The sequence below is a fragment of the Paralichthys olivaceus genome, chromosome 6 (assembly GCF_024713975.1).
Source record: "Paralichthys olivaceus isolate ysfri-2021 chromosome 6, ASM2471397v2, whole genome shotgun sequence".
In the NCBI taxonomy this organism is placed as follows: Eukaryota; Metazoa; Chordata; class Actinopteri; order Pleuronectiformes; family Paralichthyidae; genus Paralichthys; species Paralichthys olivaceus.
In genome coordinates this window covers 25,207,031-25,322,505 of record NC_091098.1, presented here as the reverse complement: position 1 = coordinate 25,322,505, position 115,475 = coordinate 25,207,031, and the positions used below count along the sequence as shown (strand labels likewise).

Sequence of the window (115,475 nt, the reverse complement as noted above, 5' to 3'; positions counted from 1 at the left end):
CGTTCACGTTGATGAAGCACAGACCAACTCTGAGGTGATCGCAAAGAGTCGCTCGTCGAACAACTTCATCGGAGTTTGCGGCGTCTGCATCAGGAGCCATTAGTGCAGAGGACCGACAGAGACCAATCAATGGTCAACTGTTCACAGGAGACTCTCATTCAGGTCCAGCCTTCACTCTCTGCAAATACTAAGTGCTGAGGTCTGAGTGTAGAAATAACCAGAATAATGGACAGCGCGAGCAAGACGGGCACTTTATTGAAAAATCTATCGGGAGAGCAACTTGGCTTTTAAGAAAATAAGACGCTGATGTACAATTGACGACCGCGTTGATTCAGAATGAGGAGCAGAAAATGATTATTTACAAAAATGACGACAAAAATAACTACATGAATTCAGCATTTGCAGAAGACTGCAACAATCCACAGTTTGAGTAAATAACCCATTTTACTCTTATCACTCTGCTGCCACCTAATGGACAAATGGGAGGAAGACAAACCACAACACAAGCAAATTCAAATTCAAGCTGTGAGCATTATTTTCAGACTTTTATTCTCTTACACTTTATATTTTCTCGTTAGTTTAGCAGCGATGCCTGCACGTTGTATAATTGAAAATAGAGTGTATGAAACGACAGATGTGAATGATTAACTCTCATATTCAAAAGCTTTTCAGTGTTTAAAATAGTCTGAAGCGATCTAATGTGCTACGACAACAATTCATTATTCTAGGATGTGGAAACTAGAGCAATTATAAAGTTAACGATGTTGTTAAATTTCAGTGGTTGATAATTAAATTCAATGCTAGAAAGTAAATACTGTTATTTGTCGATGGCCTGCACAAACGTATCTTTCAGAATAAAGAGTTCTTACTGGCAAAGAAATAGCTTATGATGCCGTTACAATCTTTTCATTTTAAGAAAAACCCGGTTCTGCTCAGTGTGGGATTCCCTCCAGTGAGTGTGAGTCTGTGTAGAGTGTGTGAGGAGAAAGCTGCTCTATCGTGCTCTGCTCTGGCTGAGTGGACACAATCAGCGGGACGCCATGGATGACCACATTCTGTCCGCTCAGGCCGATATTTGGCACCAGTAACGCACCTTCCTCAGGGGGTAAGGCGTTCTCCTCAACCTTAACTGTCATCCCTGGGTTAGACGTTTCCCCTGATATTGTCGTGGTCACCGTGGTGGCGGCTTTGCCCTCTGTCACCACCGTTACCTCCGTGCCGCCCTCCTGGATCAAGGCGTTGAGGCCGTCCAGTTCAGAGCAGGTGGTGATGAAAGTCTGCGTGCTGGTGCCGCTGCTGGAGTCCTGAGCGCTCATGGCCGTCTGCAGCAGAGCCTGGTGGAGCGGGTTGTCGGCGTGTCCGGTGCCGAGCTGCGTCAGCAGAACCGTTTGAGGTTCAAGGGAAGATTCTGCAGTCTGAGACGACCCCAGCGGTTGCATAGGCGCCAGTAAGTTAACCTGCTGGATCATGGAGTTCACCACCATGTCCTGGTTTTCTGGGCTCAGCAGGACCATGTTGGTCTTACTCAGTCTGTCCACACCTGCTGGGATCAAGGGGTTCTGTTGACCCAGTGGGTGAGATACGATGATTTTGAGCTGTGCATTGCCGTAAGGAGCCATCGAGTCAGACGGAATGGGGACTTCCAGCTGGGTGGTACTCTGTGACGTAACGGGAACCAGGCTGACTGTGTCGACCGGGGCGGAGAGCTGGAGCTGCAACACGTTCTGAGTGTCTCTGTGTTGCTTTTTGTGGCTCCGCAGGGAATCCTCCCTGACGAAGGAAGCATGGCATGAGTCGCAGCTGAAGGCCCGGGCTGCGTCCAGTTTGGCTCGGTACCGGGAGCTGACGGGCTTTGGAGACTCACCTCCTCCACTTTTCCCTGCTCCCCTGCCGCCTTTCCCGCCGCAGCCTTTCTCAGGCTTATCTGAGTGGAACTTCTTTTTGTGAATGACAAGGTTGCTGCGCTGCTTGGAGGCAAAGTTGCAGAAGTCACATCTGAAGGGTCGCTCCTCTGAGTGGATCCTCTCGTGGACTTTGAGCGCCCCCTTGCTGGAGCAGGAGTAAGTGCACTTGGCACACTGCATGGGTTGAAGGGGTTGGTGTTCTTGCGTGTGCTGTCGCAGAGCGGTCTTGTTGGCGCACTTGAAATCGCAGTGCTCGCAGCGGAAGGAGTTCTCGGTGCCATGTTTGATCTGAATGTGAGATTTGAGGTTACCTTTCATGGCGCAGCGGTAATCACAGAACTCACACTTGTAGGGTTTTTCACCAGAGTGAATCCGGACGTGTCTCTTTAGGTCTGAGTTGATTTTGAACTTGGCGTCACACTGTTGGCACTGGAATGGTGCGTCCCCTTTCAAAAATAAAAACAAAATATAGTGTAAAAACATGGCTCAGCGATCTTAGTCCAAGCAGCTCGTGAGCATTAAGATGGCACATGCTTTGTAGCCCCAGAGCAGGTGACTGCACCGTCAGGGAGACACGGGTTCCTCACACATTCTTACCTCTTGTAAAATCTAAACGGATTGGTGTATTGAACAAACATTAATTGTTATAGCTCCACCTTTATTAATTGTGATTTTTTGGTGTCTGGGAAGTGGCTGGAAATTAGGACAGAAGAATAAGAAGAAAGAATAACGGCAATAAAAACAACTTAGCCCCCTAATGACACATGTTTTTCAGTGGTCAAACACCTGCTGCAGAGGGTTCAGGATTTGCAACTGCCTACCGGTGTGTGAGCGGAGGTGCACGGTGAGCTGACTGGAGTTGCGGCTGGCATACGGACAAATCTGGCATTTGAACGGCCGCTCGTCGTAGTGGATGCGCAGGTGCTTCTTCAGGCTGCTGCTGTCGGCCGCCGCGTAGGGACAGTGTTTGCACTTGTGCGGCTTCTCGCCCGTGTGCAAGCGGCTGTGCATGTTGAGCTTGTCCCGCCGGCTGAAGCGCTTGTGGCACAGCTCACATTCAAACGGCTTCTCCCCTGGAGGGTAAGAACAACTAGTGTCAGTATCTAACTCCAGCAACGGAGCATCACATGTCAACCTGAATGCAGAGGAGCATCAATGTGCAGGGTGGTGACGTACCAGTGTGGGTCTTGAGATGCCGCTCCATGTCTTTTTGGCCATACTGCGTTTTAAAAGTGCAACCTGTGGATTGAGCGAAATTGAGCTTTTTACAAGGTGCGTTTGGAGCCTGTGCACTCGTGGAAAAGTTAATTTAACGTGGACTGGCAGGAAGTACAGTTCCCTCTGCTCGGCAGCTGAGGGGCAGGAATGTGTCAGAGTCGTAAACGAGGAGGGGAACCGACCTGAGAAACAGCAGCTGTGTCTCTTTGAAGTCAGGGTGGGTTTTAATTTTCTGGAAGGTGTTTTCTGAGCTTTGGTCAGGATCTTTTTGACGCCTCTCATCACACACGTCTGGTAAGTTTCCTCGAAAACAAACTCAGCACTGGGATCTGAGCGGGACGACAAAATGGCAGAGAGGAATTAATAATGAGCAAACACGCTACCGAAATGCAATCAGTGAAAAGTAAAGTAAACAATTTAAACAGGATATATACAATGTTAAAATATAAACATTATGATGGATTACACATGATTGTATAGTGTAAGGAAACGCACATGATTATATACAGTTTAACAGCTCACACATGATTGTATAGTGTAAGAGATGCACATGATTATATAGTGAAAGAGATGCACATGTTTATATAGTGTAAGAGATGCACATGATTATATAGTGAAAGAGATGCACATGATTATATAGTGTAAGAGATGCACATGATTATATAGTGTAAAGGATGCACATGATTATATAGTGAAAGAGATGCACATGATTATATAGTGTAAGGGATGCACATGATTGTATGCAGTCTGTTTATAATATATATTATATATTGCAGTGTTTATGATGTAAAGATGATGTTTTATGATTACATATCGAGTATTTAGTTGATTTGCACATTGAGCAGCTGCACAGTAGAGTGATGTGAACCTGAGCTCCGGGCGCAGTCTATAACCTGGTGCGTGCACATCGCTGACTCCTCCAGAGTCTGACCTGAGAGAGCGGACGCCGCAGTGGAGGCTGACGGGTCGGGGGAGGGGAGCGAACATCCATTTTGCTTGTGGGCCAGAAACACGTCGACGTTGTTGTACTGTTGTTTGCAGAAGCCGCAGATGTGGATGTCAGGACTCAGCTCCACCACCACGGAGTGTCCCGCTGCATCTGCACCACCACAACAACAACAACAACACACACGTGGTTTCACCTTGATTCACACACCTGGCAACAACACAGCAAACACACGGTCGTGAGGTTGTTTTCTTTTTTTTTTTTGTTACCTCCCGTGTTGTACGCGGACATCTTCCCAGCTCGCCTCCACATCAGCTCATCTCCCGGATCCTCCGGAGGCGACGGGCTCGGAAGGTGACGTGACGCGGATCCGCGCGGTTCTTCACGTTCGATCCTGCGCGGAAGTAAACAACTGTTTACTCCTCTGACAACACGGAGCGGCTTTGCGACACCCCTCCGGAGGTTTACGGCAGCGGGACAGGCATGCGTTTCTGTCGTCCCGGTGACGTCACGCGTTGCTTTTAAAGGCAGTGGGAAAAATTGAAATTAAAAAACATAACTTCGTAAAAATAAATGTTTGTTTTTGTTTTATTTGGTTCATATTTTGTCAGTTGTTTATGTTCAAAGTCAAATAAAACAGATCTGCTTGTTATATTAAAATAATAATTGAGTCCAAAGCTGAACATAACAAACAAGTCCCTCCTGTTTTGGGATTCTTTTTATTTACTTTTATTTAATTCTTTTTTAAGTTTTCATTTCTATTCAATTTTATTTTGTATAAAATAATAATAATAATAATTGTATTTGCCCTCCGGGTACAAAAAAAGTTGTTCTGAAAGTTTATATCATAAAATATTTTACTGTATATTCTGAGAGTCAAATAATAAAAAACATCAATTATAAGTCTGTTAAAATAAGAATATGTTATGTACAGAACAAGGACTTAATGAACTGTATAAACAGGAGGAATTCTTACAGTGAGAAAAACGTGTTTTTCTATATATTTATGGGATTTACAAGCTCTTGAACGCAGCATTGACACTCAGAAGAATTGTATTGAGCAGTTTTTAAAAAAAAGTATTTAATTAATTAAACAAATTAAAAACAACAGAGAAAACTTCAACTAGTAAATTATCACATTTCTTTCAGAAAGATAAATTTAGGTGTACAGAGACTCCTTTAAAACAGGTCTGATAACAGCCCTGCTGCCCCCTGGTGGTCTGGAGATGGTACAGACTGACCCACTAACACAAAATGTTTGTTCCCGACTCTTTGATGGAAGAAGCTGCAGCAGCGTTTGCACATTTCAGATTAAAACCACAACACCTGCTGTGATACTTCAAATGGAGGTGAGCTTTCTGTTGTAACACACTCAAACACACACACACACACACACACACACACACACACACACACTCCAGCAGCTGTGAAGCTAAGGACAATTTACCGGCTTGTTGGGGTGAGTGAGTGAGGAGGCCTCTCTCTTTATGCCGGAGCAGTTGTGCTGGTGTGAATAAGCCATGAAAGTGACTGACGTGCAGCTCCATTTTCTCTGGCAGCTCCTTAACTGCCTGATTGCCACTGTGAAGCTCAGGAATTTCCTTACGCTGACTTTCCTGCATGGCAAAGGCAACAGGACTGATTCCTTCCCTGCTGAAGCAGCAAATCCTTCAGAGTCAGACATGAGGCACGCACACACACACACACACACACACACACACACACACACACACTCACACACACTCACACACGACATTGACTTGCATTTATTTACAATACGTAATCGTGACCTTAAAAATGTCTTCACCTTAATTATTACATTATGCAGACTTGCGTTTTGTCCTCATAATGTGAGTGATACCTGGACCACATGTACTGACACACACACACACACACACACACACAGATTTGTGCAGCTATCCTTACAAAGACTTTGTATTGACTTTCATTCACTGTGGAGAGCTGAACCAAAACGTGACCTAATAACAATTCACATCTTACCTCAGAAATTAAGTTTTGCATCATTAAGACAAAGCTTCCGTTCCCTTGAGGTCAGTGCTCATATTTGAAAAGGCCCCAGAGAAGTAAAAAAAAAAACGAGAATATATTCACAACTTGACTACATGAATCTGATTAATCGATAATTCAGATCAGATTTTTTAATTTTTCCCGAATCCTCCACACGGATTCACAAAGTTCTCCACTTTTAACTGTTTAAACGTCACAGTGAATCAAAAAGAACGCACAGATTTCTCGGCCCGTATTTTTGAAAATTTGAAAGAAACAAGGATGTTTAAATAAATAATTAGATCTGACCGAAGAGCACGCAAATCCCATGCACACAAATCCCCCGCGAACTCGGCCGCAGCTAAACGTACATCAAAAGACCACATTTGCATGAGACTCACAAATGACTCGGATATGTGGTAATTAAAGAAAGACTTATGTCGTCCCCTCAGAGGACAGACCAGTTTGTGCTCGCCACTTTGATCTACACTTCTTTTCTTACAATCAAAAGAATTGTACATTTATTTTTATTTCACTTTTCACAGCTCAGGAGATCCTGATCGAGCCGGTTGGTCACTTCGTCATCGATGATCTCGACTGATTTCTGTCTCAACCAATCAATAAATCATTTAATCTCCAAAATACAGTATCGCCCACATGTATTCACTTTCAACAGTTCAAATATAATTAATTACAAAACCATAGAAAGCAATAAACCCTCACATTTAGAAACCTGAATGATTCATTGATTATCAGAAGTGTTGCCAATTAATTTCGACCGATCAATCAACTGACCGTTAAAGAACTTAGTCACAATAACACCAGTCTCTTCTGGTACTCTCCTCTTCCCCTCATCCCTTTAAACCAATAACCTCGATCTCAGTGTTCAGAACCAAAGTATTCTTCCAACATCCAGCTGTGCTCGGCCTCATTTGTAGATGTGTCCCCTCCCCATTCATGGAGACGCCCCAGTATTCAGTGAGTGATGTAATGTCCCTCTTTTCCCCAATGAGACAAGGGCAACAATAGGGGGGAGTGCCTCTGTCACATTATTTTCCCCCACCGAGGCACGCCAGCTGCTTACAGTTGCTTAATGGCTACGAGCTGTCACAAGGCATCACGGCCCGCTGCCACACAGGAGCGGCAGATGCTTTAATTGCACAATGACTTGTAGGTTGTCAACAGCAATTATACCAGGCTTCCACCTGAGGGCACCCAAAGAACGCCGCTGACTCTCCTCACTGGCGAGACACAGGCCTCACACAAGCTCAGCACACAAACCTGATCCTGGAGTTTTGCCTCTGTCCAGACGCAGAGACGCAGAGACACCCCAAAGTCTGCAACGCTTCGTCCAAGTGCTGCAGGATTCTCAGACAGCAGCCTCAGAACCCCCCCCCCCCAAAAAATCATATTTAGACGTAAAATATTTATCCATCTTTGTCACCTTAGGGCCCGCCGCTCACCGTGCTGCGGCAGGTCGTGGTGTGCAGAGTTTGAGTAATTTTTCTCATTATTAATTCATGTCATTTTTTTTTTTCCTCTTTGTGATTCAGGGGAGACTCGTTCAGCCGCTGCCAGGCCCAAGATTATTATCATTAAGAGGAAGCAAATAAAATGGTGAGTTCAAAGCCACGGAGCAACATGCTTCAGCCCCACATTTGTATCTTTGCAGCTCGTTGTATATATTCAGCTCCGAGAAAGTACCGGCCAACGTGCTTGGATTTGTGGTCCATTGTATTTATAGGCAGCCCTGAAATTTATAATCAAGCAACTCGGAAACCAAACACACGTAGTGACCTTCTGTTTGTGTCACGTCGAAGTGAATGAGTAAAAGATGTCCCGGGTCCCGTGTTTGTTTTGAGCCATAAGACAAATTATACACACATGTATGAATTCCTTTGGTCAACAGCTGCCATCGCAGCATCAGATAAAACGGAGCCAAAGTCTGGGAACCATCAGATGCCTCCGCCGCTCCCACTTCATCACAGAGAAAGACGGCGTGCACCAGCGCGCGCACGCAAAACGCAGAGACGTGCACGTGCAAGCAAGTGCAGCCGCGCTACACATAAAAGGTGCACATGCTCACACGCAAATCAGAGCCACGCTCTTTGTATCTGCCAACTGATGCAGATGATAGGGCTGCAGACGAGTGCAGGCTAACCAGAGACCAGAGGCTACATGTGGCTTCACGGACAATAGCAGGGCCTTCGGAGGAGAGTATTCAACCCCGGGAAACATGCTGGGATGTAAATAAAGACAGAATTTATACAGTTTTCTTCTCGTGTCAGATTCTACATATTAATGGTGAAGTTTTTTCTGATGGTAGTTTTGTAAGATGAGCTTCCTGTCTTTTCTTCTGTGGGGTCTTGCTCTGGCACGAACGCACCGCGGTTGCCCTGCACTTCGCTGTAGTGTCAGCAGGGGGTGTCCAAAATCGGGCTACGGGCAGAGCAAGCGACCCCGTGCCTGTTTAAAGCCGCTTACCAGGCAGTGCTCCAGTTTGTTGGAGCTGACATTTTGGAACCAGTGGGTCAGCAAAATGGAGAAGCAGCGGAGATGCATCAAAAAGCAGCGAGACTTTTGATCACAGGGTGGTTGTGGGTAATTTATTTTATGATTTTATTTTTCTCATTAGTAAATCCTAATGATCGTCGACCGGGAACTCACCTTCACCGTGTTTTCACTCCCTGGTAGAACGGAGCAGGGAAACGAGGCCACTGAGTATTTTTGGTGTAGACAGATGTACAGAGCTAAATCTAAACAAAAGGTCTTTGCGTGCATGTGTGTGTGTCTGTGTGTGTCTGTGTGTGTGTGTGTGTGTGTAAAGGTGTGACTGTGTTGTGCATTTTTTTTTCTGTTAAGTTGTCAATGATGTCATGATGGAGAGGGGAATCTTGATCGTTAGACAGATAACAACGAGGCTGGTTTATTCATGACCGACACACACACACACACCTACAGACACACACACACACAGACACACACACACACACAGCATCATCATCATCGTCACAGGGGGAGCAAGGCTCATAATTGGACAGAGGTGTCTGTAGATAATGAAGCCAGACCTCACACCTGCCAAACCTTGGGGATTTCACTTGACTGGCCACTTAAATCTTCCTCACTCTGCGGGTCTGGAGGGCAAGAGAGTGAGTAAGGAACTAATGGAAAAAAAAGCACGCGCTACAGGGAGGATCCCTGTCAGCACGGGCGTAGCGTGGACCCCCCCCCCCACCCCCCCCCACCCCCTTCCACAACCCACCCTCAGCTAACTCAGCCCCCACAGCTCGTTCCATGCAGCACCCACCTCACTTCACTTCACTGTAAATCCTCTGGTGTCAAGGATTTCAGACGGAAAAGGGGAAATGCTGCACCAGCTATTTTGTTTCAAACTCTCAAAACACTCGCTTCTCCCAAGTCGTCTTTGGTGACAGCGTTGTGTGCGGGAGGCGCATCGTGCCGGCTCTTAGTGGGGTGTCATTCCAGGGGCTGAAAGGGAAATCAGACAGACACTTCAACGGGGGAACACTTCTATACGGAAAGTTTACCTGACAGTCATCAAGTGAAGGCGTGACACTGTATCACTGGTAGCAAAAAACTACACCAATTAGGGACCAAGTTTACTCTGGCAAAAGCTCAACAATTTATGAGAAACAAAATGGGATTCACTGCATCGTTTTTTTTTTTTTAGGAGTTGATCCATAAACGAGGCTTAAGAGTCGCTGTCACTCCAGATGTGTAAATAAAAGTGATTATTCTATAGATCCACAGATAGCGGAGGGGGGGGGGGGGGGGGATGGTTCACTCTTCCTTCACTTGACATTAAATCAGCTTTGTCAGCATCTACATCCGAGGTTGTGTCTGCGTCCCGAAGGTTTCTGTGGTAAACGGTGGGAATCAATAACTTTGCAGCGCTAACTGATACAAACCGAGGTCGTGTCCGGACGGCCTGGGTTTACCTGTCGTCGTGTTTTTTATTCTTCACTCCGCAGATTATTGGAGAGACACGTGCTCGTCAAAGTCTGTTGTCTTCCGGTTTGATGTTGTTGTTGTGTTGCCGCTTCCCGAGGCCTTGATGTTTCTGACGTGTCTCAGAGGTGCTGAGACAACGTGATGCAGGAAGGAGATTCACATGCACATCTGTAGATTCTACAGCTGTAGGTGATCTTCGGGTTTTAATCTGATACTAGTGCTCAAATGATGCTTTTGAATTGGTTCTGGTGCCGTGGACGGATTCATATTTTTAAGAACGGCAATGGATTTCGGTACTTGACCCTGTGGATAACCACAGAACCCCACAATGTCCAGTTGGCTGCAAAAACCTTTATGAAATCTAAAATCATCCCCCGTTTCACTCAACATGAGAAGAGCCAGAGAAAACCCAGACCAGGGTCGTCATCTCGGACACTTTGGATTTAGTTTCCCTGCATCCAGACGAGGTGGGGGGAGGGGGGTGAATGAGCCCAGGTGTCTCGCCTGGCCTGTGATACCCACGAGGGAAACCTTGCAGTCTGCAGCAACAAAAACCAGCATCCATGGTGACGGATGGTGTCGCGTGTCCACCGAGTGTTTGTGCTCTAAGTGCTGTGCATGCGGAGGTGACAGCTCACCGTATCCTCCCGTCTGATAGATTGAAGATAGACGAAAAAGCTGCGTGAGCGGAGCCAGTTTTGGGAAATGCGATGTAACCGAAGACATCCGGATCCTCGCGGTTCCTCGTCTTTTACTCCGACTGCCACGCGAAGACACTTTCAGTAGTTGGGCAACATTCGCTAATGTGGATCCTCTTTCCGAATCGCAGCGATAAGGAACGCTGAAATGTGCCCTGAAATGAAATCACGCGGAAACCGAAAGCTTATCAAGATGAAACTGTGCAATAATACAAGAATTATCCATCACCATCCGTCATGTATTTGTTTGCAGGAACAGATTACATGGATCTTAATTGAAATATTATTTTACCTTCATTTGAATTATTTATGGGCTTGCTGACTAGATTCATACCTCAGAGAAAAACACGAACACATTATGTGATGCAAGAATGTGTGTGTGCGTGTGTGTGTGTTTGTGAGCGTTTCTCATATATTATTCAAAGTGTGGAGTCAGAATATGGTCTAACGTGGCCATATGAAGGAAATCAAAGGCGCTGTCTTTGATACAATTTACTTGAGATGCACTGGCCAGAGCCGAGCTGTCCGTTGGTCTGCCATTGCTAATGAGATCGGGGGGTAAAATTGAGAGTGGTGGGCTGGCTGTCATTCGCTAGGTGATGGTTTTAAGACCAAGCAGTGATACTTCATTAATTAACCTTCACATTCTATGTAGATCTGCTCATCAAGATGCAGTTAATTAAAGAAAGGTCATTCCAAGGGCTGCTGGGAAGCGGCGTTATTACAATGGAGGGATGGCACTGCTTTGAGCGAGATAACACAGGAGAGGGGGCGGGGAGGAGGTGATCGCCAGTCACTGCTAAAATGGCAGACGACTTGCGAGCTGTTGTTTGTTTTTTTACTTCTTATATTCACTCTTTCTTTCTTTCTTTTTTTTTTATTTGCAAAGAAAGATAGTGTTGAAAAGCTCTAATGGAGAAAGTCTCTGTAAAATATTCATTACGCTCAATCGACAGCATCTATCTTTTAGCATCTCAGTATAGGTTTTTCCAGCCGCTCTTCGCAGCCCCGCGTCTTCCCTGAAAATTTCAGTGGAGAATTCCTCTTGTCTCTGACCTTGCTCCGTGTGCAGAGGGAAAAAATGCCATCTTGAGTAAATAAAAGGCCTGGAACTCCGCAGGATATAAAATAGTCATGTGTCATCTGTAAGTGAAATCCATTTTCCGTGTGGTGACTTATTCATTTTGATTCCCGCCTATCTATCTATAAATCTATCTTTGTCGCCGGCCGCGAGAGCGCAGCTTCAAATGCGCCGTCTTGTTTTGGAAAGTGGATCAAGTATAGAAGCTGTGTTTTGTCTTTTGAAGAAAAAAACCAACAAAAAAAAAAAAACCATCAGCGATATAAAAATGTCCCTCTGAGGGTGTCGGCCGTCAGGAAGCCATTGTTTCTGTGCCGGCCTGCATGAGGACGGAGACAGTCAGAGACGCCTCAGTATGAAATAACACGTCTGCGAAATCGCCTCTCGGCCAATTGCACAACTGCGACCGGAGTTAGTGATACAAACTGTAATGTTTGTGCCAAGCTTTATTTTCTGATAATGGCGGCACCGTCTTGTTTGTGGCGGCGGCGGCGGCGGCGGTTTTTCAAAATGTTGCTCTACTGCAAAATTGTAGCGAGACATCAGCGCCTCCCCTGTGTCCACTCCGTCCTCCTGCAGCCATCCCCGAGTGTCTTTTGGCATTGCTTCCGATGGCAGGTGTGGAGACAAACGAGAAACGGTGTGCGAGCGTGCACGAGCATGCATCCAACCGTGTGTGTGTGCGTGTGTGTGTGTGTACATCCCTCCCACCCTGCTACGATACAGTAACTGCTGACCCTGGACACAGTGCCATTATGGCAGACGAGGCAGGGCTCCCCTGGCAGCGGCTGGGGCGGCTGGTTGCTAGGTGGAGAGACATTACCGCGGGCCTCTGTAATAATTTATCCTAAGAGCGCGGCGAGCCGTCATGTAGCCCCTGACAGAGAGCTGCAGTACTTTATCAGCCTGCCTGTAAATCAGCCATGTGTGGGTGCAGACGGCAACATTGTTTGATCTCTTTCAGACACTCTAATAATCTGCTCCCCTCTGATTGATACCTCCACACAACAAAGCACATTACACCAGCAAACCACACCAGCCATCAGCGTGTGTGTGTGTGTGTGCGTGCATGTGCTAATGTGTGTCTGCAAGAGGTGCATGTGTGTGTGTGTGTGTGTGTGTGTCTTTCTGGTGGTCATCAGTATTGCCAGTGGCCTGGGGAGGGAGAGGGAGGGGATGAATGAGTCTTCTGCAGAAACACAGGGTCATTTGGAGTCTCTAAACCAATGACAGGCTAACGGGTTCACAAAACGATCACTGGATGAAGGGAGGGGCAGGGGGGGGGTGCAGCGCCACCAACCTCAACACAAGAAATCCAGCAACCGATAAAGAGCAGCTGTTATTCTTCTCTTGAATGGCTGCGGTTGCATTTTTTTTTTAAAGAGGCCTGTGGAAATGCAGGGTCCATGCTTTCGATGTGGATGCATGTAAACATCCCAGTTTATGTGCACGGTAATAAATATTCATAATTGTTTCACTTGCAGATTGCAGAGAGAAAAGTTCTCCTCGCTTTTCTGTAAAATTGCGCAAAGGGGAGTTGAATTCATCCTCGTTTCTAATTCCAACACGGCCAATATTTCCTGAAACCGACGCACAGTCCCACCGTCTGACAGATACAACAAACGTAACAGCTGAATGCTTCTATCTTTTCTTCAAAATGCTGATATATATTTTTTTTTTTTATTCCATTCATGGCCTTCTATCAAATCAAAGTGAATTGCATCCTTTCCAAATTGCCTCCCCAGCCCGTGCTTGATATGGCTCATATACAAAGGAGAGCAATGTCCCATCCAACAATACCCATACCATTTGTGCCGCTCAGCTTCAGAATGTCATTGGTTTGAATGTGACAGTAAAACATAACTCTGCCTTTTCACTGGGTTGCATTTGGAACATGGCTTCCAATTATTCAGCTCCAAATTCAATAGCAATTTTCTGCTCAATGAAATAGTGGTTTCAATCTCTGGAGTAATGTCACTTTAGAGGGATTTTCAAAATGGCATGTCTGTGAGTGAATAGATGGACATGGGAGGATTCATTTTGCTTGAGGAAATGATACTTGTCCACTGAAGCTTGTCATTTATTGATGAAGAGGAGTATCTCTTCATATGCCGTAGAATCCCCAGTGCATTGTGGGTATGGATACATAGTGTTTGTGCGCCTGTCGAGGAATCCTTATTATTAAGTGTAATTTTTTAGCTTTTAGTCAGAATTTTTTTTTTTTTTTTTTTTTAAAAGAAGAAAAATGGCAGTCGGATGCGTAACCTTATCAATGTGTTTGGTCCGATGGAGCCTGTTTTGCTCCGGCGCAGCATTAAAAGTAGCACTGAACAATGAAGAAAAAATGCAATTATAAGTGTGTTTGTGTGTAATGTATCAGTAGCCCATCCAGGGCCCCATAATGAATGCAATGCAACGTGCGATCACTGAGCCGTGCGTACGCCCCGCTCAATGCATCTCTGAAAATAAACAGAGCAATGGAAATGGTTCTCATTAGTGTTGTTTTCATATTAAGTCCCTCAGACAAGGTTGACAAACCCAGCTCCCTGCGCCGGGCTCCTCAGGGACCATCGCTTCAATACGGCGAGGGCAAACAACACCAGCCGATACCAACACCATTACCACCTCCTATAGTTACTTATCCTCCCCGCCCTCCCTGCGGAGTGCTCCCCTCCACACAGACCAGGGGAAAAAGGCATTAAGATCCTCCAGCAGCACAGAGAAAGAGTCCTGCTTTCATTTATCACCATCGCTATTGGCCCTAAAAGGGACAAATGTCTGTTCTCCGTCCTCGTGCCGCTGGAATCGGAGAAACGTGTGAGGTGGAAGTTGTTTCCTGCTCCGGAGACGCTCCACTGCGAGGCTGTTCAGCAGGAAGGGAACAGGTGTGCGGAGCTTCTGGCTTCCACCATGTGTTCCAGTTGTTTCATCTGCAGCTGTTCTCCCCCCCCAACCCCACCCCCCCCCCCCCCCCCCCCCTACTCCCATATACCATGATCAAAACACTTTATTAACCATAAAGCCTTCTTGTTTGTGCGCCGCTCCGTCTCTGCCTCTTAAGTGTTTTCCTTCAACAGTCACATATCATCGTGCAGTAATTAAATCATGCAGCAGAGGTCATATTCACCAGGAAGATGCAGCGTGTCCTGCTCAAAAGATAAACTTCCATTTATCTGCGTTTGCAAATTGATGCTTGTAGTGATTCAAATTAGAGTAAAACCAGCTCAGGAAGCAGTGGTTATTAGTTTTTAGTGATGTTTTTAAATGTAAACGTGCTTTTGTTAATTATGTAAAAGTTATTTATGTGAATGTGACATTGACCTGGAGATTTAACTGGAGCTGAAATCTTTCCACGTGCTGTTAATCTGAAACTCCAGCAAATAAATCTTTTAGAAAACCTGTAGCTTTAGATTGTTTTCATTGATTAATCAGATTTTTTTTCTTCCATTGATCAATTAATTGTTCGGCGTCAGAACATCCTCACCTCAGTTTCTTCAGACGTCTTCAAAGTGCTTTTTCAGTTTACTGACAGAACCAGTGAATGTTTGTTGGCTTTTTATTTCTTAAAAAATGTCGAACACGTTAATGATTATAAAAGCATTTTACTTTCAAGCAACTAATCAAAAAATCAATTAATAATTGAGGCTCTAATTGAGTTTTTCCTCTGTTGCATCTTCTTTTTTACGTCTCACACCTGGATGTTGATATATTAATCAAAATAAATGACAAATTTAAGCTTCTTTATTAAAAATGAGGATATTATTCTTCATCGCATTATATTTGTTTCCACAGAACCTCATCAGCAATTCCATTAAATCTTTTGAGTCTGTATTTGTTGCTAAATCAGTTTCCTCGTAACAGCAGCTCAGTATTTCATCAGCGCCGGTCGCCATGGAGAAACTGACAAACAAAGAAAACGGCCTGTTCTGAAATGTAATAAGTCTTTTTTTTTTTTCACCGCAGACATTTTGACTTGTCATAGCAGGAAAAGCACAGGTTACTAATAACAGGAACAATGGTTCTGTTCTATTTAAGTTCCCCCGATACGCCATGACAGTGTGACAGCGACGTGCACACGTGCGACGCCGGGACCCTCGAAACTGAGGCGGCTAAATGTAATTCAGCTGTCACTAATTTTACGATTTACTCCGGTGCTTTTCCTGCCGTGACGTGTCAAAATGTCGAGCATGAGAACGGACCTGTCAACAGAAAAATCAAGGCAGAAAAATTATAGTAGGGAATTTCTAACATCGGGAGGAGTTCCACTCTCTGTGTAGGGGGGCGCTAGTGAGGCGGTCCAAAAATGAATGGGGGCTTATGGAGCTTTTTAGGGTTTAAGGGAAGAAGTTCAGTAACAGTAAATCTACTTTCATTAGATTTGTGAATCGTCACTCAATGTTAAATCGTTACTAACGCGATCTATTGATTAATGAATAATTGATTTGTGGTTTGCGAAAACAAAGAAAATAATAAAGTGTTATTTATTTGTTTATTCAAGACGTTTCCTCTTCCTGCTCCTTTTATTTAAATTCATGGATATTTAAATTGTTTTGTAAAATAGTTTGACACTAAAATGAATGATTAAACTGAACAGTAATATTATCAGTTCTGTAGCATCAACAGCTTTTTGTCTAGAAGCAGGTGTAAATTATTCTTTCAGTCATTTTGCATTACCGCCCCCTGGAGCTGCTCTCGGACATTGGCCCCCGGAGGACGGCCGCGCAATCGGGTCCGGCCTTCCTCCGCATGAACAACGCAGCGGGAGATTCTCTGCTTAGACTCGGTCACAACAATGCAGAAATCTCCTGAGCGCTCAGTTCTGAACCAATTCCAGCACAACAGCATTAATGGGAAGCGCTCTGAAAACACAACATGTCGACAGAACGACGTCGAGGAAGTGCAGAGACAACCGACACCTGGTTTTTAATGTTTGGGTAAAATCTGTAGCTGTGAGCATTCTCCTCCTGCGGCTCAGTCACGGAGCTGCTCCCACCTGAGCTGTGAGTTTTTTCTGCAGGCCACTGTAAATATCACCTTTCCTGGTGTCTTCAAGAACCTGCTTTTCCAGTAAATAGAGGATCGTGTAATTCAATATATTCCGTGTCGGGCCGTTTGCTTTCAGAGGACATCGAGGTGACATGAGTGGCCCCGCAATGAACATAAAGATTAATAAGTAATGGCCACATAAAGATGATATTTGCACTCAGATATCCCAGATATTTTTGTAGATTAATGCTTTTGATCAGAGGGAAACACGAAACGAGCAGCGGACGTGTCTCTCGCATTAGGATTCATCTGTTGACATCATCTTTTCTTTATTATAATCAGTATTTTCTCTCGTCTCGTGTGATATTTCTGACAGTGCACAATCATGCAGCTGCACTGGATCATGATTTCAAACGTGACGCTGGCTGGTGATGACTCTAACTAGCTTGCATGTTACGATTTATTGACAATAACGATGAACTGCGTGTCCCGCGCTCCAAAATGAAATGGTATTCGTCCGTCCTCTGTAATACTGTTGCCGGTCCCCCTGGCATTTTGTAATTTGTTGCAGTGTTTGTGTTCGCTTTCACACTTTAATATCACGGTATTGCTTCAATTTGAGCTGCAAGATAAAGTTCTATTTCATTTTGTGGGATTAACTTACTGGGTAGCACACGTCTCAAGGTATTTGTTGTGTTTTGTTTTATCTATGAATTATTTAGAGGCTTCAAAAATAGAGAACGGGTTAGACGACTGTACGTCCTGTCTCTCTCAGCAATCTCGGTGAGATGTTTAATTTGGTCTGCTAGCGTGGAATAGCACTCGCCACAACTGGGATTAGGTGGTTGGCTATGTAATTTCCCTGAAGAAGGAGCATGTTGAATTTGCAGAATAATGATAAAGGGAGAACTGAGCAGTTTCAAGCCAGGAAATATGAACTTGTGAACGCTACGTGCGCTTGAAGTTGTCATGGGTTTTAGCTCCCGTATGAGACACTTTGCAGAAAGAGGAGCAGAGTTAGAAAATAAAATTATAAACCTGCTGTTTTGCGATCGGGGGTCTTGCAGCCGTTGTGAGTTCACAACATCTTTTACCAGGAGAAGAAAAACCCCCAACTCCTCCCCAAACTACGTTTAATTACGAAAACATGTGAGAAGAGACAAACTTTGAATCACACTGATGCTCCTGCAGAATGACGCATCGAGCTGGAGGAGGTGAAAGAATATAGAGCGGCAACGGTCAAATCTCCTTGTCCATTGATTCAATGATGGTAATGTTAATAATAATAATAATAATAATAGCAGTTAATGAGTTTGTGTTCTGTCCCTGACATGCATGGTTATTTGTTTTTTAGTTGACGCCAGGTTACAAGTCTGATCCAAGTCTCTGACGTGGTGGCGACTCATCGGCCACCCTCTCTAATCACGTCCGAGTTCACACAACCGCTGATCAAGTGCCGATCCGGGGCTTTTGTCTGTAAAACTCATCAGCGACCGGTTTGAAAATCGCTGCGGCGTGATCTCGGCTTTGGTCCGAAGATATTAATTCTTTAACGCGAAGTCTGCGGCAGCTCTGTAATCATTCTTTATCCTAATTTGCCGAACATGCTAAAGTTCACCGGGTCTATTAACGAAAGATTCTCTGTTTTTCTTTACTCTCCGTAGCACTTTTTAAAAATGCTAATGGACTCCCAACAAGCACCTGAGCAAGGATGAAAGTGCCCTAATTCCTGCTCAAAAGGTCACTGAGATGAGTTATAGTGGTATAAGCACCTGAAAGCTATTCCCTTGTTAGATTTGACAAAGGGAGGCTGCCATTTCCCCCCTTAAAAATAGTGTTGGGTAATAAATGATCATTTGTGCAGTGCGGTTGCTACCAGCAGTGACTTTTCCTCTGACATAACTTTACTGCCGGCTGATTTACATCCCGAAAGTTGTCCCCAAAATATTTAAAATGAGCGTTTTATTCATGATGCGCAGCAGACGGCGGTGACACACACAAGAGCTCTTATTGTGCTTCTTGGGGGAAATGGCTAATTAGTTGGTCATGAAAAATGTACGCGTGCCTGTTTTACTATCATCCGCTGTTTGACTCAATGACACTTTGGGCTTTTGCGGCAGCTTTGCAGTCATACTACCCCCGAATCGGCACAATGTGAAATATCTGGACTCGCCATCATGAAATTACTGACGCACGCAAGCTGCCATCAATTATAAACCAGGCTGGTCTCTGGACAAAGCGTTCCTTCTGTGCTGCAGGTGCCGTGTGCACCTCAGCATATGCGATAGTGCTTCTCGGCAGCCCTTCACAGGCCCCTGTAAGGTGCTCCTGGTGTGGATGTGGGGCTGTAGAGTCGGGATCACAGTGACAGTTTCAGGTGGAGGAGTCTATTAATAGTTTACCTCTCCGCCAAAGCATTTCATCATTTTTGGTGTCTGAGGGCTTCCTGCTTCAAAAAACCGGGGTGAAGTTATGCATCTCAATCTACCCCTTCATATTTCATGCTGTTGAGGATTATAAATAAAAGGACAGACTTTGACCTGGGCTATTAGTTACCCGGGATCCTGAGGGTGGATGGTGCTTTGTCTCCTGTCAGCTCGTGGTATTTTTCCTTTCGGAAAGCAACAGGATCACAATCAAAGTCTTTGGGATACGATATGAGATATGATACCTGCCGCCGAGCAGTGAGAAGGAGGAAGGACGGCGGGGGCAGAGGAACAACAAACTGTGAGGCGAAACAAAACCAATCAGTCAAAATCAGCCAAAAGGGAGCGTCTGAACAGAACGGGGGTGTGGGGGTGTGTGTGTGTGTGTGGGGGGGGGGGTTGACAGCAGGTCGAGCTTTGGGTCAGTGTAAAGCACCACTCTGGTGATTGCTGTTTTCTCTCCGGTGTGACTCTTGTTTCGACCACACAACCTGACTCTCTGGAGAAAGAAGGGAACTGGTGAACTCTCTCTCTCTCTCGAGCCCCTTTTCCACTGTTCTAACAAAGCACCTGGATTTGTCTGCGATGTGAATGGAAACAATCGCCGTTCGATGGAACCGTCACACCGGTGCTCGTAACGTGCTCGTTGCTTCTTCATCTATAATTGCTGATGCTGCTCCTTTCTCAGCGTTATCACTTGCATTGAACTTTCCGGTTTGTTTATATTGTTTTTTTTTTTGCATCTTGGGAACAACTTGCAAGACGGCGAGGCGACAGAACTTCTCAGTTTCCGGTGTGTTTGACTTCTTGCGGTATCTTCGTACATCAACTATCAGATGCAGAGTTCTGGATCTTTCTACTGGCCCAGGACTGTGATAACACACCGACAGTTACTTCCTGACACTCACATATGACACAGAGGTAAAACCCTCCCTATGTCCTATAGAGGGGCTTGTTACAACAAAACCAGCCGTCAGTGCGTCTTGTTGTTGGACGGACATTCGATCTTGAACAAATAGTGAGAAGGTTCTCAGAGCTGCCACCTCGGGGCAGAAGGAAATATGGGCATCACAAAGGGTCAAACTCTGGAAGAAGGCAGTAAAATTAAAACCTTTATTGCCGTCTTTATGGCTTCACTCCCTATGGCAATTACATTATCTATGGAAAATGACAAGAGCTTTGTTCCCATTATCGCTGAAATCTCGAGGAGTGTCTGATGTGCTGAGAATGAAAGTGATGTATGTCAGTGTGAATACAGAACCGTCCAAGTGGACGTATTGTTCAGTGTCTGGTTTAACGAAACACGAGTAATCAGATATGGAATAAAAAAAAAAAAAAAAAAACTTACTGCACTTCAGAGTGTTTCTATCAAATCTAGACTGACAACGCTCACTTGAAATTAATGATTTTATTTTTCTGCCACCACTCAGTCGCTAACCACCCGAAACCTCACACATTGACTTTTCTCCACAGATTGCAACTCATCCATTTTTTAATTGTGTTCATTTTTACCTGGGTCCCACCGGACCTGCAGCGGCGGTGGTCGTTGTCATCCGTCTGCTCTGACAGGGAGGGAGGGAGAGCGAGCGAGTGGCGCCACGCCACTTTCCACCCCAAGCTGATGTGTCAGGCTTATCACACAGCCGAGCGATCCGGAGGTGACATCCTCCACTGAATCAGTGACATTTCACGGACGGTGCAAATCTATCCATCTTTGTCAAGCTCCCGCCTCAATTTTAGCATTCCCAGAGTTAGCATATTGATCACTAAGAAACGCATGAGTGAGGACTTCTTGTTTTCTGCTCCTTAAAATGGGCATTGTGAGTCCACTGGACTCCGCTGTCAAAGTCTACCGCTGCGGGCCTTAATCTGCCCTCCTCAAAGTTGCATAAAATATGGAGGGCCTTTGTCATTCAGCTCACCAAAGACTTTCCCTGCCACTTTACTTTGTGTCAAGTTCTCCGGAGGTAAAAGTTTCAACCAAGTTTATTATTGTTGTGTTTATTGGCTCGTTGTGCAATAATTCTAACTAAATAAGTGCATGTAGTTAACTTGCATTAGGACATTTTCTGTGAGCTACTTTCCTTCTCTGCTTTTACAGCTTCATTACGGAACAAGCAGTTTACTGGCCAACATATCAAAGGATGCTTTGCTAACTTGTCAAAATGGTGTTTACGCACATATGTGTTCAATCAGGCGAGGAGCTGCCTCACTAAACAACAATAGTGCTTTGTTTCCATCAGCGAAATTGCTGTGACGCATTAACGTTAAAAAAGAAAAAGCACATAAAAAAAAGAAACACTTTAACCACCTGGGTCCAGCCGTGTGTGAACCGCAGCAGCTTCTGTTATTTGTGTGAGGGCCGTGCAATATAATAATTGATTAATAATGCAAAGCTTTAGGGAAAACTGTAACCCCTAAAATGAGGGCGATGATTGTGCCTGCGCCGAAGCAAATCAACAGCGACAGAATAGCACCAGGGATTACAACATCTGCAGTATGTGGTGTCGAGGTTAACTTGTCCTGTGATTACAAAACGCATTTTCCCCGGGAGCAGGTGTTACATTGACACCGTCACGATCATGTATGTGCAAATGCTGGTGCACACACACACACACACACATATGTACACGCACACGCATGAGTGAAGCACCCAATCACAAAAAGGGGGTGAGAGAGAGAGAGAGGAGAGAAGAGAAGGCTTGCTTCCTCAATCATATGCTTTTGGCCTCTCTTGCCTGTGAGACCCGTGTGAAAACATGAATGAGCGGCCTGCAAATCGATAGGGACAAGAGATCTAGTGTCGAGCAAATCCAGTGCAGACTGACACGTTCCCCGTGTAATCTCTGGCATTGTGCTGCGAGGGGAAAGATTATCCTCCTCTGACTGGCTGGTAAAAGGTTGCTTTGCTGTAGTCCATGTCTGTGTGAAGGGAGGGAGCATATGCCTCTCTGTAAACGATGCTGGCTCCCCCTCCTCCTCTGTCAGAGGCTGGATTATGTCCAACATTATCCTCCCCCCCACCACCACCACCACACCCCTCTCTCACTCCCCCCCCCCAAACGCACCCGACACTCAAATAAAGGGCTTTCTCTCTCTCTCTCTCTTTCTCTCTCTCCTTCCCCTTTCAAAAATCATCGGATTTATGACAGTGGATTTCGGAAAAGTTCTCCGCCAATTTTGATGCCTGCTAAGTACCCCGGCAGGATTAGAAGAGGCCTCTTGATGTGTGCGCTCCAGTGCGTCGAGCAGTGCATTGTGGTCAGGTTTATCAACTGAGGAGGGGTGGGGGGGGGGGCAGCAGTACATAGTGCATAATGATAAGGCTCGTTATACACATCAAGTGCCGAAAGCAGAGTGAGAAAGCGCATGTGTGTTTGTTTGGAATCAATAGAGAGAACACCATCACATTTAATTTGTCTCGTGCCGCCTTTTCCATCTTTACATTCATAAACTGGAGGATTGGAGGAGCGGTGCTGTAGCTCCGCTGTGGCAGGACCATTATGGCAGATATAGGGGGAAACGCCGCGGGGCCTACTTGAATGAAATGACCTCTTCCATTGACGGTAAACTGAAATTTAACACTGCGCCACAATTTACAAAGACATATAAAAAAAAATAATAAAAAAAACTGCAACTAACTCCGGATAATGAAATACAACAATGACTTTCCTCTGATCCAGAAATAAACAGGAAAAAGTTGTGTAATATCTTGATGCAAGATTTATTGTGACACGCTTGTATCGTGTGTGTGTGTGTGTGTGTGTGTTCCTCGAGTCTAGACACAGGAGGTAGACGGTCACCTTCACAGCCCAATATCCCTCCGTACAGTCTGCGTGTGTGTGTGTGTGTGCACGAGGTGATGCTGGGTGGCCTGCTATAAATTCACAATCTCTGAATTAGTTTTGATTGACTGACTGGCCGCCTGCGAGTGCGAACGTACCGACGGGGGGGTTAAAAAAGGGGGTTCGGCTCTCGGGCATGTGTGCGCGGCGAGGAAGAGCCACGTTAGACCCAGTTAATAAAGCCTCAACCAGTTCCTCGGCCTGCCCTTGGAGATCGCTTACATCAGAGCACCAATCAAAAACTGGTGCAGATATAATTTGTCATCAGGGATTTCCTTCTGGAGAATTATAGAGAAGATACAGGCCGATCAATACTATGGATTTTCACTGCAGTGGCTGATTGTCCAATTGCCGTGAAACATGTACCGAGATAAAAGGCCACGCCTGCCATTTTGTAACGGACTGCCGAGTCAGCATAGGGCTTGTCAGATACTTATAGGCTGCTGTGATAGAAAATTATCATGCTGCAGTGTCCAAGTACTATTTAACACGTTTTCCCTCCATGGGACGTGATTCATCACAGATCTCCGCTCTCTCTCTCTCTCTCTCTCTCTCTCTCTCCCCCTCTGCTTTTGAGGAGGCATCACTCTGCGTCATTGTCAAGTGCGGCTCTGGCCACACATGGATGGTATTTAAAAGGAGCAGACACACACAGATGCCAGCGCAATGCGATCCCGCCGCTGGAAGATGTCGACCAGAATTAGGAAAGACGTTGGCGGAATGTGTTAAATCCCCCAAACACCACTCGTGGTGGCTGACCACTTGAAGCATTTACCGCTGATTTTAAAAATAAATCCTATTCACTTTAGATTAACTTCTCAAAAAAACATTTATCATTAGAACAAGATATTCTGAAGAATCTGTGCTTTTGAGGAGATTTTTTATAAATTCTGCTTTGGTCTGATCATAAAAAATAAATAAATGATGGGCCGCAACCATATTACAGCCGTGTGGTCTTTACAGCACCTGGACAGCAGGGCGCAGTGGTGAGCAGAAACCCCCCCAGGTTCATCATTGGGTTATTGGTGAGGTCAGAAGGTCACATCTCTGTTTGAGGGACGAGCAGAGGAACAAACAGGTAGATAAAGGTTTGGTTTAGTCTTAAGTTAATGCCGGTGATTGGCTCGGTCATAAACCCTGTGTCGTCTGTGTTTGCAAATAAATATTCTCCCAAAGACGTTACCTGTCACTTTAGCGGTGCTGCTGCACAAAGCTGCGAGCATGGATGTTGTCTGGTTGTAGTTTGGAGGATGTCCTGATCCATATGCATGACATCAAGGTATAAATACAGAGATATCAAGCTCATCAGATCCATTCTTAACTCTGCTCCACTGGGTTTTGTCCACATCTTCCTCCTGCTCCTTTGTGACGGTGCAAACATTTTTCTTGCAAATAACTTATAAGAGTGAAAATAGGGACGATTGGGGCCAAAAGAACTTGACATGTCCAGCTAAACGTAATGCTTTGTGGAGTGGAAGTTTTAGAAATGAAAGTTTTCATGCAGCCGAGTGTCGGAGAGGTTAGAGATACAGATGGAAGGATAGAAACTCAATGAACGGGGAAGTGTTTCTCCTGGAGGAACGTTTTTTGCGGGAAATATCTGTCAGACGGACAATACCCTCACGTCAATACCCTCGTGTCATAGAATGAAAACAAGCTCTTCAGAGTAGGTGGGCCTTGTACCATGGAGCGCTGAATGGAGCCCAGACGTGTCTGTCTTTGTTGTATAAGCCAAGCCAGTCTCCAGACTGAGGGCAGCGACTTGTAGGGCGAGATGCCAGGCAGAGAAAATGAGAGGCTGCAGCTCAGTGACAGAAGCAATGACCCTCAACTCAACCATCTTCTACTGTTTACGGATGTGCTGTTGCTATAACGACCCTCTTTTAAAGCTGTTCAGCCGCTGCACTACATTATATTTTCATGTATTAAGGGAGAGTTGGCAGTATTTCCCATTGGGGAAAACCAGAGGGTTGAGGCCGCTGAGTTTGTGCTGCCAGAATCCACCCGTCAAAGTTTTATTTATCACGCAGCTCAAGATTTTAGGCTTTAGGACAAAATTAAACTTAACTAAACATAAGATAACGATCTTTCTAGATAAACTCTGATTGAATTTAGTAGATTAAGGTGATCAAGGGGATAAAATCTCTCCCCAGAAATAATTCTAGTTCTCACAGAGACGAACCACATAAAGAATCCTCGATAGAATAATCCGTGAACCCTAAAGATGGCCGCTGTCTGACACATGTCCTGCTTCTACCTGAAAAAAGGCCATCAGCGGAAAAAACTGGAATATCTTGTGCATGTTCATGTAGTAATAAGATAATTGATTATAGGCTGAACCTCATCGCTCACCCAGTGTCTGCTGGGATTGGCGAAGGATAAGCGGAATAGACGATGGAGATATTTGTCTGTATCAAACCGCTCTGAATCTAAACCTCAAACAAACCACCTGTTTTATGCAAATTGCAAAGAGCCTGGAAATGTTGCTGTTGATCTCTGTACATGACACTATATATATATATATATGTATATGTATATATAGTATTGCATATTTTTCACTATTCGTATACATTTTTGTTTGCTCTCTTGCTGCTAACGTTGCAAATGTCCCCTCTGTGGGATGAATAACAGTTCATCTTATCTGATCTTTGTGAACGCAGCAAAACGAAGGTGGCGATGATACAAAATCTGACTCGGGGACAATTTCCCAAGTAGCCAAAGCAAACCCCAGGCCCCGGTCGAGTCTCCTCAAAGGTCAACTACAACAAAGTTTACCAGTTATATTTTTCTACCTGCTGCCTGTCTGAGATGACGGGCGTGTGGATGAGTGTTTTGGGAAATATGCGCGGCGAAATGAATTTGCACTGTAAGGTAATGAGGACTTGCATGAGCTGTAATTGTTATTATTGCTCGACACAAATTGAAAAGCATAACCTGTCTGACACCAGCTATCAGTTGTCATTATGTGGGAAAACATGCCCTCATTGCAGATAGCTGTCTGTTGACACCCAAAGTAATTGAGGAGGTAGTCGAGCCGTTGAAGGCTCTCAAAGGGGAGGACGAGCACTTGATCAGAGCATTTTTATGTCTCCAGAGATGATTTGATTTCACGTAATGTCTATTTTACAGCCAGATATGCCATTAATTTGCATGATAGCGAGCCAAAATGTGACATTTTTATTTAGACGTCCCCACAATGTTTGGAGAACAATTGGGCGGTGTTTTTTCTTCTGTCAGTCTTTCAGAGCGGTGGCGTCTCATTATATCATATCTAACAGAGCAGTGAATAGCTGCCTCTCTCCTCACATTGCTGTGTCAGGTCAATGTGCCATTTTTTAAGTGGTGACGGGAGAGAGGCGGTGGGGGTTTGTTGTTGACAGCGAGATGATGATTTCACACTTAACTCTTTGTTGTTGTTTACCAACAGCAGAAACTAACACAGGAAACAAAGAAATGACTTTAGCCTGCACATTATGCTACATCCAAAATCCTCTGGCCGAAAGAACTGAGGGTTTATTGCAGTTTTGCTGCAGGTAACAAGGATCCATCATATGAAGGGACTGTTCATCCCAAATCCATTTTCCACTGGTCAAAAAACCCAAGAACACCCACCAACATCAGGCTTTAGTCTGCGGTAGGAATGGAAACAATCGGCATTCAGGCCCGGGTCAAAGGCCTCTGCGGTAGACTCGGGTTTATATCGGCAGCGATGGAAACCTGTAACCCAGGTGAACGCTCTAATTTGGCGAGACGGTGACAGAGTGCCTCAGTTTTTGGTGACGATGGGGAAAAAACAGAAAGGCAAACTCCTCTACTGGAGTTAATTACTTTATTTTAAGATTTACTCATGTTTTAAAAAAACCTGTGTGTACCTTCTAATGTTGATTTAGATCTTATCTCAGTCTAATCTTATCTTAATGAATCTGCAGGTGCAATATAAAGACCACACATCTGCAGCACGGGCCGCCGCTCTCTTAGCTCAGACTGGCAAACTGGGCAAAAGTCTGCGTTCGGTGCCTGAAGCGCTGAAGCGAGAACGAGGGGCTTCTTTCCCATGAACTGGAGCCAAGTGGCAGCACTTAAGGTGAAGGGCCGAGGCGCTGGAGAAGTAATTTAATCTGAGGCTCTGCCCAATTCCCTGGGCGGCCGAGTTTAAGAAAGGTCACAGCGAGAAACAGGCACTGGTGACCCCTTCCCAATTACGGGCGCTACAGCAGAACATATCACAGCACCGTCCAAAGTGACAGTCATTTAGCAGCAACTCATCTGAGGGGAGGAAGTGGGAGATGGATGATAAGGAAATAAAAAATGATTTGCCAGGACCTGTTAGCCACTTCTCTACACAGGCCTGCTGCTCCCCCAGCTCCTCCCTGTCTTATTCACACACGCTCCCCCCACCTCCCTCTCTCTCTCCCTCTCTCCTCTCTTGCTCCGTCTCCTCCCACCCCCTGCCACCCCTGCTGCCCATCTCCCTCCTGCTCCACAGACACGTGACAACTCCGCATGATTATTGGCGCAATCACTCATGTAACAGCCTGCCCAGCTTTCCGTGGGGGCTCCAGTATTTGTCACTGTCACTTCCCCAAGTGCTCCGCCATTGTCTTGGAAATTGTATGTGTAAGGCAAGAGATGCCTGTGACCCACTTCGACAAGGGAGCCAGCGATGTGAGGGTGCTCATCACACAAAAAAACAGCAGTTTGATGTGTCCTATTATGTGTCCCAGCAAGAGCCATAAATAATTGTGACAAGTTTTTTTGTTGCGCGTGAAAGTCCTTGACTCTGCCTCCTGTTCCAGCACCTCCTCTCTCGTATGGAGACGCTGCCAAGCACCCCTGATGATAGATGGCACGGTGCAGCAAATGACAACGGGATAGATTTTTAGTTTGTGCTTTGGAAAGGATCAGTAATGGTGCTTTGCTGTACAAAGCAATAAAAGAGAAGGACAAGAGACAGAGGGGGAGAATGAGGGGAAAACAACAAAAAAAAAAAAAAAGGAAGAAAAAAAAAAAAATCTATGGATGCCGGAGAGGGAAGAATGATGGTCGGTGACGCATGATTTTTGGTCGTTTGAGCGCCTGGATATATGAAATCAGGCTTTGTCATGGTGGAGTGGGTGTGTGGTATGTGGTATTTGGCCGCTCACGACAAAAAAAGACATGAAAAATGCATGAAAAGCATTTTGTTGTATTACATTGTCCACTACCACTGAAAAAGAATAGTCCAACAATAAAAACAAATTGATTTACCCCAGTGCAGCTGCATTGTGCGTTTTTTCTTTTTTTTTTGACAAACAGAAGCCGAATGCAGTTGTTCAACTATTCATTTGAGCACATTGTTTTTTGCTCTTTGTTCTTTTGCCAAGATGTGATTTCAGACTGCTTAGCAGAGGAAAATTTCCGTGAGAAATCGACACGGACGTTAGATAAAGTACCACCTGCAGGTCCTGGGTGCCAGGCGGGCAGGATACCGGCAGACAGTATGATCAGTCATGGTAATGAGTGCAAGTCTGGCATACATGCTTTGAATTATATGACTTTGAGGCCTGGGCACCCTCAAACCAGGCCTCCGCCATTAGTTCAACCGCTCTCCTCTTATCTCAGAGTCAAGCTGTGAAGTTTTTACTGTGCCATCATTCCACCTTCCTCCTCTCTAAATTGTTCCACCTCCTCAGAGAAGGACGGCTCATTGCAGTCAAATTAAGGCTCCGTCCATACATCTGTGTTTTTCTGTTGTTAAAATCATCTCCGCACAAGCAGTTTGGCTGGAAATGCAGTTTTAATTCCCGACGGTTATCACGTGACCACTCATGTGGACAGGAAGCGCTCGGTTGTGAGTTGCAGAAAGAGCGAGGCTGCAAATGAGAGGCGGCGAATAACGAAAAGAAAAATGCAGAATTCAAACAGCTTGATCCACCACGTTGTGTTCTACACCGGGTAGCCGGGGTTGTTTTCTTCTGGAAGTGGGTCACGTGATGAGCAAAGACCAAAAAGATCTCAGTTTGTGTCCGTTCAGACTAAAACGCAGCCCAGAATTTCACAAACAGTTCCAGCGTCGTCTATAAAACTCCACAGCAGCGTGGACAGATCACATGCACAGATTATTCGTGTGCTAATATGCAGGAGCTTCTGCCTGAATTCCCCAAGTCAACAATTCAGAACTTTATTTGCTTTAACCCTTAAAAAAAGAAATGTGTTGATGTAAGTGACGCAGCAGCGTGTGAGCATGTTTGTGCTCATGTTTGCCTCCTTCAGTTAACTGCAGACACATTTGCTAATTGTATTCTGCTTCCTCCATCACAATTATTAATTTATCTCTTAAGACCACTGCGGCAGTGATGATCATTCATGTCACCGCATCCGATAGTTAAGAAGTGGGCTTCCGTAAAAATCCATCATGTACATCAATGCACATTACTGAGGTAATTAAACAGGAGGTAATACTGCCAGATATCGTAAAATATCAAGGGGTGATCATACACCCTCTGCACTGTTCAGCCTCAGCACATGGAAATGATGCCGACGATGAGGGATCAGCTGCAGAAACTCTCAACACACGGATGTAAATGTAATTTGTCTATTTTAGAGTATCTGTATCTTACCCTATGAAAAATACTAATTATTTGAAATATACTGATTACAGCTAGCCCAGAAAGTGGCATTAAAATAATTACTTGTGAGCCCTCTCAGAGTTTGTACATTTAGCACTGTACCACCATTAGGAATAATCTGTCCAATTAAAGGTTGTGTAATTAATTAAGTGCACGTTCTGTGAAGAGGAAAGGGAAGGGGATTTATCAACCTGCTGAAATATGACCTATCTTGTCCAAAAGACTAATATGTTTAAACAAAAGATGAAAATTGATGACAACATTATTTGCAACAAAATGCTCACTGTGCAACTATGATGCATCTGTACTTGTATTCGGCTTCGTTGCATTGTCCTCACAAAAGCTGTGATGTATTACCCCCGGCTGCCTGGCAGTAACTTTCGATGAAGGGCGCTTTACCTATCCAGTGAAAGCGTCTGTTACTCTATCCCACTTCACGTCTCGGGCCCTCGCTGTATGAGCATCACCTGGCACATCGCACAGACGTGGTTTTTTAACGTGTGGAATTGCACACGTGAGTTCCGTCGAGGCCGTCATATGGTAGCAGACGACGAGGTGGTGGTGGTGGTGGCACATGATGATGTGAGGAGCTGAGGCGGTGTTTGGCGCTGAGTGGACATCCTGATACCACCGCCCAGAAAGTGTAGTGGAGCAGAAAACGTCTTGCTGTGCAAAACCTGTCGGGTCATTTCTGTTGTAGCAGGAAGTTTTGAGCCAAAGTCTTGTGTGTGTGTGTGTGTGTGTGTGTGTGTGTGTTTGAGCATTTGAGAGTGAGCAAGATGCCAAGTGCACATTCTTTCACCTGCCATTGCAGTTGCCAGCTTCACATATACGACCTAGATCAACGCTTCGGTAACAAGCACCAATATTTTTGGGGAAATAGCTGGAAAAAAATAAAATAAAATAAAATCTAAATGCTAAAGAAAGAAAATAAACCCTGGATCTGAGACTTTGTGCTAAATTGAATGGGCTCTTTCTTGGCTCTTCTCCCAACCTCCCACCAAGTTTTGTGGAAATCTGTTCAGTAGTTTGTCGATAGTAATGATGTCAAACAAATAAACACAGACGGACGTCTGGAGTTAAAAAAGACTAATCCTCATCCGCACCAACATGTTGTGGGTTCTTCTCAGGTCCCATCCCATCGGTTGTAACTGGTTTAATCCTGCTAACAAATAAAACCAACTGTAAGAGCACCGAGTGGATAACTTCACTAATGCTACTGTTTAGTTCTTATGAATAATTAAAAGAAAATAGGAAGTGGTCCGATAAACACAATTATCAATTTGTCATAAAGAACAGTAGGAATACAGATCAGAGTATTATTCCCTGAGAAATTAATCAAAGGTAAATGATTGTCACTTTAGTAATAATATAATAATGTCTCAGAGTTTTAAAAACCAAGTGTTTTGTATCTGATGAGTCCGATGAGAATTCATGAATCTCATCTCCAGCAGCGAATTATATTGTTTGAAGACCGGGGGGCCGTCAATAAGTATTGATCGTGGAGCCACAGGTTCATGGTCCGCAGATGTTCGACCAATTACGAGTCCGTCCCAGCTGTCAATCATGAAATTTTAACCCCGTAGCTTATAACTAAATAAATTCAAACTTATCAGAAACATTAACACATGGACGTGCTCTTTCTTTCTAAATTTAAATTTGATCCATGTCCCATATAGGTGGTGGGGTTTATACTGCAGCCAGCCACCAGGGGGTGATCCTTTTGGAAGCTGTCATGTCGTCCATCTTTGCCAGTCAGGCACTTTTACACTTCGGGGCAAAGCTGATTTCCCGAAATCCAAACTTTCACCTTTAGTTACACTGAAAAAACGTCACATTTACGTAAGTTTCTTTAAAAACTTGACGTCTCTGCTGGTGACACCCTCTGTAAAGAATAGAATGAGCACATTTTCCTGTTGTGATGTCACAGGTTATAGTTTGAGCTCTACGAGCCCCGTGGCCCCCGTGTGCTGGCGGGGTGGGGGGTGGGGGGGTATGAGGTGTAGCATGCTGCCACCCCTTCCCCAAACCGCCGTCCGGCTGACAGCTCCCAGCCGAGGGGAGGGAGGGAGAGAGGAAGGGAGGCTGAGAGGAGAGGGAGACATAAATCCTATGTCCTATTTAAAAAGAAATACTATCCGTGTCAGGGAAAGGTGGAATGCCCTAAAATGAATGATAACAGACTCATTAAAAATAACGGCCGCCCTAAATGACAAATAGCTCGCCTCCTGAAAAGAGCTCAGGACAATGGCTTCAACAAAGTAAGACTGTATCGTGCCGAGCCTCCGGGTGTTACTGCCCCTCTTCTATCGCCGCAACATCAATTAGCAACCACGCTGCGTCCAGTTATCACGCTCACTTATGGATAACTCATATAAACATACTGCACACGCCACCAGCCGCTTCAATTATTACTTAAATTCCAGAAAACTGAATTGGAGTTTTGCGGCCGCAGAGTAACTCTTGAAGAAAGTTATTCACGTGTGAAACACAAAACAAAAACAAACCATAAACCATCTAATTTATTCGACATCAGCTCGCATTTGCAAACGAGAGCCTAACAAGGACGCTGCCGGGTCCGGACACTACAAACACGCCACGATTAAACATGTAAACCTGGCACCGCGCTTTAAAAACCAATAGCCGGCGTCTGAGACACATCCCACATTCCTAATGATGACAGTAAATGAAGCCTCGACTATCTCCGCACTTTCGAAAACTGTGCACATCTTTTCTCGGACTGTAAAGACTCCAGCCAGCGTTCGTCGAGTATAAACATTTACATCTGTGTGACATAAACAGATTCCAGCGCTGTAAATACTGCGGAGAAGAGACAGAGCCCGGGCCCCGTCAGAGGGGATGAGGGTGAGGAATGGATGACTCGTGCTCGTTTGCTGACTTCTGAACTGATAGATGTCCACTCCCGAGCGCGCTTGACGGGGGCAGACGTGTCCGGGAGTGCACCCTCTCTCTCTCTCTCTCTCTCTCTCTGACACCACCCTCCCCCCACCAGCGTCTCCTCTGTAAACACTGGCATTCCACACGCATGAGAACATTATTTAACGAAAGCTTCGTCAGGCATTCAAAGGCCTGCGATGACATGAGATATGTGGCTCACCAGGAATGGCGTGTTCTACGTCGCTCCGTGAATCATGAGATGTCCTCTGTTTGGATAAGAGATGCAGTCAGATTAGAGGAGGCGTGGCAACTCGGCGAGAACGAAGAGGTTTGAACAAGTCGACATTTTCAAGAAAAGTTGCAGCTCCAGATTCTTGAGGAGACTGAATCTCTAAATACTTTACACGCAGCATTGAACTACCGACCTTCTGGTTCACGCGCAACCTGTTCAACTTCCTGAGTTTCTGTCCCTCACACAATAAAAACATTCACGTTTGAGACACTTTTCAATAAAGATGGACTTCGGCGTCCATGTCAGCGTCCGTGATCTTCCCACGCAGGAGCTGCAGATATGTTTCCTCGACAAACCTGTTTTTATATCATCAAACTTATTCGACACATGAAAACTCGAACTTGCATCAGTGCGACATAAGAACTAACAAAGATTTTTTTTGTTTGGTCCATGTCCCATCTGACATCAGGCAGGTTTTATGACGTATACTGCAGCCAGCCACCGGGGGGCGATCAAGAAGCCTTGGCTTCACTTGTCATACATCTTGCAGAAATGATCAGTGGACCCCTTCAACATTCAGTCTTAACAAAATTAGAAGAAAAATGATTTGCAAAGTTTACAAAGATATTAAATATTCTTTATTTCTAAACGGAGGATGTTACACGGTCGGCTGTTGGAACGGGCTCTGAGCTCAGTCTGGTGGTTTTGTGGTCGCAGGGGAAAGTTACGTTGACTTTTAAGTTCAAGATTTTGCAGTTGGCCAGACCACGATGTCGTGAAGACGTGCCGATGGTATTTTAATCCCCAGTTTAGCAACGTCCAGTGCAGCCACACTCTCACGTCCTTACGTACAAACCTGGACAGATGCAGGAAACATGCTTGTGTTAACATTGGCACAAGTTTGGATTTTAATTTCTAGCAAACTGAAGAGGTTTTTCTTGCTCAGCCAATTTGTCGCTGTGCTCTTCATGTGATATATTATATATTTATATTGTGATGCTTATGAGAACAAATCTGTTTTTTTTTTTAAGGGATTCACTCGGAGACGGAGGATCAGATCAGGAGACTTTTCACAGAAGCAAACAAAGGTACGTGAAACTGTGTCTGAGGTGTTCCAGCCTCCTGGTGTGTAAAATACACCTCATTTCTTTTTTTTTTATAACGTCCATCTAGATTCTGACAGTTTGCATTTTCAGTAAATTATTTCATTAAGCGTGGTCATCTCAGACTGGGGCGCTCGCTGTAATGTAACCAGATATCATGTACTGTACCGCGTGCATTTAACGACCCTCGTAATCTCCGTAACGATTCCAAACAGAAGCAGTTTGCTGAAACGATACTTTGAAAGAAGTTGCGGACGAGTTGCGAGGGAGGATGACGACGGCGGTTTCGAGACACTCGGAGCATTTGTGTGGCTTGATTATACAAAGCGACGCTGTGATAAGGCTTCATTGAAATTTACAACGAGCAATCTCTACCATATGGACTCGCCAAATGGAGATCACAGACTAGCAAAAGCAATCAGCTTTTTAATTAACAGAATTAACAGTGCGATGTTAAACCATAATGACAGCAATAAAAACAGTTGATGTGACAATCAAAGTGCACCAAAAACATTCATAACCATTATTTTCATTAGTCTGAGGGAAAGACAATAGCAGGGAGTGGGATTATATTGGAGAGGGATCGCAGACCCCCCCCCTGTAATCACACTTGAATTAGCTGCAGATACTGCAAATACTCCGAGAGGCTATAAAACATGGGGTCACAGAGAACACTCATTTAGGTTTATCTTGGACACTTCATTTGATGATGTCGATGCAAAAAAAAAAAAAAAAAAACTTTCTGCGATTTGAGATGTTTCTGAACGTGAGACCAACCCCCGAGTCGACAAAGTTGGCCGATCTGCAGAGATTCGTCTTCCAAACTGCCGCCGCTGCATTACAGCCAGAGATCTGATCAGCCACCCAACGACTTTGGGCGGAAAATAGCAGTTTATTGACCATAAAACATGTGCGGTTACACATAAAAGCACAAACGCACGTCCACATGCTTACACTCGCACAAATAAAAGTGCACACACACACACACACACACACAGAGCGACACCTTCGCACACATAGATGAACCGTGGCACCACAGCGAGGGCCATACCCCCGGCAACAGCACACAACAGAAAGTCAAATTATTAGAAATAATGAAAAGCCATCAATAAGAATTCTGCAGAGACTCATTTCATTCTGTTGTCAACAGCGCTTTTCAGCCCATTATTTTCTGTAAATGTTAACATCGCCAAGCCTGCCTATTGATTCTATTATTTTTGACCTTGCATTAGTGTCGGCTAATCTCGCATGCTATAAAATTTCATTTCATAGTGAAAAATACTCCGAGGCCCTAAGGGTGAGTTATACACAGGTTGTGGCACCCCTGGGATTCATAAGTGCACATGCGGGTAAACAAACCGTACATTTAATGTTTCTTAGATGAGTGAGCAGCGCTGGGGGTTTTCATTTCTCCCCAAACCTCCGGATTTTTTCTTTTTCTTCTCTGTGAGGTTTTTAGATGCTCAATCTGAGAAGAACGTGAGGATTCTTCCAAGAGCAATATAGTATTTTCACTCCCACACAGGCCTGGGAAGGATGCAGGAAGTCAAATACCTTTTTTTTTTTTTTTATATATATAAGAGATGCTGCTGAAGGTTAATAAATTGTTAGTTCCTTAAAATGTTTTGCTTTAGACCCAAGCTTGACCTCGGTAAAAGAACAGTGGAGAAGTGAAGCTCCCACTTTCAACAGACCTTTAACTAACTGACGCATAATAATACTCCGTAGTAGTATAGTAAAGTAAAAAAACATGTTTTTGGAAACACTGTGAGTGCATCGATTAAGGTTGTGGCCCTCAGGAGCTCAGACCAAAATTAATCATAGTAATAAAAGTAAACATGCATCATTCTAAGTAATCAATACATTTAAATTCACAGAAAACAACATTCTCAGCTTTGTAATGTTTTCTGCCTGTTTCACTAAGTAAAGCAAGTTGTTTATATTTTCAAATCTAACGTATATAAAAAAAAAAAAGTCTCTCTGGTTTTATGTTGTAGAGATTTGAATGTAGTGTATGCCCAATGTGGGAAATTAAATCTGGGACCATGAATGATTAACTTCCACTTGTAGAAACTTTGCTCCCCGTGAAATATGAATTTCTTTGTAGAGACTTGCTTTGACTTATTCACAACAAAACAATTATTAACTTTGTGTTAACTTTAAAACAAAGATGTGTTTTCTTTCAGTTCGACAATGATATCGTCGTCTATGAGACTCTGCTCTGTTGTTTCCATTTGATCTGGTTTAGTTATGGTTTCACAGGGTAATTTGAGGAGCTCGCTAAAAGAATGTGTCCGACATACCGTACGTCTGTCACACACAATGCGTGATTGATTGACTTTCGGGCGTGGGGCTGTCGTCAGTTGGGCAGAGACGAGTCTCTGTCAGTGGATGAACTGGTTCCCTTCTTTGTTGTATAATTATGTTTTTAACTTCAAACTAAATGAACGTCATCGTTTTCACTTTCCCACTTCTGCTATTGTTCAGCATTATAAAGAAGGCATCATGGGCAGCGCTATAGATAATTACTGAATGAATGTATAAACGTAATTAAACCCCACAAACAAGTTTAGAACTGAATCATTCTCATAACCTGAAAGATTTACTTAACAAAACATCATCGTCAAACTAAATGCGGTTAATTTCCCGGTTTGTTTCTCGTCGGTGAACTTGCTCGACACCGTCTGTTGATGGAGACCAGATGTGGTCAGACAGTTTGGATTCATGTGTCTGAACACGTCGGAAATCATACAATCATTTCGTGACATCAATCTGTCGCTGGATCAAACCTGTGCTTCTCTTCCTCTCAGATCTCTCGAGGATCTGTGATCGTCTTTGTTCGCTTTCTTTTTTTCTTGTTTGTTTGTTTGTTTTGTCCAGATTAGTCCACAGATGTGTGTTTATCTATTTTTAATGTTTCCCCTTCTACCTTATCACACTTTTCAATTTGGGACTTTTGATGCAAACATGCCGGAGCACTTTGCCGCAGCTCCAAAATTAGAGAGCGAGAAAAAGAACGATGGAGGGAGAAAGAGAGAGACGGAGAGAGGGAGAGAGCCAGTGATTTTCCAACTGTGGATGCCCGTGTTCTGGGTGTCACTTTGGTTAATAATCTCCTACCAATCCTTCAACTCGCGTGCACGTTCAGGACGCTTCAAACCATGAAAACAGCTGGCTTTGTGCAGCCCAACTGTCAGAGTCTCCTTTGCTGTCGATGATGGAAATATCAACCCAGTGAGCCGTGAGTGGACATCTCAATCTGAATCTCTTCAGCTCAGCTAAACCACCGCCGCCGCCGCCGCCGCTGCTGCTGCCGTCCTCCCACTGATAATTCATACAACACTGAACCACCCCTCCTCCCTGCAGTGATACACAGGAAACATCAGAGCTCAGTAATTCTGTTAAACGCCAAATGAAATGGACGGGTTTTTTTTGGGGGGGGGGCGATCACTGGGAAATACAATCGTCCCATTCTTTTTTTATTGTTGAAGAAAGAAATGGGATTTAATGAAGAGACCTGTACCCAACATAACCACAGGAGAGATCTCCATCTAGGGAAGGAGCGGAGTAACGTTGATACCATCAAGTGAACACAACAACATCAGTCTCTTTCAGCTCTTACTACATTATCACGCTGCTCTCAGTCGCGTTGCCAGCATGCTCTCAACCTACCCATTTATTTTAATCACCACGGCAAACTAAAAAACAAGGGAGCAACTTGAGGCGTGGCGTTCCGTGGGAATCACAATCAACGTGCGTGTCCAAACATTTCCGAGTCATTCGTCAAATAAAAAAAGACAAAGAGCGTCTCAGTATCTATTTGGAGTACCTGGCCCTCAGATTTATTAAGCAGACAGGATGGAAATTAAAACATAGTGGGGAACAAGATTGCAGCGGATGTTTCAGAAGAGAGGCGGAAGGAATGCCGTGTTTGTTTTTCTTCTCCGGACCACCATTATGTGTTTTCAATATGATGGTGAGTCGGAGATAAAAATTAAAGAAGTCCCCGGGGCTCATCCAAGTTTAACAAAGCACCAAGGACAGGCAACCTTAAGCCCACACAGCGCGACAATGCTCCTCCTCATGGAGAATGTAATAAATAAATGAGCAGATGAGTTTGGTTCTGACAAGTGAGGGACATGGTGCTCCCTGTGCATTTTTGATAGTGATCTAATTCCTCTGGCAGGCGTGGATGTTGATTAAATCAGAATGTCAGCCACTTGACAAGACAAGACACAAGCCGGCGTGGAACCTGTTTGAACAGCGTGAGCCGTGCGAGATGGCCAGGGAGATTTGCAACGCTGCACGGCCGCTGAACCCCGCGCGCCGCCCTGTTATCGTCGCTTCCCACAACATGTCCGCAGAGAGACGGGCAGGCAGGCAGACGGAGAGCGAGAGACGTGGAGGAATCTGCCGAGGCCCAGCTCTTCTGTTCCCTCTCAGGGTGACATCAGCCCTCTGACACTCAGAAGTAAACAGAAGGGTGTGATGGCGTGTTCCCTTTCACTCGCTCGTGCTCGATGCCTCCGTCAAACCTCCTTGACAATCACAGAGCTGGATGCAAGACATACGTATGTGCTGAAATCACAGGCCCTGTAATTACGGGGACGAAAGCCTCTCCCGTGCAGAGTCGTTGTATGAAACGGCATCAATGGAAAATCAGAGCGAAGAATGCTCGGGGTTAGTCGGTCGGCGGCGGCGCACAATAGGAGTTTGATAACGGGGGAGTTTTCAGAGACAGAAATCGTTGCGGCAGGTTGCTATTCAACTGATGAGTGCCTGGAATCACTGTATCTGTGGAAAAGTGCTGCTTTCACCCAAATTCAACACAATACCCCGACCGTCTGCCGAAATATGACAACACACTCATGTAAACACACTTTGGGACGAATGCCTGAGATTCCTGACGTACGCAAGAAGCTCTGACCTCAGATCGCTGTTGTCCGATCAACATTGTTCACCGTAATATAAATTAATTTTTCTCTTCCTCGACTCTGTTCAGAACATAAAACCCGTCTGTTTGTAATGTTGTGTTGTGTGAGTCGTCCAAAAACACTGCGGAGTGAAGTTAGAACACTTTATGCTCATCCTACCTGGTTTATCTGCAGGGAAAGATTTCATATAGTCAGTCTCATTCATAAAATGACCCTGAATTTGCTGTATTATTAAACAAGTTGAGCTTTTTGCCGGTTGTTAAGCAGCCGACACAATCTTTAGACCGCAATTCGAACATTTCACAATAAAACGTCTATAAATCAGCTCGAATTTCGACTTTTGGTTGTCGACCGCTGCTGTGGTCGACCCGTGGACGTAGAAGACGAGATGTACAACTGCGTCCACAGACTAAAGGCTCCGCCCCTACTGTCTGGTGCAAAGTGCTGGTCGCATGTTTATTAAATTTTTACTCATTTTAAATTAACTGCACTTCCCTGGACCACCTGTGAAGCCGATGAGATGAGCGGTTGGCGATATCTGCGTCTCGGACGGACGTTGGTGGAATTAGTCGGTGGATATTTATCCCGAGTGTTGGATGGAAATTTGGCTCAAAATGAAACAGAGTCCTCGGGGCGGCTCCCCTCCCGCCTCCCGTTCACCTCCCTGCATGCACGGCTCCAAGGAGGTCAAAGTTACATGTACAAAGTCACTCTACTAATCTCCTTTGTCACTCATAAAATTTACACAACATCTCCCTCATGGAGGCCTGTCAGTTTGCTGCTGCCTGTGGCTGTCAGAGAACACAGATAATTACTCGGAGGGATCAGAGAAGGCCTTGATTATTTATAGGGCTGGATGTCTGAAAAGGAGAAAAAAAAAAAAAAAAGAAGCTATATGCTGCTTTGGATGATTTCTTGTCAGTAATAATATAATACAAGATTATTATTGTTTTAAAAAATTCTTCTTTATGGTTTTAAGTTTTAGTCTTTGGTCTTCAAAATCAGACGTGATGTACGCTGGAGTCTTTTTTTTTTGGTGTTTTAATAATGATAAGGATTTTATTTATTACCCACAGACTGAAGATGTTTTTGTACAAAAGTCTTAAATGTGATATAAAACTTTTCTGAACCTTCAGGTGAATTAAACACGTCCTCTCTGAGTGACAGTTTCTAACGGTGCATGACGAGTTGTCTCCCACTTACGCTCAGTTCACGGGATCTGAGCGATACCGGTCAGGCGACTGTCATGAGAACGCTGCTCCCACGGACTCACTGTGTTTGTGTTCACTGTGTTGCTATGATCTCACCTGCTTGTTTGTGTTCAGTTCTTTCCCATGAAAATCCCATGAATTACTCTAATCCGTGTGAGAGGAGAAAGAAAAACAAGCAGCTCGTGATCACGTCACAGCGATTTTGGTTTTCAGAACCTTCAGATCATTAACTGCTTTCATTTCACATAGAGAGTTTCTGATGTGCAGCTCTGGTTTGACCTCCCAGCAGTAACTCTCCATAAAACTGAATTTTCATGGCTATAGAAAATGTATACACATTTTTATAAAAAACAAAGACTTAACAAGGGGTAATAATTAAAATGAGAATATGTTTGCGGTTAAACCCTTAAGATTATCAGGTAGTGGAGCTGTGGACGTTAAATTAGGTGTCATTTGTGTTTCTACTTGGAAGGAATGATTCAATGCCCGCATCAATTTCAGGGGCCAGATGTTGACGCTTCGTCTTCCTCCAGATGTGGCTCAAGAAATAACGTCCAGCTATTTAGCTTCGTAGCTCCTCTCAGGCTAAACCAATGATTCACATTTTAGCGAACATGTGACTGAATCCAGCTTCTAGGATGAGATATGGACCAACACAAAAAAATTCTCAAAGATTGTTTCGTTCATGATATTAGGATAATGCACCATATTAGCTAGCTGTTATTTATCTTGGGGTCCGAGGAAGATTAGGTTCATTTAGTTTCTTCTAATCACTTTGTTTGTTTAAGTGTCGATAATTCTGATAAGTTTGGTTTTAATAAGTTATTTAAAGATTTAAAAACTGGGTAAAATGACTGACAGCTGAGACTGACCCTCGATTGGTTGAGCGCACGTATCGGCAGGACCTCGCTACCACTTCTCCATCCTCCAATCATTATTGGGTAGAGTTATTTATTATTATCATTATTGGCTATATTTAGTCCGGGAATGAAACTGGGTTTAAGCTTAATCTCCATTTTGTGTCCAACGACAATTGTCTCAATGAGGTGCGATTATTCTGAAGATGCAGCTGCCGTCCCTCGTCGGGGCTCGGTGGTCGTGGGCAGATCAGATCAGATTGACAGTGACCAAACAATGATCGGGATTAAGTGTGTTTTTTCGGTGGCTTTAAGCCTGGTTAAAACCATCTCATACCTCCAAGTACACGCGCCTATTCAAATCTAATACGCCATTTAAATGCCAGCTTAATAAGAGGTGGCAATTCCATGTGCAAATCAATTTGATATCTACAGGGACTGAAAAGTGCACATCACACATTACGAGCCAGGATCAAGCTGGGGGCAGGTGCCTCTCTTCTCAGAATTACAAGGAGTTTGCAGACGGATATGAATTTACAATTAGTCTCATTGTGGCGACTTCTTAAGGTTTGTGACAGTGTCTGGGTTCCACTAAAGGCCATGTGTGCGAAGCCATGAATTTCTTGCGACAGGCTATGATACCAGAGAGGCTATATTTAGGGAGGATAACTAGTACTGCACGGTATAATCTGACATTTGTACCACAAGGGAGTCATACTGCATTGCTCACAAATGACAGTGTCACTGTTGGTTTGTGTCCCCGGTGGAATAGGTTAAAGAGAACAAAACATGTTTTTGCAGTGGAGTGCCGCTCTGCAAGACAGATCTAATAAAACTGTATTTGATTGTGTGGATATGATCTGACTGTGGCTGTCACTGGTGAGTGAGCCCCCTGAGCGTGGAGACAGCAGCAGTCTGCTAGAAAAGGAACAAAGAGTCCCTGGGAGCGGTCTCAGTAGACTCTGAAACAGGAGTCTGCATGACTGGCCTGCTTTTGATGGCTGACTTCAGCAAGGCATTTCACCTTCCCCTCCACTTCTCCGGCCCCCTAGCCAGGGACAAAGAGAAAAACGAAGGGAAGAGGAGGCTGCTGCCATTGTTCTGGCGTTGATGGCTGCAGATGTTCTTAAATTTCAAGAACACGAGGTAGAGCGTTTCACTTAATGTGAGCTTTTCATGAATAAACATGCGGCGCGTCGTGAGCGACGTAACATTCTTATCAATCCACAGCAACACTTTCCATCGGCACCCTCGCGTGGTGTCGTAGTTTAAATTATAACGTCAACCGGCGTATTTGAGTACCTGTCAAATCCCTTTAAAGAAAACAAGCATGATGTAATTCTGTTCAACCAGGCAATTCATTAGCCCAAGTCAAACACTCGTCCTTCTGCAGTTGGCTGCTGTTGTCCTCCCCGGGGACACGCAGGAGCCACTTACGTCCACATTCACCAAGGTGATCAAACCTGCGTCAGCCTACACCTGCCTCCCCTCTCAGGAGGAACCAGGACAGGCTGCACAACAAAGCTGCGGCGGCACACTTGGGGAGTTTGGCTAACTGCGTCTTCAATCACCACATCTCAGAGCCATCCAAGGATTGCGGGCATTTACAGGGTGGGGTGGGGGTGGGGGGGGGAGGGGGAGCACATGGAGGAGTTTGTTTAGGATGCATATTGCACCAGCTGATTGATGTCTGAGGAATATTCCAGCCACTTAGCTACTGTAGTGCTCTAGCAGTTATATGACACCTTGCATTTTTCTATACCGCCTTTGCATACTCCTGCAAAGCACCCTGCAGATGGAGAAACAGTATTGCTAATAAATAGACATGGAATATGAGCGTTCAAGACATCTTTACTAGGAGACCGTAAAGCCATGTTAGCAGAGGCAGTAGAATATTATACTAGCGAGATGCTCAGTGGAGATTTGGGGATCAGCAATGTGCAGGCTGTTTTTTTCAATGATATGTTTGAATTATTTCTTATGGGTGTGCATAATGGCAATATAAATCTTTCTGGGTGTGCAATTACAAAGACTGGCATGGTCTATTCCCCGCTGGGTGATCGCCTGCGAACAATGACATATTACTGGCTGGCCGGCAGTGGTCATTAAGAACTGATATGGGATTTATGGCCAGTCTTTAAACATGAGATGGCATTAAAGAGATTTGAATACAGTCAAAATGGCACAAAGAATCCTGCCTGAGCAAGATGGAGCTAATGAACTGTGTTGGAAAGCAGAGGGATATAAAGTTATTTTGGGTAAAGCCAATTTCTCATCAAGCAAAACGAGTCCGATTTTAATCACGGGTTGTCAGAGCACATAACAAGCTCGCTGCGTTATTGTGGTTTTGTATCGGGGGAAGTTTTATAGGGCTGTAATGAGCAAAGTTGAACAATTAATATATTAACACACGGTTCAATTTGCAATGATAGAATGCACGCTGAAAAGCAGATGACAAAATGTGAACATTTTAATATGAAAAGTAGTATGAAAAGCACGGGGCGATCATGTCGGGAGAATTTCCAAATGATGCAGACCTCGAGAGACGGCACGGCATCATCGCAAGTCAGTGTTTCTGCAAGATGACAAAAGCTCTCCACATAACCACACTACTAATTTCCAGTGGTAATTAAAGAGTCTTACATTCCACGCGATACCTGCTGAGTGAGTATAAGGAGCTTAAACATCAGATGTGTTCATTGGAAAGTGAGAAATAAAGACTTTGCCTCATCATATTAGTGCCAACCCTTAAAGTGACTGTTTATCATGAGGTAGTGCTCAAGGTTTTAATGAGCTCCTGCCTGTTCTAGTATAATTCCAATTAGTCCCTCCGTCTCATATAATGGCATGATTACCTTGTGAAGCCTCCATTGTTTTCTCTACAAGCCTTGAAAGGAACCCTGACTATTTTAATCTGTTTCCCAGCGGCAGCACACCTGCCAAGCCAGTTACACCTCCTGCAGGATGATCACAGGTACTGGTTCAGAGAATGGCACCGAATGAACCCCCCCGGTCACACCGAGCGGATAGATGAGAAAACGAGTGTTGAAATCCGATTGTGACTGCATGCGTTTATCTCTCTCTCTCTCTCTCTCTCCGTATTATAGGTGTGTTGCTCGTTTGCAGGTTTATAATTTAAATATGGGGGGAGGGGAGGGGGGGCTTCGCTAGAATAGGTTTTTGCGTCACATTGTGTGGAGATGAAGGAAGTGGCAGCTAACGACGAGTGAGGCTGAATTGTCTCGATCGCCCCCTGGTGGTTGGCTCATGTTCGGGTTTTAATTGGGTATATGTTCCTATAAAAAAACGTTATGATTAACTAACTCGCTATTAGTCAAACGCTTGTATTGGCGGGACATCGATACTTTGGTTTTACGCCGTTTGGTTTAACTAGAAGGGCGCTCGGAGACGGCAGACTGTTGAGATCAGGTCCCACGTATAGTTTTTGGAAATTAGATAAGATGTTGAAACATTCCTGCGTCCGCTTCTTTATCCAGATCCGCTCTACTCCTTCCTGAGGTCATGACCCCTCTTGGTGGAGGTGCATCTCTTCATTTTACATTTATAAAGAGACCTGCAACAAATACTGTGCATGTTTTAGTCCCTGCGTTATAATTCAGTGTTTCTTGAAAACCCTCAGCTCGCTTTACGATAACGTGCGACTGATCTCGGTCAGAGTGATAGAAGATCCTGCAGCCGTGTCGGCTCCTTCACTGAGGGCCATTACCTCAATTTTGGTCTCTGCCATTTCGGAAGCAGCGAGGAGAAGAAGCTATTTTTTGATCAAAAACCCGGGCGAGAGGAGAATCAGTCATTAGCAGCAGACATTTGCACTGTCATCTTGTTTGGACAGCCTGTGGCTCCCACTTGACGACAGTTCTGGTTCCAGGGGAAATGCACCAGCCTCGTTCCACATAAGGCTGATTTACCAGGAAACCCACCGTTCGACCCAGATGACACACTACTGATGTTTCTGTCGTGATGAAATATCGTTAAAAAATGTAAACCGTGATTAAATAACTTCGTGCAAATGATTAACTGAGCTATTGTTGCTGATTCCAACATATTGTTGCCAGTGTCTGAGCTGATCCGAATCTCTGAGGCCACCGTCGTGCCCAAGAAAGGCTTCATTCACATCACTTTAACAGGGTATCAGCTGCTACCTGAACAATAGGCAATAACCAGAACCTAAAACTGAATTTAGATTTCTCTCTCAGATTTGACACTCGTGCAGAATAAGAGACGGGAGGGAAGAAATGGTAATCTGCAAGAAAACCCTTAAAAGAATCAATTTGGCAAGGTGTCTGAAAATGTGACTTTATCCGGCACTGTGATTCCGACTGTCTCCCGTAAGAGTGGGATGACTGTCTTTCTTCCCTGCTGACAGGCAGACCCAGGCCAAATTGACAGTTCTTTAAAGCGCCTGACAGAAAGCCGCATTAATTAAGTCATTGCTGGACTTTAATTGTGTTAAGAAGTTGAAAAAAAAAAATCTAATATGAGAAAAGGTTACCAAGTCCTCCGCGGTGTCAGATTTTCTACTTTCTATGAATATTAATGTGCCTAATGAAGACAATCTTCGCTTCATCTCCCCATTGTTCTGTATTCAGGTGCCAAGCTTTCACAGCCATTGATTTGTTGTTAAAGAACAAATATGTCACGGGAGAAAATGACTGCCACGTCCTTTATCTTAAATTTATCAAGAAAAACGCCTCTCTTCTCAGTTGAAGTGCAGATTTTTTTTTTTTGTTATTCCAAGAGGATTTTAGCTGAGTGAGTGTCATGCAGAAGTTGTCAAGGTGTGTTCGGGTGTTAATTAAATGTAGTAAGCCAATTTTGCTTTTCTGCTGTGAACAGGGAACAAAGGGGAAATTCAGATTTCACGAAGTGCGGTGCACAACAAATAAACACGAAGCCGGGCAAAGCAAACCGAGTCTTTGTCTTTAGCCAGTGGCGTAAAAAATGATTGAGCTTTCAGCCTCCAGCACTTCAGCATTCAGTGCGAAAAAAAAAAAAATGTTTTGTTTGTGCAGATAAACCGTGTTGAATGCTATCAGGGCAGGAAAGAGCAAACGTGTGGTGGATCACGACGACGATGAGCCGCTCAGGTGCAGCTGCCTGCCGCTGCTGGCAGATAAAGTCATGTGATAAGATATTTGATGGCAAGTTACAAGTTCTTTGTGCCTGCCACGGAGCCTGGGGGGAGAACAACACCAAGCATTCCCCATACTTCAATATTAACCGGCCATCATGATTGCCAGGCATATTGAAGAGACAGAAATTCAAATGAACCTCTCTCCCCGTGATAAGACGACCTGAGTCCTTGTGAAAGATGAGCTATGGCTATTTCTGGAGAACGAAGTGCTCGGTCTCGCCACAGGGCAAACCCTGAATAGCCAGGGTTGGAATTACTTGAAAAGGAGGACTGGCTGATGTACTTGGCACTTGTCATTGAAGGAGTGTCTTTTGTTCACAACGCCATAGATCTCCATCTGAAGGAACCGCACAAAGGATCTCATGTATTTGTGAATCCTTTTGTGAAAAATTAACACACGCATGTTACAGAGGGGAGGAAGGATAGTGTCAGAAAAATAATTTTGCAGTATCTCGTCTGAATTGACTCTTTAAATTTGGGGGGGGAAACCTCGCGACACATCCCCGGTGCGTCTTTTTTAAATTTTTTTTTTAGTTTCTTTTCTCTCTCTCTCCAAATGTCCTTGTCTCCGATGGTTGTCGAAACGAGAGTCGTCACCTTGGCTAATTTATTATGTGGCCTGCGTGTACACAAAGTGTGAAGGATGGGGAAGCATGTGGACGTCTCTTTTAATGCAGCCGACAGAGACGACTTCTTTCTGATGTCGTGCCTCTGTGCATGTTGTCAATGAGGTTCACAATGTGTCCCACCAGAGGACGCACACACACACACACACACACACACACACACACACACACAGAATGAGAGGAAGGATCAGTCAAAGCCGTCCTGAGATCAGCTCTCAGACATCATCAATTTAACACTTCTCTCAAGGGGAACTGTGGTTTTTGTGTTTAAAGAGTATATGTTAATTCAGGACAAGATAATTTTATTCATTTAATTTGATGAATTAGTGAGTATCTGCAAAACTTTTCAACTTGTGAATACATATAATTCTCTTCCAGTCACTTTAAGGCCCAAGCTGGAATATTGAGAAACTAGAAAGTCTCCTTAAATCAATTCCAGCTGCAGCACGTTACACACACTGATCGATACCAGTCTTGAAAATGTGCCTGATTTTTGTTTTTCATCAAAATCTGGGAATTATTTCCTGGGAAATCAGTAATTATGATGAAAACACGCCCTAAATTACTTCGTTGAAGACGTGATTAACAAAATTAAATGGCTTCTTTCCTGACACTTACCGCATCTTTCTGCCAAGTCCCGTCATCATCCGTTGTGTATTGTTTGCGTAATCTTGTTCACAATCAAACAACCGTACAAAACAACAAATAGACAAACTAGGGGTAAAAGCACAACCTCCTCCGCAGAGGTAACATTAACTTTCAGAGTCTGATCGTCTGCTTCTTTACATCGTTTGTTGCTGTTAAAGGATTGTTTACACTAAAGTTTGCAACATACGACCATTATTTTAATTATAGTGCGATTTTTCTTGTTTAAATCAAAGTCCTCAGTTATTTATCGGAATATACTTAACATTTATGTGGATTAAAAAAGAGAAAAGACGGATTGTGGCTTTAATGGCCCTCCCCTTAACAATTTATGTAACATAAAGCAGATTTCTCAAAGGTAATTCTGCAGCGGAAGAAGCTGCGGCTCAGATTTACTTGAGTTCCCATGTGCTGAGAACCACACTCGCCTTTATTTATGGGGAAAGTTTAACTTCTGGGTTTGTGCTGTAATGATTCACATTTTGACTCGGATCCGGTTTTGAAATGAATCAAATTAATGGCCATGTACAGTTGATATCTTACATTTCCTCGTGATGTATTCTCCCCTGTATTCGCATTGTAATAACAATGAATACTGTTTTATTATTGTTATTGCTTTGTCTCCGTCCTTAATTGTGACTGCAGTGACCCTAAAAAGACGCAGGAGAACAAATGAAGAGCGGCATCAGAGGGAAAGTAATGAAACGTCTCTCAACAACACTTTGTCTCCGTTCCTTTGGCCAAGTCTGGGATACCTATTAACACTCCCTTTAAATTATTCATTCTGATGGATAAAACACCTCCACAATTAATTGCATGTGAGCCACCCAGCCCCCTTAAATCTGTGGAAGAGGCTGAAATTCACAGCGTGCACTCGTTAAATGTATAATTTCCTCACGCTGACCGGAAAAACACCCCCCGCCCCCCCGCCCCCCCACAATAACTTGACTGCACTGTACTGCAGGTAAACACGGTAACACAGAAAGCTGCTGATTAATGGGTGTATCATGAAATATCCTCTGTAGTAGCACGTCTGGATGAGACAGAAAGGAAAAGAGTGAGAGAGAGAGAGAGAGAGACGCCCTTCTGGTGTTGAACGTTCCTGTTTCATGGACGTCATGAGCACAACCTCGCACCAACCACGTATATGTTATATATTCATCATAGATATTATCAATATGTGCAGCTTCAATCATCACACTTCTTCAAGAGAGTAAAAAGGGGCTCGTGCTTCTCTGTTTTGTTGACGAGGTGGTTTCATTTACTAACTGACTGCAACCACCTCCTCATTAATGTTTGATCTGATATGAAGTTTTGCTCTGAGCTGCACCGTTGTTTCCACCTGCAGAGCAATGGATAATACATCCGTGCGTGACACTCAAGGATTAAGTGGGCAGAAACTCCAGTATTGATGCTGGATGCAAACATAAAAACAGACTGATGGCTGCTACTAAACTGATGTTAGTGTCAGTATTGACGTTTCTGGTGAATGCCACTTTCCTTTCTTTCTTTTTTTTTTTTTTTTTATGCAGAGGTGAAAAAGAAGCTGGATTAAATAAAAAAAGTCACGCCGTAAGCAGAGCGGGTAAATAAGCATTGTGTGTTTCTGCTGAAAGTCTTTGTGCAGAAGCTCATGCTGGAAGAAGACTGTGCTGCCCGGCTATTTATTGCTTTGCTGCTGAATGCAACGCCAGCTCAAAAGGCTTCAAATCATTGGGGAGATTGTTAGGCTTCTGTGAAAATTACGGAAATGCAGGGGAAATGGATGAGCAACACTTCATAACAATTAATCAGAGGCCGCTGATTAATAAAGTTCATTTTTTATTCTCGATGATTCAGGGGATTATCAAAAGGACACTGTCCTTGTCATTTTGATTAACAAACCCATCCTCGCTCTGGAAGAGGACGCGCTGAAGGGAGACGCTTTCTTTCGCCCATAAAATAAATATTGAATGAGAATATTAACTCGTTAACCTTGACAAGTATTTGTAATTTTCATAAGGGGGTAAACCAGCAGATTCAGCACAAAAAATGCTGTGGGGGTTTGAGAAAAGGCGCGGGAAGAGGGGTGGGAGGACGACAACACACAACAAATTAGAGAGAATGAAGAATGCTACTGCATGAATCCTGTCATTTTTATGGGCTGCAATGATTAATTTGTTTGTTCAAATTCTCAATTAAGCCAGGAGGAACTGGCAGAATTAGAAAAAGGAGAGCAGTGCAGTCTTGTCTTGGCTTTGCAAGCACCCTGGGGAGATATAGCCCTACCTGATCTCAGGTCATCAGGCTATTCTGCAGACAGCTCACACAGCCCGGAGCAGGGGGCGTGGTGGTGTGCGTCTTCAGGATTCGTTTCAAATAGCACAGGGGGGGGAAAGAAAAGAAAAAAAATGTAGATCAAAATATTTCGCCAGCCCCCCCCCCCCCCCCACCTGATAAATCATCCTGCCTTTTCCTTTCATTTGTCCAGGTCGCCTTGTCAAGGGTAATGCCCTTAAAATGTCAATTGTCAGTGTGAGCATGAATTGCATTAGATGTAAAGTACAGTTCACCACACACAAAAACAGCAGTCAGTCGCAGTGTTGTACAGAAAGAAATAAAATATGGAGCTTGCACTTCCCTTTTCCCTGGAGGCCCTGTGCACTTATTATTTGTCAGAGTGACAGATGTTTTTCAAATGATGGCGTCTCTTGTGAGCTGAACTTCCACCAAAGCTCTGCCGTGAGAGACTGCGGGACGCTGCTGTGCACCATCTGATGGTGGAAACCTCCACAGACTGAATCCCTGTGCTGCTGCGAGCCCTTCTGCAGGGACGTCTGACAACAGAGGAGGAGGAGGTTGTCAGGGTGGTCGGCCCGAGGTGAGCGCTTGCTTTACGTGGCAACGGCGGCAGAAGGGCTCGGACCCGACTCGCGGCAGAACTCCAGAATCCAGAGTTGGATTAGTTTATTGAATTTGCTGTGGATTTGTTTTGGTGGATGCAACAGATATTATTTACAGCACAGGCATAAATATTAATATAGACAGAAAACAAATTTGCAAGTAAGTGTGCGACTGCTGCAGAAAGCAAGCGGAGAGAAAGAGGTCATTTTACAGTGTGTATATTTTTTTCCCACTGTGTGTGGGAGGTAGACGCTCAGGTAGCATCATAGAGCGTTTAATGGGTTTCTGCAAAATATGCAGTGTCCACCAGCACAGACGGGGTCAGTGAGGGGGCTCAGACCATTCAGGGTCAACATGAAACACACTGCACAGGAATTCCATTGCAGATATTTGTGATATTTCTCAGACTGCACAGGAGAAGTGTTAATATGCAAAGCGCACCGCTCTGCAAGGTTCCTTTAACAATATATAAGCTCAGGAATCCACAACCACTCGTTTTTCAAAATACATGTATTCAACTTGAGGCTACAAAGCAAATAAACACAGTTTTTCCCCCAACACATTTATTTTAAATCTGCAGCAGATACGTTCTCTTAAAGGAAATAAAAGTACCCCCACCAAGGCCCAACAGTTCCCTTATAAAATATATTTTTTAAGAAATCAGGGGCTGCAACGATCCCTTAACATACAATTAATGTTTAGGCTCCACCCCTCCACAAATCCACAAAACTCCCGCTAACGAACAAACCGATCAACCCAGATCAACCTCCCTGGTGGAGATAATAATATTTCTCCTCAGACTGCACAGTGGAATGTTCTTTGTGCACTGTTGCTTATGAATCCAGAACCTCCAAGTTTTTGTAAATAAATCTACTTAACTTGAGGATATCCTGAAGCAAAAGTTCTGTTTTCGCTCCCTTTATATTTATATAATAGTCATATAACCTCTGCAGCAGTTTTCTGAAAGTGAAATGGAAATACCTGTAAAACAGCACACTTATAAAAAAAAAAAAGAGTAATCACAGCGAGTGTGGCTGGATCACTGACTCTGGGTTGACCCACTGATGTGTGGACAATGTGTTGAGCCTCCGCTTCTCTTTATGACACAACGCTTTTAAAACCGAGAGCTACACAGTGTTTATATTATCTCTTTATTAGATTGTCTCTACGTTTGCTCAGTAAAGTATTTGTTTACCTCTGCAGCCATTTTATATTATTGAAATCAAACAAAAGGATAAATCGTGCACATTCAAGCGCAGCGTGTCAAAGAAAAAAGAAAAAAGAGGGGAAATAATAATCCGGAGACGAGACCGTTTCTCTTCTACATACGCTGCAAATTCCCCGAGCAAAAGTGCAACTCTTTTATTGTGTTTACGACCATTATATGATTTTTGTAATGAAATCACAGTGTGTTTTCCAGACCAGTGGGCGCTTTTAATAGTGTTGGCCACCTTTCTTTTTCCAATTCAAGGTGTCCTCTATGCAGCATGTATATCCAGAGCAGCAGCAGCAGCATTGACTGGAGCCAGCACTTGTGAAGCGAAAATGCTTATTAGTCAAACAGTCCCCATCGGAATAATGCCACGGTCAGCCAGTGGTGAGGGATAACTCTGTGCGGATGACACTCTGGAGCCTATTCTGTAGGGGATCTGCTTTAGTACAGCACGCACAAACATGATGTATGGACACACAGGCAGAGAGGCATCATGGGACCACACAATGGAAGAGCAGCAGAGGAGTCACTGTAGCTGGAGCAGCGTCGAACACAAGCTCTTCGCAGCAACAACAGTATGTTCTAGTTTCTGTTTAACGATCCGTATGCCCCCCCCCCCACCCCCGTAACCTTGATCAAAACCTGTCGGCGAAAATGAAGCAGTTAAAAATGAACACGAGAGGGTTTTATCCCGCGGCCTCGGCAGAATCGGCTCGAATTCTTGTGGTCAGAGGAAAAGAAAAAGTCACGTAGCTGATTTTGTGTTCTGAGGAGATAACCGGCGGTCTGGTTTTATAACGGAGCGGCACAGCGGCGTTCACCGTGGCTTCCTCCGAAAATATGGTGAAGTTGAGTGAGTGGCTAACAGCTACATGCTAGAACAACAACAACACTTCTCTTTTTCCACTTTGTTTGTTTTATTCATCTATTTCTTGTTTGCAAACATAAAAAGATAGATAGAGAGAGATAGATGGATAGATAGATAGATAGATGGATGGATGGATGTACAACTAATGTGACAGGTCATGAAGTCGTAGGCTCACAGACCAACAAAGATATTAAAATAAAAATATAACAGCAGAATTAATAATTTGACCAAGGCCCCACACTTCCCTCATGTAACCACATTTAAATTCACTTGATCCGGATTTTTATATCTTGGATCTGCACCAAAGTACACCCACTCATAAATATCAGTCCCTGAACTATTTTTTTGAGAAATCAAGGAAAATACTGAAAAAACGCCCGATCTCTCTGAATTCATCCCCTGATCCAGATCCGCACCACAGTTTTACTGCTTCTGTTCCTGGTTAAGAATAGTTCCTGCTAATCCAGACAAACAAATACAGATGGAAGCGTCAACTTGTTGGTGGAGAAAACCCCTAAACAGAGAAAATAAAAAAAAATGAGTTCACCAAATCGAATAATCACATAAAACCAAAAGCTGCATGAACAGGTAAAAAGAAAGATGATAGAGCACAACACAGGTTAACATGATATATAATATATTTAATAAAGAAAGCCTATTATTGAAATTAAACTCAGTGGGGCGGCAGCTAACGAGCTAACGTAGCTTCCTTCATTCTGACTGTGTGGCTCTCTGTCTCCTCAAAGGTCGACTCTGTCAGGACGACTCCTTATTTGTCAACGCGGCAAATTTGTGTGGCACAGTTCAACAAAAAAAAAGACGAGGCTTTGCTTTGCCTCAGCTCTGACTCCGGTGATGACTCCGGTGAATTGAATCCACACAGTTTTACCTGCTGGTGTAACGGGGCCCGAAGTTGAGTCGGTGTAGATTCAGTCTGACCCTCGTTGCCAGGAGCCCGTCAGGTTTAATACAAAGAGGTTTGTCAAAGCATCACATATTTATGTGGAATATTTGCTGCGTGTGGGGAAGAAGAAAATCAATTTCCCGCTCCTCTTGATAATTGATCTTTTTCACCCAGAGTTTACTGGAAAGATGACATGACAGATCTATCTATCTATACATCTATCTATCTATCTATACATCTATCTATCTATCTATCTATACATCTATCTATCATCTATCTATCTATACATCTATCTATCTATCTATCTATACATCTATCTATCTATACATCTATCTATCTATCTATACATCTATCTATCTATCTATACATCTATCTATCTATACATCTATCTATCTATCTATACATCTATCTATCTATACATCTATCTATCTATCTATACATCTATCTATCTATCTATCTATCTATCTATACATCTATCTATCTATCTTTCTATACATCTATCTATCTATCTATCTATCTATCTATCTATCTATACATCTATCTATCTATCTATACATCTATCTATCTATCTATACATCTATCTATCTATACATCTATCTATACATCTATCTATCTATCTATACATCTATCTATCTATCTATCTATCTATCTATCTATACATCTGTCTATCTATCTATCTATCTATCTATCTATCTATTCATCCATCTATCTATCTATACATCTATCTATCTATCTATCTATACATCTATCTATCTATCTATCCATCCATCCCTCTATCTATACATCTATCTATCTATCTATACATCTATCTATCTATCTATACATCTATCTATCTATCTATCTATCTATCTATTCATCCATCTATCTATCTATACATCTACCTATCTATACATCTATCTATCTATCTATACATCTATCTATCTATCTATCTATCTATACATCCATTCATCCATCTATTTATCTATCTATACATCTATCTATCTATCTATACATCTATCTATCTATCTATCTATCTATACATCTATCTATCTATCTGTACATCCATTCATCCATCTATCTATCTATCTATACATCTATCTATCTATCTATCTATACATCTATCTATCTATCTATCTATCTATACATCTATCTATCTATCTATACATCCATCAAATGTATCTATATTTATAGTGTATAATGTCTCAATAATATATATATATAAGATACAATTTGTCTTATATGGCAAACATAGAGCAATATACTTAATGTCTGCATATATCTAATCTATATATCTAATGTTGCTATATATGTTTAATATATAATAAATAAACCTAATTAATGTATATATCTAATATAAATATGTATCTATACAATGTATTCATATAATAATGTATATATATACACACACAGGCACTGCCTCCCTGTGCGTTATGGTGGGTTAGTACAAACGTATAAAACAATAGAGCGGATCAGGCAGAGGAACCAGAGGCGAAGCTGTGCAGCTACTTCACTGATTTAATTCCTCGGCTCCGCTCAACAGTGTCTGCGACACCTTATCATTAGCCGGTAAACCTTCTCAAAATAAATCCAATCCCATAAATCTACCTCTGAAGGAATCAGATACTTTTAAAAAAGTGACAGCGACTGACCTTGAGATTTATTTTTGTCACACCAGAAACTGTCTCCCTCAGCAACGAGAGATGTGCCTGTCCAGATGGTTTTGTGTGGCATCGTCTTGCTAATTGTCAGTGATGCCATCAAAGGGATGTAGCAGACCTGACAACTTAGCTGATGAGCAATAAGACGAGCGTGAGGGGGGGGTGGGGGGGGAAATTAGAGCCAAAAACATGTGACAGTTATTTTGTGCAGCCTACCTATGCTTTTAAACGCTTTAAATCACTTGGCTTCCTTTGTTTCCTGCATGAGAGCAGAGTAAACGAAAAGAAAAAGAAGCAGCCGGGGTTCAAAACACTCATCACTGTGTAATTATTACACGTATAGCTGCATTATGCAAACTCTAAATATCTCCAAAATACAACAGCAGTGGAGGAATGGCAGCGTCATATCATGCTGCGTTAAATAGGCCTGTGCGGTAACGACGCGTCACATGTCCGTCACATGTTGACTTCAAAGTCGAACGGGCTGCGACGCGGGAGCAGAGCGGAGCGTCCCCGCTGACTGTAAAACATGCAAGACAAAACATATGACACGGGGGATGATCCCGACCTGAGACTGACATGTGCTAAAGTACATTATAGTCATTCCCAGCATAAAGGTCACATTGACTCCTGTTATAAATTGGACAGGACAGCTCCAGCATACATGGAGTGTCAAGTGTGAGGAGGTCTGAAAGGAAATCCCTCGGATGTTTCAGGACACACACACACACACACACACACACACACTCGCAGAGAGGCGGACGTATAAAAGTGTCTACATCTCGCTCTCACTTGTGATTAGCACAGTTAATCATCACATTAAAGGAGAAGTCCGCTCCGAGTTCATCGTGTAATGGAGACGCAGGGAGTGAGAAGCAGCCTTTTAGTTTTTTTTTTTTTTTTTTACTTTAAAACCTGCCGCCAAAATCAAAATAATGCAAAGGAGGCGGGACGCTAAAGTTAAAGTTCAGGGGTTTATTGTTGCAGCTGTTTATGCAGCAAATGATTAAATCCACAGTTTCAGCGATTCTGCAGCAGGAAAAAAACAAAACAAAACATATATTTACATGTTCATTTGAGGCGTAATAGTCTTTGGACTAAGAATACCCTGCGAAGAGCGGCAGCGAGCACAAGAGCAGACTTTTTGCTCTGAGATACAAAGGGAAACAACTTGAAAGGAAATAAGCAAATGAATGCAATGCCTCATTAGGCGGGTTTTATTTGACCGTGGCCAATTAGAGAGCATCTGTAATTTAAAACAGTCAACCTAAAAAAAGACTCGGCGAAGAACACATCCTCACGGGGACTGAATCCTTTGCCTCGGTTTCATTCAAATTATTTTTCTTGCAGTGATATTTTTCCATTTGATCGGATACAAATAATCCACAGAGGACGTTCAAGTTCACGAATATGCAGATGGTCGGGATACAGTAGCAGTTGAGATGAAAGAGCGCGGTCGGAGGGATTTCGTCGAGGTCAAGGTTGCGCGCTGATGCGTTTGGCCTCGCTCCTGGCGCTGGCTTGTTTTTTACCTTCGCTCGGTGATCAATATCTCCCCCTCTGTCTTAATCAACGAGCCGTTGAGGTATTTGCGGGCTGTTGCCTTAATGACACAAAGGTGCACTTTGAAAACAGAGCCGCAGCCCGGGCGAGACTGACAGCTGGTTCAGCTATGAATCACACCTGAGCGCAGGTTAACGCTGCTCGCAAAACAGAAGTACCGATGGGGGAGGAGGTGGATTCTGACGCCGGTGTGAGTGATCCGCATCACGAGATGGAACCACAACAAGAACCCCACTGCTTACTTCACATGGACGAGGGCGGGGGGGGGGGGGGGGGAGTAGGTGCATGAAAAAGAGTAACACCTGTATTGCTTATACTGGTTGTTAAGCATTGGAATAAAATTTTGTGCAATATGCATAACCAAATGCTGGAATAATGAGCCATCTGTATGTGTGGTCCCTTCCTTGGAGATGCCAAGAACGGCACCATCTGTGATGCAGCTACCAGCTGTTTTCCTTCTTATTACATGTTTATTAAAAGCTGAAGTTGTCCTCTTCAAGACGGGGGGGAAAGAGCGCATGGGTGGCAGTGTTGGTTATCTGATTGCCTCCATCTCCATTAGAAACAGACTCGAGCTCTGTTCCTGGTCCTATAAAAATACACAAAGTGTTTCAGCTGAACAGAGGGAGCGCTAATTAAATACTCTTTCTTTTTCATCGCAGGAAATTAAGAGAACAAACACGAGATTGAGTGGCAGCAAAGCAACAGACATGAAAGAGGATGAATGGATCTAATCCACCAGGACGGGAAATAAATAAATACACAGTGTCACTTACCCAACCTTTTGCTTAGCCCTTTGGGTTTGTGTTTCAAAATCCCTCAGCGGGGTTTACGCGTCTTTTCTATTTGCATTGTTTTCAATTTTCAAAACCTATTAGCGAGATATCGATCGACCACAATTGAGCATTTATGCACAGCAGGCAACCTACATCCCTCAAGTCAGAATCAGATCACATCTCCCATAATTGAGGGTGGCAGAACTGCAGACCACCCTCTGCAACTGTCAACAAATTTCAGGAGCTCAAACTAAGATGCGTCAGGGATGCATCCCGCACCGAGTGATGGACACCGAGAAGGAGAACTGGAAATGTCCATCAGCATCCGCTGCCATGTGCTGAACAAGACAGGTCAGGTCTGAATAGACACTGACAAACCCAGGGTGGACACACTGTCGACGCAGACTAAAGCAATACCCAGGGACAAGTGACAGGCTGCTCTGAGGCCTCACCTAACTGCAGGACGTGCACGCAGGGGAGGCAAACAGAGTGTGTGTGTGTGGCGGACGGGACACCCACGTGCACGCTCGTCCATATGGACGGACAGGCCTCACAAAAAAAAAAAAAAAGGAGATTCAAAACCTAAAGCGTTGGGGCGACCGCACTGTATGTTAACGTGCGAGCGGGATTGCAAGTGCAGAGCGTTGTCTAAAATAGCAAATTGATATTTTTCTGACGGTGCATCCATTTCTGAGGTTGGTGCGTTCACTCCGCTCGGTGCTCAATAAAACAAACAAAATGCCCTCTATTTCTGTATAAACAATTACCTTCCATAGATTGTAACCTTATTGGATCAAGTGAAATGTTTGAAATAAATCATTAAAGGCGCTGACAGGGCATTTATCTTCACTCTTGCTTTAATGCTCCGTGCACAACACAGTGGATGAAGTCAGTCAAGGGTGTAGTTTTTTTTTTTTTTTTTTTTTTTAGTAAACCGGGCCCCAGTGCGCCTCAGTGTGTGTGCTTGTAAGAGCACCGTTGCGTGTGTCAATCCTCCCGTGGAGCCGTGTTCTCAAAGCTCTTCATTTTGAAATCAAGCATGAATAATTAAGCCATTTCACAAGGCTGCTTTAACGATATATTACACGAGAGGAAATAGGTCAAGCAGCAATGTTAGAAAGATTGTTTGAATGGGTGTTATTGGGTTAAAAAAAAAAAAAAAAAAGATGGTGAACAATACCTCCCTCCCTTCACGTCCCACATACTGTACTTACTCTGCAGGATGACTGACGGCCGCAGCTTTACTTCATGTTCTCATATTAAAGAAAACCTCGTCTGGTGCGGTGCAGTGTGTTTTTACAGTCAGGGTTCAGGTGACATCTGGGTCAGAGGTCAAACATCCGCTTTAACCCGCAGATGACGTTCGCTTCGCACACGAACGACTTTGACGAGCAAAACTATAAATGTGTATTTTTATGTGAGTTTTTTTTTTTGTTGTACTTTTTCGTAGTTTATTCATATTTTTTTTTAAAGAAATGAATCGATATAAAAAAAGATCATAAATATGGAAGAAATAGTGTGATGACAGGAAATTCAACTTAGTTTAAGCCCTTTTAAAAGAATCATTATATTGGGTGTAAGAAGGATTTTTAAACATTAGGGATTCCTGAGGCTTCTTATAGAGGAAATGATTTTTTAAGGCAAATATAATATAATAATAATTACACATAAAGTAACTTGTTACGCGGCAGGTCTGACGTCCTAACTTTGGTATTCAACCACAGCAGCAGTTTAAAGTAAACAAGCAAACATGTTTTTCCTGAAAGGTCTCCTCAGACGTCGAGCAGGTAAATCATGTTTTAATCGATTTAATTTAATTATTTATTTATTTATTTTTACCTCTTGGCTGCAGCACAACGAGCTTCAAACACAGCGTTGCTCTATCGTCAACTCATAAAGTAGATATGGACGACTGGTTAGCTTGTCTTTGATTTGTAATCGTCAAATGTTTAGCTCTCCTGAAGTTGCTCACGGTGTGTTTAGATAAATATCCCTGCAACCAACACAGACGAGAGAAATCAGATCATTACGTTACGAACATTTATCTCTAGGACGATGAACGAGACCTTGAGCTTATGAAGATGGAAAATGTAATTATGATCATATGTTAGTACAGGATGTCATCATGATGTCACGGAGACGTCTTATTGGTTGTAAAAGCTAACGCGCTATGACGTCATAGGCTATTATGCATTCACTTTTTTGCGACCAATGGGATAAGAATCACAATCCGCAGTTTATTTATATAAGCCAATCATTTGTCATCATGAAGGGATGTTATCACGATACACAAGCGTCGGAGCGCGTCGGAGCTTCACTTTCATTTTCTACACACGGAGACTTTGTTCACCGCCGGCACGCGATGCCCAGAAGGTGCAGAATCGCAGCCAGCACCGAAGCACTGGAATGATGGAGGAGGAAGGTATTAGCGTCTGTCGGCAAGAGAACAACAAGTAGCCACTTGTGCAACAACGTCACAATGGCGTCTGTGTCTCAGTAACACACAATATAATCGTGAAAGGTTCAGACTGATGCTCCAGCGATCGCTCATCTGTTGCTTTCAGCCGATCGGACCACACGCCGTCCGTGTGTAAAAAAAACCACAAGTGCACTTAGTGTTTTTTGAACAAAGTGAAAATTACTCCAATCTCAATACCGTCATCAAAAGAAAGAACAACAACTGTGCGACCGAGGCCTCGTTTCAAGTTGTGTTAAACTAGTTTGTATTGTGTTTACATGATCACAGACGAGCGCTGATTCTGTTTCAAGTGTTGTTTTTTATCCACCAACCTTGAAACAAGCTCATATTAGACTTGCATTATTATTTTACTGCGATGTAGCACCACTGGTAGGATATTTTATTTTTAACTGCTTGTCAATCACTCAACTGGAAACTTCTTCTTCTTCTTTTTTTCCACGTCGTGTGAATTTGTAACAGCTCTTTGTTTGCAGCTTACGTCTCACAAGCATCACATGAATTACATCGTAAAAATCAAGCAGCTGCTTTTGACTGTACGCACGTGTTGTTGTTCCACTTTGAACAATATGAAACCAGACTTCAATCACAGGCTGTCCATTCTACATGAGATCTCATCTCTGGATTAAAGACAGGTTTGGATCTCGGAGACCGTCCCTGCTTTGATCCTGACTGCAGCTTTTTTATATTTAGACTCGTTAACTGTCAAACGACGCAGTGACTGAAAAAGTGCATCCTCATGTAGGCAGCACCAACGAGGCCAGATTTATGATCCCGACCACGCTCTCAGGTGGAGTCCTGATTTCGCTGAGATGGATAATTGTCCAGTGGAGATGTGTTTTTAAATGTTGTTGATCCGCAGAGACTGTGTGCGTCTCATAATTTCAGCCGCTCTGCGCTTCACTTTAAAAACGTTGAGCTGTTTGCGCTGTCAGACGTTTGAAAAGGCTGCGCAATTTATCTTTCTTGATAATATTCGTCAGGCAAAGCTGTAATTACTGAATCATTGTTTCTAGAATTAAAATTCTGAGCTGGGAAAAATGCCCGATACGTCTTTCTAATCTTAAACCATGAGGCTGTGACAAACAATCAGTTGTTTCAGTGTGGATACCTGAGTCCGGCAAATATTCATTCATACACAAATATTCAGGAAAGCTCGTCTCGTCAGTCCTAAAAAACAGAGTGCATGCCGGGTTCAGGTCGGACAGGTTAGTTTTCTCTCAGGCTTGGGCGGACGACCGCAGCCTGAGTTTCACTCTCGTTTCAAACCTGCACAGATTAACTGATGATATCTTCGACCTGCGTTTTCTGTTCTACACTTTTAAATCACTTTCATTGTGTGAGCTCAGAACTTCACAGATATTCACACAGGTGGAAACAGACTTAAACCTCAGTCGGTATCGAATTACCAAAGTACATTCTTACACACAGCAGAGGGTGCCATACAAAATGAGCAATACCTTCTTAATAGTGTCTCAAATTAACAATGTAAACAAGTTTTGCTTTTAAATACAAATACAAATATGATCAAGTACCAGCAGCCGTCGTTTCCGAGCATTGAACACTTTGGTTTTCACAGGTCACATTCAGACTGAAGCTGCAGCTGCAGACACAAACTGACTTCCTGTTGAGTCTGTCCCGTTCTTTTATCCCAGGTTACAACACTGACTGTAAGTGAATCGTAACATTCAAGGTTAGAAACGTCCAGAACAGACTGTGAAGATGAATCCAAGTATCTCAAAGCTGAAATGATGAGAGGTCGAAACTCCGGCTGCCGTCAAAAAAAAAAAAAAAAAGAGAGAAAAGAAGACACTTTCTGGAGACGCTTTGTTGACAATAAATAAAAGCCTGATTTTGCCGACTCTCCAGAAGTGTCATGGGTGACTTCCAAGGAATGTGGGCATATTTTTCTATTATTTCAGAGCTGAACTCGAGCTTACATGGTTGTAAAAGCTCAAACAAACATTCGAAGAATGCACAAACTCCACTTCCTGTGTTCTTTGTCTGAGCAGCAGCTCCAGATTTTGATGAGATACGAGACAAAAGGATCATTCATCTGATTTCAGGCCTTGGGAAACATCTGCATGTGTAACTGGGAGGATTTTCAATTTCAAATAAACGATTTCACCTCCACTCTGAGTTTATAAAGCTTCGATTAAACTTTGTTTCTCTGAGTGAGTGTGCTGCGTACTTCCTAAAGTCCACAGGTGTTTATTTTTTTAAGTGTTTGTCACATTTTCTTCCAGGTTCGAGAACTGCAACCACGCGATGGAGGAAAAGCTCTCAGGCGACTTACGAGGTGACGAAGTCCACGATGAGCGCGTGCACCTGCCTCGGCAGTACAGGTACGTCTCTCGGCGGCAGTTTGGCAACAGAGGTGGAGGCGAGGGCGGCGTGGCGATGGCAGATGACGTCAGGGTACAGTAGGCGTGAGCAGCGGTGGAGGAAGGCCGTCCGAGGAGAGATAAGGTGGTGGGCGCTTGTGTAACGCCTGTCACTGCACACGCATGCTTTGTGTACACGCAGGGCGTTAAGAGCTGTCAGACAGGGACGGCTCAGGCTTGATCCGAGCCGTGATTGATTGCACAGGTTCAGGTGGAGTTCACGGGAGGTCTCTGGTATCATTGGCGAGATGAGTGACAGACACAAAATAGGGTGATGGAATATTATCAGGAAGCCATTTGTAATGCGGGGCGAGCCGGGATCTCTGAGGGGTGTTGTCTCTCTGAAATGAAGTCATCCATCACCTCAACTTCATATTTGATTAGGTCATGAGCAGCTTTTAAAGAGAAAGAGAGGCTTTAGTATTGCGCTCACATAATGCGATGACAAAACACACAGGATGTAGTAATGAAGTACTTCAAGTAAAAGTACTTGATGAGAAGCAAAATTTCAGATTTCACTCAAGTGCGACAGATATACTTCAGGATTAAAAGCAAGAGGCGTTTTACACATGGGTCAGAATCCTATTCTTCAAAGTGGTGGAGACTGAAATGTGACCTTTACTGGACTGGGAGTAAAACACTCTATTGCATTTACACTCAGGGAATATGATCGAATGATTAATCCATTCATTTCTCTTTTGACTCAACTGTAAAGTGAATATTTACACTGTCTGTGCAGTATTCTAGTAATGATTATAACTCAGTTATATAATATATATTATTATGAAATGAATCATTCTGCACTTTAAGCTGTTTTAGTTTATTGTGATGCTCATGTTTTGTTTTTTTTGTCGTTCTGTTAAATTTTAACTTCTAATCTCTTCCTCTGTCGCTGCCGTGACCCGGAAATAATATGATCCATAAATCAATACGCGGATGAACTATCTCCTCCAGAATCTAATATTAGTCAACTCTGGTGATGCCTTTAATTTAAAATAACAACGTGGAACCAGTGAAAAACAATATGAATGAATCCTGAATGAACGGCGCATCTTTAAAACCTCATTATCACTGAATGTGGATTTTTGTCAATCAAAGGATAAAAGAACAGGAAACTCAGATGTAATCGGATTACACCACAGAAATACTGTGATCTGGCTGCAGTTTGAAGTAAAGAGTACTTTATAAATTAATTTTTATAAGGACGCAGTATCTTTAATGGGTTGTAACCCTAATTATTACTGATGTTATTTACCCAAATGCTAGTTTTTTTATTTGGCATGAATGTGGATGAAGTTTCTGCCTGTAGTTTTTTAAGTGAAGTAACTTTATTAAGATTGAGGATATTGAACAGGCCTCCCAAGTTGTTCTGTGTGTGTGTGTGTGTGTGTGTGTGTGTGTGTGTGTGTGTGTGTGTGTGTGTGTGTTTCTCGGGTCTCTCCTGTGAACCAGCTTCTTCTCCTTCATCCACGTGTTGGAGATAAAAAAATAAAAAAAATAAAAAATCACAAACTTTCTGTCTTTCATCCTGCGAGCAAAGCGGAAGCTGCAGGAAAAACTGTGAGGAATAAAAAAAAAAAAAAAGGAGGAAAGCTGCATGAAAAGGAGAGAGAGAGCAGAGAGGACAGAAAGCAGAGCAGCAGCTCCGCTCTCTCTCTCTCTCTGTCTCTCTCTCTCTCTTCTCTTCTCTGGCCTCTGTTCCTTTAATAAACTCATGGTTATCTAGTGTAACAAATGTCTCGCTGCCATCATCAAGTCCAGGCGAGGAGGGAGGAGTTTTTAATGTTCAGTTTGTTCTGGGGATCGATGTCTGCTGGCACCGCATCTCTCCTCTCGCCCGCACCGTGCGTAAAAACGCCGCACCGCCGCGACCGAGACGCCTTTTTACGCGCAAAACCCTCCACGTTTTAGACCCGCCGACCACAAACCGGGGACCGAGGGACTGAGTGACACGCGTCGATCAGCGGACGCGGAGGCACTGATGGACAAACGCGGATGGTGAAAGGAGACGACTCGTCCCCCGAAGGAGGAGGAGGAGGAGAAGGAGGAGGAAGAAGGAAGAAGGTGAAAGAATAAAGACCGATCCAACCTGAAAACCATTCCAACTGGATTTCTGTACCAGTGAGAGAGAGACTGAACTACTCCGAGAGCTGAGACACACACACACACACACACTCTCTCTCTCTCTCTCTCTCTATGCATGGACTATCGTAGACCGCATTCAGATTCCACCTGGGCACAGTCGTGAACTGCGACTCCAGAAATAAAGAAATGCCTCGGAGGAAACAGCAGGCGCCCAAACGGGCTGCGGGTAAGACTCATGTATTTTCTACTCTCCTTATATTTTTGTTCAAATACGCAGTTGTGTAACAACGTGATTGTTTTTGTTGTGGTTCTTGTCCTTAACGCAAGGCCCCCCCCCCCCCCCCCCCCAACCCCTTCAAACTTTTATCATGTGGGACCCCTGGTCAGATAAGAATCAGACCCCTCTTTGTGCACCATGTGAGCAGGTTTCTTTATTTATAACTGGAGTGTGTTTGATAATAAGGACTCGTGCATCATTTGTGCTTTTGTGAATTTTAGTAATTTAAAAAAAACAAAAAACAAACCCAGCTGGTGTGGGACCCTCTGGAAAAAAACCCACTTGGCTCCAGCAGGGGCCCGGGACTCCAATTTTCGGTGCCTCACTTGTGCAAGAAAGTCAAATGTTAAAACAATAGGGAAGGAGGAGGAGGAGGAGGAGGGAGGAGAAGGGAGGAGGAGGAGGGAGTTGCAGCATCACAAGGTGCAGTTGGATTTAGTCACATTAACAATGCAAACTGCAAAGAAAAGTGATCATCAGGGTTTAGAGATAGACACAATAAAAGCCGTGTAGTTCCCCCCCCCCCCCTCGATAATCCTCCTCCAACACGTCACCGGCCATTTCTGGATTCATTGATCAGAAAGTTTCATTTCTCGCTCACGTATCCAAAAAAAAGAGGAGAAAAAAAAAAAAAAGCAAACGTCCCTGGCTGTGTTTGATTTGACCCTCATGAAGTGTAGAGAGCGGCTGAAATATGTGGAGCCGCTGTATCCGTAGCACATGAACTCTGTGTGAACTCCTCATAATCTTATGGACAAATGGAGAATGGGTTACACTCACTCACTCACACACATATACAAACACACACACACACACACACACTCCTTCCACACTGAAGCCAGACACACACACACACACACACACACACACCTCCACAACACACACTTTAAATTTTTGTGCCGCAGGGTGATGTGGTTAAAAATGTCCTGTTTGTGCGTTTGTGCGTCAGATTGTGGATGAATTAATAATCTAATCTTGGAGGAGGCCTTCACACACAGTTTACCCAGCGGGTCATCTGTGTGAACGTGTGTTTACTTTGTGTCTCCGCAAAACAAAAAAACCTGCACGATTCAATCACAGCACTTCCTTATACCCACAATTCCAACAACAACAACAACAACTTGGAAGAAAGAAATCCACAAGGTCACAGCATCAGCGTTAGACTCTTGACCCCATTCTCCGCGGCCTCGGCCACTTTCTTATTCCACGTGAATCGCAGCGTTCCCTGTAACGGCCTCATTATGATGGTGGATTAAAACTGGATTGATCAGAAGGTGTTCCACCGCTGGAGGATGCAGTCACTTGGTTGTGGTGTGTCGAGAAGTTATCAGTCTTTTTATTGCGGTTGCGGATGTAGCGACCAGATGGCGATTGTTCTCTGCCAACACAGCGTCTCTTTATACCCGCTTAAGATACCGAGACCCTTATCTGGCCCGGCACACTCTCAGTTTACACACACACATGCACCCGGTGCCATACAGTGGCACACTAAATATTTTTCCCACATTTCAGCCTCCAAAAGCCCCTTTTCTTAAAAACAATGCCCCCAGTTTTTATTCAGGGAACTTTAGAGCAGATGCCTAAGTGATCCCTTTACACGCTCTCAGCTGCCTCGCCTGTACTCTGGTAAATGTGTCAGCCCTATAGAGAAATAAGCCTTCCAGAAGAGTTTCTTCATTGTTGAGGTAATTGTCTCCTCTTTGACAGGCACATTCATCAGTGGCTTAATGGTCAATCAAAAGTTGGCAGGCAGAGTGTTTTCATTCTTTCCTATCCACTACATTAGGAATACTTAATCAAAATGTCTCCCGGTAATGGCTGTGAAGAGTTCATGACTGACTGATCCGTTGTCTGTGCCGATAGAAAATTAACAGCTCGGCACTGGAGAGATGTGGGCCTGCAGATAAACAAATTGTGCATTAATATTTCATCTTCAAGACCTGGGATGTGCTATCAAGCGGTGGAATATTCCTGGGCTGTGTTGTCATTTTTCTCGCGTTCATTTTTTTTTTTTTTTTTTTTCCCTCCTCTCCTCTCCTCCTGTATTCTTGAAGGCTCTTTGCAGCTGTAACTCATTTCACTTGATGACTTTACTGGGGTTACAGAGAGTGACGACAAATTGATTACCTGGCAGAGCAAGAATGGAGCGGAGAGAGACGCAGGCTGACAGTCATGTTATAATAATATGTTTAATGATGTGTGGAGGGGGAACAAGGAGAGAGGAGTATTGAAATAAGAGCATGGAAGATGCAAAGGAATAGGTTTCATTTTTTTTTTTCTTTTCTTCGTAGGGCTCTTAAAGATGCAGTAATCCCTCCTGGTGGAAATGGTATTTCGTGTTTAAAAAAAACAAAACAAAACAAAAAAAATAGAAACACCATCCCCAGCTCGAGCATTAATTCAGAGGACATTCAACATCCAGGGTGCTTGTATGCTCCTGTGGGAATTGTATTATTAATAGGCGTATTTGTAAACGTGAGACCACAGACGCTGGAGTAAAGGCTGCCTCTTTCTGATTTACTTCCTTTGCATACATAGTTTGTATGGTAATTTAAAAAATGCCAATTACCCAGTGGTCCAGAATAGGAGGTTCTAAACCTTTGCTTTATCACGGAGACAGAGGACGATCAGGCCGCAGGAAATTTGTGCAATGGTTTTTTTTTTTTTATATACGTGATGTAAACATAAAGTCCTATAAGTGCCCGGGATGCGTTTTTGAGTGAGGGGAGCCATATGTTAGGTTTTGGGCCGTGGGAGTATCTTTTTTTTATTTTTTTTTTATTTTTATTTTTTTACAATAGCTCCGTGCCTCAAACCGTTAGCCCAATTTGCTGTTAACAAGAAAAATTGGAGAACAGACAAAGGCATTAAGTGTTGCAGTGCCAGATAGTGACTGACAGCAGCTTGTGGGAATTGGCGAGCAGAAATTCCTCCTAAGTGGTTTGTTCGGGGAAACATCCTACGATCAAGGCAGATGTTGTTTATCCAGTTTAGGTAGAAAAGGGAAGTGCATTCTGAATGACAAAAAACTGGGAGGTTTTTTTTTTTTTTAATACCAGATTACCACCCTCTTGGATTTCCTCCCTGTGTTCCCCTTCTCTTTTGTCTGCAGCCTTTCTAACATCGTTCTGATTCGATTTGCTCAAATTTATTTAAACAATTGTTCCGAATCCAGATCCAGAGGAGAGAGAGAGAGAGAGAGAGAGAGAAGCTCTCACTCGACTCAGACGTCAAGATTCGACCCTGATAACTACGTCACAGTCATAAGAAAGATTTTTATTTATTTATTCTTTTAGTAATTTAGCATTGCAGCTTTTATTCTGACATTTTTCCTTTTTCCTTCATGATTTGATTCAGTGAGAATTCACTCTTGCTTTAAAGTTCAGCATTGAAATATTTAAGTCGAACCGAGTTCGACCGGTTTATCGTTTTGCTGATGTTATCGGCCGATATCAGCCTCCGCTCAGACGTAGCTGTGTTTGTGTTTCAACTTCAATTTCTATATATTTGGTTGCGTATGTGTGTTTTCTTTTTATTTGGTTTTGGATAAACTGTTTACATATCAAGCCTGACTTACAAGGGTTTGAATATACATCACTTTTTTACTCCCAAATACCGGTGTCAACATCAACCCCCATATCGGTAAATCTAAAATCGACTATTAGAATGAAATTGTAAAATCTAATTACATGTGACAGCCTCAGTCTTTATCTCTGAACTGTGCAGTTGTGAGTTGTCATCGTCATCGTACCTGCTCCTCCAGAGAAAGAAACAAAGCATGAGCACCTCGGTTATCTTTGCAATCACGTGGTTTTTCCGCCGCTTAAAGAGTTTAAAGTCTGGATCTCGATCATTCTGATGCTCGTGTTATAATCTCGTTGTTGTGAAGATCATGTTCTTCTCAAGGCTGAAACAGGACTTTGTGCATTTGCTCAGTTTGTGAGAATTCATCTTTGGGAAACTCTGATCTCAGATCAGGTTTTCAAGCGATATTATCATTAGTGGGCATTAAGTGTCTGTTTTCTTTTTCTGTATTTCTGGATCGATGTCAGCAAAGCAAATGTTTTTGTTTTGCTTCGTCGGCTTATGAGCACACCAAACCATATACTCCCACTTTGTTGCAATGCTTGCAATTTTCTAACTTGCAGGCGCTCTCCACAGAGATACCCCTTTAATAACTTTCTCCTCATCAGCTAGTTTTCATGCTGTATTTTCCCCCAAAAAAAAAGAAAAAGAAAAGGGGGGGGGTGATATTAAGTCAGGTGGTTTTTTCGTGTTGGTGCAGATTCTCCTGCATGGCAGTAAGGTGACAGGTGTAGATAGGTAATAGTTTGCGAAGGCCTTTGTTTGCATGTGAGGCAGACAGGGTGGTGCACTGTCTAGGTGATAAGAACCAAGACTCCTGTGCCCTCCAGCACAGTGATCTCTCTCCTCCGCTCTGCGCTCTCCTGTGTGCAAAAAAAAAAACAGCCTGTTATGATTGGTCTCAAGGCAAAAGTGCCTGTGCAGTGTTGCACCTCTCTACAGCAACTGCTCATTCACCTTGCCTTCCCTCTGAGACCTGCACTAGTTTCCAGGCAAATGACACAATTTGATATGCCGTCGGGGTGATTCATGTGGATAATGTTTCCATGTGATCATCGCTGCAGAAAAGAGACGATTTCTTGTTATGATTTTTTTTTTTTTTTTTTTTTTCACTCATTACGTCTGACAATAACCGGAATATTGGGAGAGTTTATTGCGAGCGGGCTAAAACTCATTATTTTCTGCTAGACATCCCAAGTACAAAAGAAATTATGTTATGGTATTTTGTCCAGGTCCCTACAGATATAATGATTTACAGAGGGAGAATGGGAAGGAGACTTTACAGCCTGGGTTGTTCATTTATGTGGATTTAGAGGATAAGAATGCAAGGCAAGCTTACAGTTAATACAGTAGCTCCACGGGCCTGGTATTGATTACACGGAGGTGGTATGGTATATTTTCCATGGTTTATGGTAAAACGCACTGCCCCTCGTGTGCCGTGTGTTGTTGTAATGATAGCCATTCCCAGCATAGTTTATATCTTTGTAATTTATATCATGTGTAGTTTCATCAAGAGCACGTCATCTGCCCCCCCCCCCGCCCTCATACACTCGAGAAGATTTAAGCGAGGACATCCATCTTGTAGTTGTTGACCTACATGTACATTCAGTCAGGGAGCGAACACGTTGGCCAGATGGTTGTGGAGTCTTTAAAAACAATCACTGCCGGATCAGGTTAACCCAACCTGAGATGCTTTTGAATGAGGTTGCCACAGAAAAAAAATCAACAAAAGATAAACGTCTGCGCTCTGATTTCAGGCTCACGTGCAGCTTTCATTCACAAACAGCTGGCGAAGCTAAATATAAGGAAACTAATCACATGTTGGAGTTAAATCACATCATATAGCAAATGAGTGCCTGGTAATAAATGAATATGACATTTCCCTTCAATACGTGAGCGCCCGGAAAAACAGAGAAAACATTAATCTTAAGTTATCCGCGCTGTACCTGATTTGCTTCTTATCAAATCCGTAATGAGCTTCAATTAAGATTTATTATGCAAATTAACCCTCAGCTGCTACCGACTGCAGGAGCAGGAGCTATGACAATATTGTGCTAATGGTGTGATCTGTAACAATTACAAAAGGTAAACCGCCTCCACAGTGCACGGGGCTGCAAGTCTGCGAGAGGTCAGTCTGCTAAAATATGCATCCAGGGGTCGGCTGACCACGTTGATTTGTTTATCAAGTCTCAGTTTTTAAGTCGTGACGGTAGAAATTAAATTCAAATGAAAAAAATAAAGATTTTTACGGAGAAAAGCTGCGAAAAATGTCCATCTTCCATCAAAACGAAATAAGCCACCAACACCAACCTGCTTGTAAAAACCCACCTCCACTGAGTCGGCCTCCGTCTTCCCATCACCACGGTTACCGCACACAGCGAGGTTACGACCAGAGGAAGTGCTGCCGGACACTTTACTCCAGCTCGGTATGAAGTTGTGAACCTTGCACCCCCTGTAACTTCATTTAGCGCGAGGCTGATGGCTTCCTGACAGCTTTACGGCTCACATGCTTTATGAGTCGTCATGCAGCGCAATTACACAGGACCTAATTTGATGAATCAAGTCAATGTCCCACCGACTCTGTTGACCTTGCTGGCCCTGTGATCTCCCCCGTCTTCTCCACCTGGGTCAGACAGAGGTTTTCGCACGCCGTGCTGTTTTTTTTTTGTATTCTCGAGCGTGCGGCTGTTTTCGCTGCTCGTCGGGGGAGAAGCTGTCGGTTTGTTCTCAAACGTCGTTGGCAAAGCGTCAGTCCGAATGAATCAGTTAAAGCAAACGAATGAATTTCCAAATTCCACCATATTGCGAAGCAGAACGATTCCCATGCTTCTGATCTCTGTTGTATGTTGATAATACGTGTGATGGTGTTTATTTACCTCTGTAGTCTGTGATGTAACATGAAGACATACAAGAAGCCAAGCTGTTGAACAAAACACACTTTATTAACATTTTTATTGGTTTATTACAATTAATTTGACAGATTTCTTCAAAGAACTACATAGAGCTCCACTCACAGTTGATACCATACAATAGTTATATAGTACTCGCAGTATATTATCGGGCTAATCGTCCTGTGTATTGTTAATTCTTTGAGTGCTGTTAACTATCAAACTCTCCTCTCAGTGATTCTGGGAATTGAGATTTTTCCAGCTTTCCAATTAGTGAAGCTTTCAAATCCTGAATGGCTCATTTGATCTTTTTGTTTTTTGAGCTGCAAACAAGTTTTTAATGTCAAACTGAAGAAAAAAAATAAAGTGAGTGAAGAGTTTGTTGTGCTTCCTCTTCAACACGTCAACGACAGACATTTTAATAATAAATGTTATCGCTCTGCATTAACAAATACATCGTTAAATAGGGTATAAATGTAAAGTAGTCATATATATATATATATATATATATATATATATATATATATATATTCTACAATACTCTTCCTTTCATGTCATTAAAAAACATGCAAGAATAAATACAAAAAAAACGTTTTAGGAAGAAAAGATGTGATTGTTACGACTCTTCCTTTGATTGCCCACCGTATCTTTACTTTAACCCCATAATCCTGTCGGCGAACGACCTCAGCGACTGTGCACGGCATCGTGATTGGAGTCTGCTCCTCAGGGCTGTGTCTGCCTGTTTGTGTCGACACTATGTGCTGAGCTAGTCTGTTGAAACAGCTTAATTGATACTCATTAAACAGCGGTGACAGCTTAGGTGTCCGTGATGAATGTAGAATAATTCTGTTGTCCTTACAACTTGATTAAGAAGAAGCACAGGACGTGTCAGTGTTGTAGCCCCTGGCTCGGCCTGTTTGCACTTAACCGGCTACTTGAAACGATCGGCCTTCTCTCTCGTGCTACCTGCAGGCCCGCACTCTCACTTTTATCTTTTACAATGGAGCCAGCGGCTGAAACAAACAACTTTCCAAACTCTAAATGAAGAAGTTTCATAAAAATTCCCATGCAGATTAAAAATAACTCGGGGAGTGTAACACCTAGCAGTAAACTGCATTTAGAAATGTGAATTATGTCATCTTGTCTCCGTGTTTATTCAGCCACAGTCTGGCATTTCCCTGCAATAATAAAGTCAATGGGTTTCAGGCAGATGAAAAATGCGCGTCTTGTGTTATTTCAGTTAGAAATTAGAGGCAATTGGAATTGGTTCAAAATTGACTGTCTTTGTAATGAGTGCATGACGAATGGTATAATTTAGAGAAGAAAACGAATGCTGGGAAACCAAAAATATTATTCTGCGGTGTTTTATCCGCCATGATATTCCATGAAGATCAACTCATTTCACTAAATACCCCATAAAATCTACTCATAATATTTTTTACAATGTCACAGCAACATTAGTTCTCACAGTGGAGATCAGGTCATCAGAACATGTGGCGGATACTCAAGTCATCATAATTTATTTTTGGATTTTGTTTGTTTAGTTTCACATTAAAATCTGTTTCACTTGCAGATTTAAATGCCTTTGTGGCTTCAGAATAAACTGACGCTCCCTTTTCTCTCTCCATTCGGAGTGGTGCATGAAAGACTGGGGAATTTCCGAAGAGGATGGATTTACAACTTTATCCTCACATGATTAATATTACACAGGGAGGTCCTTTTACAGGAAGCCGCGTGTCTAATTATGGTCCGACTGTGTCTGACTGAGAGCAAACATGATGCTGAAGGCTGCCGGTGGGGGGGTGTGGGGGGGGTGGGGGACTACACGGACACGTCACAGAAATGGTTCGCGTTGGCTGCGGGGTGATGTCATCCCAGATTTCGTGACGCTGAGGTCGCGACCGATTGAGCAAACGCGGGAACTCTGGATTTTCAGCGTTCTTGGGTCCAGCTGGCAGCGACCGGCCAGAAACTCTGTTGGCATATGGGATTTAGCTTCAGCGGGAAAAAACCCAGCAGGGAAGCGTATTCCCTTCTTTTTGTCTTCTCTCTCTCTCTCTCTCTCTCTCTCTCTCTCACATGATGACACCCATGACCCCACTGACGATAACTGCACTATGTCCACATTTGTTGTACTGTTGAGAGCAGATGCAGATTCATCACCCGCCCCGCTTTGCAAGAATTTCACGGACTCCGCGTCCTCCCACGTTTGCTTGTTCATCGCATATATCTCGGGCCAGACATTCAAGAGGTTGCTCGCCAGGCCGGCGATAAGTCATCCTGTCCATCACAGACGAGACTCCGCTCCCCGTTGCTCGGTTTTTCAGCTGTTACTTGTAAAGCAGAACAGCATTCGTAAGATTAACTGAGTGACAGGAGGCCTCTAAAAGCAAACTATAATAGTACAATATGTTACAGTCATATTTTATGGCCTTTTCGTGCGTGAGGCCAAGTGTGTGTGGATGGATCAGCTGCATAGCACCTCGGGGGATAACAGAAAGTAATGGTGTTGTGTTACCACTGTTGTTCATTGGCTGATAATAACGACGCAGGCGTGGACATCGGCGTGGTCGGAGCCGGTCATCCTCACGGGCGCAGGATCATTGTTTTCATTTTTTTTGTTTTGTTTTCAATACATTGAGCGTCCTCTTGAAGAATGCATTTTTTTTGTCTCGGAAGAGTGTGTGTCTGCCAAGTCGCCAGAAAGTCATTGATATAGAACTAACTGTCAAAATAAGTCGTGTTCAATCCCAAACCGTTTAAGTTGTCAAGGACACATTTTCCTCCCTCCCATATCCTGGCAAACATTGAGTCAGCAGTTGTCTGTTGTATTTCCAGTGCTGGTATCTCGTGCTCCCCCCCAGGCCATTTTCAAGTTGTAGAAAGTGGTCATTTTCTCTGTGTCAGTGGGAGGTCAGTGTTGTGGCAGTCAGCAAAGCTATTCAGTCTGGTGAAACAGAGTCTATTGGGAACCCTAAAGACATTTTGTCCGACGTGCTCTGTCTTCCTCTCTGCACTCAGTCCGCTGGAAGAAAAGCTTTAAACATTTGTCGGATTACTTTCAGATCTCCAGACTTTTATTCACGCACACCGAAGACGACCCAGCTGTCGAGTTTACGCTGGGAAATGACGTATGGGAACTTGTTTATAGGAACCCTGTTGAAATGTGCTCATTGCGTGGTCATTTGTCCTTCTGCTGAAAGTAGCTCCACCTATATTTAGCTGCTCGTCATTCTGGATATCTACCTTTTCATCCGCTGCGTCGGTGACTGACACGTCCTCTCTGAGCTGTGTTTCCCTGGTCGCTGTCGCCCGGGGTCCTCTCATCCCTAAAATGTAACAGAGGTCATGCACAGATCATTGCTTTTGCCAGAGGCCCTGACTTTAACAGAGGGTGACCCCCTCCCCCCCCCCGCACAGGACAGTGGTGCGGCGGCTGGTCGGTGACGGATCTGGAAATAACACAAATGTAATCTGCTCCATCATCACTATCGCAGAGCGTCTGGTTGTTTTCACTCGTGTGTAAAACGGATGACAGGCAGAGATGAGATCGGAGGGATTGACAGTAGTTGAATTATACGAGATTTATTAGAATCGTGGAAACAACGGAAACATCTCAGATGTTTTTCGGGGTTTGATCGGAGCTGCTCTGTTTACTCTCAGCTACTTTCACAGGTCGAACTGAGATCGTCTCGGGAACTGTAGACATGTTATATTTAATTAGTTTTTATTACACTTTACAAGTGAGGATTTTTAAGGAGATTCTAACATCATGTGGGTGAAAATGAAATAACCTGTTTTAATTAACATTTTGCTCGTTGAAGTCGACTTCACAGAACTTAAAAATTAATTTATGTGGAGGAAAAAAAGACGATTTGTTGCATGGCTCATAACAACTACATACATAGTGCAATGTTATTCATGTAGGTGGGTCATTGTGAGACGAAAGTCAATTAAAGCTGAAAATAAAAATGTTTTTATTGATGTTTATGTATATTTAGATTATAATACATGTTTCCAGCTCTGTATCTGCAGAGCTTATGTTCATTCTCTCCATTTTATCTCTCATCATTTGATTCAGAGCAAAGAAATCTCGGAAAAATTGAAAAAGCAAAAGCCGAAATGTTTGTAATCGTGAAGGAACCACAGTGTTAAGTGACTACACTTCCCATAAACCATTGCGAATGATCCCCGTCCACCGACTTGCAGCTGCTTCTTCGTATACAGTGGTTCATGTAGTGTGGTAAGCAAGTGTAGACTGGTCCGATTGTAACCAACATTATTTCTGCGGTTGTGGTAAATATCTCCATGGTAACAGCGAGCCCCGCCGATCAGAGACGTTGCTTCTCATCTAAGGATTGTGGGTAGTGTAGTACATCTCTTTGACATCACCAATAAAACCGATTCTTCTTGCAACACAGTTGATATCTAAAACTTCCGCAAGAGAATATATCATCATTATACTTTCTCGGGGCTTGTGGCGAGTCTACCTTGGATGGTTAAAATATTACGGCTGATGATTAAAATCTCTATTCAGAAAAGGAAAAGAGGGATTTTTTACTTCTGGAACTACACCGTTGAGCTCTATTGCACAGAGAGAATGGAAAAGCTGCAGCTCGGCCTTGAATGTCCGGACATCATCAAGATTAATAAATATGAAGTGCTCAGAAGGTATTTTCTTTATTGTCCGCTAGCGTTAGCTGTAGGTCAGTAGCTTTCTCGCTAATTAGCTGCAACGTGCACGGCTGGAAAATGACTGACTCGATTGTTCTTTGAGTCAAAAGACTTAATGATTAAAAAACTATAAACGTGCAGAAACCGGTTTGCTTGCACATTAACCCGAACAGTCAGTGGTCTCATTTTGTAGTTTGCCTGTTAACTATTAAAATCTAAAATCTAACGACCTTTATTTTATGAGGGGGGGGCATTAGGCACAGGGAGGCGGTAGGTCGACCTACAGTTTTTGTGTTTTTAGGGGGGGTCACCGCACAGTGGATTGCTCTGACTCAAACCCTAAACACCAAATTATTTCTCATCTCACTGCAGGTCTCTAACAAACAGCATAATTGAGCAGCTGACCTCGCACGCCACAACCTCATTAAAACGAGCGACCGGTGACCTCAGCGCTGTAAAACAGTTATATCAGTTATCACAATGCACTTTGTGTCGTGATATACACACTTCCTCTTTTGGAATGTGGTTTGTCCCTTCTTCCCTCAGTGCCACCGGTCCTTTTAGCACCTTGAACAGCCTCCTTTGAAGGCTGCTATAATCCCCAACCAGGAATTCCTCACCCCCTCGGTGAATTAGTTGTTGATGTGGTGGATCCGTTGCACCCAGCTTCCAGGGTGGGGGTGGGTGGGGGGGGGGCAGGCACCCTCACTCTCACTCTCCGGTCACGCTGTTCATCCCAGGGCTGCTGGCTCAGTGCATCTGACCGTTTTATGTTTTTTTTATGTCTCGCCTGGCACGTTGTCGTCACATGCCAGAGCGACGCACGCAGCACCTCTTGGTGTGATAACAGACTTTGTACCTCCAGACTTGTGATTGAGGAGATCTGAGGCAGGGGTTGATTAAGTTCCTTTCGTTTTCTGGTTCATTCGGAAAACCTCTCAGATTGTCTCGTTAAAATAAACCCAGGTGCCAAATGGACACTTTTCACGGTGCATCTTTAATTTGCTTTAGACGTCATTTTTAATTGTTTGCATGTGCCAGTATTTGTGTGTTTGTGTGTGCATCCTTCATGTTCCACGGTGAGACCTCGCGCCCTGGCAGCCACCCAGCAGAAAAGTTCCGGTACTGTCCAGACGCATCCTTTAGGGACCTCATCAGCCCCTGAATTTCCTTCCCCTCACGCCTGAGGGCATCCATATTCATTTCCTCCTCTGATTTGAGGAAAATGATGAAAGGCTGGCTTTTTTCCAATCTCCTATTTCCTGCCAAGGTTGCCTGCATTTCAATGCAACATAAATCTGCAAAGACCTGCAAATAAGCTGCCATTTGGACTTGACCAGTTTCATGTTATGTGTATCACAGCATGTCACAACAAAGGGGGGAGACGGAGGGGCCTGTGTTCGTCAGGGTTGTATGTGGATAATTGCACAGTGATGGTCCTTTGGTCGTAAAACTGACTCATTGTTAAATGACTGAAGTTTCATATTGTTTGTATTTACTTTGTGCAGAATTCGAGGTCTGCTTTTCATAAAAGGAATATCTCATGCACTGTCAGGTTATGAAGGCTTGATGATATCATGGAGGTAACTGCATTGGTTTCAAATAAACCTGTGATTAAACTGGTGGGTGGGTATTTACTCGAACCGGAGACGGGAAATGAATGTTAATGAAAATAACAGTCACATACAGTAATAACCCGGCTCTGTAATTATTGGCATGCTTTGATGATGCCATATATACTCAACACACACATGCGCCTGTTTAACTAAACCTCAGGTAGGCTATTAGCTCCGCTCGCAGGATCCTGCCCTCTGCTATGCACAACGGCGCTCAGGGCGGGGCCACCCGGCCCAGCGAAGGAGCCGGCTCGCAGTTGCCGGGACAACCCTAAACACACATGTACACAAAGGGAAGGCCCCACGGTGAGAGAGGATCATCTCCACCTCTGGCTGGATAAAGAGTGGTGTCGCTGGAATGCGCTCCTGCCCTACAGGCGCATACATCCCACACTGATCATTACTGATGACGCACAGAGCACGGAGGTTTTTATTGTGGGTTCTGTACAACACGTCTACGTTACAGTCTCAGGAAACCTAACGGGGCTCTGCACGAAAATAAGAAGTGAGATCATAATATTTTGTGATATAAGCGATCACAGCAACAAAGCTAAGATTTGTGCCAAACGTGGGAATTCAAGTGATAAATGATAATAAGTTGAAAAATACTGATAGATTAAAGCTGCAGGGATGATTTTCATTCTGCCTCTCACTCTGTAATTGAAGGTTGAAAAGTAAAAACACTGTGATGTGGTGATCTGGGCGACTACATATCACACACTTGCTGTTTTGTGACAGCTCACTCACAAAGGGCTTTTGATAGTATTATTTTACACCAGTGGATTTATAGAGCTCAGAAGTTGGTCTGTATTGTTGGGCTCCAAATCTGGGCCACATATGATAACAGTATTATCCCTCTGTACTGTAAGCGTGTTGATACTCATGCAACTGTCTGTCATCTGAGGCCTGCAAGATGCTAAATAGCTTGAGGCCGTGGGCGTCTGAGAGACCTCCGTTCCTTTTCTGGATCGGCTCATGAAGTGAGCTGCACTGTGAGAGTGTGTGGGCACGAAACGCTCCGGCTCAAACGCACTTTTCCTGCTGACCAGCGGTGCAGAGTAGTTTGTTGACAGCAGCCTGTCTCTCTCACAGCGAGGGCAGGTCATATTTTACCGGCCGGGGCGTGTATTTATATAATGCAATATCCCCTCCGAAAATGAATATAACTCATGTAACTGTAGAGGCTGAGATTTAAATAACAAAACAGTAGAGCGCATACCTTCACCAGGGCCCAACAGGCTCCTTAAATTCAATCAAGCTGCACCAGATTTCACGCACTCATAAATATCAGTCCCCTAAATGTGCCTGATTTATTTCATCAAGATCCGTGAAAATGTTGGAAAATTCACAATTTCCCAATTTTAAAGAAAATGAAATAAAAAAAATCGAATGGTGTCTTCCTTCCAACAAGTTTTGTGAAACTCCGTCTGGATGTTTTTGTGTAATCGTGCCGAGAAAAAAACCAAACAGGGGTGAAAACATAACCTCCTCAAGCGCTGGTCTTCTCAACCACACGGGTCACGCTCAGGAAGGAAGTCGACCCGTGACGTTCTTCAGAAATAAATTAAATTTGTACCTGGGGCCGAACAGGTCGAGTTGCATCGGGCTGATCTACAGAGAAGCTTCGGTGTCAGGCCATCTGGAAAGTACAGGTTTTAAAGAGGGTGAGTAAAACTCAAGTACAGCTGTGGGACACAATTCGGCTAATTGTAAACAGCTGCAGGTGATATCACCCCTCAGACTACAGACGGAGGAGGTCAGAAGTCCCACAGAGGAGCTGAGGATTTACTGTAACACTAGAATCCAGTCTGACCCACTGAGGGATATATTAAATGTCTGTTTTGACAATAAATGATACCAATTTACTTGCTCCCCAAGTGATAAATGATTTTTTCATGCAACAGCCTACAGGAAAAAAAAAATACTGCCCAGAAGAATCAAATGACTAAACTTCCACCAAGTGTTTGCACAACTGCAAACATCCAACTCTGTTAAAGAGTTGACTGACGCTCGTTCGGAGCAAAACAACATCATGTATTTTTGTTTTTAGCTCATTAACGTGGCAAATCTTAGATTTTCTACAGTTTCGTTTAGAAACTGGAAAATGTTTTCGTCGGCACTGAATCAACGAGGTCGTTAAGGTCGAGGAGCTAAAAGTGGATCGTTGCTTGTTTCTCAAGACAAACAGTCGAAAACTGTTTTGGAAAGTAAAACAATATTTGAATGGCTCTGCTCCTCGGGCCTTAGGGTGAATATCTTTTATTTTCAGTAACCAGGAAGTTCACAGACTTACATATGAGCAAATGTCCCTTTTTACGAAATGCACGTAAAAAAATAGAATTTATTGGTCAATTCATCAATTTTCCCGATTCATACTTAATTATATGAGTTGGAATTATCGTTATAAACTTATATAAACAACAATTTGATATAAAAGTTAATGAATTACTGTGGAAAATAAATAATTGTTGGAATTATTATTATCACACTTTTTCCTGTTTTCTTTACGAATATAATTAAAGTTCCTTTTGTTTGGTATTTAAATGTTTTAAACGGAAAAATACCACCGAAGAATAACACGAATAATTCATCGGAAAATGACTCGCTCACAAAAAATTAAGAATTTCCGTCAAATTTTCACTTTTCCCAGTTTTTTCCCAGACATTTTTGTGTGTGTATGATAAATATCTGGTTGTTTTGTACATGTAAACTTCTCCTGACTTTTTAAGAACAAAATTAAATAACCAAGCAAACCAGTGATGAAGATAATAACTCCTGCAGCTCTGTCTAGTTAGCGTGTATATATATATATATATATATATATATCTCCTCGGTTGGTATTTGTGATGACTTGTCCAGTATTTCCGATTGCGTTCATGTCCCTGCTTGTCCCGGAGCCGTGCAGCCTCCGGTGTTGCCATGCTCTGGTGTGACTGGGCACCATCTTGTGTCCTGAGCAGCAGCAGCAGCAGCAGCAGCACAACCAGCTGCCTGTAGTCAGGGGAGGGGGGGGAGAGAGAGAGAGAGAGAGAGAGGAGCTGCTCCGGCCTATCTCAGATTTGGGTCTGTGAGTTATTGACCCTCTTTGATAAACCCCTCTGAATGACGCCGGCATAATTCACCCTAAAAGTTTGCACTGTCACTGGGATGAGCTAACTGTCTTCGCTGAATATATGGGTGCAATTTTCGAAATAGGTTTATAGCAATTCTGGGGAGAGGAGGGCGAGATAGTGATATTACTGACTTTATCACTGCAGCTGAGCAGCGTGGAGCAGCTCCCCCCTCTGTATCTCTCTATTCCTCCACTGTAGAGCGCTGAGCGATCACACCACACAGACACTGTAGGTGAAGAGAAAAGAGTCCTAATGGAGGACAGGGAAATGATCCGTCATTATTACAGTAACGCTGTATTATCCACTCTTATCATAATCTTATGTGTTTCTTCTTTCTCTCCTCTGTCGCATCTTATCTCAGTGTTTGTCTCGTTGTTTGTTCTCCTGCAACTGGATCTTTTATCTTTTGGTTTTTTTTGTTTCCGAGTGCAGTTTGTGATCTTGTTATGAAAATGTCTCACTTCACCGTTTTTCCCCTGTAATGATAATAATAATACAATCTGTGGTCCGATGTGTAATTTCAGGTCATTATCAAAATCTGTCGAAAAACTTTTTCCAGTCTATCATTTTTCAACGAAGTCGTGTTAAGCAATAAGCCCGATGATGAGTCATCCTGTCTGTGGACCGCACCTCTCGTCCCATCAAACTTTTCTCTCCGTCCGTGTATTTTTATCAGTTGAATTCCCCCCCCCAAAAAAAAAACTCATCGTTGAAATCTCGCTGAACCTTTTTTTTCTTTTCTCGTCTTTTTCTCCCTCAGCGTCTGAACCCATCACAATCTAATATACGCACCAGTACAGTGCATCCTATAAATTGATTTTGACCCAGTCTTGGAACAAAAGGAACTCTGTTGCATTGCCACTCCCTCTTTGGCTCTCGCTGAATACTCTCCTTTAATCGTGTGATGGGTGGTAGCCGGATGGCAGGAATAAAAAATAAAAAAAAAGAAGAAGAAGAGGAAGAAGAGTGGCTTATTTAGTGGGTTGAGGAGAGGTGGGCAGAGCGAGGATGGGTTTGTGTGACTGGCACCGATCAATCACTCAGTGAGGGGAAGCTAATGAAGCAGGCTGTGGTTTATTAAAGGGTTAGCAGAGAAAAGATTACTGCGGGGTCTCAGCTTCCCAGAGGCCCCGGGGAAGGAGGAGACATGCGCCTCTAATGGTTCGGGGCCCAGCCATAAAGCAATCAAGGTGTTTACTCTAAGCTGGCTCCCATTATATGTGAACTGGGTGTGAACACGCAGGTTTATAAAATCTGGGAAAGAAAAAGGTTCCGCTGGAAATCTACGCGAGATTAACGGACAACGTGTATACGGACCGCTCTGTTTCATAATCGTCAGACGCAGTCCAGATTTTTAGGCGGATGTTAATCGGGTGAAGTCTGTAAAGCGACCGTGTGCTGAAAAAAATATGAGCGCGCTGAAACCAAATGCACTCTCTCAGATAGTTTGAAAGACAAATGAGTAGCAAGGGAGTGAAAAATGCAAAGCAGATGTTTTTCTCACCGTTTTTTAATGGCAGCAAGACATTACTGATGCCATTACAGGGACCTTTTATGGCTTCTTTTAATCCCCTGGCCTGCCTGAGGAAAGAAACCCCTTGTGGTGCAAAGTAGCCTCTTTACTTCAGAACGACAATTTGAACCCATTTCCAACTCACTTCCCTAATCTGCCACGGGGTTTTACATGGCTTCCTCTGTAATTACTCTGCCCCGAAATCAAAGGTAAAGAGGCATTAAAATGCTCCTCTTAGGTAAACATGTGCTGCTCATCATGGCGGCCCCCCGACTCGGAAGTGTCTTTTGTAACGAACGGAGCCAGGGCAGTGCACGCTGGTGCATTTTGGTTCTTATTGCGCTCGTCTCTGTAATCTTTGATAATGAGATTTGAACAACGACAGTCCCGTCCGAAAACCTGTTTCTCGCTTCTCACATTTGCAGATTCTACATGCGCCGTCTGCTCCCTGCATCAGACCCGACCTGGAAAGCTCAGAGGAGCAGTTACAGGGGTCTGGTTAGGGGCTGAAAATGAGGAGGAGATGAACTATATGGCTCCATCCCACAGTCCAGCCGACAGTATATCAGCGGAATCGCAGCCGCATGGGCGTGTGTATGAACGCTCCACTCATAAATATCTCTCCCAACCCCCCACCTCCCCTCGCTGCCGCCGCCGCCACCACCACCACCACCACCGCACACACCCCCTCACGCCACCCTAAAGGGGCCTCTCTGATGGTGATGGCGAAAGGATGTCGCTGTCTGGGTGATTGAGTGCTGCTGGTCCTGGCCCTGGGCACATCCCCGCACTCCGAGCCCGAGTGGGAGGCCTACCGCTGAGCGCTGGCCTGAAGGGACGAGCCTGAAGGCGAGCAGCCGCTCAGCAGCAGGATGTGACTCTGACACAAGAGCAGCAACTTGGAGCCACTGCTCCGCCGCCATTTAACAGAATATATGGTAGAAAGTATTGAATTAGCTTTTGTTTTAATCTCATACATTCATTTATGTCTGTGTGCGCTGGACTTGTGTCTGAACTTGAACCCCGTCTCTCGGAGTCATTGTCATTTCCACTCACTCAGAAATCTGAAATAATCAAGGCGCGGTAATTAGCCTCACTTGCTGCATTGTAATTGGGGGCAGACGGAGGTTGCCCACTCTATATGTTTTTTTTTTTTCCCGTTTGATAATTGCAGACTTTACCGTGCCCTCCGTTTTAATTTTTTTGATCCTCCCTAAGCTCGCTCCCGTAGATGCTGCCGTCATTTTAATTCGGTGGCTCTTCTCGTCGCTCATCAGGAGCTCCGGTTGTTCGAGAGAGGGGAGAGATCATTTTGGAAACCCACTGTCTATTCCCTTTTTGGGTTTCAGCGCCGTCAGCCTTCCCACTGCCTCCGCCATGAGAGCCCTGACACTGTCCAGGTCCGCCCTACTTGGCAAGAGGGAGAGCTACAGAGAAAGGCAGAGTTTATTTCCTGTTCTTGTGAATCATATATCAGTACAATTCCCCTCTGTGCTGTTTGGCAACGGCGGAATGACGGGTGTCATTTATCATACGGACTGAAAGAGGCTGTGGGAAAAGGGATTTGAATTCTTCTGGAAGTGTGTGGACTCTCCTTAGTGGTGAATCATTAAACGGAGGAGTTTTTCAGCAGGGATATGAGTAACTCCTCGCGCTGGTACTTTGTTCCCCAATTTCACTGCGTTGGCTCGATCGTTAAAAGACTCAAAAATAAGATTTACTAGTTTTATATGAATCGTGAAGGGAAATGCTATTTAACTTGTAATTTGGGGATTTTTGTCCTGCTGAATCCATTAAGTCGCTGCTCAGTCTTTTGGTTTTGACGCGAGCTCCCTCGGTCATGCTTTGCAAGAATTAGATTTAAGCTAATTTGAATCTACAAATTTGATTAGCATTGCATTTGTCAGCTTCTTGTTGTCCTGCTAAGTGATGACATTTTCATCTTCATCCACGCGGCTCTGTTCCGCTCTCAGCTCCGTTGACTGGTGTTTTAAGATTTCTGCTTTATAAACATTTTGTGCTCCTTTTTTTTGGGGGGATTTTTTATTTTTTTTTTTCATTTCCGCTCGTCTGGGACAGTTATACCGTTTCCCCACATTTTGAGTCGGGTGATCAAAGACGACGACTTTTGATGGGCTGTCACCAGCTGTTCGGTTCCACTGGCAGAAATCGACGTGTCAAGCTTTAACTTATCCACAGAAAAAACATACTCCTAACCCCTGCTGCTCTAATTGAGTGTAACTCCCAGAAACCTGTGAACACACATGCAAAACTGAGGGGATCATAAATCAGGCGTCTACAGACAGACGCTGCCCCCCCACCCACCCACCCTCCCACTACCTCACCCCCCTTAGAGGAACTAGGTTTCCATGAGCTGGCTGGAAATCAACCTTTCTCTTTATTTTTCGTACCCGCCGTCCCAACTTTGTTGTTTTTGAAAGTTAGTTGAAGTCCTCATCAAATGAAGAGTGTCAATAAGGTACCGCACGGGGAAATAGGGGCTCGGTGTGTTTCAGCTGTCAGCAACTGTTAGCTGTCTCTCATGTGCGGATCACAAAGTTAAATGTGCTGTCAGCAAGTCCTCAGCTAGAAATAGACGTGTTGAGGTTAGCCTGAGAAGCACACAGCCACCCCCGCTGCCCAGGACAACGTAGATTCATCAAACAATGCGAGCGTGAAGATGTAACGAGGCACATTCTCGGGTTTCAAGGTGCGATTCGGAGCCACCGTCTCTGTCTTTATCTTTTAGACTAAACCAATAACACGACGGACGCTGACATTTGGTAATATTCAGCTCTGAGGCTGCAGCAGCGTGCAATGCTGCTTTTCTTGTTTCCTGAAAGTTCCTCCTCGATGCGTGACCTCTTCCCAGAGGCCCACAGTCCCGGGCCGGCATCTTGACATGTTAGCCTGCCACCGCCTTCTAAAGAAGAGTGTAGATGCCCCTGAGGTAAATGAAAACATTTGGTTCTTGCCAGACCTGTTCACATCTCAGCTGGGCCACATGAGCTGGCAGGTGACACGTGTACTGAGGAGAATCGGAGACTGCAGCGGTGGCCTACTTCTTTTCTTCCACACAGGCCACGCAGGCCACAACCCAGAAACACAGACGAGTGTGTTCTCGGCTCAGAACACGCCCTGGTGAAACTGACAAAGAGCGACCTGCATCCAGGTGAAATCCAGGCTGCACCTTAGCATTTTTATGTTCAGAGATCCATTTCATCCACCACCAGGACGTGATCGCAGTGTTTCCCGTAACGTTGCCCTGGGGGAGGGCGTGGCACACGCCTCAGAGAGCGCCGTGAAACCAAAGAACCAAAAAAAACTGTATTTTATTAATGTTATTTGTTTATTTATTTCCTCTTCCATCTTTTTGACCTTGCATGTGTCGTAGCTCCTCCCAACACATTACCTCAATCCCTTTTAAAAAAAACAAAGATGCTGAAGTTAGCCCGAAACAATGGTCGGCGCACGCACGCAATGTGGCGACAGTAGCGAGGATGCTAACAGCAGGGAAGCTCGTCCTGGCCGGAGGAGCAGCAGCAGCAGCAGCTCTCCTGCTGTTACAGCTGCACCAGCAGACGAGCACAGGAGGACGGGAGTTGACCCGTCTCGGCTGTCGGAGTGGACTCACTCCTCCTGGCAAAAGTAAATAAAATGTGAAATTAATTTAACTCCACACTGAAGCACTCAGATCCACGTTTAAACACCAACCCTCAACCCCCCCCCACCCAAAGCATTCAACGTATAGAAGAAAGAGCAGATTCGCCCATATGAGCCTTTCACGGACAAATCAACTTTTGTTTTAGCCAAAATGAAAACTTCAATTTTACAGAATAAACAATGCAGGAAATAATAATCTTTACATTTCACATAAAATAATATAATCTATGTTATTTTGGTTGTATGCTTGTTTGTATCGGTGTTATGTTTTTATTTATAATTGGCTCCATATTGGCGCTCGTGTGTTTTGGACGATTCTTCTGGGTCAGTTCTTTCCTTAAGTTTATGAAATCCCTTTGTTAGTGAATTTCAGGGTCATTCAGAGTCTCGACGCTGTATCGCCAGCTCATATCAACATCCGCAATTACAAGACAATTCACATTCAGGTCTCATGGGGAAGGATGATTGCAATTAAAAGCACGGGGCAAATGTTAATTAAGTTAACTACTTGAAACTGGAAACAGCAACTGTTTTAAATGTTTTTACTTTTAACCTCGATCTTCTTTTTTTCCTCTTCCATTTATTTCCGCAGCCTGGTGCAAATTACAGTAATAATGATTTTAGAGATGCAATCAGAGTTTTTATTTTTTAATTTTAGCCAAGCGCTGAAACATTTCATAACGTGCACAGCAGATGAAATACGCTGGAAATGTTTAAATAAAGAATAATCTCCCGCTTCTGCGAGGACGAGTACATTCACACTTTGAGCTCCTCCGCCACATGAAGCTGTTGGCGAGCGTTGGGATGTTGTTCGCTGATTTGAAGCGTGGTTGTGGATAACACTGCGGTTCATAGGGTTATTAAATCAGAGGGAATAACAGGCCAACTTCTGGCCATTCTGGTGATTGATGAGCCGGGCTTTATTTGCTGAGGCAGTGTGTTTGTTCCTGTGTAATTGTCTACCAGATGGCTAAGCTAACTGTTCTTAAATGCCTTCGGACCTGCAGGGGTCCTGGGTCCTAACATTTCCCTTCTAAATGACATTTTGCCTGCAAACATCTCATACTCTGTTTTTTTTTATCTTTACGTTTGATGTCTAATGTTCAGGATCAAAATGGCTTCATGAGGCATTTAGCTCAAATCATCTCCTCTGTGTGACTCTGTTTTTAATTTGTTCAAAGTAGGTGTTCTGAAGTCGCTCTGTTGGTAAACTCTGCAGAAACGAGCCCACTTGAATTTGAAGGCAGATGAGAGAGAGAGAGAGAGAGAGAGAGAGAGAGGCAGGGCTGCTCTGTACCTGCGAGGAGTCAGATTGGAGGAGAAAATGGATCTAGGTGGCGGCGCGAGTCATCAATCACAGCCCCTCAAGGGGAGCTGCAGCTAAAGCTGCTCTGAAGTGCTATCTGTCAGCTGCTCCAATCCAGCCCGGGGACCAGAGTGGGGCCGTATCGCCACCCATCAGCTCATACTCAGCACACAACTGCCATGTAAACATGTGCAGGTGCTGCTGTCAAAGTTACCCTCGTCCCAGTTCACGAGGTTGTGCATATTTTCAGCAAAAGGTCAGGCGGCGTTCTCATTGCGAGGACGCGTCGTCCTCCTCCTCCTCCTCCTCCTCCTTCGTCTTTTCTATCTTTAAATAAAAAAAATCTACGGATGCTGCACTTCCTCTAATAGGTTTTTGATTGTGCTGTGTTGTTCATTGTAATTTAAAAGTGAGTGCACCGCTTCTGCCGCGTCCCTCCCATCACAATCCTGAATAAAGCCACCAAGTGCTTCTCCGCCGATGTCGAGCCACGTCTGTCAATACCTCTCAAGATGGATAGTTGTTCTGCATGCTTATTGATTCAGCACAGGCCAGAGATATAAGTATCATTTGTCATTTCTGGAATTATTTGGAGTCCTAGTTAAAACCCAGAGTGGTGGTGGTGCGGGGAGGGGGCGGCCGTGCCTTGGGGGGGTTGGTAGTTGGTGGGGGAGCAGCAAGTTGTCTGAGCTTTGATGAATGACTGCACGGGTTTTTGGTTTTTACTGCGAGCGCCGGGGCCCTTTAGCTGCTATTTGCTTTCACCACGGTCCAAGAAAAACAATGCGATGGGTCCAAGGACTGAGCAGCATCGTCCTGTCATGAAGTGTAACGCAGCGAGCAGGGTGGTCCAGGCAGAAGAGTCGGGAGGAGGGTGGGCCTTGGACACGACACGCTGCTTTTTCCAAAAGACCCGGTCGCTTTCAAGCCGTCCTGCTGCTCTGTGGTCGCAGCTGACGGACCCGAAACACATGCTATGAATTTGAATCTTAAGCGTTCAGCATGTAGCGCTGTTCATTTCAAACTAGCGCACACTAAGGAAGCGGAGGGGTTGTTGTTTGGTAACAGTAGCTCCAGTGAATCCCCCCGTGACTTTGATTATGTCCTGGTTCGGGCAGCGGGCCAGCGGCAGAGCTGGCTTCATTACTGTATGGATCATCTTTTAAGACCATTTAAGATCAACGAGAGCCATCGCCGCTAACGACGCAGACTCTCGGAAGTTCATTACACTCAAACCCCTTTGATTCATTCAGCTGAACACTCGCTTATCATGAAATGTGAGCGGATTTCAATCCTCCCTTTGTGAATTCAATGAAATTGTTTCATTTTTATTACTTGAAAGTTGGAGTCGGAGCCGTTCTGGAGTTTGGTGAGGGGAAAGTGTTTAACGGGGGGAACATGTTTAACAGCAACAAAAGAGAGAAGAGGAACCTCAGACACATGAATGACAAGTAATTATTTCCCTTGTCCGTCAAACGGTGTTTTGATGCAAGGATGCGATCAAACATGATATGAACAACTTCAAGCCTTCAAGTGAAAATGATTCTCAAATCGTGCAAAGCCTGAGTGTGAGCTTTTGTGTTGTGCTGGGACATGAATCATTCATACACACACACACACACACACACACACACACACACACACACATTGGGCAGGACAGCTTTTTCCCTGACAAATATTACTGCTACATCTTTTCAATGCTAGATGACCATTGTGCATTCATTTCCATTTTAGCTTGCCAAAATGTCTCCTCACAGCAGGACAGGGATGGAGAGCGGGAGAGAGCGACAGCTTTGTGTGTCTCTCAGTTTTTTTTTGTCGGTGGATATCCTCGTACACAGTGGTCCGACCGCCTGCCCCCCCCGCCCCCCCCCTGTCTCCCTGCTCGGCCGTCAGACAGGGACGGAGCACCGGGGCCCGGCCGCGCTTTCGTCGCTCCTCCTCCACGAGGCCCAGGAGCGACGCCGCATCCTGATCCCGAACACGCAGAATTGTTTTATCGCGAGCAGTTTTTCCGTCGTGCTGCGGTTTCTACAGAAGCCCCATAAAGTAGGTTATAAAAAAATATGAAGTTTTGATTAATTAAAAACAGCCACGGCGACGCACTGTAGTTTTAAGTATTCTCTTAAACGTGCTCGCTACAGTATCTCATGAAAGAGGGTATTTGCATTAGTAGGGCAGCTTCTCCATTTTGTTTGGCAGAGCTGCAGGAGCACAGACAACAGAGGCCCTGCTTAATCTCTTTGGAGAACTAGTGCATGAATTGATATATCCTCCTCTCTCTCCATCCCTCTCCCCTCCCGCTAATGTCTTTCCTAGAACTTGAACAAACAGCCTGTGCGTGTAGGACATATAAGACAGATGTTTAGGATTACTTTCACCTCATTGCTCTATTGTGTGCACTTTAAGGGAGCTCAGCTGATGTGGAATGCCACTCATTCAGGCTCCGTGCTCCTACAGGGCTCCTCCTGTTTATCAAAGTGCCATCTGCACTCAAGACGGAACAACACAATTTTAGAAGAGCGCCGCGTTAGGAAGATAGATTCGATGGCGCTGGGGAGAAAAAAAAAAATCTGATGTGGTTATTTTTTGTGTGTGTGTTGGGGTTAAAACCAGCACGGTAACACATGTAACTGAGGATGATCTGCGTCTCTGTTTGTTTTTGTCTTTTAAAGAAATAAAGCTAACCGCTCTCCGGCTATCCCGTCGACCCACTCGTCTCAGTTTATGTGTTTACAGATGTAGAAACAAGATGGCCACAGCCGTATTGATATTGTTGAGGGGTGACATTATCTTCTGGCAGAGCACTTATCTAATGTGGCTGCTGTGGGAAGCCGGAGGAAGTGACTATGGGACAGGGGCCGGGGATACTGCATCTTTAATTACCATTGATATCGCAGTAGAGAAGAGGGGGAGCGTAGCCGGCAGGGGAGGGTGGGAGGGGTGATGGTGGCGGCGGCGGGGGAGTGAAGAGGGGGGAGTCGAGAGAGGGAGAAGACCCGTGTTCACTTTTTAATTAAGGCTCCGTAGTGTAACTCGTCAATGTACATTATTGGAAGAATGAACGTCAATGCCATTGCTTTTTCTCCCCCTCCTTTATCTCTGTCAATGATTCAAAGACATGATTTATGGTTCGTCTCCGTCTTTCAGGATCATCCATCAAGCGCTGGCTCTGCCGCAGCGCCACCCGTTGTAAATCATTCTGAAAGCCTGTCACTCATTTCCATTAACCGTTCCTCTGTCGCTCTGGTCTCCACCTCCCTCAACCTCCCTTTTTTTTTTTGTCTCCCTCACCACCCACCAACCCCTCCTCTTCCTCCTCCCCCCCCCCAACAACCTACAGCCACGCAGGGTATCAGTTCCGTTCCGCTGCCTCGTCCGCCTACCTTCTTTTCAATAAATTAACCACTTTCTCCCATGCAATGAATAAAAAGGGCTCCGCGCTCGTCTCGCAGTCGGCACCTCCTCCTCCTCCATTACAGCTGCACACCTTAGAAATGTCACGCCGCTGACTCCTGGGCTAAATGAGGATATGGCGCAAAGAAAATATTTTTGTTGCGCTGACTTTTCCAGTGGCAATATTTGAACAGCGTGGAGATGTTTGCGTTGGGGTATTAATGAACATACACATCCCACACGTACCGAGGCACTGCATGGGGTTTTATTATGTTTTCTTTTATTGAAGGTGACTCGAGGATAATTTGGCAAAATGTGAGCGCACGGTAACAACGAGTCGACTGCGTTCACGTTTGTTACTTTCGCGCGTTCATTCCGAGGAGCGCCGAATTCAACGTTCAGCTGTTAATGGAAACAATATAATGTCGGTAATTAGAATGTGTAGCAGCAGTAAGTGGGCAGTGCTGTTGGTTTTCTGAGGATTCCACCAGTGGTTTACTTCAGACACTCGAACAATGACTGCGCTCTTTAACCAGTTTTTATTGGAACAGGTCTTATGAACAGAAATAATTGGCTCAATGGAGTGACTGTCAATCTCTTACAATGGTTGATGTGCCGGCTGTGGGGGGGGGGGGGGGCTCGATTCACCGGCTTCTTTTTTCATTCTAATCAACATCTAGATATCAACACAGCGGAATACCCACAAACAGCGGAAAGCCTGTTTCGAGGGGGAAACTTTCAACTATTCGGTGCCAACACATTTCACGATTTGGGCAGCCATTGTTCTCGGAGTGGGCTGTCAAAGTGACAATGCGCACCAGGCAAATCCAGAAGTTTGCACTTTTCAGAAAGCAGCGGGCCCTAATCATTTCGCAGAGGACACTTGACAACAAATTTGCCATTAAAATGAATCTGAATAGGAGCGAGCGCGGCTGTTTTGAAGCATTTCTGCCTCTCTTACTGTTGCTCGTCTTGTCCCACAGAGCTCCAGGTTTGGCGGGCTCGCTTCTCCCCCTTTATGCTTGCCATGAAGCCGCCTTTGGTCCCACTAGAAACTGACAGTACCACGCTTCAGCTGCAAACTCACTCTGTAGCCTCATTGTATTTAATGAAGGGAAAAAGTGGCAATCTACTATTAATGAACTTGGAATGTAAAAAAAAAAAATGCCTCCCTTTGCTGAAAACTGCATAAAACTGCTTGTACAAGAAAAGCTTTGACTGGAACCCGTCCAGAATCTAATGAACGATCCATACGGGGGGGACGGAGCGAGGAGTGGGAGGAGTCAGGGAAATGCAGATTGTCTCGTTCCAGCTGCACCATCGCAGGCGTCCAGGCCCGGCCTTGACGGGGGCCGCTGCGGTTGTTCGGGAGGGTCAGTGTTCTGGGTTCATGCAAAGTTTATGATGCGGGTTGGTGGAGTAACAGAACTCACAGTTACATATTCAGAATGCACGATACAAGTTACTGTATTAAGTTGTGGGTGAGTTAGAATTTAACCAGGGGGTGAAATGTAATAGATTACACTAAAGGATTACTTTTTTTAAGTCTGCATTATTCTCTTAAAATTAAAAAGTAGTCGTAGATTAGTTGAATGTTTAGTTCCTTGAAACTGGCTGCTTCACTCAAAATCCCAACTTTATTGTTGTTAGTATGTTTTTTTGTTTTTTTTACATTTCATGAAGGAAAAGTTAAACTTCCTTTCTCTATCTTTGTTTTCCAGGAGGTTTAGTTTTGGGACAAATTTGCGTAGATTAATTTCCCAGTTTGCCAGTTTTCTCTCTAACACAATAATAAAAAGGCTCTTCATCATTTAGAACTAAAACTAAAGTGACTCCTGGGTTCAGTGTACTCTGAAGTGTGTGGATACCACATTTCACATGTAAGGAAAGAATATGTGGAAGTTTTTAAAATGCAGTTACGAGACGATCCAGTGTAACAGAAAAGTGCACGAATTGAACTCAAGGTCTGCAGAGAAATCCACTTTAAAAGTAGCCTCTTTCACACAGGGTGCGAATGTTGCACCTTCCCTCCTCCTCCTCAACGTTCTGTGCAAAAAATATTTTCCTGCCTCTATTCCGGCAGCAGAGGTGTTGACAGAGCCAAGTTAACTTCTGTGTACACGGGAGAGCTGGTATGACGGGACAGGACGCCAACGCTGCTGTGCTCCACGTCACGCCTCTGATTCTGGAACGCCTGCATGCTCGTTACAGTAACACACCTCGGCTGCAAAACGCCAGTTTGTTTGGTTCAGCGTAAGCAAAGGTGGCACAACGAGTATAAGAAGGAACGAGGGAGACTACTTACCACTGGCTGCTTTTTATAGATACTTCGATATCATATCATGATTAAATTAACACGTGAGATCACAAGGACATTTAATATTAAAGACAATCCAATCCTGGATATTTCTCCTCTTATGCAAAATGAAACAGGAGTGTTTATAAAACATCAGACGATGAGTGAAGTGGAATTGAAAAGCGCTTTATTTAGTCGGGCCAGTGGGCATGAAAAACAAACAGCACGTTCGGTGTAGGCCATCATACCTTTCACTCACTATCTCATAAAACTAGAACAAAGGCCTCGTGTGTTCAAGGCAGTGGTCCTTTAAACGATGGCCCACTTTCCTCCATGCTGACACGCAAACATTCCTGACTGACATTCAATCAGGGAAATTTGAACCGAAGCAAGATGGTCTTTTATTAGTACCGCCCTGTTTGCTCGACTGGTCAGCTCCAATATGCGAAGCGGTTTGAGTGGCGTGCTGTAAGATGATGGGTTCTCTCTCTGATAAGGGTGAATGAGGGGTAAACTGCTATTCTGCAGAAAGGAACCATCAGACCTCATCATGTCGCTCCTGGAGAGCGGTGTCACGGGCTCTTCAGAAACCAAGTGACAGAGCGGTGCTGCCCCCCCCCCCCCCCCCCTCCCCCACCCCCACCCCACCGCTCCTCTCATCGCTAGTGGAAAAAATACACTGAAGCTGAAGCCGCCCGGCTTCTGCTCCACCAACTGGAACTTTGTATCCGTCAGGGCAGAAAAGATCATATATAATCTGACAAATATACACTGAGGCTTTTAAGCCTCTTCAGTGGTAACATCATCCTCCACACTCACCAAATGGTTTATATTTACCTTTGCTTGTTAGCGGAAGAGGACGAATAGAAGACACAGTTTATTTTTCTGTTTATACAAAACAGCCCATTACAGCTTGTTCCGCAGCCACTAGTTTAAAGGGCCGGTTCACTAAATTTCTAAAACAAAAATATAATGTACCTCTGGTGGCTTGTGGACACTTTGGGATGTTTGTGTTGCTCAGGTTTGCAGATATCTGTGTGAGATTTCTACCGTCACATCAACACAGTGTTAGTTAGCACGACCGTCTGAGCTTGTTTGGCCTGTGGTGACGCTGGTTCTTTCTGAAGCTCTGCAAGGGACCTGCAGTTTGGATCAAAGATCGGTTTGTCGGGTGAAGATCTCCTCAGAACGCAGAACTCCGAACCGGAAAATCAGTTGTTGCCTGTTTATTAAAACATATCACACGTCAAGATTGCACCAAATTCAACACTGCACTTCTTTGATATCTGAAAAATACACGTGAGGCCAATGAGATGAACAGTTCTCGAGATATTCGAGACACAGACAGAGATTTATCAGAAGTTAAAGTTATTAAAAAGCACAATGGCTCCTGTCAGTGTCATAGTATTGTACTATTAGATAATAATATCATTTGATTATGTAAATTATACTTCAGTCTATTTTTATATTTTAATTTCACTTTATACTATTATTCCTATTTTCTCTTATATCTTTTTGAACCTAACACTCTGGTTGTATTCACTGTATTCTTCTACGTGCTGTGGCACTGTAAACTAGATTCCTTCAGAGTAGCATAATATGGAAAATACCCAAGTTGAGTAAAAGTACCTTGGAATGTAGTAGCTTCTTTCTTTCTTTTCATATATTTAATTATATACGAATATCCACCTGACTGTGATGCTGGGTGGGTAAAGGGCTGTGAGACAGGCTGGGGAACGCTGTGTGTGTATTGTCTGCCGGTGCTGGTAGGGGACCCTTTGGTGAGATGCAACACCAGGCGACTGCACGTGATGCGGCGGCTGTGGCACGTTCAAAGTGATGACTTAGGTGCTGGAGTGCAGATTGCAATGCTCTCCCACCGCTCACTTCCAATTAGGCAGCGGGCCGACTGATGCGTCTCGGAGCAGAAGCTTCTCGTAGGCATCAAAAGGAGCAGCCTGGCTCTGTGACATCACAGAGGGAAGGGGCTCCTGGAGCTAGGCAGGGCAATCTGATGTGGCTCAGTAAATATCATGATTAGCCTCCGTGCAACACACAAGGACAGTTTTAGAAATCCCCACGTTTGTATGGTTAAATAAAGAAAACAGCCGCATAACCCAAACCAAACATGCACCGAGGCTGTGACTGGCTCTGCATATTTCCTGTGTTTATTAGTGTGTTGATTGTGCATTGCAAAGTTCCCTGTGTTTTTAGTTAACAGAATGTTGGTTGTGAAAACATTTTGATTAATTGCCATAATTATTGTGATCATTTTTGCCCAAATGAACAGCCAGATGGCAGGATATGGTGTCATATTTGTGATCCTATCATATTAATCTGGCTCTGGGTCCGTCTGAGCACATTGTGCCGTTTGCTGCGTTCACAATCTGTCCTCAAGTTGTGTTTTTTTTTTTTTTTTTTTTTTAGAGCTGCGAGTTTTTATTTGATTATATTAGTCTATTAAATATTAAAGTTGAGGGTGTTTGAAAGCAAGGCATTTATCTGCATGAATAGCTTGTGTTTAGTGAAGTAAGTAATGCGCTTTAAGTAACATCTCCATCATGCATACAAAAATTAACATGAGTGTTTCCGTCTCATGGTTTTGTAGTCGAAGCCTCAGAAAGATCCGGTGAAACCACTTTGTGGGGGTTCACGGCTGCTGTGAAACCCACTTTTCGTTATCTGATCTATGTTTCGTCCTTTTTTATCTTGACCGTAACGTTAGAACTATTTCCTCCTAAACACAACACCGGGTCAAGTCAGTGTCAGTGTGTCTGCTGTGTTTTGTCTCGTCAAAGGCATCATCGGAGTCATTTAACACCGAAGTGTTGAAATGAAATAATGGGTCAGACGGGAACTAATGACACAATTCCTGTTTAAAAAGCCAGTCAAAAACTATTTTGTTCTGTGATATCAATTAACCTCCAGACAAATTTGTCAAAGGGAGCAGACTGAGCGCGATTGTTCTCTCTTTACTCTGCAGTGTCCTTGGGCTCGGAGAGACTGTTTCCTGACAGGGAACAATGAAGAGAGAGGTGTTTACAGATCTTTACAGATGGCTCCGGGCCTCAGAATTAGCTCTTCGCCGTTCCTCATGTGATTCGGTTCAGAATTAAGCTCAGATGTGTCATCAGGACTATCATCAGGATGTCTGACAATGCGTCGGTTTGATCTTGACGTGCACTGCTCACTGAGTTAGTCAGATATCACTGTCAAACATTAAACCTCGTGGCATGTGTGTCTCATTCTAATCATAGCTCACTGAAGAAATCACATCACGGTGACTTTCATAAACACGTCGTCCTGTTTCCGACATTACAGACACAAAGGAGCTTTTGGAGAGAGTTTTGTACACCAAGTACTTTTTGACTGACATTTCACACCTATTTATAACAACAGATGAACACGGTTATTAAACGTGTTGGTTTTTTTTAATGTACAGACACAATTAAGTGGGAACACTGCTTTCATGTGAGTGGAACCAGATGACAGTTCCTGAGGCAGCCTGGGGATTGTTCAGTGATCCTGACCTGCGTTGTTAGCGCCCATCCACCAGGCCCCCCCCCCCCCCACCCCCACCATCCCTTTTTTTTTTTTTCTTTATACAGCATAAATCCGGGAGATGAAAATGTCATGGAGCAGGTTCATTTTGCAAAGAGGTTTTGATTGCCATGTGCGTGTAATTGATTGTTCCAAGGACAGGGGGAAATCTAGAAATGTCATAACAGTCCTGCTTAGGTTGGTCCCACTGCCAGGCAATCAATGGGAAGTAAAAAGAGATATTGATTTGCGAGCAGCAAAAACTGTAGCTTGAGACAACCGGAGAGCGCTGGGGAAAGTGGCACAGACGTGCAGACCTGTCACTGGCACCTATGAATTACCCAATCTTCTCTGAAGATAGTGTTACCACGGATACTCACAAAGTCCTGCGCTGGGTATTGCAGCTGTCCATTAGCTAAGCTCCTCAGGCTGCTAACTCTCCGAGGCTTGTCAGATTAATGAAGGAAACGTTGACCTTCCGGGGGATAAATGTTGATGTTCTCACCATCACAAAACTTTCTGCTGGCATGTTGATATTGGAAACAGAATGCCCTTCTACAGCTGGCACGCACGTTTCTGACATGATTGACACATCCTGAATAGACTCACGTTATACGGGGGAGGAGGGATCCAGCTCCATGAAGATGTTACTGCTCCAAGTCGACTAGTAAAGACCGCTCTCTCTCTCTCTCTTTTTAACGTGTTGTCATGTAAGCACAGATCCAGTTGGGCAGCATGAATATAGCAGTAAATGTAATGTTCTGTTTCCCATGTGGTTTGCTAGTTTCTCTGGATGTAATGAAAAAAAAAGCCTTTTGGCTCAGAAACAGGCCGCTGCTTCTGTAAATCCAGGCCTCGCTTTGCCAAGAGTCTGTTCTAACGGATAAAGGTTATAAACACTTCAACTGTCTGATTTATGATGGACACCTCAGGTTTTTTGACCTTTGCATATCTCTGTCTGAAGATATAAATTTGTAGTGACACAGATTGGAGGCTTTACAGCGGTTTATGACATGCTAAATCTCAGGCGAGGCATGCCAGCCTCTTGTTTTGTAAGGCCAGTTAGCCTGGGAGAGGCCTCATGTGGACAACATTTCCAAAGCAGGCATTTCCTGTGCAAGCAGTCGCTGCTCTTCACTTTTGTTTCGTGCAAATTCTTACATTTCTTGCAGTTTGTTTTACGGTGCATATCATACAGAATTCTTTTCTCTGATCTTGTGTTTAAAAGCTAACGCAGCTTGATGTGGCAGCAGTTCTGTGGTCGACCAAGAGTCGGCAGAGCAGAGTTACAAACAGACTCAGACATGCGGGTATCTCGGAGCGATCCCTGCCAGAAGGTTAATTGCTGCCTCTGGAAGTCTGCTACTCAGGGCATCTGATAGAAAGGCATAGAACAGCAGGAAGGGCAGCTGTTAATCTCTGTCAATTCCAGACTCAAATACCGAGATAAGAAACAAACATTCACATTAAAAACCTGATTTAACTACGGGTTATGTAAGTGGTTCTTTCTAGGAAAAGCTGTGCCTGTCATTATTTTTAAAATGTTTATTTTATATAGTGGATGCTGTGGGGGGGGGGGGGGGTTTAAGGAACATGAAAAATGCAGGAAATAGCAATCGCATGATGGTTTGTACCAGGAACCATTTCTATCTGAGCACCACTGGACCGTTAAAACGCTCATCTCGCCACTTTGGTGCTGGTTCTTACCGGCCCCTCTGTTTCAGTGCTGACTTTGAAGAGAGTGGACATCAACTTGTCACAGCCATTGGTGCTCTCCTTCACTGTGAATACTATATATAAGACTATAAATAAAACATACCTCTGTGCTCTTGACAACTCTCTCCCTGAGCATCAAGGGTGTTGTGGAGGCCATCACTGATCTCAGTCGGCCAATCAAAACATCTCTCTTGCGGTGGATCAAGGTCACGGCGCACCGGGGCGTGTGTGTGTGTGTGTGTGTGTGTGTGTGTGTGTGTGCAGGCTCTTGTTCACGAGGCCCCATTCTCCATGTTTGTTTTGAAAGTCCGAATCCCATCTCCATCTCCGTCCATTAGCTGGCAAGCAGTTCACCTCCAGGGCTTCTCTTGAGGCTCTTTTGAAATATTGATAATAAAAAAAAGTCTTATTTTCAGAGCGCAAAGAAGGGAAGACATTTTATGGGACGCCCGGTGTGGGACTCCTGAGTGCTCGGCTTCAACCCTTCACGGAGTGCCCTCTATTCAGAAAAGAAATATTAACCACATGCATAAGTGCCTGGACAGGGCTGTTATGTCCTATTCATATTTAACTCGGAGCACATCTGCCACGTCTCTCCCAAAATGCACATTTTCCAGCATGTCTGCGAGGCGGAAAGTATCTGAGATATGTGACAACACTGACAAACTGCATTTATTGCAGGATGTCTTGATAAGATACGCGAACATCGGTTGTGATAGTGTTGACGTGGGTTTCCGGGTGGATAGATTTAAAATACTCTGAAACAGTTATTGTCAGAAAGGACGTTTTAATCTTCTGTGGCTGTGTTCGTATTATGTCAAGCGGGCCCCTGCAGCCCCCGATGCTGAGTCAGAGTTTGCCCTAATTGGATGATGGGAAATGTGTCAATTAGAAATACTGTTGTTTAATTATCTGTTAATTGAAGCAATAATGTTTGTGCTCTATGAGTTGGGAGAACGAACAGGTGAATAATGGAAGAAGTAATTGCTGTTTATGAGACTGTCAGAGAAAATGTAATGACGTGACGGATTGCCAGTAATCTTTTGAAATTTTGTATAATTGTCTGGTTTTAACACTGATAATTGAATCAGCTCTTCCACGAGCGCGATCAACATCTTCATCAGTATTCACATTTGCACATTTTATTTTTATTCTGCCGTCAACACAATCAGTTTCCTGATGCTGAATTACTGAATATTGAAACTTCTGTGATAGTGGCTAAATGTCTGGTGAAGTTATGTTTTCTCATCTTTTTCAGTCAATGCTTTTTAATTTATCGTGGGACATTAGAATATCTGGATTAGTGTGAAACCATTCCTCACGTGTAGCTTCAGGGAGGCGGAGAAGAATTTATCCAGAACAGAAGGCGAACACTTTCCTTGCAGTTTTGTGACATCCATAATCACTATGGAATAGGTCATTTGCAATAACACTTAACGGGCCCTTGAAGAATCAATTTTCTTTTGTCACTCAGTGGCCAATGATTGTTGTAAACATCTCGACTTGAGGCCAGGAAAACCTTGGACGCAGCACTAAGTCAATGGCCTGTCGTGAATTACATGGAGCTGTTGCACCAGCAGCGGTCTTTTAGTAAAGACATTATGTCCAGCTATATGCTCCAACCTCCCAAGGCACAAAGCAGCTGTCATTATGTTGTCTTAAATGGCTTCTCACAAAAAAATTACTATCTGATGCTTCGGGACGTCTAAATATTGTAAATTAAATCATAGAGTCATTAAACTGTTGTTATACAACACATTTCAATGTCGTTAATTTCTGTCTCTTGCTTTTCTAGTGTACATGCCTGATGAAGATGCGGCTCTTCAAGATGCCATCGCTGAGGAAGACGGAGAGAACGACACTCAAACTGAGGAGGAATGTTCGGAGAAGACCAGCCCCAAACTGTCTGAGGACAGAGAGCTCGACAACAAGAGCACTAACACTTACAGCAACCAGAACTCTCCCATTAGTGTCCTTTCCAATCAAGAGGCAGAACTGGAGTCGCGCCTCAGCGACAGCAGTGACAGACTCTCAGACTTCAAAACCTCCTCGCCACCTGAGAGCCAGAGGGATGAGGAAAGCCGCAGCTCCAAACACAAGGAGGAGACGGGCAGCAGCTTGGAGAAAATGAGGGCAGCCTATGCAAACTTTCTTTCTGATTCCTACTGGACGGGGATAGGGATGGACTTGAAAATGGCCAAAAACACCAGCAAAGCCAACTGTGACAGCACCAACGGGAGCACCAAAAGTGAGTTTGACTGGCACCAGGACGCGCTCTCTAAGACCTTGCAGCAGACATTCTCGCCAAAGCCCGTGTCAAAACCCAACCTCTTTAGCTCTGTCCACCTGTACAGGCAAACCACCAAACCCTGCGGCTCGGTGTTCACAGGAGCCAGCCGATTCCGCTGTAAGGATTGTAGCGCAGCTTATGACACGCTTGTGGAGCTGACGGTCCACATGAATAAGAGCGGACACTACCAGGACAACAACCACGGCAAACAGAGTAACTCTTCTGCCTCGTCCTCGAAATCGAGGAAACGAAATTTGCATGATATGGAAGGGAAGGAGGACGCACAAAAAGTTTTGAAGTGCATGTTCTGTGGCCACTCTTTTGACTCACTCCAGGATTTGAGCGTCCACATGATTAAAACTAAACATTACCAAAAGGTGCCTTTAAAAGAGCCAATCCCAGTAATCACACCCAAATTGTTGCCACCAGCTAAGAAACGGGCCTTTGACACAGTAAGACCTTGCTCCCCCGACTCCACGACTGGTATATCTGGCTACACTGAGGCACAACGGGCCGCCACCATTGCAAATGCTAACAATAACCGCTACGGCTATCAGAATGGAGCGAGTTACACATGGCAGTTTGAAACGTGCAAGTCTCAGATTCTTAAATGCATGGAGTGCGGAAGCTCTCATGACACCCTTCAGCAGCTCACCACGCATATGATGGTTACCGGACACTTCATTAAAGTCACAAATTCAGCCTCTAAAAAGGGCAAACAGTTGGCGCTTGACCCCCTGGCCATAGAGAAGATCCAGGGTTTAGCTGAGCCGGCTGCCAGTGACAACGAGGGAGAAAAGGTGTCTCCGAAAAATGCCTCCCCCGGGGGGAGCGAGAGGGATAGCCAGGGGGAAGGTACATCAGACAAAATGGAGGACACTGAAGCTAAGGATGACAAGCAAGAGAGCGAGGATCAAAAGGCAAACAATGGGGCTTTTAAGTACCCTTATCTCCGTGAGGAAGATCTTGAACAGGACTCAGGAGGAGGAGGGGACATTCTTAAATCTTTAGCCAACACCGTGGCCTCTGCCATCAATAAAGCTCAAACGGGGACGCCGAGCTGGAGTGCCTATCCGAGCATTCACGCTGCCTATCAGCTCTCTGGCATCATCAAAAGCGCCCCCCTCTCAGCATCCCCCCCCACTCAGCTAAAGCAGACATTTAACCACAAGCTGAGGCCGATTGCCCCAAAGGGGAAGTTGTACCACGGTGCTGTGGGAGTCGAGGCTCCCCAGGGACAGCATCAAAATGTGGACATCAAAAAAGAAAAGGTTGGCATTAGCGATGGTAAAGAAAGTCAGAATATCAAGTTTGATCTGGTGGAGAATGATGACAGCGATTGTCAGGACGATTCCTCTTCCTCTTCAAAGCTGGATGCAGACTGTGTGAATGAAGGGAGTGAAGCGATCAAAGGGAAGTTGAGCCCAGATTTCTCTGACAGAGGCAAGACACCAAGTCCCTCTGCCAGCAATGGACGCAGCGCTACTTCAGAGCCTCTCAGTGACACTCCGGATGTACTTGGCATAAACCCTCTTAGTGCACTGCAGTCGGTTCTGAACAATCATCTGGGCAAAGCAAACAAGCCCAATAACTCGAGAGTAGATAAACTATCTGCTCACACCCAGTCGATTTTTGCTGAAATTAACCGTAGCAGCGAGAAACCATCTTTAATGCTCAGAAATCCCGTAAGAAATAGGCCCGATAACACCTTTCTCTTTGTTGGTGACGACCAACCAATAGACCTGACGAAATCCAAACACAGCATGCCAAGTTCAGCGCTACTGCAGCCCTCCACCCCGATGCCACAGAAATATGCTTTGTCCGACATAGCTGACATGGTTAAAGTTCTTCCAAAAGCCACGACGCCAAAACCCTCCATCCCGTCGAGGATCCCGACCATGAAACTGGAATCGGACGTCAGGCGCTTTGAGGACGTGTCCGCCGAGGTGTACTCCATCCACAAGCGTAAAGGCAGACAGTCGAACTGGAATCCTCGCCACCTTCTCATCCTGCAAGCCCAGTTTGCCTCCAGCCTCTTCCAGACTTCCGAAGGGAAATACCTGCTCTCAGACCTCGGCCCTCAGGAACGGATGCACATCTCCAAGTTCACTGGATTGTCCATGACCACTATAAGCCATTGGTTAGCGAATGTCAAATACCAACTGCGCAAAACCGGAGGGACCAAATTTCTGAAGAACATGGACACGGGCCACCCCATCTTCTACTGCAATGACTGCGCTTCCCAGTTTAGGTCACCGGCCGCATTCATTTCCCATCTGGAATCCCACCTCGGGTTCCAAATCAAAGACATGTGCAAAATGCCCGTGGAGCACCAGACGAAGGTAGACGAGCCAGAGCTGTCGAAGGTCCTCGGTGTCAGAGCCACAGAGGCTCTGGTCACGGAGGAGGACGTTGACTCAAAGTTCAAATGTAAGCTCTGCTGTCGGACATTTGCGAGTAATCACGCCGTCAAACTCCATTTGAGTAAAACTCACAGCAAATCCCCCGACAACCATTCACAATACGTGGAAATGGACAAGGAGTAGTTTTGATTTTCTTCATATTATCGTCACTTCTTTTCATTTTCTTCCTTTTTTTTTTTTTTTTTTTTTAAATTTTTTTTTAATACACGGGTCAGATATTTCAGCCATTCTCCGATTAACGTTGTGTAGTGTGAATCATTATTAAAACATTTCATGGAGTACAGCAAAGACACACTGGTTAGAAATTGTATAAGGAAACACTAAGAGATACTTTTGCACCCTGCTCAAATGCATCACCAGTAATGAAATGTATTACTGCTTGAAGAAACTTAATTGCTGTTTGCATGCAATAGCCCCGGCTATGACTACTATTTATTTGTATGATATGTCAAGTTTCAATTGTATTTCAAAAACAAAATAATGAACTAATTGTACTTTACAACTTCTGTGATACACCTGCATACACGTGCAGCTGTCCAAACAGGTAGCCCGACACACGATAACACACATGCAGACCTGTACAGTGAATTGCTATGTAAAGATGTTTTGTGTTGCAATGATAGAAGAGAAAAAAAAAAAAAGCACTTTAATAAATGTTTAATCACCAGTTTAGACTCAGATTCTGTACATGACTCAAAAAATTACTAGACCGTTTGGAAACGAGCATATTTCACATGTAAATATATTTTAGAAGAAAAAAAACAACAAAAAAAAACCCCCAGTGCGTTTCATGCAACAAGGATAACAGCAAGACAGATGATACCTGTGATACCTGCACCTTTTTTACTTATTCAAATAAAGAGTTAACATTTGATAACAGCTCGCATTCTTATTTTTATCCTTTTCAAGTTGTCTCTCTGTTTGTTTTTGACGTTTGCAGCTGGAATATGTTTAGAAAAGTGTTGAGATAAAGATGATGTGAACACTGACGGAACAAAATACATAAATACTTTACATATAAGTATTATTATTATTATTATTATTATTATGTTTGCGTTCTCATGATGTACACACCGACGTCCTTTTAGGCAACTGCCTTGTCTGGTTTTTAATCCAGAACTTTATAACATTGTTAAGAAAAGTGTGATATAGAATAAAGTGTATTATTAAGATTAAATTATTCTGATGTAGGTCATTACCTTGTAGTTTTCTTGGAAAGTTCTCAGCAACCTTCGGAGGCAGAATACCTTCCAATTAAAAAATACCACAGTTACATTAATCCTGCAATTTGTTGTTCAGTCGGACATTATGCCACAGGCAAACACGATTCAGCATATGTGTAAAATTCCTGTTTTACCTGCAATTAAATCCAAATTACAATTATTATTTCCAGGGAAGCTCATCAGGAAAATATAGCAGACTCATAAACTAAAGCATTAACCACTAATCTAATATTTAAAACCACAATATCTTTCTATGTATGAGACAAAGGACAATATCTCTGTTCGGTACAGTACACTGCATTCTCTTCTTCACCCGTAAGACTTTTAGATACACCTCAAAGATATATCTTCTTGTCAGCCTTTATTGCTTTCCTGTGAACGCCGCTGCTGTTGCTGCAAGATGGTATCATAACAATTAAACATATTTCCTCCAGCTCTATTATTTCAAGGCTATTAAAAATAATTGCCTTCTAAATTCATAAACATTTTATGCAATTCATCTCTTTTCAAGCAATCAAGTCTTCAATTACCTCCACCCATCAAATCTCTATTTTATAACGGGCAAGTGACATTTGATGGTAAATGGGAAAAAGCACATGGGCACTGTGGTGATTTGAATGCTGTGACACCAACTTGCCCCCTATTGTTGGAAATGAGCAGGCAATCACGTTGTTCATCAGATGACTCTTAATGCAGTTAAAGTATTCAGCTATAATTTCTGCCTGCATTTATAATTACTGTCAAAGACCACACACCTCAGTGAGCAGATTAAAGCTATAAATTATTTAGTGCCTTTCTCCGCCGATGGATCTCTGATTTGTCTGTAGGGCCATTATGTTTTAGAGCAGCAACTTATTCTAAATTGAAGCGAGCATTGTTCTTCGGCTGCAGCAGAATGCTTTGCGGGAAAAGGATGAGGCCCACTACACAGATTTTATCATTTTTATGAAGCATTTATTTTTGTTTTCGGGCTCATTTTATCCACAGTGGCTCTCCATGTGCAGAGGCAAATCATTATTCAGAGCATATATAGGCTACAAGTACATTTTGAGGATTCAGCACAACCAAGTAGAGCTTCGCCCAAGGCTAACCAAAGAAAAATGCCATCATCAGTGCAATCATAGAAGGAAATTAGTTGTCTCTGACTATAATTTGCACTAATAAGTCAAAGTCAATGTGGGAATTATTGTTAGTACACAAAAATGTTATATAGCCGCGCAAACTCTGCAAGGTTAATATGATTTCAATCGCCGTTTTTAGGTGCATGAAATATCGCAGGGTGGAAATCGAAGTGCACATCAGCTGCATCCATATTTCACAACAATCATGATGCTCCCAAATATAAACACATGAGTTATTAAACACTGATAAACTTCAGGTAACACGTCTCAGGTAATGAAGTGAAATGAACCCATAATTCTTTTGATGCTTTATATTAATCTGTTTTGGATGTTTGCATATTAACACAGTTAATCGCACCGTATATCTAACACGTCACGGCTAATTACAGATCACACTCTCTGCAATTACACACACACACACACACACAGATAATCTGGGTTTTTAAACTGATTGATTATGATAAAAATATTACGCACAGGAACACGGTCATACATGAACACACACTGTCTGTATGAAAAGAAATGTTGGAGTATCTTATATTAACCAGAGGAGTGGGCAGATGACTCAGTGATGAAGCCTGACTGCTTCCATGGTCCCCCCCCCCTTAATGAAAGTGGAAAAATAAATAAAATTAATAGGAGGGAACCGTCCCAGATCTTATCTCTCATAGAAATGAGTCCAAACGCAGCGGAGCCAGTCGAAAAGTCCGTCTGTAAAAATGATTCTAAAATGTATCAGAGCCTCAGAAACGTCTCCGTCTGACTCTGCAGACATTTCTACAGCTAGTTACAGTTAGTTAAAAAAAAATAAATAGAAAAGTTCCAATAGCTTAGTTGAAAAATCAGATTATGCACATAAGTACACTTGGATTGCAGACGCAGTGAAATCCAACCTTAACAAAATTGGCGCCAGCTCGCATTTGCAAATCCTTTGTCAATCTGTCGTTAAACATGCTATCAAATAATGATAAGTGTACGCTCCTTGCTTGCACTAGCGTGCGTCTCGCTGATGCTGATGCGCCGTAATGGGGCAAATGTGCATCAGAATGTTCCTGCTTGGGTTCACACAAAACATTTACACTGTGCCTGACTTTGCTTCGCCCCTGTGCCAGACGAGCGTGGATTCTCTGCATCATCTGGCCTGTAAACTGGAGGAGGGAGGGGGAGGGGGGGTGTGTTCATCACAGCAGCAGGGTAATGACGAGCTCATGTGTTTAATGAAGGGCTTTAGAACTTATAGCTATAATGACCCACATCCTCACTCCCTTTTCTCCCATTTATTCCGTCCAAAGTCCTTCGGGGTTATCACGTCCCTCTGAGAAATATTCCCAGGGAAAGAGCCGTGCGTCCTCTGCAGAGACACGTCGGAAAACACTTCGCCGTCCTTCTGTGTCGCGCTCCTGTGGATGCCCTGACGTGGTATTGTTTTCAAATGTGGACGAGCAAAGACTTAAGAAGTGGTGAAAAATGGCAGATCGGAATCCTGCACCTTTTGCTTTTCTTCTGGGCGGATAACAAGCTGCAAAATCTGCCTCATAATGAATTCTGCCTCCTGAGATTGCGAGAGCTACGAGACAAAGAAGAATGCATGTATGTCTGCTCCCCAACATACATCATATCTCCCAAATAGCCCATAGTCCTAATGGTGTTGCTTCAAATATGCTAATTAAGCAAAAATAAGTGATGAATGGAATACATTTGATCAATCAAGTAGGCCTAAGCCCCCGGTGCTGCATATTCATTGTACATCATGAATATGAAACCAAAGTCATTTATCAAATATCAGTTGCACATTTGTATCTTATTAATCATACATGCTGAAACTTCTGTCTTGTCAAAAAAGCTGAAGGTTGATGAAGCACTCGCAGGAAAGGATTAAACTCGGGGAACTCGGGGCAGCGCTTCACTTATAATGCATGAGGTGTTTTCAAACTTCCAGAATCTTAAACAGTCCGTCGATCCTTCGCTCCCGATGACGTCGAGACGATTCCCGACGCTTTGCACGTTTTGGCTTTTTTAATTATTTCTCCACCCCACCCTTTTTTTTTTTTTTGTCTGACTTTTGGATATTCACTGGTAATGATTGCTCAATAATTACAGATATTCACCACTGCCTTGCTTTGAAAAGGGCTATTGATTAATTTTATAACTTTTAAAGGTTTTAGGGGGATATATTTCAAAGTAATAATGTAAATGAATGTATTTCTATTTACAATTTAACATCTTGGACAATTCTTTACTTTAAAATTTAAGATATTCAAGACATATAAGCAGTAAAATATAATAAATGTTCTAAAACACAGTGATTAGAAGATAAACTGATTGTTTTATTTGTCAAAAACTATACAAATATGTCCCAGCTGGCCGTAGAACTGTATTATGCCATTCATTCATGTTTGTTTACATCTTTTTAGAGCAAAATCTGTTATTTTATTGGTCGATTTAAATCACATGTCACATTTTCTTAGTAATAGGAGAAACCTTTAGCAGGAAAAACAAATGAATAATCGATTAATTGCAAATTGAGTGAACAGCAGATGAATGAACAAATGAAATCTGCTTCTAATTCAGCTGATATATAACGTTTTTTTTTTCTGTAACGACGCCATTAGCTGTGGCAGAACCTCTGTGTAACAATGTGTGGAGGTTTTCATCACCGTCATATATTGGATGAGAGAACTAACACTTGATTGCCAGCAGTTCATCAGTGCATCCTTCATATTTGTCACCCAGCCCGCCTGGAGGCAGCGTGCTAGCTCAAATTGAAGCTGACATCTTCCAAATATGAAAGCAACAAATCACACGTTTTTATTGGGCTTAATCTCCAGCCTCGCCCCCTGCAGACGTCAGCACAATCACGGACGTTGCTCTAATTCTTGCCGTCTGGCTGCTCGTGTCTCCCAAGCATCTCGGGCCTCGTGGAGCAAACGGCCAGAGACGAGGGGGAGCAGGGGGGAGGTTGGGGGGGGGTGACACCTGTGCTTATTAGGAGGCTTTAACGTGTTGGTACGAACACGTGTAACTCACGTAGCAGGAACATGCTTTGTCTGATCCTCGGATGAGCTGTAAATACAGATTAAATCTGAAAACTCCGACGCGTTGGATCCGTTGACAGATGAGAAGCAGATGTCCGTTTGATTCGGTTGTTTCACATTTTCTTTTTTATCTTTCAGCAGAGACACGAAGGAAACTAAGAAGCAAAGCAAATAAGAGCGAATAACTAAAAGAATAAATTAAACGTTAAATACACGTCGTAATCACACGTTAAGATTTGTTGTCTTTACATGTTGACATCTTCGTCTTCCCACAGTTTTTTCCACTTTTTGCGTCCATCACATGTCCACTCACTCTCGCTGCGTTCTCACGAAGTATCACTTGGATATTTAAATACGGGGACGGACCGTAAAAGTTCCGATATATGGGCGGAGCGGCTGAAGTAGAACACATACTTCATAAAGATTCCGCTGTCAGAGGTTTCCTCCAACCTCACAAACTGTGGGATACAGAATGATAAGTACAGCAGGAGGAACTCTAAAGATGATGAATTCCAGTTTGTGCTGTCGTGTTTTGAAGAAACCGAGCTCCTCGGCTGCTTCCTGCTCCGTGTGGACAGACAACAAGAGGAACCACGGAGACTTAACACAAACCCAGACATTTTTTTTTTTGTCCGATTCTGTCCCAAGGAAAAGCCATTTTTTTTGTCAGAGTGTGATACCGGAGAGTGTTGGTGTGTGACAGGGGGGCTTTAAATGTTCCTCAAAGATAAACTGAACTAAACAGCCACTGCCGAGAGGAACAAGATAACAATTGACTGCAGCTTTGTGTCGGTCGGGCACCAGTAGATGTATTGTCAGAGTAATTCCCAGCTTGACATTGGCCACAGTCAGAATCAGAGGGGAACTCGGCTCATAACTCAATCAAGGCTCAACAGACCCGTTATAAAACTAGATCCAGAGTTGGACCTGCACCAAACACGCCTTATGTTTTAATCAATCCTGTCTCACAATTTGAAATAAATAAATATCGGGTCCGTCCCCTGTTCTGGTTCTGCACCAAAATGTATTTGGTTCCTCCCTGACCCATTTTCTTCTTTTATGTTGGAGGATTACGTAAAAAGCTACTGGTTGGATTATCACAAAAGTTGGACAAAGTGTTCTGGGAAGAACGTGACATTACATTTTAGAGCAGATCCAAATCAGATTCATGTTTTTTTTATTTTCGTTTCCTTTAATTCAGCCTTTTTCAACATGCTCCAGAATGATTTATGGATCTCAATGGAAGAAATCAGTGTTGTTTAGGGGACTGATATTTCAGACTGTGTGCAGCTGAGGGCAGATCCATATAAAAATCTGGATCCAATGACTGTGGAGTCACAAGTGGAGTGTTGGGCCTCTGCTCTGCCACTGAGCAGGTTGCAGAAGGTTTTTGCTTCTTGTTAGAAACGAGGGCAGAGATTCTAGTAACAGTGAATATGTCGTAAAACAAAGATCTTAAAGTTACTAAGAGGCTCCACAGAGCTGAGGATGGCTTTCATCAGTATCAGTGACCCTGTAGTCATCTAAGATAGAGAGCAGAGCCGCTTCAATAAATAACGATAATGTTCAACAGTAACACAAACGAGCGAAACAATGAGCGAACGATGCATCTGTTTGGCCCCATCCGGGCTGGGTTTTAAAAACGTGGCCCTCGGCAGAGCAGCGCAGCGCAGCGTTCGCTCTACTTGTTGGATTCTGCAGAAACTTGATGGCGAATGATGAAACTCACAGCTGCGTTTTCAGATCCTCACAATTACACAGATGAGGCCAAGGAGGAGCCGCGCAACATCTGTTTGCTCATTTAAGTGTCAGACACAAAACATCAGACGTGACTGATCTCACTTTGACAAAAACTTGGAAAAAAACGATGCGTCTCGCCGCCGCCGCCGCTTTCTGGCGCTCAGAATTACACTGATTGGTCCGAGGGGAAATTACATCTGAAAATAAAGTGCTGCTGATTGCCCCAGATGGGGACATTCTGGGGGACAGCATCATTACTATTACTTTGTTTTACTAATGCAATGTTTCTGACGGTGGATTTTTCTTACAAATGATAGAAAATGAACAATTTGGATTCTTTTATTTGTTGACTTTCGGCCGCGAACGTGTAAATCCTCCTGTTTTAACATCACAGCACAGTGAAGTACGACAACTGGAAAAACTAAAAGCAAAGAACCTGGAAGGAATTTGTCAGAACTGTGCAGAGACGCAGCGAAACAGAACTGGATCAGAGTCGGAGAATTCAGGATTTGTTGTCTCCGTTAATCAACACGGATGTTTTCTTTTTGCCGCTTCAAACGTGTTAGCGGAAGCATCTCCTTTTCTTTTTCCTGCACTTCTTCATCAGCTCCATAAACTGTTTCACGCCTTCCTATTTTTAGATCACTCTCTGAGTCACAGCCTCGTTTAACCCTGAAGCCAGTCACTCGTATTACCTTGAGGTTATGTTAAGTAGGTTATAGGTTATAGGTTTTATTGCCAAGCAGGTTTACACAGACAAGTTTTTTTTTTTCCCGTGGTGTATTTGTGCAGTTATAAAAATATGCACCAGTAGTTTATTCACCACAGGAAGTTTGAGTCAAGTTGTTTGTTAATTAGCAGGATTACACAATATGTTTTTTTTGCAGCCAGTGGTGACGCCCTCACCTGGTCATTTGTGAGAAATCAGTTTCCAGGCCCTTCCTCATTGGCTTCACTTTCCCCATCCGGAGTCCACGCCCATTTTTCTGCGGATTTACCGCTGGGACAACGACCCCCCCCCCCCCGTCCTGACTGACGAGCAAGTTTTACAACCTGCTGCTCTGCACATGTACAGCGACCGTATCACTCGACCTAATGTGCAGGCTAACGCTAACCAGATGCAGCCACAGTAGCAGTGACACCTACACAGTACAGACCGGAGCACCTGACAGAGAAGTATTATTTTAACAACTGAATGTTCTCATTTCCCCGTGTCCATCAGTCAGCTTGAGTGGATGGTGGCCAGCAGGGGGATGGGTTGATGGATGGATGGAGGGGGGGGGGGGGGGAGTTTGCGTACCGAGCTCTCAACCTCTTGCCCTCCGCTGCTGTCATCTGTTGCCCCACAGCAGGCCAGAGGTTGTTGGCGTTTTGCTCGCTTGTAATCCGTCTCACTGTCTGGCTGCCGGCTCCCGGGTCACCTGTCACTCAGTTTGACATGAATCAGCATTGACGCCAGCAGATTTAAGCTATTTCTCTCCGTCCGTAAACACAGCCGGGGTCTGTGGGCTTCTGGCGAAAAATAAAACAACAACACAGAGATAAAAACACATCCCTCATCACGCAGCCTGAAAAAAAACAAAAAACACTGGATCTTATTTAATGACCCATAAGAGCTGGAACATGTTTAGACATTTTTTTCGTGATATAACTACAATTAAATGTGGAACGACAATCAGGCTGTGTTAATGTGACTTGGCGTGCTGCTCACTTTTCCAGCCACACATGAGGACACGGTTTACACAGCCCAGGGTCTGGCGGTAAATCCCCCGTCACTCTGACACATGACGACACGGTGTGGATTTAGCATGAGGCTGAAGAACGATTACAGAGAAGCCAGTATCGATATATACTTTGTAATTAGAAAATAATATTATACACATTAATTCAAAATCTTTCTCACTCTTTTATTTCTAAACCTCTTGTTTAAATTTCTTCTGTATAGTAAAGTGTGGATATCAAACCCAAACCTGTGGAAGAGAGCAACACACATTTATAAATGATACTCGGGTTTGGTTTCGGGTTAGCTGACGTTAGCTTGGCTGATGTTTTTATAAACAAGTTTGAACCGCAGCTGCTTTCAGACTTGAACTGGACTTTGATAAATGTTCTCTGGGCTCTATGCCAGAACGCAAATGTCCGAGTAAGTCGCTGTGGACATTATCCGGAGTTTCTGCTCCATCTGTGATTAAGATTTGTTATAAAAATGAAAGCAGGAGAAGCAAATGAGATTTAAAAAAGTCAGATTAATATGTGTCAAGCCTCCACCTCAACTTCCTCTGTGACCCCTCGAACTAAATCCTGACGGGGGGGGGGGTCACATCGTCATAGTGTTGATAATGAGTTCACTTTTCTCTCGGACGAGCTCGGACAAACAACCGAGGCCTGAGCTGCTCTGAAGTCCAAGAAACTATCGGAGTGGATTCAATCATTTTACCGTGATTGGACATTTGAAATCTAAAACAATGTCTCCGTCTCTATCTTTCACTGTTTTATGTTCAACAAAGACTTTTTAATCACATGCTGCTAAATTCTCGACCCACCTGTCAAACACGCGGCAGAGACTCTGATGTGAACATCATGTGTTTAGTGCAACGAGGTCTTGTGTCTTTATTGACATTTTTTAAGAGTAAAAGCAGAAAAGACAGAAGTGGACAGTGAAAATATTTTCAGTTGAGTGACACAGTGTGTGCAGCTTCACTGTGCGTTGACCTCACTCTTTGTTTCCTTTTAAGGCCGATTGACGACACGTGGTATTACATCAGCTGAGGCTTATTTAAAAAACACTTTCTCTAAAGGTTTCTGCTGTTGAGGGTCGAGGGGGGAGGGGAGGTGTTACCAAGGACGGACCGTCGACATAAAGAGACAAACTCACAGAGATTCTCCAGTAACGTAACCCCAGTCTGATGCAGTACCCGGAAAAAACCCACACAAACATGGAGGAAACGTGCACAAATAACATTCAGGGCTAAAAGTAAATATAAATGTAAGTTAGCAAAGTATCCGAACAACCAGGAGAAGTTTTAAAACATATTTATAGATTTATAAGAAGCACAAGATAATTATTAATTCATGATTTATTGAGAAGGGGTGAGACTTCTTCTCACTCCTTTTGCAAGAAATATTTATTTACATTTGAGAAATAAATCAAAATGAATGAACGAATGAAATCCCACATGGTAAGACCCCAGCTATACTGGGATTAGAACCGTCAACCTTCCTGCTGTGAGGCAACAATGCTGACCACGGTCCTCACTAAGAACACACAACATGTTTTCAGAATATTCTTAATCGTCTTGTATATTAGAAATGTGTCTCGTCTCCAGTCTCGTGTGTGAACCAACGCCGCACATTCATAATTCAAAGAGTGAACGACGGCTCCGTGATCACAGGGAAGCAAAATGACTCTGGTGAAACAGATGTACAGGAAACACCGCAGCTGTCTACGGTTTAATAGTTGTGTGAAATAAAAGAAGTCGTCAGATACGTTTGCACAACACTGAGGGCGTTTGTTTCATTTCATCCCCATGCAGAGCACGCACTGGAAATCAGAGACGCTAAATTCATCTAATGATGCAAACGTAAGCAACAGTGATAGCCCGAGCCGCAGAGGCAGTTGTCACTGTGGTCAAGATTCAGACGTGGACATGTGCAGTCTTAAAAACCCAGCCAGTGTGCAGACAGGGAAATCAATACAGCGTTTTGTTATCTATCTCTATCTTACAACTTAAAAGAGAAGGATTATATGTCATAGAGTGAGCCCAGGCAGACTTAGGCAGAGATCTATCATTGTAGAGAGTCACAGGCCTTTTCCTGTGTAAATCATGTGTCACATGGGCGGCGAGTTCATTCTCCGGCCATGGAATACATTTAGGCCTTGGACACGGACTTCCATTTTTCACTTTTGATCGAGTGCTTCCCTGCAGTGCTGCCTCTGTAAGTAGATTATTTCCTCACACGGCGCTTTCATTGTTTTGTTATTGTCGTTCTGCAGCGGATCAAAACTTCACGTGCCGAAACAGGTGATTGATACATTTTAATTACTCCACTTCTCTTAGGAGTGCGGCCGTCAGAGCCGCCGAGGTTTTAATGTGACGAACGCTCGACAGCGGAAGGAAAATGACACACCTGTGGCAAAGTCGAGGAAGGTGTTGAATTTCTCCCACCTGAGCACATGTCAGGGGCCGGAGCGCGAGCGCCGGATCGCCATAAAGCAGAGCCTCAAACGGAGCGGAGACGGCGGATGATGCGGCCTCATCGTTTACGGGACCCTCATCCTTGTGGATGTCTCCGCACCATCTCTCATGTGGGGACGTAACGCTGACTGGGCGAGGCGGTTGGAGTGAAAAGAGGCCGCAGAAAATATGAAGCGTCACACGCCTGCAAAGACGAAGGGTTCGGCAGGAGACGTTCTACGTGCTTGATTGAAAAAAAGGAAATCTTGTTGTTAAAATATAAAACCCAGGCATTGATTGACTTCTGTTTTATAGAAAAACCATAAAGACGTAGAGGAAACTGGATCTGCAGCTTCAGTGTCACCTCTTTAACCCTCTTGTGGTTGGCATAAGAAGAAGCCAATCTTGTGGTGTAGCTACGGGAGCGCTCTTCTTCAGGTACTGTATATTCTCCGTTATGGGTGCGAAGACAGACCAGCAGGTAGTCACTCATTCAAGACATCTATATTACATCTGTGAGATGGGGTCTTCCAGAGACAATCATTCCTCCGATTCACTTTCAGCACACAAGAATCATCTTATGCCATGAAAGTATGTGAGCGCTGAAATTGTCAGGCAGCTCCCACTTCCAGCTTTCATCATCTCTTCCCAAAGCATTTCGATTTAATTTAAGTGTGCCGGGGAGTGCTTTCATTTTGTTTTAATGAAGTTTTAAAAGTTGGCTGATCTGTAACGTAAGCCGCCGCCTCGGTCCAACTTTCGCTCGCCTATCATCTGTTCTCTGTGTGATTGCCACACAGAATACAATGTGATGACCTGTCAAGCATTACACCACGTGTGGGATATTCCTGAGTTCACTCAGAAGTTAATCACTGGCGCGGAGGAATGAGTCTGTCCTGAAGTTTTCTCTGCGATGATGAAGAGTCTCACACACGTCGAGCTGAAAAACAACAGCACTGTTGAGAGAAATGATTTATAACCTGAAGTCAAACAATCAACATCACGTTTCTTTATCACACTGTGAATAAACATGGATGCCACATCTCCTCTTTCTGCCACTGTAAAAAAAATATCTCAGGTGCCGCCATCTTGCACATTGGACATCGTTTGGAGTCTGACCGGTTCGCGATCGTGGTTCGGAGACATGAGACTGTGAATCGTGACACCACAAGGTTCACGGCCAAACTGACCCTGAAGAAAAATCTTAAAAGTTTCCACCTGAATAATATGAGAAAAAAAGTTTAAAGGTCACGCTTGGATTTATGAGCATTTCTCCCATATCCCGAAAGTGAAGCCAAAACACCTTTATCGCCCCCTGGTGGCTGGCTGCAGCATACGTCATAAACCCCACCTCCTCTATATTAGCAGATGGGACATGGATTGAAATGTCAAAGTACTTGTGATATTAATTTTCTCCAATGATGGTTTCTGTCATTTTCCGATAAAAATAAAAAAAGAGGTAAAACTTAAAATAGATTAAATTTAGATTCAGCTTTAATGTCATTGCTCATAGTACAAGTACAACGAAATGCAGTACTCGTGATTAGTAGTCAAGTGTGTGTATTGGCAGGACCTCAAATACCAAAGCTACAAGTTATAATCACTGCTGCACAGACTCTGGCTCCGAATCACGTCCCCAGGACAAGATGGAGGAACCCGTGTCCTCGATACTTTGGCTTCATTTTTGTAAGAGAGGACATGGAGACGCAGCGTCCATCTTTATTTACAGTCTACGGTTAATATT

General features: G+C 43.8%; 2 protein-coding genes across 7 annotated transcripts; one reads left to right on the top strand and one right to left on the bottom strand.

Annotated features, from left to right (window-relative positions):
* Positions 1-532: 532 nt before the first annotated feature.
* zfp64 (zinc finger protein 64 homolog (mouse)) lies at positions 533-5,705 on the bottom strand. Of its 4 annotated transcripts, none has more exons than XM_020104511.2 (7): positions 5,516-5,705; positions 4,338-4,586; positions 3,991-4,221; positions 3,305-3,451; positions 3,081-3,143; positions 2,726-2,977; positions 533-2,350 (listed from the first exon to the last, which is right to left on the bottom strand). In XM_020104511.2, exons 1-7 carry the CDS (start codon positions 5,688-5,690, stop codon positions 933-935), a joined length of 2,535 nt encoding a protein of 844 aa, XP_019960070.2. In that variant the 5' UTR covers positions 5,691-5,705; the 3' UTR covers positions 533-932. The 4 variants fall into 4 exon arrangements, with proteins under 4 accessions (XP_019960070.2, XP_019960072.2, XP_069382778.1 ...); XM_020104513.2 differs by having other exon boundaries at positions 4,054-4,221; XM_069526677.1 differs by having other exon boundaries at positions 3,991-4,225; positions 4,339-4,586.
* Positions 5,274-103,314, top strand: LOC109640484 (teashirt homolog 2). 3 transcript variants are annotated; one of them, XM_069526676.1, is made up of 5 exons: positions 5,274-5,417; positions 7,629-7,692; positions 33,853-33,909; positions 61,919-62,017; positions 99,520-103,314. In XM_069526676.1, the coding sequence occupies exons 4-5, from the start codon at positions 61,987-61,989 to the stop codon at positions 102,558-102,560; spliced, it is 3,072 nt and encodes a 1,023-aa protein (XP_069382777.1). In that variant the 5' UTR covers positions 5,274-5,417; positions 7,629-7,692; positions 33,853-33,909; positions 61,919-61,986; the 3' UTR covers positions 102,561-103,314. The 3 variants fall into 3 exon arrangements, 2 of the variants coding, with proteins under 2 accessions (XP_069382777.1, XP_019962193.1); XR_002203507.2 differs by lacking the exons at positions 33,853-33,909; positions 61,919-62,017; positions 99,520-103,314 and adding an exon at positions 14,342-15,229; XM_020106634.2 differs by lacking the exons at positions 5,274-5,417; positions 7,629-7,692; positions 33,853-33,909; positions 61,919-62,017 and adding an exon at positions 63,665-64,367.
* Positions 103,315-115,475: the final 12,161 nt, after the last annotated feature.

Bases quoted from the DNA above. Each gene is read 5' to 3' on its own strand.
- zfp64 (XM_069526677.1), bottom strand. From the start codon at position 5,690: ATGCAGGAAAGTCAGCGTAAGGAAATTCCTGAGCTTCACAGTGGCAAT. The intron at 3,144-3,304 runs GTCGGTTCCCCT...CTCAATCCACAG, and splicing joins ACACAGCTGCTGTTTCTCAG to GTTGCACTTTTAAAACGCAG. The intron at 2,351-2,725 runs GTAGGCAGTTGC...TATTTTTGAAAG, and splicing joins GCACCTCCGCTCACACACCG to GGGACGCACCATTCCAGTGC.
- LOC109640484 (XM_020106634.2), top strand. From the start codon at position 64,328: ATGCCTCGGAGGAAACAGCAGGCGCCCAAACGGGCTGCGG. The intron at 64,368-99,519 runs GTAAGACTCATG...TTGCTTTTCTAG, and splicing joins GGCGCCCAAACGGGCTGCGG to TGTACATGCCTGATGAAGAT.